Source organism: Tachypleus tridentatus, chromosome 12 (genome assembly GCF_004210375.1).
Source record: "Tachypleus tridentatus isolate NWPU-2018 chromosome 12, ASM421037v1, whole genome shotgun sequence".
In the NCBI taxonomy this organism is placed as follows: Eukaryota; Metazoa; Arthropoda; class Merostomata; order Xiphosura; family Limulidae; genus Tachypleus; species Tachypleus tridentatus.
In genome coordinates this window covers 110,145,999-110,267,894 of record NC_134836.1, presented here as the reverse complement: position 1 = coordinate 110,267,894, position 121,896 = coordinate 110,145,999, and the positions used below count along the sequence as shown (strand labels likewise).

The following is a 121,896-nucleotide window of genomic DNA, read 5'->3' as shown; positions in this document are numbered from 1 at the left end:
CAGCATTGGAAACCAAACTTTCACCCACATTTATAGCATTCTTAAGAATTTTAACCACCATCGTACCCCAAACTGAACCATTTTGGTCCCAGTTTTGATTTCGTTTCTTCAAGTTGCAGATTCAATCCCTTTTTAGCTGCACCTTTTTTTCTTACCTAAAATGTTTTTTATTACATGCACATAAACAGTACTGAAACTACTTAAATACATGGATTTCTTATGGTTTATTCTGTAAACAAACAAAACAAAGAGGAAAAGTTTAAAGAATAGCAGCTTTATTTCTGTTATGAATAGTTCATATTTTGGATTAACATACAAAACATTATTAAAAAAACAATAAATACATTTTTAATTAAACAAATTGAAAGTAAAAAAGATTGGTTGGTCATTTAAAGAATTATAGTGCAAATCAATAGGGATATCTACAGGAAACAATGGGTGTTAAATGGAGAGAAAAACAAAATAATGGGAAACTAAGAAAAGAAATTACATACAAATAAAACTAAAGAACATGTAACCTATATACATCAGAAAAAACGATCATTGCAAACAATTCCATCATCTACAATGCCACTGTTGAACATAAAAGCAAATTTTGAGATAAAACATCCCATCCTTCATATTCATATTGCTGTTATGAAAACTTTAAAGCGAGCATATCTTTACCTCAGTATCATTAACTGATAGAAAACAATGAGAAGTGGGTTAGTTTTCAGAATATCTAAGAAAACAGAATAAGAACTCACATTCATTAATTTCAGAGCCTTCCGTGAGCTAAGCAAGACACTAAGGATCATATAATTAGTGTACTGCTTAGCTTCAATGAACTTTAAAGCAAGGAAATGACACACAACTCAGAAGTGAACAAAGAAACTACACAAATAGATCCCACAACAAACTACAGCAGAGCTCACAGTCAGGTTATTTTAAACCTTTCATAAAAAAAATGAAAAAAATGGCTTGAAAGACATTTCTAAAAAGAGAAGTTTCATATATCCATCAGATGACTTAAGAAGAGGTCACAAGTAGAAATGGTAACAAGTCATGGTAGGATAAATTGATCATGAGATTTAGCAATATCATCACAATTCAAATTCAGTACAATAAACTTCTCCTAGATACTCAGACTAAAGGTAAGAATAAAACCCATCTATTTACAAAATTCTAAGCCTAATGGGAAATAAAGAAACAACCAGGTAGGATGCTGTGGTAAGGACAAGAACACAGCACCATACTGCAGAGAATGTAATAAATGTCTGAGATGAACTGAAACTTAATGGAACTGTTTCTCTGTATGAACTCTGAACTACAGAAGTAAAAAAAAAAATCCAATGCAATAATTAAAACACTGTTTATGTACAGTGTCCAAGGTCTTCAAGACAAAATCCTTGACTGAACCATAGAACAGCTATGATTAAATGAGACCTTCAGCATCAAAAACATGTATGGTTAGGAAGAAGTGGAAAAGAGGGAAACAGTAATGTATGTTGCCCTTGTATGCTTGAAACTAAACTTCTTAATATGCAGACTAAGCAACAGATTACTGAAAAAGAGAAGTCCTAAGAACTTTATATTAGCCAATATGAGTAACAGTCTTCCAGACAGTACTCTGGATCAAAGTGTAATTCATGCTTCTGCCAAAATTCAAGCAAATGGTTTCAGAAGCAAAAACATGAAACAGATTTATAGATCCTGGCACCCTGCCCCTAAAAGAACTTCTTTCCCCCATTTCTTCTCTCCTTTTTTCTCCCCTCTTTATCACTCTCAAAGGATTTTTCTTCTTCTCTTCATTCTCTCACTGCTTTCTCTTTACTGCCCTCTCCACCTAACACTTGACATGCTTCAGCCTGGAACTCTCTACTCAACCATCATTTTCACGACCAGATGTCTTAAGTGCAAGGGAAAGTGTAGCTGCACCACAAGCAATGACTCCTCCAGGCTTCTTTCCAACTCCAAAATTCTCCATCTAAAATAACCAGGACTCACCCTTGTTCCCTAAGTTATGTCTAACCTCTGAACACGTGTGGGGTTGAAGAGAAACAACAGTTTCTGAACATCCCTGGTGTGCCTCTCAGTCAAAAAAAGTGAGGTCCTGAGATAAGTACACAAGAAATACTGAAGAAAGGGAGGTTGTGATCAGATAGTATAACACTTCAGTACCTGCGTCACCTCAGTTGCCACTGTGTTTGTTAAAAACTACCAGAACTGAGGAAGAAGATGGCAATTACAAGTTGCTTATTTTACACTATTCTGCTCTAAACAGCTAATCTGATAACATTTGTGCCAAATTACAATATAAAATAAAGGATTCTGATAAAAAATAGATGTTGAGTCATTAATTACAAATAAATGGTATTGAAATAGCTACATTTCTCAGTAAGTTTGCTGACTAAACTCTTTCGTATTACATCTTACAAAAGTTTATTTATTGTTTGAAATTTTCTTATTCTACTCTCACATTTGCAAATTATGCTTAAACAAACATACAACACAAACACCATAATCACAAAGATATGAAAATTAACCATTTACAATTTTCATAAGTGAAATATGTATTTTATCACAAAATTTAAAACATTCTATGTCCTAAGTCACTAAAAATACAAGACAATCAGCAGCTAGATACTTTGTAATAACATGACTAATATAAGAAATAGCCTGCACTGACAAAAGTGTTTCATTCAAGTTAAACTTCCTATTATCATATTCTGTTTTATCACATTTATATTATGGTAACATTCTGGTGCACTAATAATGGAAAAATTAAATCCTAGTTGAAGTGGGCCATTTTGTTTAGAATCCATAATACCACAAGGCAAAGAAAAACCAATGCTAATAATAAGCTATAATTAACTTTAGTTAGATTTTCCAGTCATCTGTAACAACCAGTTATTACTTGAGCTTATTTATTAACTATCATGTCAGTGTATGTTTGTTGGATTTTGCAAAAAATTAACAAAGGACTATGTGCTTTAGCTGTTCTCAAGTTTTTCAGGTGACAGACTAAATGTAAGATGGCTAGTCATTACCATCTACAACAAACATTTGTCAAGACAAAATATAAGATTTGAATGTTATATATCCATGGCTGAGGCTGATCTCTGTTTTTTGCAATAACAAATCATTAATCTTGGAACCTTAGATTCATAGTCTGCCACACTACTTGCTAAGTTCAACTCAATATATTCATGTTGTTGCTAAAATATATCTTCTAAATAGCAATCAAACATATCCTGCCTTTGTGTAGATCAATCAGTCATAATGAAATTAAAATACAAGAAATGTTTAACAATATCTGTCAAATGAATTTCATTAGACAAGCATTCTCAGTAATCTTTTTTAACAATGCAACATTCTCAGTGATGTGGAAAATAAAAACTAGTCATCTTCATACACTGCTGGTTTAAACCTGATCATTAGATCTTAAGTTATCATTACTTAATAAATTATTGGTTATCACAGTAAAGTAAAACCTAAATCACTTTTAAGATCCTTTCATTTCTCCCCTAGAAGTACAACTCTAAATTTAGGGGTTTGATTCTCTCCAATATAAACAGCACAGAGCTTTATTTGGCTTCATTATAGAAAAATAAATACAAAAAATTATATTTTCATATAAAAGATTAATTATAAAAAAGCAAAAAAAAAGTTAAAACTTTATATTCAACCTCATTCATTTACTCATATTTTATGACGACTTCTAATTATATGCACAATTACCAAAATCAGAATAATAACACCACCTAAATAATCTTAAAACATTTACTGCAGTAGTAAAATATTTTAGCAGACATCCCTCTCAGTACTTCGTACTTCTATATCTGTAATCTGTTTTATTTCTGGGAGAAAGGATTATAACATTAGTACAGTTTTGCTTGCAAACTATGTCACAAAAGTTCCAGTTGCAAAAGTAGTTATGTTTAAAACAAATATTCACTTTCTTACATTTTTTAACCTTGGAAAACTTTTAAAACACTATAAATTAAAACTGGATTTTATTAATGTTTTGAAATAAGTCTTTACATAACTAAACAGTAATTTGTATACAGAGATAATTAAGTAAATTAACTCTAACCAACATTAACTTCAATACAAGAATTACAGTTCATCACAATATATTTTACAAATTCAAAAGCTCAAAAGAAAATTTCAAGCATTTTAATTTCCATTGATTACAAATCTTTTATTTCCTGCAAAAAATATTTTGCGCAATGGAAAGCCAGTGTTCACAGAAGGAAAACATACAGAAGTTTAAAAATTAACTTAATGACATCAGAAAAAACAAACAAACTTTATTTCTGAATTTATCTTAGTTCTGCACTTCTCCCAGGTTTGATAAGTAGGAACAACCATAAACTTCATAAGGATATAATTTTTAGGTTGAAATTTTGATTTACACTTTTCTAGGGTAACAGTTTAAATGACTAACTGAATGATCTAAATGATGAATATTTATATAACAATTAGCTGTGGAAAGTTTGCTTTGTCATAATTATCAGCAAGTCAGTAATTATGTAAAAATTCTTCCCTACTTACAGAAATTATATATAAATATTTGAATGTTTGCAAGTGGAGAACAAAACAAATCAAGCATCTTTAACACATGTTATAAATTTAAGATATTATAAACAATTTAGTAAAAAGTTAGCAATTTATGTTTATTATATGGTTAAACAAAACAGAGATGAAAAGTATGAGTAACCATGAACAACAAACGGACTGGTGTGAAAAGAATGTAAGTAGTATTAACATTAGCTGAATGACATAAATGGTGTGTGATGATGAACATTGTTCATTTTTCAGTAGTGAGTAGTTCATGCATTACAGATAAATTCATATATAAGTTTAGTAAATGTGGACTTCCTAAACATTAGTGGAAGAATATACAGTGAACCATGAAGTTCTTAAGATCTGTGTTTTTCTCAATACATTTATGTTAATTTACTGTATTAGGCACTATTTAGGTGAGACTGAGGTTACACCAGCTGTGAATATTCTGGAAGATTCTGCTACACTGTAAACTGTTGCTTCAAAGTTTAATGTGACCCCCAATGTAGTAGCAAGATTTTGGAAACATGAGCAATTCATTGAATCAAAAGCCAGGAGACCAGGTTCGGACCACCCATGTGCCACAAGACAAAGGCACAACTGTTACTTTGTGAACTTAGCATTACAGAATTCTCAAATAACTGCTTGAAACCCGTAAACTGATCATCAAAGAGTAACCTGTGTCCATGTATCAAACTAAGCTGTTCATAACAGACTTCATTAATGTGAATTAAGAGCCAGAAGATGCACTCATGTCCCAGTATTTTACCATACAGCACTGTGCTACATGTTGCATTTACATCACAACTGGTACATTTGTTACTGAAGATTTGTACTATGTTGACAAAATTTGGTTTCATCTCTTCATTCGTGACAGGTATGACATATCCATGTATCGCAATGCTAAAAAAGCTTACAATACTGTAGAATTTGATCATTATGGTTAGATTCTGTTACATTCTGAATAGAGATTTGTTTGACTGAATTTTTGTTGATGGAAGTTCCTTATTTGCAAAACTGTATTGAGATAACACTCTACCCCTCTTGCAAGACTTTTTGCAGGTGTCTCAGGACAAAATTTCACACTGGTGCAGGATAATGCCAAGTAATCCATGGATTACTCAGAACAACACAGTGATGGAATGGCCTTCATAATCACCAGACTTTAAACATCACTGGAACAAACAGTGTAGACAGGTTCATTGCAATACAATTTCCCTGTCAAAGTTGGGAATCTGCAGCAAACCTTGACAGACAAATGAAATGCAGTGTCTCAGGGCTATATCAACTGCATTATGAAAAGTATGACAGCATATTGTCATTAATATATACAGATTCAAAGCAGTCATACCTCTTACTGGATAATAACTATGAACAAGAGTTTTGTGTTCCTTATGATTTCATGTTACATACTGTACCTAGGATTAAAATTATTAAGGTACTTTGCATTCATTTTATCTAGGTCATGCTCAAAACTGAGAGACCTGAAGTGAGTTTGCTATGCAATCATTCTATTTAGGCCAACTACCCAAACAAGGAGCACAAAATCAAGTTTGGTTTGTTCTCATGTGCAATGGTATGAAAGTAAACGATGGCCTACATGTTTACATTGTTTATGTTAATTCTGAGACTTAACCACAGTGTGTGAATATATGTTAATATATTAGAATATTTAAGTAATCATGGAAAAATATGTGTGCATATTTGTTCAGTGTTTAGTGGCTGTAGGACAGTTGACACAACCACTGGTTGGTCCAACATACCACATAAGAAACCTACTGCAAGGTGTGCACAAAGACATTTCAACTTTGAAAAAATTGGCATCATAATAATTCACTCACACAAGGAAAGTAGAATACACAAATCTAATTTATGTACTTTCCAATGTATGAATACAAATGCAATTACAATGGAACCCCTCTAAACAGCCACCCCTCTGATCCGGTCACCCGTAGAAAGCAGTCATTTAGTCACAGTCCCTTTTTGTGTTTACATAATCCCTAATTATGTACAGTGGAACCCCTCTAATCAGGCCAGTTTGTCTCAGCCCGAAGGTGGCTGCTTTAGGGGTTCCACTACACATATTTCATGACAAATAGTACAGTTACATCTTGGCCTACAGAGACAAATACTGGTGCCATTAGAGAAACGTATGTCCCTAGAGATAAGAGGGTAGATCTAGGGCTATGTATCCAGAGTCTGCCAACCTATATAAGGCTTTCAGATCTATGAAGATATTCAAAATAGAAATTCCTTGGACTTTAGAAACTGTTACTCAGCATAACTCATGTAAGTCAAAGGAAAATACTGGGTTGTTGCAGCTATCCATGTTCACTGATAGTAATATTTGAAATGCATTCAAATGTGAAAAGTTAGAAAAAGGTATTTGACAAGGTTTAAACTGGCACAATACATACAGGATAAGTTGATTCTGTAGGAACAAGCTAGAAATTTGGCATTAATGTTTAAAAATTCTAAACAACAAAATCCAAATAACTTGAATTGTAAATCTGTTACTGGATGAAACTTGTAACAGGTGAACAAATACTGACCAGAAGAGAAACACTCTTCAAATACAATAAATTTGCTCAGTGAAGACTATGAGAAAAGTAGAACTGTTAATAAATAAAACTTTCTATATGGCTCTATCTATCACATTTAGAACCAAGATTTGAGTTTCTGATAAAGCATAATCTATTAATAATTAAGATTTTCTGCATTGTTCTATCTACTATAATTAAAACCTTGACTTTAGTTCTTGATGAAAACATACCTCAAGTAGATAATCAAAAGGATAAGTTATAAGAACTTCTTGAGGGTTTTACCTACCATATTTGGTATAGTGATCTTAGTTCCTGATAAGTAACTACACAAAGTAGAATAACATGGTGAAACAGTGATCATTCCAGTCTACCAATGCTGGTTGCAGAGTTCAATTCACAATAGTGGACATTGGAAATGGACTAAAGTATCCCCACTTTTGGTTTTTTAATATTTCATGACATATTACAAGGTTATACACTGGGCTGTGTGTGATGTGCCAAATACAAGTATCAAACCTTAATTCATAATATTGTAAGTACTCATAATTAACAGCTAATGTAACATTTCTTCACATTTCATTTATGTTCCTTTAATTTAATGTTTCTTCTGAAGCATTTTCAACAAAACTCAAAAAATTTATTATTTTCAAAAAGGATGTATTCTTTGATGTTTCTTTCAAGTTATTACCTAATACAAAATTACTTCTATGTGCATTTTTGATGTGATTTCAAGTGAATAATTTTAGTGACAAATTTAACAACTAAAGGTTCCCCTAAATGTGCATTCTTTGATGTTTTTTAAGTTTGAATTTTTCCAAACTGTTTTTTACAAATTTCACAACTACAAGTTTTCTCCTCAGTATGTGTACTTTGATGATATTTTAAGGTACCTTTCGTAACAAAGTATTTTCCACAGTGTGTGTTCTTAAATGACTTTTTAAATCACCCTTTGATACAAATTGTTTTTCACAAATTTCACAGCTGAATGGTTTCACCCCAGTATATGTACTATGATGTCTTTTTAATGCTGAGGTTCTAGCAAAATGTTTTCTACATACTGCACAACTGTAAGGTTTCTCCCCAGTATGGGTCCTTTGAAGCATTTTTAAGTCTGAGTTTCTTATAAAATGTTTTTCACAAATTTCACAATTGTAAGGTTTCTCTCCAATGTGATGTTTTTTTATGTTTTTTCAAAGCAGAGTTTGTTCCATATTGTTCTTTACAAATTGTACAACTGTAAGGTTTTTCCCCAGTGTGTGTTTTTTGATGCACTCTTAATTCACTATTTGTTCTAAATTGTTTTCCACATACCGTACAACTGTATGGTTTCTCCCCAGTATGTATTCTTTGATGTTCTTTTAAATTGCCACTTCTTCTAAATTGTTTTCCACACACTGCACAACTGTAAGGTTTCTCCCCAGTATGGGTCCTTTGATGCACTTTTAAGTCTGAGTTTCTTACAAAATGTTTTTCACAAATTTCACAATTGTAAGGTTTCTCTCCAGTGTGCTTTTTTTTGTGGTTTTTCAAGGCAGAGTTTGTTCCATATTGTTCTTTACAAATTGTACAACTGTAAGGTTTTTCCCCAGTGTGCGTTCTTTGATGCAATCTCAATTCACTATTTGTTCTAAATTGTTTTCCACATACCGTACAACTGTATGGTTTCTCCCCAGTATGTATTCTTTGATGTTCTTTTAAATCGCCACTTCTTCTAAATTGTTTTCCACAAACTGCACAACTGTAAGGTTTCTCCCCAGTATGGGTCCTGTGATGCATTTTTAAATATGAGTTTCTTACAAAATGTTTTTCACAAATTTCACAATTGTAAGGTTTCTCTCCAGTGTGTATTCTTTGATGATCTTTTAAATCGCTACTTCTTCTAAAATGTTTTCCACAAACTGCACAACTGTATGGTTTCTCTCCAGTATGTATTGTTTCATGTTGTTTTAATTCGCCCTTTCTTCTAAATTGTTTTTCACAAATTCTACAAGTATATGGTTTCTCCCCAGTGTGTATTGTTTGATGTGATTTTAAGTTATATCTTGATACAAAATGTTTTCTGCAAATTCCACAACTGTAAAGTTTCTTCCCAGTATGATTTTTTTCATGTTGCTCTAAGGGACTGTTGCTCTTAAAATGTTTTCCAAAAACTGCATAATGAAATGGCTTCTCTTCAGATTCTATCCTCTCTTTTTGTTTTAGGTTGTTCATCGTTTCAAATTCTTTACAGCTCATTACATAACTGTTACACTGATGTATATTAAATTTGTTTTGGTTATTTTCATTTGAAGTTGTTTCTCCACATATGTCATTGTTTGGTTTTGGGGAGTTAATAACTTCTACAATGTAATCTTCTTGTTTCATTGTATAATAACCAGGAAACTGACTCACACAGCAGTTCTTCACATCTGAAATAGATATAAAAAAATGTCTCATCATAGCTCACATCTTTGAAAAACTTCTATATATATTTAATGTTCTCATATGACTGATATTGATATGAAAATTTTAAAGCTAAAAGCTAATTATAATGCAGTTTTCATAGATTCACACTTTAGAGCAAATTTTATACCTGAATCAGAATAGCATTAGAAACAAACTGAAGGTAATATTACATTTTTAAGAGATTTTTAGTAGATAAAGTTAATACACTTAAAAAATACGATAAAACATGGTCGCAATAATCAATTCACTTTTAAATGGTATCTTTAATGATTAACTTTTAAAAATATTTTCTTACTTGAAGTGGTTATTTATAATCAAATCTTCTAATATTTTGTTTGCTTAAACAAGTTGAGTAATGTTAATATTTTATACATTTATTCAAAAGTTCTGTTGGCAAGTTATAAATTAATATTTATAAAGGCATAGGTTAAAACAGAACTAAAATATTTATCAACTGGTTCCTTATGGTTTCTTTCCATTTCATTTCTCAGAAACAATTATTTTTCTCCTTATTCACATTAAATGTTTTTTTGGCATTTCATTACTTCAAAATCTGTTACACAAAAAATTTCCAATTAGAATGAACAGAAGACATAAAATTTAGATCTAAACACTTCAAACTAATCATGTTTCATTTGGTTTAATAACTTTTAAAAAATACCAATAATTTTACCATTTGCTTATCCCAGTGCACTTTGAGATTTAGATATTTGTACTTACCAGGTGTACTTTCTATCACAGATTTAATTTCTTCTTGAAATTCAGTTTTTGTTTTCACGTTCATATTGTTATAATCTGAACTATCTTGAGCATCATCACTGGGCTTTGAAATAATACCACCTTCTAAGAGATCACCAGGCTGCTCTGCTTTCTCTTGGATAAATATGTCCTGAAATCAAACAATATATTCAAAAGGTTAATAAAAATAATAGTGTTATTATTACACAATTTGTATAGTTAATCAATTTAAAATATCACAATTAAACTAATAAACCTGATGCTTTAATTGAAGACAAAGCAGTGTCATGTGGCCAAACAACCCACAGGAAAGAGTGTGTATTATTAACGGGAATGACAGTTTAACTATTTTCCACCTTCTGTAGTTTTGATTATAGAAATCCAATCTACTAGGTATTTTCAGTGGAGATGCTTCACCCTACCCTTAATTCATATGTCCAGTTTCAAAACAGTCGTTAAGAAATACACAAGATATAAAACTTTATATTTTGATTGAATTTTCATTTTTCTTCTTCTTAAAGAAGGTATAAAAGCTCGTAACATTCTTAAGAATTTTACAGCTAGTGAGCTGGGTCACATATATTGTTTTACCCACCATCACACCCCAAGGTAAACCAATTTGGCCCTAATTCTGATTTCATTTTTTCAAGTTACAGGTTTAATCCTTTTCTGGTTTCTGGCTGCACTTTTTTCTTACCTAAATGATATTTTTTATTGCAGGAACAGAAACAGTACTGAAACTACTTAAATACATGGATTTCTTACAGTTTATTCTGTAAACAAACAAAACAAAGTGGAAAAGTGTAAAGAATAGCAGCTTTATTTCTGTCATGAACTGTTTTCATATTTTGGATTAACATACAACAAAAAGTTAGTTATAAAAAACAATAAATGCATTCTTAATTCAACAAATTGAAAGTAAAAAGCTTGGTTGGTCATTCAAAGATTCATAGAACAAATCAATAGGGATATCTACAGGAAACAAAGGGTGTTAAATAAAGAGAAAAACAACGTGAAACTAAGAAAAAAACTACACATACAAATAAAACTAAAGAACATGTAACCTATATGAGTCCTAAAAAAACAACCATTCTAACAATTCCATCATCTACAACTCCACTGTTGAACATAAGAACAAATTTTGCGAAAAAATGTCCCATCTTTCATATTCATATTGCTGCTATGAAAGCTGAATGTGCGTAAATTTTTACCCAAGTATCATTAATTGATAGAAAACAAGGAAAAGTGGGTTAGTTTTTCTAATTATTTAATGAAACTGAATTAGAGCTTATATTAAGTGAGTTAAGCAAGACAGTAAAGATCATATCATTAGTATATCACCTACCCACAAAATAATTACAGAGCAAGTGAAATATATATATAATATATAACTTTTCAATAAACATATAATCTATGCGCATGCATCTCACAGTAAACTATGGCAGAGCCCACAGTCAGGTGACTTTAAACCTTTAATAAAAAAAAAGAAACAGAAGAATTGCTTGAAAGACATTTCAAAAAGAGAAGTCTGTACTTCCATTCAGTCATGGCAGAATAAATGAACCATGAAATTCAGCATTATCACATCTCAAATTCAGTCCAATAAACTTCTCTTAGATACTGTGGTCAAAGGTAGGAATAAAGATCATCTATTTACAGAATTCTAAGCCCACTGGGATATAAAGACAGCCAAGTAGGATGCTGTAGTAAGGACAAGAACATGCACCACACTGCAGAGAAAGCTGTAAATATCCAAGATGAAGTGAAAGGTCATAAGACTCTGAGTTAGTTTACAAACTCTGGACTGCAGAAGTAAAGATCCCCAATGCAGTAATCAAGACACTGATTATGTACAGGACCCAAAATCTTCAAGATAAAATCTTTGGCTGAACCATACAACAGTTTCATCTGAATGAGACCTTCAGCTTCAAAAACCTGTATGGTGAGGATGAAGTGGAAAAGAGGGAAACAAGGATGTATATGGAACCTGTACACTTGAAACTAAGCTCCTTAACATGTGGAATAAAAACAGATTTCTGTTGAAGGGTAGTCCTATGAACTTTATAATAACCAATATATGAGTGTCAGTATCTTTTAGATACAACTCTTTTCAAAGTGCAATTCCTGCTGCTGACAAAATGTACATCAATGGTTTTATCACAATAAACATGAAATTGTTTGCTGTGATACATTCAAAAAGAGAGTTGAGAGAAGATTGAAGTGAGATATTATGAACTTCAAGTACCTAAGAATGACCAGACAGATAAAAATCTCTACAAATGGTTCAGTGGGCATGCAATGCATAGTAATAAAGGTTTTGTGTAATGCCAGTCCCCAATATAAGGTCACAAACTTTGTAGAGAACAAAAAAATCAAACCAAGATGCTTCCATTCAAGGAAGGCATCTCTCATTGAGGTCTAAGGCTGATATGTATGGTGGATAACAAAATGATATCTGTGGAAATCATAGTCAGTGAAAAAGAGAATATCTGATTCAAAGATACCTTACAAGAAGTGTATTTACCATACAAGCATTGATGAGGTTACTGTGGTGAAAATGGTGAAGTTTAAGGTTTCAATCTGACAGCTACCTGGACAATAGAATCACTTATTATACTCACACAACTGTTAACAGACAAAATGTTAACAACAGAAGACTGAAGATCCAAAACAGGGAAAATTCTGTGAACATATTCCAGTTCCCATTGTTTTTTCTGTCAAAGAAATCTGTCACATGATGACAGTATTGGCAGTATATGTTCACCTCCATGAACATACTGGTGTTTTTTTTTTATTGTTTTATAGTATTTATAATATTAACAGAAAACAAAATAATTCTGTATCCAAAATTATCCACTTTCTAATATAGGTAAGCTCATACAAACTTGAGGATTAAAATATAAAGAAAGGTTTGTTACAAGAAAGTTCTGTGTAAATAAAAAAATCCAATTCATAGACTAGTCACCGAAAGTAATAAATAAATGAATTATTTTCTTTACTTTAAAAAGACTTATAACTTATATATTAATGTAATAAATAACACCCATTGATAACATCTGTCAACGTGATTCTCAAACATGCTTTCACATACAAGGTTAAGCGAGGACAAAAACATTAGTACCAGAGATAAAATAAAAACATTATAAATTTTTGTACAAACCTGTTCCTCAAATAACAATTAATAATAAAGTACAACTGTAACATGTTATTTAAATAATGAAAGTAATTTAGCTTATTAATGAAGTAAAAGAAACTTAACAAAATCTGCAGAATAATACATCCTGTCATACTTTGATAAAGATCAGCAAAATATGACTTCAAAATACTGGGTTAAAATATTTTATTAATATCCTTAGTAAAACTAAAATGTGATGAAAAGCCACAAGAAAAGAAAAAATATTTAAGTAATCCACGTATCTACTAACCCTTCCACAATGACCTCAGTAGAATGCAAGAGTTCGTCTACACATTTCCACACATAAAGTATTTGCAATATTACTTTTAATAAAACATATGCATCTTTACAAAATTTGGTAAACTATTAGTAAAGATCACAATTTTCTGAACAAAAAATAACAGATTTTTTAATGAAATATTTTAACTAATTATTTGTTTGTGAAAATGTCTAGACTGTTTTATTACTAGTTTGAGTGGAAGGTGATTTCATGTTATGATTAAAAAACTATTATTCACACCAAAAATCTGAAATATTATTTGCATAATTTCTGAAACATCCCAAATACATTTCAAATGTTTGTTGTCAGTTAGACTTTATATTTTATATTATTTTCTATACCTGAAATATGTGGAATCTGTCACTTGACCAACATGGTAACTATCATAAAAAATTATGAAAGAAATAGAAATTATGCATTTTTCATGTTGAAATGACTACATATTATGCTAAGAAAATACAAATGTTTAGCCTAAGTAGTTTAAGCCTCATAACTATATATATATACATAATTTTTTATTATTAAATTGACCTTCCAGTCATATCCAGCTACCATAACTTGCACTGACAAAGTGAACGTGCAATACACTCATATTACAAAATAATATAAAACTGACCTTGAATCTTCCCTGTCTTGGCTGTGTTTTAGTCGACTAGTATTTTGTAATATACAATCACATTTCAACTATTAAACATTATATATGTATCTATGTTATTACTGTTTAGAAATAAATTATTAAAAACTTATTTTTCTTAAAATATAGCACAATAGACAAAGAACTAAAGCAAACAACTGTCTCTTCTAGTTATGGCCTTTGAACTGATTTGCTGCTGAACACAGGTTGCTAAGCCTTTCAAAATTTCACATATGATACCATAGTTTTTGTAAGTTTTATATATAACTATACTGATAACATTAGAATTTATTAAGTTTAATGCCTAAGATGTATTTAGGTTTCAGAAAATACGAAACTTTAAACAAACTAAAACCACAACCAATATTTCTAGAAAGTAGGTTACGTCTTTAGATTTTCGACAGCATAAGATGACTCCATTGGTTATTCATGTCATATATTAAAGTTAGTGTATTTAAACAACTCTTTCCAAATACAAAAAGAGGTGAATGAATACAGTTATTCATTATAACTGTCATTGATTCAGTAGATAAGTCATATCTCAGCAAAATAGAAAGATGTCACATTCTTTCTAGCTTCTTAATATTGGTAATTTTAGTTCTTAATTTACACAAAACTATAAAATTTGTATCCTGACATCACAAACATCTAATTTATAAGAGTGCTGCATTCAACATACCAAGTGACTCAAAAATAGATTTAGGTATGTTCTTTTAATATTTACTTTTAACTTAAGAAAATAACTTGTATATAATACTACAGTTGGAATTATAATTTACAGTTTGATTCCAAACTTTTTGATATAAACTAATAAGACAATAGAATTTTGAATGCAAATCAACATATGCAAAGAAATGGTCTATGATCCGACTCGTCGAGAAATCAATATAATATATTCAACTTTTAATAAGAATTTTAAACTGATACATGTGGATGGCTCTTTACTAAATTAAACACTAAATTTACTAAACCATTACACATTCAAATTATTATCAACAATACATCTGATCTTATAGAAAATCACATTTTTGCATTATGTGAATCATTATAGCTGACTTAAAATAGAATTTACTAAAAGGCATTATGTACCTCACATAGTGGTATGATACAGGATTCTACACATTCACACTATAAATAAGATTAGTGTTCACAGAATTATACATGATGTAATCTGAGGCTACTTGACACAGAACTCTAGATATTCACGTAATGTACATCACTGCCCTTTTGACATTGCGTTCTATACATTCATCTTCAGTTCTAAGTATTTTTTAAAGGGAATCACATTAACAGACTAGGCTCGATTATTAAGAACTCTGATTACTCAGTTTGAAACCCAGAAAGATTGTAATAATTACAGAACATTGTTTGCATTGTGAATGATTTTACTGTGTTCTTGGGTGCATTACTTGATGAAATAAAAATTTACAATATCTGTACCCAGTGGCAGTGCATGGGAGGGGGGATGCATTACTTGATTAAATAAAAATTTACAATATCTGTACCCAGTGGCAGTGCATGGGAGGGGGGAAGGCTTGAGCCCCCCTCAGTCCCCACACCCCCAATATTGTTACCTACATATATTCATAAAATATGGAAAACACAACTGTCATTGTTGTTTAACAATTAACAATCAAACAGACACAGATCTGTAGAACTCATTGTCTTCATTAAGACAGAAGTATGTGTCATGCTTCCCATAGCAACGTACTGAATGCACTGAAACTCATGTGCTGTACTGCCGCTCCCTGTGTAGCTTTACTCTTAATGGTATATTAAATCTTCAATCTAAGCTAATCTTGATTTTCTTTATTATTATGTATTACCTTGGGTGGAATTTAGGTGAGCTTCCTCTTTTACATATACACATATTTTCATAAACAGATTATTTCTAATTTGGAATAATGAATTATTAATCAAATTAAGAGTTTCCAATGAAAACTGTATTGAAAACGCAGTTCAAAATAGCACACCTTTCTGAAATGTACCTTGGTATTTACATTATTATAGTTTACCATCTATACTTCATATTGATGGAATTTTGGAAAGCCCCTCACAGTTTATCTCAGCCCCCCCAATGAAAATATCCTGGCGCCACCACTGTCTGTACCATCAGAATAAAAAACGTAAGCCTAGATTTCATTAAGAGAAAAAAACAAGACTAGTAATTCTTTGATTGACTGTTTAGACAGAGTATTCATGATGAAACTTTGTAGAATGGACAGCCACTGTCTGTTGTGGAGACACAAGTGTAGAGGATGATGCTTTGAAAGTCTTTCACCTTTGGACCTGAAGACTTTTGAAACATTATCCTCTACACTTGTATCTCCAAAACAGGTAGTTGCCATCCATTCTACAAAGTTTCATCAAGACACTAATAAGTAATAGACTAAAGAAACAAAGTACCTTCTTGAAATATTGGTTCAAAATAATATGGTAGCCTTTACACAGATTAAAAATCCCCTCAGAAGACATTATAAGCTGTCGAATGGTTTTTCACATATCATATATTGAAGTAAGTGAATATGAGGGATTGTTTCAAAAACTTTAAAGTAAATGTGGCCACTGTCTTTAATTCAATAAATAAGCCATATCTCAGTCAAATAAAAAGATACAAGGTTTTTATTTTATATTCTAATTTGTTAATATTGGTAATTTTCCTCCCTCATTTCTACGAAACTATAAACTTAGTATCTTGATATCACAAACATCTAATTTAAATAAGTGCTGCATTCAACATACCTCATTATTTAGGTTGTTGTTCTAATATTTACTTTTAAATTGAGAAATTAACTTGGAACTATTATCTACAATTTGACTCCAAACTTATTGACATAAATTCATAAAATAGTACTTCATTAAAGATCAACAAATGGCCTGTGACACTACAACTTGTTGAGAAAGGGTTAAATAAAAATTTAATATTGTACCATTAGTATAAAAAAACAAAAAACGTTAGCTTATATTTCACTGAGAGAAAAAACAAGACACAAATAAGTATTATGTTTCTTGTTATACAAGTATGTTCATTACTTAATATTTTAAAATTAACTACAATTACACCATTCTAGATGGTAACTTGAGATGAACATCCTCTCTGTGTATCAAACTTGCAAGATGGAATTATTAATTTAACATTAATTCAAGCATCAATAAAATACCAGAATTAGATTGATAATTACAAACTATAAACTATTTAGGACACACAGTTTTCCTGTTTCAATATGCAGTCAATCTAGTATGAAAAAACGTAATTAAATTTATTTTACATATTCTTATGATGGTGATAATGTGACGTAAATTGATAAAGTTGTTATAGAGTTAAGGTAGAGAAAATAACAAATAAAATACAATATTCTGATTTAAAACTCACATTTATTTAAGAACAAGTATTTTCAAACTTAATATGAAAATCACTCTTTACTAAGAACAGTCCACACTGATTCCATGAATATAGATACTTACTGAATCAAAAATATTTATGTAAAAGAATTAAAAATTTTTACTTGTTGTCCTGTAATATTTAAGAAAACAATGCCATATTTTATGAAGATACACCAAACATATAACTTATAGAGTGGAAACTATGATGGTCACTATGAGATAAACAATCACTGGAATCCACCAAGTTCAACAACAGGGTTAAAACAGAAAACTACACAACAAACTAGAACTATACAGACAAATTTGCAAGAAGTTGAACCACAGAAGTGGTAAGAAAATGTGTGATATCCTAATGACAGAAAATTCAGAAATGGAAAAATTCATGGCAGGAATCATCCATCTGCCCTTACAACAATACACAGTATAATTAAAACGAATCTCTGCTTGAACAGAAACAAAGCTCACCTGCAGAGTTCTATGGAACTGAACTGTTTTTGAAAGGTACTGATAAATCATCACTCTAGTACACTAGATGGAATATACAAGAAATGTAGGTTGGAACATCACAGCCTCACAGAATGACAGAAATATATACTCAGAAGTATCTAAGCTTTTATATGGAATAATTACTATAAAGTTAAGAGTATTTTCTGTGGAAAAATTCAAAATGAAACTTGTGAACTGTTGCAAAAAGGGCTGTTAATAGTTTGTTTATAACAGTGCAACAAATCAGTAGTGAATTTCTTAAGCTTGTAACTGCAACCATGTAATAACCAATTAGTCTCAAGAAGGAAAGACAAAATTATAGCAATGTATATTCTCTTCAAGAACACAACTGTAAAAGTTTACAACTTACCTCAATTTCCTCTACATCTCCATCACAAATATCTTTTGTCTCCTCTTTTATCATATCAAACATCAAATTGGTATGTATAGATCTTTCTTCAAAGTAACTAGTTTTTCCTGTAGCTAGAAACACGAACAATACAGACTTCTTGTTAATTATAGCTAATAAATCTTGTATAAAGTGGATAAATGTAAAACTGTGAATAAGTATGATGCCTGTACTGCATTTTATCAAGAACATTTAAAACTTAAGTTATACTGAAAGAGCAATAAAAGGAGACAGTATAATCCTGTCTTAAAACTACAAATATATAAAAAATACAAATGACAGATAAATAAAATCTTACATTGAAAAAATCATATGTGAACTCTACTAACAGTACATAGTGGGTTAATCCTTCATCTCAGTTAACACTTGAATGTTCTCAGCTTTTCCCCACTCACGGATGACACTTTAGAAATAACATTAGGAAAGTGTAAATAGATACAAGTTTATCTAATCAAGGATGAATATAACCACAAGAATGAAACTATTTTATTGATAAACATCTCTGGGACATAAAATTATATCACACATAAAAACTATTAAACAATAATTACAAATTTAGAAATTCCATTAAATTAAAACAAGTAAGTTTGACACTATTTGTGTTATGAAGAACACATTTATATTCTAAGTATATTTGCTTACTATTCATTGTTGTGAAAGTTTCATGTTCATTTTTCTCCAATTTCATATTCAACAAAACATTCTGTTCCTCTTCAGAAAATGGTTCAACCTTCATATTTAATACTTCACAATTATACAGAAGCTTCACTTTATATCCTCATCAAAACTTGTATCTAGACAACAGAGAAATAGATAAAGATTTAAATGTTACATCCTTAAAAAGTGTGACAAAATTTTCAATAATTACACATCTCTAAATTATCATTATCTTGTTACATTTTACATGAAATTAATAATTTCATCTGTTTCACACGTTTATACCAAAATGGTGACATAATTTAACAAAAACGTTTTGAAACTCCTTGTCATTAACAGACCAAGACAACTTTTAAAAAAAGTTTCACATAGTTCAAACTTGTATGTAATGACTGGAAGGTAGCTTTTACTCTTTGTACAAATTGTTATTAGTTGTATCTTGTAAAAACTCTTATTTTATTCACAATATTTTATCAGGTTTACCTAGCATCATCAAATGATATTCAAGAACCATGTAAGGCTGGTGAAATGTCACAATAAACAAAATACAAATATCAAATTGTAAAACATTGTTCATTCTGATATTTAATTAAGGTTTTTATTCTACTATATACCACATATAAAAAACTACACTACAACATGGCAGTACTACAACTACTGAAAAGCCTTTAAACCATTTAGTATGTGAACTGTTGATCATTTCTGTCATTCCATAGTTCATAATAATTTCTATTACAGAATGATTACACAAATAATAAACCCAACATAAGGAGCTTCTTAACATATTAAGTTTAAATATGTTAGTAAGAAAAATTAGACATTTTTTGTAACCTGATTTTTATAATAAATTAGAGAATCTTGATACATTAACAAAACCCATTATACCACACAAACAAAAATCACTCACATTATACATGAAAACAAGCTTAAAATATACATGGAGAAAAAGAAAGTAAACAACTATAAGAAAAGCTGTTGAATGATGAATATAAGCATTATATATCATAATTTTTTTCAATTAATATGTGTTTGATGTTTTTGTTTCAAAGGATTGTTTAACACACATTAATGATTAACTTATAAACACAATCCTTCATATGGCTATGCTTGTTCAAAACTGTACACTAACAATTTGTCTAAATTTCAGTAGTTTAAAAAAACAACACATAAAATATTGTTGAAAAATTAAACTAAAGATAGTACAGGTCAAAAAAGAAATACATATAAAAATGCAAATCACAACAGCATTCATAATGTTTCATAGAACTTACAATGTACATGTACCATACACAAAAGTTTCACACCTTAACATGTTTTATTTCTAAAAGTCATAAAGTTTTGTATGTAGTGGGATGATTGAACGCTAACATTTCAGAACGACCATTTTTTGTTGAAAAATCTTCTACAAAGTTACAATGTTCATGATTTAGTTAAATTACATAAAAAGTATTTTACAAATTCCATGTACATCAGTACTTCCTATTGTATTGCAATATTATCTGATTTTCATACTATTTAGAGCCTGAATGAACACTTATTATTCATTACATTAAAGTTAATGCAAAATTTCTTATTCCTATTAGTGTTACAATACTGGACTCAAACTTACCTTCCAGTTCTCAGAAGTTACAGTCAAATGTAGCCAATATCAACATAATAAACTTTTACTTTAATGTAGTTTAAATCCTGATACTAAAGTAACAGTTGAACAAATATAAATTTGAAATAATATGGAACAAAAACTCTTACAGTTTATCAATATATCACTCTTTACACATAAAAAGCTAAATTACAACTTCAAATAACACGTTCGTCAAATTTTCGCCAAAGACAAACGACAGTCCTAACTTCTAATTTTCATACACCTATTATTAACGGAAATGTATATCGCTCTACTACAACTTATTTCCAGTTTTTATTTCATGACTCATTGTAGACTTACTCGTTTTCTCTTAAGGGATTTAAATATCTCGTATAAATCATGTTTTTCCTGATATAAATTATCTAATAATAATAGTAATACAATTACGTTTTGTTTTCCCACTGTACTATCACTACTGCATTCCATCAATTGTTTCCCTCCCCGCGGCAGTCATACACATGGGTATGACATAAAAAAGACCATCCTCCATAACATATCTTTATCAGTTCTGTTTGTGTAGTTTTGAAATAGCCATTTGTGAAGGAAATTTTTGAAGATTTATTTCTCCACAACTTTTATCATATGCTAATTGTGAGACACGAAATTCACCCACAACATTATACAGTTATACAGAAATTGCAAATACATCCAATGAAATAATTTATGAAACTGGTCTTTGAGACAATTAGCTTCATAAGAATACAGTAACACTCTTAATATTTTTACTTATCTAAGGTTTTAATTCTCCAATTCACAATTATATCATTCCAATATTATTTGGTATTTTCTCTATTGCAGTTTCTCTTTTCCTGTTGTTTTTCTACCATATGTTAACTCTTGTTTAATTATTTTAATTTTAATGTTCTTTACGTATATAATTTATCTAATTAACCTTATTTTCATACATAGGAACTTTTGAGGTCTTAAACATTTTGTTTATATTTACAGTACCATTGCCATGGTTTTCATTGTGATATAACTTTCGGTAAAAAACTTTAATTGTTATATAATGGCTCAGTGTTACATTTAATTTATGTTTTACTTTAATGCACCAAAAAAATAACTCTTTCAAACATGTAATTTGTAGATGCTTCTTAAAATATAGATTTAAAGTAATGTACTCGAAACTTTTAATACACATCAAATTGAATTAAAATACAATAAAGTATTATTAATAGCCGCAGCACTTGAATTAGTGTAAATTAATATTTGAGACATTCTCCCCACATTTTTTTATTGGCTACATTTTTGTGCGCAAGCAATATCAAGCATGGGACACGCCTATACCCGATGGAATTTTTGTACTCATCAAAGGATCTATTAGTGTACTTTTAAATTGAAATTATTTTGGGCAGGATTAAAATAAATTAACATGAGAGGCCTTGCGCAAGGTCAAACAAACAAAATGAATTGATTTGATCTATACAGTATAAAACTGTAATTCGATCTCCAAATCATCAGGAAATATTGGAACCTTAGCTAAATTATGTACTTGGAAAAAAACAACAAACAAACAATAACAATCGGCTAACATGCTCATTCAAATAATAGATGGCCTGGCATGGCCAAGCGCGTAAGGCGTGCGATTCGTAATCCGAGGGTCGCGGGTTCGCGCCCGCGTCGCGCTAAACATGCTCGCCCTCCCAGCCGTGGGGGTGTATAATGTGACGGTCAATCCCACTATTCGTTGGTAAAAGAGTAGCCCAAGAGTTGGCGGCGGGTGGTGATGACTAGCTGCCTTCCCTCTAGTCTTACACTGCTAAATTAGGGACGGCTAGCACAGATAGCCCTCGAGTAGCTTTGTGCGACATTCCAAAAAACAAACAAACAAACAGTATCTTTAATTAATTATGCATCTTAAAAGTTATTTACTGTTTTATACAAAATCTATTATTTTGTTTTGGAATTTCGCACAAAGCTACTCGAGGGCTATCTGTGCTAGCCGTCCCTAATTTAGCAGTGTAAGACTAGAGGGAATGCAGCTAGTCATCACCACCCACCGCCAACTCTTGGGCTACTCTTTTACCAACGAATAGTGGGATTGACCGTCACATTATACGCCCCCCACGGCTGGGAGGGCGAGCATGCTTAGCGCGACTCGGGCTAAACTATGTGTATGATACTTTGATGAAATAAAGTCAATTATTTTAATTTCTGGATATAAGTGTAATAGCCAATATGATAAAACGAACTTTTGTACCTGTATTTCACTTGTCTTAAATGTATTATGTTGAAAGAATTAAATGTTCTCGTATTGTTGAAATGTATCACTTAGATAACATACATATACTGTATGAACTACGGCCCCATAAATACCTGATAATTAGGTATGATAAATATGAAAAGGTTTTCTCTTCAGATATTTTTCTGTTATATCATATATATATATTAAAGAAGTGAAAAATTGTCGACATTATTGTGTTTTATACACAAATATGTGGAAAGGGCATCTGACATACATTATGACCACGCTACAGTATTTTTCTCATTCAAATTATGAATTTAGCTTCAAATTATCTCGTGTGATAATTGATACTGTTTTTTTTACATGACAAATATGTAGTATAATTTATCAGCTATGTTAAAATGTTTCTTTGTTGATACTGGTGTTTATTGTCACTATTAGAAATAGCAAAGTTTTCTATCAGCGGTCAGTGGCGGCGTCAGGTGGGACTTGTGGGCGCTTCAGCCCCCCAAATAAGCCATCCCAAAATATTGTTACCTACATATATTCATAAAATATGGAAAACACAATAGTCGTTGTTGCTTAACAATCAACAACAAAGAGACATAGATCTGAAGAACTCAACGTCTTCATTAAGATGGAAGTATGTGTCATGCATCACATAGCAACGTACTGAATGCACTGAAACTCATGCGCTGTATTGCCGCTCCATGTGTAATGCCATTCTATCTTGAGCTTTGACAAAGATTAGACAACCACGTTGATTTTACGTTACAACAGATCATCAGGGATTTTACTTGATAAACTAAAGGTTTCACAGGTATTTACCAATTAATTTCATTTATCTTTTATTGAAAAGTAAAACATAGCATGCATGTATAAGTGTATCGCCTGTAAGAGAAATTTCTTATATCAGAAGCTTCTCAAGACATTCTCGCGCAACAGCAGTGGTAACAACTGCACCAGCAACCTTGCTGTCATATCAGTAATCTCCAGGAGGGCAAAATAACTCGATATTGATTCTGTTATAGACACATTTGCTGCCAATCACCAGAACAGGTGCATTGTTTTGAAGTAATATTGATTATAAACATAACATAATGAAAGATAGTTAGCCTGATAGTGACCTTACTTTTTCTCAGAATGTATTAACTTCACATGGAATAATTCGTTTCTGCTATGTAAACTGTGTCTTTATGTTATATTTCTTTTGACTTGTAGCTTTCCTCTTAATGGTATATTAAATGTTCAATCTAAGCTAATCTTGATTTTCTTTATTATTATGTATTACCTTGGGTGGAACTTAGGTGAGGTTCCTCTTTTACATATATGCATATTTTTATAAACAGATTATTTCTAATTTGGAATAATGAATTATTAACCAGTGTATGAGTTTCCAATGAAAACTGCATTGAAAACGCAGTTCTAAATAGCACATCTTTCTGAAATGTACCTTGGTATTTACATTATTATAATTTACCATCTATACTTCATATTGATGGCATTTTGGGAAGCCCCTCCATAGTTTACCTCATTCCCCCTTCAGCTCCAAAACGAAAATATACTGGCGCCGCTACTGTCAGCGGTAATAATATTTATATTCGTAGTTTTCTACGTGACATATATCAATCATCATTTGTGATGCTCATTTCTCTGTATAGCTACAGCCCAAAGTAGTTATGTCTGTGGAAAATCCAACTCTTTCAGGCCCAGTATGGCCAGGTGGTTAAGACACTCGAGTCGTAATCTGAGGCTCGCGAGTTTGAATCTCAGTCACATCAAACGTGCTCGCAAGGAGTGATCTTTATCTTTACATTATAATACTCCATAGCTGCAAGGAACAACCATATCTGATAGTACGGATATTCGAACTCGCGACCCACATATTCCAAATTAGTGCCCTAACAAACTTGCCTTGAAATTCAGATATTAAATCTTTTGAACCTCTTGCAACAACTTTTCTATTGCTTAAAATTGGCTAAAGTGCTTTGAAAGTAAATTCAATCTTTACATAAATTCGAAATAGTGTATAGTTTAATTATTTGTTAACAACTTATATATTTTCAGAACGATTATTTTTCACATAAGATATTGTATTATTCCTCACCAAATTCATGAAGTCACTTATTTGCCTTCATTACGACATGAAAATAACTTGCTAACGATCGCGTAAACACTTTAAAATTCTAGTTGTAGCATTGTGATATATACTTTTCAAACGCAGACATCAAACTTATATCCAACCAAAGAAGTTACTACGTTTTATTTAACAGGATAGAATTTTCTGCCAGATGATTAGATTGTTCACGATGCGTTATCTGCGTTCTATCCACCATAGGTATCGAAACCTGATTTGTAGCATTGTGAATCGTTATGCATACCACTGTTCCACTAGGGGGCTAAATGAACGGAACAGTATTATCTGTATTCCATAATCTTACATAAAATATAATTCCTACGCGTTCTATGTGTTTGAGCTAAAGAATAAAAGTAAACACGAAGTTTAAAAGGTTGGTTCTTTGTTCATTTATGCATTGATACTGATTTGTAATTAAGTTCGTAATTTCAGGACAAGCGGGTTGTATATTTTCAAGAAGTAATACAAGATGGAATAAAACTTTTACATCTAAGTAATGTTTTGACCTTTATTCTTTAATCATATGGCTGTAAGTTATTTTGTTTTGGTAAAAAGAAAACCTGTTCTATTGTCACTTTCAATTCGAAAATAATGAAAACAAAAACTAACACATCGGGTGCACCTGACAACACAGAACACCGGTAAAAACTGTGTAATACATTAAAGAGTATTAGAAATATTCAATTTCTAACGACAACGTTTTTGATACGATGCAATACCATTTAATTATGGTTTATGGAAATTTATAATTTAAAGTAGCATTGATGTCGATCGAAAATGTGATGTGTTGAGGATCTTGCCGTTTCCTATGGAGCAAATTTAAACATCCTTAGTTTTTTTACGATATAAATATCACGCAAGAATGTTCCATCACTATTGTGTTCAAACTCAGTCCAGTACATCTTGGGGTAGCTACTGTAGAATGTTTGATTTCTTTCGAATTTCCCACAAAGTTACTCCACGGCTACCTGCGCTAGCTGTCCCTAATTTACCAGTATAAGATTACAGAAGTCAGGTAGTCATCACCATCCAATGTTATCTCTTAGGCTACTCTTCTACCAACGAATCGTGGGATTGACTGTCACATTATAATGACCCCATGGCTGAAAGGGCGAGTATATGTGGTGTGATGGGTTTTCGAACCCGTGACCCTCGGATAACGAGCGTAGTGCCTTAACCACCTGGCCATGTCAGGCCACTGTAGAATGTAAGATAAATGTACATTAAAACCTGAGCTCGGTACAAATGACCAGTTAGAAAACAACGTGGTTGATCTGTCAGTAGTTAAATGATAATTGTTAATAATTTAAAAATATCTAAATCTGTTCGAAAAATACGAGATAAAAAGGAATAGTGCGTAGATTTCCTATTTCAGTTCCTTAGAAATCATAAGTGGGTAACTTATAGTAAAACGTTAAATTTAATAAATACCGTATCAGACAACGAAATGAAATTATTTAAAAAATAAAACTGTTATAAATTTTTTATAGGGGTAAAGTTTCTAAAACAAGCGACTTCACTTTGGTCAAAAATATACAGTGAACTTCCTCCAAGTAGTACTTGTTTTGTTGTACATTTAAATAATAATTTGATACAATTTTGTGTCTGGTTTTATATATCCTTTATGAAATATACATTACACACAGTGAAATACTGTTAAGGAGAGCTAATATAGATAGTCAATGTACTTGTCACAATAAGCTCTTCAAGTGTAAATGGACTTACATTGCCATATTTCTCTGAACAAAAAACAAATTTATAATACATGCGTAATTGAATATAACATAATAACATATGGATGGGTAGGGACTTACGGGCCACCCTGTAGAATAAATACATATTTATGTACTGCGGTTGTTGAGTGTAGCATTCTTCTTGAGTAGGTACCTACAACTTCTTGGTGATATATAAACAGCATGCACTCCACCTGTTTACAAAATAATATATACTTTGAAAACTAGTTTAACGTATACAGAATAAGTTCTTTATATTGATCATATGAATATCATAAACATTATGTGATTCCCATGTCGAACAATTTTTCCATATTTTCACTACATAAGAATCTGCATATAAATGCGCAACTTTTTTTTTGTTTTGTTTTTTCTTTCGTTTTGGTTTCTCGTCGATCACTAAAGCTGAGTAGACGTCTCTTCTTTAGCTCCCTAGATATAGTGTGATTTTTGCTTTGTTTTGACTCTTGATAAACAGTCCTTATTAGGACTTTGACTAAAGCTACGAAGCAGAAAAAACGTCTCCAGACAGACGATGTAGCTGTTTCAGCGTTTTCAGCGATACAAAGACTGCGTATACGCCGCCGGGCTGCTAGGAAATCTCTCAACAAATCTGTTGACTCTGCAGACCGTAGTCTAAATTCGTTATCTTCCACGGACGATCCCGTCCCTGTAGACTCTAACAAGCGCAAGGCCACTTCTTCATCGCCTCGTCGTCCAGCCTTAGCCCCCTCCACTTCTAGCAAGAGTGTACCACCAGAAGTCTGTGAGTCTTCACCTACTCGTCAACCCGTCCAGTCGCCAACAAACAAGTCCCCAGTCAGGTCTGCCAATCCTAAAACTCCCCCTGCTATCATCATTGAAGGTTTTCTAGCTTCTTACCGCCAGCGCGACGTTGCTCAAAAGATATTAAAAACCTTTCCAGACATTTAATTCACGGAAATAGGAAGACTCCCGAAGGAGGGTATAGTCATAAAGTGTTCTCATCCGAGACACTACGCCAAATTATTATCTCCATGGCCCGGATTCCCATTCAAAGAATCCAAAATCTCGACGCACGTTCCTGGTGAACCTCAAAATAAGTTTTACGAGGTTGTACGTGGCATCCCTTTAGACCAGGGGTGTGCAACATTTTTCGTCGGTGGGCCATATAACCAACTTCATCAATCAAGCGGGGCCACTTAAAAAAACAAGCTTATTCGTGTACATGCACAATAAATTAAAAATAATTCTCAAAATGCAAGCAATAATATTTTATATTTTTGCATGAGTGATCATTTTAGTGCGACACTTGAAATTTAGAGTCCTTGCAGAGCTTGTCAATATCAGCTTTGACAGAAGTGGTTGCCACTCTTAACTGACTGGTCAAATGTTCATCAGTCAGCTGACTTCTACATTTGGTTTTGATGAGCTTCATTTTGGAGAAAAATTGCTCACAGCAGTAGGTGCTACCAAAAAGGGAGGCAATTCTTTGTGCATGACGGGACAAATTGGGAAACTTTTCACGTACACAGAGTTTGTAAAAAGTCTAGCAAACTGTTTTCAGAGAATTTCCTTTTAGTGTCCATGTCAGCCTGCAGTTCAATGAGTTCCATTTGGCAATCATCAGGACTGTCTTCCACTGCCAAATCAAAAGGTTGAGCGAACAATTTCAATCTAATTTCAGTTTGTCTGAAATCTGGAAATCTGTTTGCAAACTCATCACGCAGCTTTTGTACACTGGTTCCATATTTGGCGCAATCCAGATTAGGAAATTCCAGTTTCCTGGTTGCAAGACATGTAAAATGGGTCAATATGGCTTTTCTCAACTGAACCTGGAAAAGTTCCAATTTCTTCTCAAAAGCACAAATATGCTCAAACAACTTATTCACAAGTTGACTTTTCCCTTGTAGTTTTAAGTTTAAATCAGACAGATGCTGTGTAATGTCTGTGAGAAATGCTAAGTCATTCAGCCAGTTCTCATTGCTCAAGAAGTCCACATTCTGACGTTTGCTCTCCATGAAGAACTTAATCTCCTCTCGCAGATTCCAGAATCTCTTCAAAGTAGCAGCTCTACTAAGCCAACGTACAGCAGAGAAGTACAAAACATCTGAATACTCACTGTCCAGCTCATCTAAAAAAGTTTTAAATTGTCGATGATTTAATCCTCGTGTTCGAATATAATTTACGCATTGGACGACATTTTTCATGACTTCTGCAAAATCCAGAACTTTGGTGCACAAGCTCTCTTGGTGAATAATGCAATGGCTTACAACTACGTCTTGTGCTCCAATTGCAGTTAGAAATTTCTTGGTGAATCCATTTGTTCTACCTGTCATGGAAGGAGCACCATCTGTTGTAACACCACATAATTTATAAGGATTCAGTTCAAACTTTTCTACAACCTTAAGCACTTGTTCACAAATATCATGTCCTGTGGTTGTGGAGGAAAGGCTTGCCACATCTAATAACTCTTCGAAAACATCAAAGCCTGCAGTAACAGCTCTGATGAAAATGACAAGTTGGGATGTGTCATTGATATCAGTGCTTTCATCCAAAGCCAGACTGAAAGCTTCACACGAATTCAATCTCTCTTTCAAAGTTTCTTTGATGTCCTCTGAAAGATCTTTTGTCCTGCGTGAGACAGTAAAGCGGGAAAGGCTAGTTTGCTCCACTAAATATTTTTTCTCTGGACATGCATATTCTGTGAATATTGTTAAACAATTTTTAATAAATTCTCCATCACTGAAAGGCTTTCCCTTTTCTGCCATACATTCACAAAGCTTAAAACTCAGTTTTGTCACCAGTTCTGAATTTTTCTTGAAAGTGGTAAAAACACCTTGTTGCTTTTCAATGGATGTTTTTAAATGTTCAATTTTGTCCTTTCGTGCCTGACCAACAATTTCATCAAACTGGGAGGAGTGCTTAGTTGCGTAATGTCGCTTAATATTGTACTCTTTCATGACTGCAATTGTAGTTTGACAGACGAGGCAGACAACACCTTGATTATGTGGGACAACAAGATATTTTGTGCACCATTCACTGTTGAATAACCTTCCCTCATCATCAATTTTTCGTTTCTTAACTGCTGACATTTTACTAGCCCTGAAATCAAAACAAAAATTATTCTCACGAAAATAGCAAAGTAGAAAAAAACATAGAATTTATTTACACATGGAACCTCTTATGGACAGAAACACATGTTTCTAAATTGGCATCCCGATCATAGCCTTCCGGTACTTAAATTAATTGAGAATAGCAAAATACAGTGTGACCTCGCCTATTCGCGGTTCGCCATTCGCGGCCCCGCATATTCGCGGGTTATGCGCGAACTGCGTTTTTGTAGGTCACAGAGACTGAAAGGGCTTTTCGAGGAGATTTCTGTTGTATTTACTCAATCAAGCCGTTTTTTCAATTGTCGTCTTCACCAAACAAGATTGGACTGCTATTGGCTGACTGCCTCAGCTTCCCCAACAACGCAAACGGCAAAGCACAGCCCGGTAACGCACGGTACAATTTAGTGAAATACATAACAGTATGCAATATTGCTACATTATTACTGCATCAATGAGTATAAGTATCATTAGTGTTTGGGAAGCATTTCATATAGTATATAATCGCATACATATACGTTTTAAAACTGCGTCCAATATTCGCGGTTTTCGCTATTCGCGGGAGGGTAAAGAACGTAACCCCGCGAATAACGAGGTCACACTGTACATAGAATCAGATGCATCTGAAAGCAAAAATTTTAATAAATTCAGTAAAGTCACAACAATATGCTAAATAATAATCAATTTACCTTCAATCTCTTGTAGTAACTGTAAAAGGTAATAAAATTTTCACCAATAATGAATGACGGACAGCAGAGGTTAGGGAAAATTGTCGCCAGCGGGCGAAGGCGAGGTTCAGGACATGACGTTGAGTCGTAGACAATAGTGCTAGTGCACGTCACCTATTCATGCCCTAAGGAGGCCGACCAATCGAATTCGGCCTGCTCCTCTCTAGCAAAGATAATTTTAGAAGTTTGTCGAGTCGAAGCCTGGGAATCCCGTAGGATCGATGCTTTTAAAAATATTCCATTTGCGTTGGATTACAGATCAGGCCACATGGTTAGATTACAACAACTAGGGCCACACTAAATGGCTTGGCGGGCCGGGTTGTGGCCCGCGGGCCGCCTGTTGCACACCCCTGCTTTAGACATTTTCACAGATGAAATCAAACTTGAATTTGTTGCCATCAATATTAATTCACTCAGTGTAGAAAGGATTAAACTTTTCAAGACCGAGCATCCCTGCCCCTCTTTTGAAACTTGCCCTCGAAGATCAAGTTATAGCCAATAGCCTCGTTGCCAACGGTATAACTCGCTGGTTTGCTAAATACCCTGTCAAGACAGCTAAAATTTCGTCAGTGAATGCTGTCCTCCAGTGTTACAACTGTCAACGTTTTGGTCACATTCGTACCGCTTGCAAACCTTCTCAACTGTGTGTTCGTTGTGGAGGTCTTCATCACGTAAGTAACTCCCCAAAAGCCCCGTCTGGAAACCACTTGCAGCGACTGTAATGCTAATCACGCTGCATCCTACCATGGCTGCTCCAAATATCAACAAGTATTAGAACTGAAAAAGTTGAAGCTTAGTAAACCAGCACTCACGGCTGGACCTTCTATTGATTTCTCCAGCCTTCCTGCGACAAATACCAAGCCCATCCAGGCACAGAATGTCGATGTCCAGAAGCCCTGAAATCACAGAGCTCAAATGTCAACAGGACTGAAGCACAACAAACCTCAAAGACTAACCAAAGGAATTCCAGGACATGCTTGATCCGGCTATAGTTACTTCTAACCTTCTGTCTTATACTTTTGATTTTCAAGTTGACGATCACATTGGGAGTGATCACCTTCCTGTTTCCTTTTGTCTTTTTGATAATTCTATTCGCTCTCCCCCTCCCACATCCCCTACCCTTAACTTTTTTAATGCCAACTGGGATGTTTTCAACTCTATTCTATCTAACATTCCCTTCTATGTTCCTCCCTTTATCTCTGGTTCCCAAGACCGAGACGATCTTGTACTTAAATTCACTAAATGTAGCACTGATGTATTCTATTCTATCACTCCTACTGAGGCCCGCACTCTGCCATTAAACCATTGGACTTTAACTCCTGAAATCCATAGTCATATTACGAAAGACGCCGCTTACGCAGACTTTTTATCTCTACACGCCACCAACATCTTAAAACATTAAACAATCAATCAAATAATACCATTAAACGACGAATAAAATAACAACAACTAATTAAATGGGAAAACTTCTGCGCCTCAATAGACAATTCTTGCAACCACCCTAATGAATTCTGCAAGAAACTTAAATTTGTTTGTAAAACATCACGAAACCTTAACTCTTATAATTTGGTATATAACAACCAAACGGCCTCTACTGACAAAGATAAATGCACCATTTTCGCCGAAGTCCTCTAGAAATCCTTCACTACACCTAACATTCTCACTTTTGACACCACTTATTTCCTCAAAATAAATAATCTCATATCCCAACATCACGAAGTATTAAATCCCAACTTTAGTTTAGACTTTCCCATCCATAACTCCTATATTACCAAACCGCTCACGTTAGCCGAACTAAAAATGTCCATTAAACGACTCAAAATCAACAGCGCTCCCAGAGAAGATGGCATAAATAACCGTGCCATTAAACATCTACCCTTAAACTTTCTAACTCATTTATTTTCTATTTACGATTACACATTTTTGCATGGCAACTATCCTAATTGTTGGAAAACAGCCACAAAAACGGTCATCCCAAAGTCTTCAACTAACTTTTCTGATCCTTCTAATTACAGACCTATTAGCCTTATTAACACCCAAGGCAATTTACTGGAGAAAATTGTTACTAATAGACTTATTTTCTTCGCTGAGACTAATAATATACTATCAAATATTCAGAATGCCTCTTGGCAAAAACGTCAAACTGCTGACCACCTAGTTAGACTTTCCGCATCTCTATTTCAAGCTTTTAACCGGAACCAGGTAGCCGTGGGCGTATTCTTTGATGTCAAGCAAGCTTTTGATTCGGTGTGGCATAACGCTCTCCTCTATAAGCTATTCTCCATGAACATTCCGTATACCTTTATCCGTTGGATAGCTACCTTTTTAAATAACCGTTTCGCCAGAGTTAAAGATAACAATAAACTCTCTCACTCGTTCCCCTTATTGGTGGGAGTCTCCCAAGGCTCCGTGCTCAGCCCTTTGCTATACATTTTCTTTGTGAAAGACATTCCTTTCTCTGCCATAACTCAAATTCATACCTCACAATACGCCGATGACACAGCTGTTTGGAGTACGTCTACTAACCCGGTTACAGCAGCTTATCGTGTTCAGACTACCATCAACTCCATCACGCAATGGTGTGACAAAGGGTGGGTAGCATTCAACCCTCACAAATATCAAGCCATTTTATTGTATAGATGATTTAAAAAGAAAAGAAAAGAATGCCCAAGATACAAATTAAAATCCTTGATATTGTAACCCCCTCTCAAAAATTTGTTAAATCTCTAGGTGTCCATTTTAATTCTAAACTTACCTGGTCAACCCATATTAATATAATTGCATCACGTATCAGTTAACGCATCTCCTTCCTTCGAAGGATTAGCGGAATAAACAAAGGATGTACCCCTCAAACTATTATGTTCACATACAGTGTACATTAGACCGCTAGTCGAATACGGTTGCATGTTACTCTGTACCATGCCCGACTCTCTGACCAAAAAATTACAAGAATTACAATACACGGCTATCAGGACTGCCTTCCTTATACCATGCTACACTCCTTATTACTACCTTGAAAAAAATATACGACACACCATCTGTTAAAACACGTTTACTTCAACTAGCCACTAAATTTTATAAAAAAGCAGTAAACCACAACTCACTTACAGCCCAGTTTATCAATTTATCAGCTACCTTGGCAAAAACACATTTCACCCTTTAATACACTCAACCATATTTGCTAATGTCTTTTATCTCAATTTAGTTATGATTATCTTGTGTAATTATCATTTTTGTTTACAGCTCAGGCACTAACCAGATATATTTTTCGGCATCTGGTTCGTGAAAAATGGGTTTTGCTCGGGGTACTTCCGTTTTCCTTACACAGCTAAATAACCGGGTGTTAGGATTTACAAATCCCTCCCCTCGTGTTGTTTTTAATGGAGTCAATATTTAACCTCTCGCGAAACATCAATGGACCTTCACCACCAGTTGACTGCATAATCTCGTTAACTTTAAATTTTCTAGGTATAGCTATTAATCATCACTCAAACCATTACGAAGATAACCATCGACGCGACAGCACAAACTGAAAAACAATCTACCTCCACGCAGAAAACTCAAACCAAAATCTCGAGAAGAAACAAAGCATCACAGACCAGCGAAGAAAAACTCACCGAAGAACAGCCAGTAGTTCCACCACCAAGACCACGTTTCTCAGTTGCACCAATGGGCTTCAAGTGTGGAAACAAGTTCATGATGAACTTACCACCCGATCTACAAGACTGCAGCTAACAGTTTCCACGTACACCATCAACGTAGTTCATCAGTTGTTTTTTTTCTTTTTTCTTTCTTTCTTTCCCAGCTACTTCCGGGAACGGTCTGGGTAGATTATTCGGCGCCCAGGCCGTGAAAGTGGGTTTTCTCGGGGCACTCCCGTTTCCCCCCACAGCAAAATCTCTGGCATCGGACCTGTAGGTCCCAGCCTCATTCTGAAAAGGGCCGTTTTCCCAGTCAAGGGTATCTAATCAATTACAGTAAATTTTAAAAACCAATTCGCCAGCCGCCAGTGTACTCCATCCTCGAGCCAAGGTCTGGCTCACTTCACTTTCGCTGCTTTCGTCCAGTTCTCCCGTCCTTCCTCTCACTCACAAATACACCACTACATTTTTTTTTGAAATGTTAAAAATAAAGTAAAAATTCCACGGATATCTTAAAACATTTCTCATGTAAAGGGGACGAAGAGGAACTACAAAGTTCCTGAACACCCCAGTTGGGGAGAGAACTCTTCTGATTTCTCTCTCTCTAAACTGAACCCCTGCCACGTTAGTTTAGATTAATCATCAGTCCAGCTAAATCTAACTTTGCGTGTGGAGTGAAGAGGTCTCTTCTAAACTTCCTCGACTGCTTTGCATCTCAAGAGATGCAAAGTGTTAAATCGAAATACTTGCCACGAATTTTATTTTATTCGCAACTTACCGCACTCGTGTACTACTCTTCTAGTAATCGTTTGGTCTTCCTTCTCCAGAATACCCTTTGTTTCTTTTGTTAAATTGTACTCAGGCTAATTTAACTAGGATAAATTATTCGTTTTATTTCCTTTTCTACTAGTTATCTTACTCTTAAAAGATATTAAACTTTAGGCCTATCATATCTACCGACGTTAACTTTACGCCAAACCTCTCCTTGGCTGTAACTTCACTTTCTTCTGTTCTCGCATATGTCTGTCTGTCATTACCCTCTCGTACGATGATGCTTATTACTGAATTGTCTACTCGCTATATTCTCTAAATCAAAGAGTGACAAACAACTTCCAACAGTCGTCTGCTTTTAACAATATTTTAATAACAATTAAACAAACAAGAAATATTCTTCACAAAACAAACTAGACAGTAATATTTGCACTAAATAATCTTTTACAACACACATAACACGAAATATTCACATGGGCTTTCTGTTTTTCATAATGCCACTATTAATAACATTACCTTAACGTAACATTTTAACATTATTACAAATAAAATAGATACATAATTCACTTTAAAGTTTGTTTACGTAAATCACATTATTTAAAACAAATGAAAAATAAATTATGGGTGAAACCTTAGAAATCAATTATATGCTCTCCAGTAAAAGTGTATATTGTTTAATTTTCGAAAATGCATTCTATTTTCCAGTAAGCATTACATTTTAAACAAATAGCAAACGTTTTAATTATTTACTTAAATAATAACTTGCCTGATTTCAACTATTCTACTTTAAACCATTATTTGTTAACATTTGTGCCAACGTGTAATATGAAATAATGGATTTGAGACATTAATTACCAATAGATGGTAATGAAATGGCTACATTTCTCAGTGTTTGCTAGCTAAATTCGTTCGTGTTATATCTTCATATGAGTTCATTATTTATTGTTTCAAATATTCATATTCTAATCTTACATTTGCAATTTAAAATAACACAAAGTCACATCATAATCACAAAGATATGAAAATTAACGAGACAATTTTTATAACCAAAATACATTTAATAATAGTTATCAGACAAAAATATTTCTAAACCAATGGATGACTATGGCTTACAATTAACGATTATTAAATCAGTCATCATTTTACTAAAAAACCTTTTGAAAAATATAATGATTTTAACACAACACATAAAATATTCTATGTCTGAGTCAATAAAAACATAAGACAATTAGTATCTGGATAAACTATATTTACATGACTACTGTAAAAAGTATAAAAATCTGAACTAACAAAACAGTTTCATTCTAGTTAAACTTCATATTATCATATTTATATTCAGGTAACATTCTGGTGCACTGGTAATGAAAGAACTAATTCCCAGTTAATAATCACCAATATTAGAGGACAAAGAAAAAACAAACAAACTATTGCTAATCACAAGCTAAAATTCAATTAAGTTAAATTTTACAATAGAAAGTAAAATGCTCAGAGAATTACACTAACAACCAATAATTAATTAAGCTCATGAAGTAAATGACATTGTCAGTGTACATGTGTTGGATTTTGCAAAAAAAATAACTAAGGACTATCTATATTAGCTCTCCTTAACTTTCAGGTGGCAGACTAAATGGAAGACAACTAATCATTACAATCTACTAAAAATAATTTTCAGGACAAAATATAAGATTTGAACAACATTCTTATATAATATCCATGGCTGAGGGTAATTTATTTGTTGTTTTTTGCAGTAACAAGTCATTAACCACATTAGGTCCACAGTCTGGCACATTACCCATCAGGTTTAACTAAAACTATTCATGTAGTTACTAATAAATAACTTCTAGAATATTAAACAAACATATCCTACCATGTACATATCAAATAGTCATAACAAAAATTAACTGAAAGAAATATTTTATGAATTTCATTTGGCAAGCATTATCAAATATCTTTTTAACAACATAACTCAATCATGTAGAAGATAAAAACTAGTACTCTTCAAATATAAATGAAATAGACCTGCTCATTAGATCTTTAAGTTATCATTACATAATACATCAAACACATTGTGAGAAGAATTCCAGCATGTTGTCAATAACATATACAGGCTCAAGGCAGTCATACCTCTTACTGGATATTAATTATAAACAATAATTTTGTGTTCCTTATGATTTAATTTCATATACTGTACCTACCAATAAAATTTTTAAGATACTTTGCATTCATTTTATTGAGTCCATGCTCAAAACTGTGAGAACTAAATTGAATTTACTATGCAATTGTTCTGTCCAGGCCTACTACCTGGTCCAAGAGCACAAAACGTAATTTTGCTTGTTCTAATGTGCAATGCTACTAATGTAAATTGCAGAACTAGGCCTACCATGTTTGCATCAGGTCTGAGACTTAAGCATAGTGTATGAATCTAAGTTCATATAAGAATATTTAAATAATCATGGAAGAGTATGAGTGTGTGTGTGTGTGTTCGGTGACAAGTGGCTGTAGGACAGTTGACACAGCCAATGGTTGGTCAGCCACAACATGCAAGAAGCCTTTTACAAGGTGTGCACAAAGACATTTCAATTTAGAAAAATGGGTATCATAATCATTTATTCACATAAGGAAAGTGAAAAACAGAAATCTAATTTATGTACTTTCCAGGGTATACATACAAACGTCATTACAAATTACATGATAAATAGTACAGTCAAATTAAAGCTAACAAGTGTTGGGGACAGAACAGGAACATACGTGCCTACAGATATGTAGACTAGATCAAGGCCTAAATATTTAGAGGCTGCCAACCTATGTAAGACTTTTAGAACTATGAAGATAATCAAAACAGAAATTCCTTGGATTATGGGAATACTAGATCTCTGTTCCTATCCATGTTCACTGACAGTATTATTTGTAAAGCATTCAAATGTGGAAGAGTCAGAAAAAGAGTATCTGACAAGATTTACACTGAAAACATACGTATAGGATTAGTTGATTTCACAGATACAAGCTAGCAATTTTGCATTCATATTTATAAAAATTCAAACAGTTTGACTTGCAAATCTGTTATTGGATAACACTTGGAACACATGCTCATGTACACTCCAGAAGAATAGAAACTCTTTCATGAAATAACACAATCTATTCAACTGAATGGAAAAAAATTTACTGAAAAAGTTCACAAATGCACAGGAAGTAAAATGGCTTACATCACCACTAAATATAATGTAATAAGAAGACAAATGACAGAAAAACTTACTGAATTAAAAGTGATATTCATCTTACAATATTATGTGAACAAATAAATATCATACATACATGTTTTCCAGTTTTAAAGTTAGCTGATAGTGTGAAGAATCTTGTAAAAACATTTCTCTTGTTTGCATCATAGTGAGGTACAGACTGAGCTTTTCTTGGTGCAATTGGTATCTCTATTTGCTGATTAAATATTTTAAAACAATAAACTTTTTCTGTCAAGATGAGAAAGGTAGAATCTATTAATAAGTAACACCTTATAAATAGTTCTATCTACCATCTTTCAAGCCTTGACTCGAGCCCTGATAAGGACGTATGTAAAGTAGATGAAGAAGGTACAGTCTATTAATAATTAAAATTTTCTGCATGGTTCTATCTACTATAATTGAAACCTCGACTTTAGTTCTTGATAAGGACATACCTCACATAGGTACTCAAAAGTTATAAGTTACTTAAAACTTGTGGGTTTTACCCACTATATTTTGCATATTGATTTTGGTCCCTGATAAGTAACTATATGAAGTAGGGTTATCTGGTGAAACATTGATAATTTCAGTCCATCAATCCTGGATTGTAGGATTCAATCCCCTATGGTGGACATTGGAAATGGACTAAAGGATCCCCCCTTTTTGGTCTTTTAATGTTAACTTCAATGACATTTTACAAAGTTACACAATGGGATATGTGTGATGTGTCAACTGCAGGTATCAAAACCTAATTTGTAATATTGTAAGTAATCATAATTAACTGCTAAGGTGTGGATGCTACAAAAATATATCATTTCTTCCCAGGGTATATTCTCTTTGTCCTTTTAATTTTAATGTTTTTTGTCCAAAGCATTTTCAATAACTGAACAATTTTATGGTTTTCAAAAAGAATGTATTTTTTCAGGTTTTTTTAAGTTATTACTTAATACAAAATCATATCTATAGGCATTTTTTATGCGATATTAAGTAAATATATTTCCACAAACTGCACAACTGTAAGGTTTAACCCACAAACTGCACAACTGGAAGGTTTAACCCCAGTGTGAGATCTCTGAGGTTTTTTTAAGTTCAAATTTTTTCCAAGCTATTTTTCACAAATTGCACAATTGTAAGGTTTCTCTCCAGTATGTATTCTTTGATGATATTTTAAGGTAATTTTTGCAAAAAAGTGTTTTCCACATACTGTACAAGTGTAAGGTTTCTTCCAAGTGTGTATTCTTTGATGTCTTTTTAACTCAGTATTTCTTAAAAACTGTTTTTTACAAATTGCACAAGTGTGAGGTTTCTCCCCAGTATGTATTTTTAGATGATCTTTTAATGTACCTTTCGTTACAAAGTGTTTTCCACATACTGCACAACTGTAAGGTTTCTCTCCAGTGTGAGTTCTTTGATGTCTTTTTAAATCTGAATTTCGTCCAAAATGTTTTTCACAAATTGTACAACTGTAAGGTTTCTCCCCAGTGTGTGTTTTTAAATGATTTATTGACTCACAGTTTGATACAAATTTTTTTTTACAAATTTCACAACTGTATGGTTTGTCTCCAGTATGTGTTCTTTGATGATATTTTAATGTACTTCTTGTAACAAAGTGTTTTCCACAAACTGTACAAGTGTGAGGTTTCTCCCCAGTGTGAGTTATTTGATGTCTTTTTAACTCTGAATTTCTTCCAAACTGTTTTTCACAAATTGCACAACTATAAGGTTTCTCCCCAGTATGAATTATTTGATGATATTTTAAGGTAGATTTTGTAACAAATTCTTTTTCACAAACTGTGCAACTGTAAGGTTTCTCCCCAGTATGTATTCTTTGATGATCTTTTAAGGTAGTTTTTGTAACAAAGTGTTTTCCACATACTGCACATGTGAAAGGTTTCTCCCCAGTGTGTGTTCTTTGATGTCTTTTTAAGTTTGAATTTCTTCTAAACCATTTTCCACAAACTTCACAACTGTATGGTTTCTCCCCATGTGGATTCTTTGATGAATTGTAATTAAATACTTTGATTTAAAGTATTTTTCACAAATTGCACAATTGTACTGTTTCTCCTCATTGTGTTTGTTTTCATGTTTTTTCAAGGCAGAGTTTGATCCATATTGTTTTTTTTTAAAATTGTACATCTGTAAGGTTTCTCCCCAGTATGAGTTTCTTGATGTCTTTTTAATTCTGAATTTCTTCCAAACTGTTTTTCACAAATTTCACAATTGTAAGATTTTTCTCCAGTATGTATTATTTGATGTTGTTTTAAGGTACTATTTGTATCAAAGTGTTTACTATACACTGCATAACTGTAAGGTTTCTCACAAGCATGTGTTCTTTGATGTGATTTTAAGGTATATCTTGAAACAAAATCTTTTCTACAAATTCCACAACTGTAAAGTTTCTTCCCAGTATGATTTCTTTCATAACTGTCTAAGGGTCTATTGCACTGAAAATGTTTTCTAAAAATTGCACAGTGATAAGATTTCTCTCCAGATTCTATCCTCTCTTTGTGTGTTAGATTTTCCAATGTTCTAAATTCCTTTCTACTGGTTACACAACTGTATGTTTTGCTTTTATATTGGGGTATATTCAATTTGTTTAGGTTATTTCCATTTAAAGTTGTTTCTCCACATATACCACTATTTGGTTTTGAAAAGTTCACAACTTCTGTAAAGAAATTTTCTTGTTTTGCAACATGGTAAATAGGACATTGACTTACACAGCCAGTCTTCATATCTGAAATAGAAATAAAAAAATGGTTGATGATAGTTGAGGTCTTTGATGAACTTCAAGACATATTTAATATTCTCATATGATTAATAACAATGTGAAAATATTAAAGCTAAAAACTAATTACGATGAAGTTTTCATAGTTTCTCATTTTATAGAAACCTTTATACCTGAATCAGAATAGAATTAAAAACAAACTGCAGATAACATTAAACTTTAAAGAGAGGCTTTTAGTAGACAAAGTAAATTCACCAGTAGAAATATGATAAAACAGGATCATAACAATCAATGCACATTTAAATATTATCTTCATGGATTAACTTCTAGAAACGTTTTCTGAGTTGAAGTGGTTATTGTGACCAAATCTTATTATGATTTGTATACTTACACATGTTAATTAATATTTTATACATTTTGTTCACAAATTCTATATGGAAGTTATAAATTAATATTTATAAATTCCGAGGTGTGTACTAATACTAAAAATATTTATCAACATACTACTTTTCTTGTTACCAACTGATTTTTAAAGCTGTTCAATTACTGGCTTTGGTATCATTCAAATTCCAGATTCTACAAAGATAGCAATATTCAGCAAGTAACATTTATGGAAATAAATTACAGAAATATGCTCTCTGAATATGCTGAAAATAATCTATCAAAACAGGTTCCAGCCATTTGTCAGGAAGTTTATACTTGAAGAATCATGAGTTAGTTGGTTGGCATTTATTGCTGTAAACAACCAGTAAAAAAGTAAAAATTACTAAAATACATAAAAAGAAATCATGTTAAAACAAAACAAAGTCCAATTTCAAATTAAAAACTTAAATAGATTTGAAAAGGCCAATGGCCCTTAAAAATTTAAAAACACAATTTCAGTGGACACTGTCACCACTGCCAATGCCTCTGGGTAATGTCAAGGGTGAGCACATGGTAAAATATGTGTAAAATAGTGCTGTCACTCACAGTCATAACAATGGCATGACAGTAAAATGTGGGCTGTTGTGACTTGAGTGTCACACAGATCACATATTGATGCATCAGTCCCAGCTAAAAAAGAAAAGAATGAGTTAAAAAACTGTGACCAATGCATAGCTTAGCCAGGAGAACTTCTTCATTATGATCCATATAGAAGCAAGACATCCATAAAGCAATAGAAGGTTTGATCTGGACAAGCTTGTTAACACGTTGCTCACTCCAAATCATCTGCTAACTGATGCAGAGCTAAGCCTTGAATACATGACTATAATCCACGTATGGGACATGCATGGCAGTGATAGGTCACCTGGTTGCAATATCTGTGAGCTTGTTCCAATGAATACCAACATGGAAAGGTATCCAAAAAACTGGATATAAGTAAGTAATAGAGAGTTATGGTTTTGAATATTGATGAGAACTAACATGAAGTGATTCTAGGGCCAGTACAGGGTTAAGCAAGTTGGTATAAATAGGACAGTTCACGTTCTGCATAGCTTCTGTGTGATCCAGGGCAAGAGAAATGGTGTACAGCTGAGCATATGAATGGGCCCATTTAAATGCAATGCAGTTTAAAAGTGTGAGATACCTACAAAAGGTATTCCAGACCCATTTTTGAGCCTTCCCTGCAATATAGCTGGCAGGATCCCACTACGGATTAGGATATTGTGGAAAACATGCTAAGGTTTTCGGAATACAGTGAACATCTGCCTGGACAATACGACCAGTTACTGCTGTGATGCAGTCATCTATCAATGGCTTACAGATGACAGCAGGAACAAGTTCCAAGAGAGAAGTAAAACTGGGCCAGTTGGCCTGGTTAAACTTCCATTGAGGCAATTGGGTCATATGGCATCAACCACAGCAAGTCTCTCTCAAAATGATCACTGTCCCATGAGTTACTGTCAACCCTTCAAGAAAAGTGAAATGGAACAGACAGAGAGATCAATAGCAGTAACTGACTGACTAGGTGCATGAAAATAAGTATAAGAACCAGTACTGAAGAGAAAAGGTTGTAATCTGAGAGCATAAGCTTTATGGAACGACCCCTCCCATCAATATCAGTAGCACACCAGATTATGTCTAATAAAATCCCCCAGCATTGAAAAGGGAGATAGTAACTGCCCTATTAACTTAATTGAATCTTGCCCTGGGTTGAGTAAGCAGGTCCTGTCTGCAAACGATGATTTCAGTGACTGAGGGTATGAACAAATAATCATTTTGTATCTTAAGTCTGCACAAGAGGATGATCCTGGGGAACCATGAATCGTTTAATTACAATCTTGGTAAATACATAGCATGGGCATTCTCCAAATATGTAACATCAGCCAGCTCATTCATCAAAGACTCTTTTAATTTCAAGTCTAATCTAAATCAACTTAATCATAAAGCCTTAATGGCCAGTTTCGATGTTATATCCCTCTTTACAGAAGTTCCAACCACTGAAGCCTGCAAGATAGCCTTAGAACTCTATATCCGAGACCCCAACCCAACTATAGAAATTCCCAGTAACCAGTTAGCAACCCTCATAGAATTCACCACGATAAAAACAAACTTCATGTTCAACAACCAAAACTATATACAAACAAATGGCCTAAGCATGGGCAACCCAGTATCACCAGTCCTAGCCAATATTTTTATGACACAAGTTGAAACACAAGCAATTAACATAGCATTACATCCACCACTATACTGGTACAGATATGTAGATGACACGGTTCTTGGGATTCAAATCTACAGAACACATACTTAATTTTTCAATCACATTAACTCTATACATCCCAACATTAACTTCACTTGTGAACAGGAAGAAAGCAATCAAATATCATTTCTTAACCTCAAATTTACAAGAACTGACACACAATTCAAAACAGAAATCCACCGAAAAATCACCCATACTGGACTATACATTCCTTGGGACTCAGCACATGAAACAAAACAAAACTCAACATACTAAGAAACCAAATAAACACAGCCATAAAACTATGCTCACCAGATAAAATTAACGATGAATTAGACAAAATAAAACAATACTTCATCAACATCAATAAGTTTCCTCCACAAACCGTAGAAAACATTATAAGCACACACCTACACAGAAAGCAAAATCAACCAACTAAAGTAAATACAGCTCACGAATCAAAAAACCACGAAACCATATACTGCTGTATACCCCATATTCCTGACATCAGCAAACAAATAACCAACATTTGGCAAAAATTAGTAACAAAATATGACATTCCAGTTAATACCAAATTTATTCAAAACCGGCACAAAACTGAGGTCTATACTATGTAAAAACTACACTGACAAACACCACACCAACATTATTTATAAAATACAATGTGATAACTGCCACCACTTCTATATTGGAGAAACAAGTAGAAAAATGAAAACCAGATTCAAAGAACATAAAAAGTCACCTTCACACATTTTCAACACTGCAAGTCAAATAAACACAACATAACCATAGAAAACACTCAAATACTAAATAAAGAAACAAACATAAACAAACATAAAATTAAAGAAGCCTTACTTATACAACAACTTAAACCCAAAATAAACCAATATAATGGAACGCCTTTATACCTATATTAATATAATAAAATAAATAAAATTATATATTCAAACATCTAATACCGCCCTCTACATTTCGACACACAGTTACACAACCCCTTTCAAACATGTGGTCAGCTTCCGGTCAGTTACCTCTTTCTTTGTGAACCTGACGATGACCGAAGAAGGTCGAAACGTTGTTCGCTCTTCTATGTAAAATATTTTCTCAACCCAAACGAGCCGTTTTTGCATATAAATGCCAAACAAGGACACTGCAGCAACACCATGCTTTCGTGAGCACTATACCCAAACACCAGCATCAGGCATAATGTCCACAACACCTATTGAGAACGTCGAACACTAGTACTCGGTTGACTCTAGCCTAAGTGGATCAGCTGACTGACCCTAGGGGGGTCCACCCCAAGGCTGCTTGTCTACAGGAATTCCAGACCAAAGTGGAGTGTCAGGGTTGGACCCTCAACTATTTTCTCCTCCTTTCCAATGGCTGCCATGCATGGCAAATACGTGGAAGGATGTTTAGATCCCAGAGAAAGTTCTGTACATTCATTTTATCCCTCACCACATACAGGAATCCACCTTGAAGGATAGAACCATGAAGATAGTCTGGTTACTTATAGTTTCTTTTTGTTTCACTTTAAAGTAACAATTACTGTTTTATTCTTTGCATTAAATGTTTTGTTGCCATTTTATCATTTCAGAACCTGTCATGCAAAAAAATTTCCAATTAAAATTTAAAAAAAAAACAACAAAATTTACATCATTAGACTTCAAAGTAAACTTGTCTCATTTGGTTTAATAACTTGTAAAAAAAATTATGAAAAACTTAAATACTTTTTTGAGTGAGTGTTAATCAGTGGTGGGATTAAAAAATTTTAACAACTGGTTCTATCTCGCTTTACACACCCCCTATTTTTTGCAATGAAAAATAATAACAAAAATATCTTACTAGAATAATTTATTTACCATACTTTAAATATTTCCAAATCACCACTTGATTATCATTAAAATCTTTGTTCCTTCCATGTTTGTCATCAGTTGTGTGGTTTTTTCTCAGCCACATTTGAACTGAAGAAATGAGATCCCATGAATTCAATGGAAGGCCGATCCAATTAATTGTCATCAGGTTTGCCACATTTTCAACTGCAAGGCAGCTTCTTTTATATATGATATTCACTATTGAAAACCCTCTTTCTGCCTCTGCAGAACTAAGAGCAACAGTACTGATGATATTTTTAGCCTTTTGTACAGTTCTTGGAATCTCATGATTATGATAATTTTGAAGGACATTTTCCACAGAGTCAGGGAAATCATTAATGCTGATTTAATGATGAAAGAGCTCACTGAATTCATACAATTTTTCTACAGCAGCTTTTCAAAGGATAACAACTTCATCAATATTCCAAAAATCTGGCTTAAGTATGTTTAACAGTTCATGAATTTTATTGTCATTTTCTTGTGCATTACTTTTTGATTTTAAATCCATCAATCTGGCTTTCATATTTTTTATTACTACTTCCAGTAGTTTTCAATGAGGAAGGCCAACATATCTTTGATTTTCAACAAACTCAATATTCCTAAAGGCATCAGAAGGTTTCATCAATTTTCTTTTTAAAGGTTACCATACTTTCTTTGAGCATTTCAAATGCCTTAATGGCCCTTTTTATTAGTTTTTCAGCTCTTGCTAAATTTAAATTTGTGGCTTGAAGGGTATCAGAAAGTAAAGAAGTTTCTTGTAGTATATCTATCATTATTGCTAAATCCTCCAGTAAGAAGTTCTTGCAAAGATGGCAAGCCATTTCTGAATATTTTTTCTCAGTAGAATAATATTTGTATAATGCTGGATAAGCATGCCATACAGCATGTTTTGATCTTTGTCTGCAAGCAGCCAATCTTGGTTCCAAAACTCTACCAACCTTCAAAACTTCTAGTCCAATTTCTTCCAAAATGTTGAAAATTTACATTTGGTTTTTCTTTGATTGGAGAAAGATTGGGTAGATTTTATCTATGAACACTTTGAAGTGACTCAATTGTTGTATATCAGTGATAGAATAATTTAAAACCAGTTCCAAGCAATTATTTAAGCAATGCCAAATTAAGATGTCTGGAAAATCACTTTTAAGTTTAATGCTCACCCCTGACTTGCCACCAAATGTTACAATTGCACCATGAGCAGAATGTGACCAAATTAGTTTTCAAATATCCACTATCAAATCCTGCATAATGCAAAATTTTTAATAGAGATGTGTACATAGTTTTAGCATCCTGTCCTTTCAACTCAACCAAATCAAGAAAAATTATTGGCAACAGATCACAATTTTCAACCTTTACAAAAATCATGATCATTGGTTTACTAGATATGGTTGAAGCTTCATCAATGATGGATGATATAGAGTTTTAAAGTTTTTTCAACTGTTTGAGTAAATATTTCATTTTAAATTTCTTTTACAATGTGATCAACTATTTTAACAGCAGTTTTCCAAGAATGAATTCCTATTCCCATGTCCAATCAATTTTTTTATTTGTCATTGAATCTCATCTTCAACATCAGAAAATGGCCTGCTTTGTGTTGCTACACTGTAGATTGAATTAAAAAGTTTACATGTAGAGCTGATATATTTTTGGTTTATTTTATCTAGGCATTTGGTAATTACATCATCTGCACAATCTTTTAATTGCATTGCACATATATTGTGTGCCTTCAATAAAAAATGTTCATTCTTTTCTTTTTTTGAGAGATGCTTGCTGGACGGTTTTATTCCTTCCTGATGCTTCTACACTGTAGGTTCTCTATTCCATCAATACGTCAATTCCCTTCATGTTTATGGAATCAAATATGGCACAGTGATCATAACGAAGTTTCTTGCTGGGAACAACAAAACCATCATATTTTTTTCTTGAAATCTTTGGTCCACTTCATACTCCAGCAAGCTGTGTCTGAATAAATTAAATGTTTAACTGGCATAATTTGGCTTTAAAAAAGTGAGGGGCAGCAATATTAACCAACCAGTACTGAAAACATCAACATCGAAAACGTCAATCCAGACTAAATCTCCTATCAATGAACTTTTAATTTTACTCTAGAATAGTAAAACCTACAAAATAACATTAAGTCTCACAGTTTAATGTTAATAGCATAGAAGTCTACATAGACTACATCATTTTTCAAACTCAACTTCTTTTCTCTATCTGCTCCAAGTATGACAGATGTCTAATACCAAATGTTCACACAGGATAATGTAAGCCTGCATTAGTCTATGGCAATGCTTTCCTTCCTTTGTCTAATATGGCTGACCTGTCACTTGAAGAGGTCCGTGCAATAAGGCCTCAAATGTTATCATACCAATTTACAATTGTGCTATTATGCATGATTTACGTAGCAAGAATCTCCATAGTGACAGTTGATTAGGTAGCATCAATTCCCATAGTCACAGTCAATACACTGTACATCAACCATCACAGGACTAAGAACTGGTAAGAACCAATTCTTCAAACTCTTAAAATTTTAAGAATAGATTTTTATAAACCATTGCAAACCGGCTGAATCCCACCACTGGTATTAATGTACTTAGAGGTTTAGATACTTGTACTTACCAGATGTATTTTCACACACAGGTTCAATTTCTTCTTGAAATTCAGTTTTCATTTTCACATTCATACCATTATAACTTGAACTATCCAGACTGTCATCGTTGCTGTCACTAAACTTTGAAATAATATCATTTTCCAACAGATCACCAAGCTGCTCTGTTTTCTCTTGAACAAATGTGTTCTACAATCAAACAACATAGTTAAAGGGTGAATAAAAATAACAGTTGGTGTTATCATAACATGCAGTATGCACAGTTAATACATCTGAAATAAACAAATATTAATTAGGCCAAGCACACTGGATTAACAGTTCCCGATTCAAATTTCCAATCGAATAATACGGATGGCAGTTACTATTCACTGCCATCTTTTAAGCAAATATTTCTTAATTTTACCTAATTCTCCTAATTAAAGAACACCATGTTATATTAACTTATGCATTTAGTGTAGATAATGTCACGTGATACGTCTGTATCAAGTGCATGTTGGTGATAACATGAAACTATAAGTCATTAACATTGTTTTAGAGAGAAAACATTACCATCATGTACTTTAAAATATCTGATTGGCTCTGTGAAGTACAGGTCTGTACTGAATGTCAGGCTTACATTTCTAAAGCTAATACTGGTTACTGTTAAGTGTCACTATTTTAATTGCTGTGGTTTGTTTGCATGTATTGACAAAAAGTCATGTTATCTAATGAAACACACTTTAAGTGTAAAATAAAGTTGCAACTAAAAAGGAATTGAGCAAGTAATTTAACTCTCTCAACAAGAGCTCAGCCAATCAGACCAACTACATGACTACTTTGTACTGGTTTAGCCTTCATGGATTTGATACTACTAACTTCTAATATGGTATGTATATCTTCACAATATTCCACAGTCTTTGAGTCAACATAATAAGTGTTTTACATATAAAAAGTCTTATTTTCTAGTGAAATATTGTAAATATGCTAAAAAATTTGTTCATGAATGTTGGGTATTTGATTTCAATTGTCTATATGCAAAGTGATTTTCATTTTAAGGCAAAAATACTTTTCTTCATCCCAAATTTAATTTCTGAAATTTCTAAAACCTCCTAAATACCTTTGAATTCTTTATCTACAATCATTTATCCTAAGTAACTTTAAACTAATAACAGTATGCATCTATTTATATTTTATTGCTTTATGAATTATGATAAACTATTATTCTTGCCATTATAAGTTGTAAGTCACTGGTGGAACATATAGAGTTCATGTTACACTATCAAATTATCATACTCAGAAGTCACTTATGTACAGGTTTCATGAAACATTTTCATATTACTTATTTTAACTAATCTAACCTTTACTACTAATGTAGAGAGATTGTTATTTTTACATTTGAGTTACTTTATAATAATAAATAAAGAATAAACATGAAAAACATGAAATAAAGTACTTAATTTCTTTTTCTTTTCTGTCAATTAACTGTTGATGTCATTTTACCCTAATTTTCTATACAAATGGTTGTAGTGCACTAAATTTTTATTTACTTAAATAATGCACCAAATATCATACAATAATAACCTGTAATTAGCTGACAATTTCCTTTAATTATAATAGTTGTTATTCATTTTTTTATTCAACAACAACCATCACTAATTCATTCAAGCTAGTAATTATCTTTCCTATGGAATGAAGCTTCTACTGAACAATAGTATGTCAACTGATAGGTGAGATCCTTGGCCTTCTATTGGTTGAATTAAATTACTCTTAAAAGAGAACTATTAAATCCTGAAAGAAAGGATTTGACTGGTGGTTGTGGCAAAAAGTTTGATTTTCTACTTTATAGCTCTGTAACCAAACAAAATTGAAGGCTATAAAAATTATGGTTTGTCTGAAAATTGAAAATTTCACAGTAATTGGAGTGATGGTGGATAAAACAATGAAGATTAGTTACACACAGATGTGTTACTCTAAATAAATTTCAGGATTTTTGAAAATATTGCCTTATAAATATTATATATAAATTAAATATGAATTAAAAGCTTATATATTATGCAATACTAACAAGTCCTACATAAACAAATGGTAGTTTAATAAAAATTTTAATGTAAAATTAAAACCTTGTGACAGACATAGTAAAAGATGGGAGTAATATTAAGGTTAAGAGAATAAACTCAGCATTGAAAACCAAACTTTCACCCACATTTATTGCATTCTTAAGAATTTTACATCATTAGTGAGTTGGGCCACATATACTGTTTTACCCACCACTGTGCCCCAAACGGAATCCCTTTTTAGCTGCATCTTTTTTTCTTACCTAAAATGTTTTTTATTACTTGTTCACAAACAGTACTGAAACTACTTAAGTACATGGATTTCTTATGTTTTATTCTGTAAACAAACAAAACAAAGTGGAAAAGTTTAAAGAATAGCAGCTTTATTTCTGTTATAAATAGTTCATATTTTGGATTAACATACAACAAAAATTATTGATAAAAAAAATAAATACATTCTTAATTAAACAAATTGAAAAAAAAAAAAGATTGGTTGGTCATTTAAAGATTTATAGAGCAAATCAATAGGGATATCTACAAGAAACAATGGGTGTTAAATGGAGAGAAAAACAAAATAATGGGAAACTAAGAAAAAATATTACATACAAATAAAACTAAAGAACATATAACCTATACACATCAGAAAAAATGATCATTCTAAACAATTCAATCATCTAGAATGCCACTGTTGAACATAAAGCAAATTTTGAGATAAAAGTTCAATGAACTTCTCCAAGATACTCAGACCAAAGGTAGGAATAAAAACCATCTATTTACAAAATTACAAAATTGTGTGAACTATGGACTACAGAAGAAGAAAAAAAACCCAATGCAATAATTAAAACACTGATTATGTACAGTGTCCAAGATTTTCAAGACAAAATCCTTGACTGAACCATAGAACAGCTATGATTAAATGAGACCTTCAGCATCAAAAACTTGTATGGTTAGGAAGAAGTGGAAAAGAGGGAAACAGTGATGTATGTTGCCCTTGTATGCTTGAAACTAAACTTCTTAATATGTAGACTAAGCAACAGATTACTGAAAAATAGAAATCCTAAGAACTTTATTTTAGCTAATATGAGTAACAGTCTTCCAGACAGAACTCTGGATCAGAGTGTAATTCATGCCTCTGCCAAAATTCAAGTAAATAGTTTTAGAAGAAAAAGCATGAAACTGCTTGCTGTTGTCCATTAAGACACGAAGGACAAAACAGTTTGAAGTTAAAACTTATGGACTCCAAGTTCATGAGAATGACCTGACAGCTAAATATCAAGTGATCATGCAATCCATAGTAATAAAGATTCTGTAACATGCCAGTCCTCCATATAACATCATAAGCGTTGTAAGGAATGCAAAAAAAAAAAAAAAAAAACACACAAGATGCTTGCACTTGAGGAAAGCCTCTCTGATTGAAGTCTAAGGATAAATCATATGGTATGGAATGAAATGCTATCAGTGGAAATCACACTTAATAAGAAAGAAAACATTTAATTCAAGGAAATCATACAAGATACATATTAACCAAACAAGTAAGGATGAGAATACTATGGTGAACATGTTGGAGTTTAAGGAATCAAACTAGTAGCTGCCTAGACAACAGAATCACTTATTATACCCATAGAGTTGTTAAAATATTAACAACAGGTGACTCAATCTGCATACTGATTAGTATTACCTTATTCATGTGCTAACAGCTTTCAACATTTCAGGTTTGAACACTCGGCACCCATCCAGTGAAAGTGGTTTTCTCTGGGCACTCTGATTCCCCCACAACTGCATTTCTTCCCATCAGATTTATAGATCCCAGCACCCCACCCCTAAAAGACCTCTTTCCCATCATTTCTTCTCTCCTTTTTTCTCCTCTCTTTATCACTCTCAAAGGGTTTATTTCTTCTTCTTTTCATTCTCTCACTCCTTTCTCTTTACTGCCCTCTCCACCTAACACTTGAAGTGCTTCAGCCTGGATCTCTCTACTCAACCTTCATTTTCACCACTAGATGTCTTAAGCACAAGGGAAAGTGTAGCTGCACCATGAGCAACAACTCCTCCAGGCTTCTTTCCAGCTCTTCCCAACCAGGACCCACCCTTGTTTCCTAAGTTATGTCTAGCTTCTAAAGATGTGTGGGGTTGAAGAGAAACAATAGTTTCTGAACATCCCTGGTTTGCCTCTCAGGCTCCACTCCTGACCTGTGAGGTTTATAAACTGAACCACTGCCATGATGGATTGGTTCAAGCTTTGAAAGAGGGACAACCCTGTAAACATACTTCAGCTACATTAAGGAAAGTAATGAAGCAAATGGAGGAACCACTGGTAGTCAGAAAAGTGAGGCCCTGAGATAAGTACACAAGAAATACTGAAGAAAGGGAGGTTGTGATCACATAGTACACACTTCAGTGCTTGACCCTTTCCACCAGTACCTGCATCACCTCAGTTGGTTTTGTATTTGTTAAAGACTAGCAGAATTAAGGATGAAGATGGCAAGGTCTATCCAATCAAAATGCTCAGGTAGAGAGAAAAAGTGTAATGGTATGACAAGTGGAAATACAGATAGCAATAGCTTTTACTGTTGTGCTGATTGTCAAAGTCGTAGTGTGTGCACCTTGGACAAACTACAAAGCATAACCCATGAACCTATCCAATTGACAACTTGTTTTTCTGTACAAGAAAATCTGTCATATGATGACAGTATTGTCAGATCTGAGGAATGAATCCATAAGAAGAAATACACAGGATATTAAGAGCTAACCAATGTCTAAAAACTACAACTCAAACATTTACAGTTCCACTATTTCAAAATGACCTCTTTTAGATAGAAGAATCAATTGAAATTTGATTCATGAAGGTTTTATTTTTACTTATATGACGGCTAACTCAACTCCATTGATCCACTGGTGTTTGTTTCTTTTTTTATTATTTTATAGTATTTAAGTTATTAACAGGAAACACAAAAATTCAGCATCTACTGATCAATGTAACATGAAGTACTACAAAGGAACATGCCACACTGTCAAGTCTTATCAATATCTGCTTTCTAACACAGGTATTCTCATACAAACTTGACGGTTAAAATATAGATGAAGGTTTGTTACAAGAAAATTCTGTGTAAAGGTACAAAAATTCCAATTCATAAAGTAGTCACAGAAAGTAATAAAACAATTTTTTTTTCTTAATTTTAAAAATACTTATAACTTATATATTAATGAAATAAATAACCTCATCTGATAACATCTGTCCACTTGATCCTCAAGCATGCTTTCAGATAGAAGGCTAAGCGAGGACAAAAACATAAATTACGGAAAAAAAAACTGTAAATTTTTGTACAAGCCTGTTCCTTAAATAACAATTAATAGTAAACTACAATTGTAACATGTTATTTAAATAATGAAAGTAATTTAGCTTATTAGTGAAGTAAAAAAAACTTAACAAAATATGCAGAATAATACATCCTGTCATACTTTGATAAAGATCAGCAAAATAGGACTTCAAAATACTGGGTTAAAATATTTTATTAATATCCTTAGTAAAACTAAAATGTCATGAAAAGCCACAAGAAAAGAAAAAAATATTTAAGTAATCTACGTATCTACTAACCCTTCCACAATGATCTCAGTAGAATGCAAGAGTTTGTCTACACATTTCCACACATAAAGTATTTGCAATATTACTTTTGATACAACATGTACATCTTTACAAAACTTGGTAAACTATTAGTAAAGATCACAATTTTCTGTACAAAAAATAACAGATTTTTTAATGAAATATTTTTAATAATTATTTGTTTGTGAAAATGTCTAGACTAGTCTGAGTGGAAGGTGATTTTATGTCATGATTAAAAAACTATTATTCACATCAAAAATCTCAAATATTATTTGCATAATTTCTGAAACCTCCTAAATACATTTCAAATGTTTGTTTTCAGTTAGACTTTATATTTTATATTATTTTCTATACCTTAACTATGTGGGATCTGTCACTTAACCAATGTCATAACTATCATAAAAAAATTATGAAATAAATATAAATTATGCTTTTTTCATGCTGAAATGACTACACATTATACCACAAAAATACAAATGTTTAGTTTAAGTCTTCTAACACTATATATACAATTTTTTTTATTATTATTAAATTGACCTTCCAGTCAATCTAGTATGAAAAAAGGTAGTTAAATTTATTTTATATATTCTTATGACGGTGATAAGGTGACTTAAATTGATAAAGTCGTTATAGAGTTAAGGCAGAGAAAATAACATATAAAATACAATATTTCAGTTTAAAACTGACATTTATTTAAGAACAAGTATTTTCAAACTTAATATGAAAATCACTTTTTACTAAGAGCAGTCCACACACTGATTCCATAAATATAGATACTTATTGAATCACAAATATTTATGAGAAACAATTAATTAAAAAGTTTTACTTGTTGTCCTGTAATATTTACAAAAACAATGCCATATTTTATGAAGATACACCAAACATATAACTTATAGATTGAAAATACTGATGGTCACCATGAGATAAACAGTCACTGGAATCCACCAAGCCTACTACAACAGGGTTAAAACAGAAAACTACACAACGAACTAGAACTATACAGACAAATTTGCAACAAGTTGAGCCCTAAATGTGATAAACAACATGCATAATATCCTAACAACAGAAAAGTACATGGCAAGAGTCACCCATCTGCCCCTACAACAATACACAATATAATTAAAAATAATTTCTGCTTCAACAGCAACAAAGCTCACATGTATAGAAGTCACTTTCACAAAACATTTGTTCAGCTTTCACATATTGCATGCAACACAAGAAAGAAACGGTAACCAAACAATTTCATTCCAAAACATAGTGATCAAGACACCAGATGTAGTTCCTACAGAATTCTATGGAACTGAATTGTTTTTAAAAAGTGGTGGTAAATCATCACTCTAGTACACTAGATGGAATATGCAAAGAGTGCAGGATGGAACATCACAGCCTAACAAAATAAACATTTTTAGTAGAAGCTCTGCTGTATTGCTGTATAATGATGAAAAAAAGTCAGATTGATAATCACCAGGTGAGAACTGAAATGGTGTGGTGATGCTCCAGATTATGGCTGATTCAGCACAGAATAATAAAAATTTATACTCAGAAGAAGAATCTAAGATTTCATATTTTTTTCAATAAAACAATGAAATTTGCTTAAGTGATCAGTATAAAGGTTGCAGTATGTTCCATGGAAACATTAAAAATTAAACATTTGTGAATTGGCAATATCACTGTTACAAAAAAGATCTGTAAGAAATTTATTTATAACAGCGTAACAAACCAGTAGTAAAGTTCCTAAGCTTGTAACTACAATCATGTAATAACCAATTAGTCTCAAGTACATATCCACAAAGACACAGTTACAACCATATATAATCTCTTTGAAAACACAACTGTAGAAGTTGTAATTTACAAATTACCTGAGTTTTCTCTACATCTCCATCACAAATATCTTCTGTCTCCTCTTTTATCATATCAAACATCAAATTGTTATGTAGAGATCTTTCTTCTAAGTGACTGGTTTTTCCTGTAGCTAGAAATACAAACAATACAGATTTCTCTATAATGAGACACGATACAACTTATGCATCAATAAATCATAAACAAAATCTATACATTATAGTTAACTGATCTGACCTCTTATATAATTTCTTACATAATATACTGGTCAATAGAAGAGTATGAAATTTCACCAAAGAGCAAGTTCATAAAATATACCTCAAATTCCATGCACATAATTAGTTGTAATCCCAAATCATGGCTAAGCAGATAGCCAAGATGAGAGACAAAATTATTTGCTAAAGAAATGGAAGAAGAAAGATATCAATGAGGAAGAACGGTTATTTAGTATAGACTACATGTACTATACTTCATATTTAGTATAAACTACATGTACTATACTTCATATTTAGTATAGACTACATGTACTATACTTCATATTTAGTATAGACTACATGTACTATACTTCATATTTAGTATAGACTACATGTACTATACTCCATATTTAGTATAGACTACATGTACTATACTCCATATTTAGTATAGACTACAGGTACTATATACTATACTCCATATTTAGTATAGACTACATGTACTATATACTATACTCCATATTTAGTATAGACTACATGTACTATACTTCATATTTAGTATAGACTACATGTACTATATACTATACTTCATATTTTGTATAGACTACATGTACTATATACTATACTTCATATTTAGTATAGACTACATGTATTATATACTTTATCATATTTAGTATGGACTACATGTATTGCTATATTATCATATTTAGTATGGACTACATGTACTATATTTCATATTTAGTATGGACTACATGTACTATATATATACTTCATGTTTAGTATGGACTACATGTACTATATATTTAATTCATATTTAGTATGGACTACAGGTACTATATATATATACTCCATATTTAGTATAGACTACATGTTGCTATATACATATTTCATATTTAGTATATACTACATGTACTATATACTATACTTCATATTTAGTATATACTACATGTACTAGATAATACTATACTTCATATTTAAGTATGGACTACGTATACATGCTATATGTACTATACTCTATACTCATATTTAGTATAGACTACATGTACTATACTACTATACTATGTACTATGCTTCATATTTAGTATAGACTACATGTGCTATACTCCATATTTAGTATAGACTACATGTACCATAATACTTACCATATTTAGTATAGACTACATGTACTATACTTTTATATTTAGTATAGACTACATGTACTATACTTCATATTTAGTATAGACTACATGTACTATATACTTCATATTTAGTATAGACTACATGTACTATACTTCATATTTAGTAGTATAGACTACATGTACTTTATACTTCATATTTAGTATAGACTACATGTACTATACTTATTATTTAGTATAGACTACATGTGCTGCATATGCTATACTTCATATTTAGTATAGACTACATGTACTATGCTATATACTACATGACTATATTTATATTATATTTAGTATAGACTACATGTACTATATACTATATATACTCATATTTAGTATAGACTACATGTACTATATACTTTCATATTTAGTATGTATACATACTATATATTTACTATAGATAGACTACATGTTACTATGCTATACATGTACTATATACTTCATATTTAGTATGGACTACTGTTTAGTATAGACTGCTATATTTATAGACTACATGTACTATGCTTCATGTATAGACTACATGTATGCTTCATATTTAGTATGGACTACATGTACTATATACTATACTATATACTCATATTTATGCTTCATATTTAGTATGGACTACATGTGCTTATATACATGTTATACTTGGTATAGACTACATGTACTATATACTTCATATTTAGTATAGACTACATGTGCTATACTTACTTAATAGTTAATTATGGACTATACTATACTTCATATTTAGTATAGACTACTATAGCTATGTACTATACTTCATATTTATTATGGACTACGTGTGCTATATGCTTCATAGTATATAGACTACATGTACTATACTTCATATTTAGTATAGACTACATGTATTACTTCATATATTATATAGACTACAGGTACTATATACTATACTTCATATTTAGTATAGACTACATGTACTATACTTCATATTTAGTATAGACTACATGTACTATACTTCATATTTAGTATAGACTACATGTACTATATACTATACTTCATATTTAGTATAGACTACATGTACTATATACTATACTTCATATTTAGTATAGACTACATGTACTATATACTATACTTCATATTTAGTATAGACTACATGTACTATACTTCATATTTAGTATAGACTACATGTACTATACTTCATATTTAGTATAGACTACATGTACTATACTTCATATTTAGTATAGACTACATGTACTATACTTCATATTTAGTACAGTACATACACACTTGGAGTTTAAATATACACTATCCAAAATTGATAAGCAAAACAAACACTTTTAAAATGTACCTTTTGAAAATGTATTTGTTTGACTTATTAACTGAATTTAAACCTTTTTCCTTCCTTATGTAATTCCATTATGACATTGTATCAAACTACCCTCAACTAAATCTTTTGAAGGTTACAGGATTTGTTTCTTCTTATGTCAAACTGGCATTCCTGGTTTAAATATCAACATGGTGGACTGTACTTTTACCTTCTAAAAATTTAGCTAGGTTGTGCTGTAAAAATTAATTTGAAGCAAAGAAACAGCTGGAAGCAGCAGTTTTGGATCCTAACCACTGTTGCAGGTATGACTATTATTTATATTTATTTTAGATTCAGAAAGAAGCATTGATGAGTTGTAAATAGCTTGGAGTATTAAGGATAGAAGCAAGCAAAAACAAATTAAAGGTTAAAGTTATGCTAAACCAAGAACTAAACTGGACTACAAACTGAACAGCATTGACCAATAAATATAAAGATGGAATAAATATAAAAATAGTAACTGATCTAAAATTTAATCTATGACAAAGAAAAGTAAACAAAGATGTGGGAGCATCCATGGGCTTGGCCCAGGACTGCATGGCAAAGAAAGGATATGAAAAAAACAACAAAAGAGACTGCCCAAAACATGAACTAATCCAAACACATCTTGGATTGGTCTCACTGACCTTGGGTAAAAAGGCACAACAGCATATATAACTGATTCCAATTCACAGAGATCCAAGTTGTAAACCTCTTCTTCAGAAACAGAATAGCCTCAAGTCATAAAAGCAACAGGTTGTTGTATAGTGGTGAGAATCACAACAGAAGTTATAATAATTAAGTAACACTGTGGAAATCTTGAATGACTAAATCAATAAATTCCACAAACCAAATCAACAAAATCTGAAAAAAAAATGCTATACAATAAACAACTAAGCTAATTTTTAAGTTTATCATGTTAAAAAATGAAATAAAAAACAATTAAAAACTGAACACATCTGCATGCTAGAATACTAAATTCTAAAGTAAAACTTGGGCTCTACAGTATGAAGGAAACCAGCAGCACCTGGAGGGTATATAACACTTTTACTGTTGGACAGTTCTTGCAAGTTTATTTCTATGCCATATTACAAGTGTACAATGTTTAAACATGCAGGATACGTGGGAGTATCAAGGGTATTGGTGAGAAAAAACTGTATATTGGAAGAAGCATTGAACAAGAAGAGCTATTATGTGAGAGAAATAAAGTATTGTGTGAAAAACTGAAATTAAGATATGATTTGATGTCAAGTTTATTTATAAACAACAAAAAAATATTTTAATTAAATGCTGACTGTAGCTCTTGAGAAAGAAAAAGCCTGTAGTAGAAAGCTTGAAATTTAGTCAAGTACCAGAAAAAACAAATAACAAAAATGAAATAGATCTTTTGAAGTTCAAGATTATGACAACAAACCAGATAACTATCACTAAAATATATGTATTATCTAAGTTCCTTTATTTGTGTTTAAATGTACATCGAGTGTTTCTTATTTTTTAATTCACACAACAGCGATGTAGGTAACAGATCTCTTCTACATCCATTGCCTGACTGTAATATGTGGATTAATGAGCGACAATGATGCATCTGTGGATTTCCATAATAAGATAAGGAATACAGTCTCAATTAAAGAAGTTTCTAATATAGTTAATAACTCCTGTATATGGATAAATGTGAAACTCTGAATAAGTATGATGCCAGTACTGCACTGCATCAAGAACATTCAAAGCTTAGTAATTTAAGACTGAAAAAGCAACAGAAGAAATACAGTATGATTTTGACTATTCTTAAACTACTAACACATAAAAAATAAATAATAAAAGATAAAAAATCTAAAACCAGAAAAATCACACATGAGCTCCTCACTCTGGGATGTAAAATTATATCACACATAAAAATTATTAAACAATAATTACAAGTTTAGGAATGCTGTTAAATTAAAACAAGTAAGTTTAACACTATTTATGTTATAAAGAACACATTTAAATTCTAAATATATTTGCTTGCCATTCATTGTTGTGAAAGTTTCATGTTCATTTTTTTCCAATTTGATATCCAACAAAACATCCTGTTCCTCTTCAGAAAATGGTTCAATCTTCATATTTAATACTTCACAATTATACAGAAGCTTCACTTTATATTCTCATCAAAACTTCTATCTAGACTATAGAGAAACAAATTAAGATTTAAATGTTACATCCTTTAAAAAGGTAACAAGTTTTAAATAATTTCAAATCCCTAAATTGACATTATTTTGCTCCATTTTTGCATTAAAAAAAATTTTCATCAGTTTTACATCTGTATACCAAAATGATGACATAATTTTGACATAAAAGTTTTGAAACACTAATCCTCGTAATATACCATGGCAACTAATGCTAACAGTTCCACACAGTTCAAACTAATATGTAATTACTGGAAGGCAGCTTTTGCTCTTCATACAAATTGTTATTTTATTTTATTCACAGTGTTTCATCAAGTATACCTGGCACCATCAGGTGATATTCAAAAACCAGGTAAACCAGATGAAATATTTTGAATAAAATAAACACACTTTTTACTATGTACAACCAAAGAAACTTGTGAGCATTTTAAAAACAGTTCTTTCTAATATTTAATTCAGGTTTTTATTCTACTGAGAAGATGTACTTTATATATAATACTCCACTAAGACATGGCAATACTAGAAGTACTGAAACACTTTTAAACCATTTAGGGTCATTCCATGTCAAATCATCCAGGGGGCTGCAGGTGACCCCCAGAGAATGCCTTGAAAACTGCCAAAGATTAGATCAATATCTCTAATAGTTTTTGATTTACTGCCTTGTAAAATTTAATTAATTTGTTTATTATTTTTGGAAAATTCATTTTTGGGCAAATTTGGCTGCTTAAAGCTGCAAGAGTAATGGTGGTAGAAGGCTGAAATATTCTACACTGACTGAATTAATCTCAGAATTGAAAAATGGTCTCAAACCAAGTTTATCTCTCTTAGGATTTGCATAGTGAGGCAGTAAAATCACCTGAAAACCCAACATCGTAAAAATCATTGGTTTATGTAATAAGCCATAGCTCTAAGACTTAATATGATACAAAGCTGAATTTTTTCTAATTTCCTATAACGTATCAGTTGATAAATCAGCAATTGTTGTAATTAAAAGTCTGTTAGATCTCCTGTAAAAAAAATTTAGCTGCATGCAACTGTTTATGATTTAGCTAAAAATAGTCCTACTTCAGGCCACAGTTTGACCATGTTACCAGTTATTCAGCCTTTTCAGATTTTTACCATATATTCTTACATCTCTGAATATGATCTACAAAAAAAACATTTCATTATCGCTAAGTCTTATGACAGTGCTAACTTCTAAGTTTCAGATGCTTATTACAAGGCAGTGAAAAATATCCTAATACTACAACTTGTTTCAAGTTCTTATTTCATAATTCATTATAGGCTTACTTGTTTTCTGTTAATAAGTTTAAAATATTTCGTATAAACTGTATTTTTCTCTTGATATAAGTTATCTAATAATAATAGCAATACAATCACATTTTGTTTTCCCACTGCACTACTCCTGCCAGATTTCATCCAATTATTTTTCACCATCTTGTAAATAATATACGTGCATATAATGTAAGAAAGACCATCGTTCAAATTCTATCCTTATTAGTTTTGGCAATGTCATTTGAGAACAAGCATTGGAGAGGGAAAATTTACAGATATATTTCTGTACAACTTTTATCATATGCTAATTGTGTGACACGTTCGCCCACAACGTTTATGATACTGTTATACTGAAATTGCAAATAAATTCAATGAAATTACTTTACTTACGTTCCTCGTTTTTGATATAATTAACTTGATACGAATATAGTACCATTATTGATGTTTTATTCATGTTAAAGGTGACAATTCTCTTTTTCGCATTGCATCTATAATTTAATAATTCGGTGTTTTCTCTATAGCAGTTACTTTATTTTGTGTTGTTTTCTACCATATGTTAAATTATTTTAATTTTAATGTCCTTCACATAGAGTAGTTATTTTCTTGTCTGATTTTCCTACGCAGAAACTTTTGCAGTCTTAAATATTGTATTTATATTTACAGTACCATTACCATGCTTTTCATTATTATATAACTTTTAGTAGAAAATTTTAAATGTTATAATGTTAGTTGGCCCGGCATTGCCTGGTGGTTATGTAATCTGAGGGTCGTAGGTTTTAATTTGTTTCAGAAAACATGCTCGCCCTTTCAGCCGTGGGGGCGTTATAATGTATCGATCATTCCCACTATTCGTTGGTAAAAGAGTAGCCCAAGAGTTAGTGGTGGGTGGTAATGACTAGCTGCCTTCCCTCTAGTCTTACACTGCTAAATTAGGGATAGCTAGCGCAGATAGCCCTCGTATAGCTTTGCGCGAAATTCAAAACCAAACAGGTTTACTTTTACTTTTAATTTATGGTTTACTTATATTGAACCATAAATAGTTGTTTTCAACATGTAATTTACGAGTGTTTCTTAAAATATAGATTTTGAGGTAAAGTTTTCGAAACATTTATGAAATATCAAATTTATTACTTAATTAAAATACAGGAGGGAGTGCCCAACAGCCGCGGCAGTTGAAATTCCTTTAGATTGAATCAGTGTAAATTAATCTATAAGACTTACCCCCTTTATATTAGCTACATTTTTGTGCGCCAGCAGTATCAAGCTTAAAGCGTTCCTTTACCCGATTGAATTTTATTACTCATCAGGATCTTTACCAGCATAACTGAAATTCTTTCAAGCAAAATCAAAATAAATGAACATAAAGAACTTGGGCGAGGTAAAAAAATGAAAGGGTTTGACCTATAGAGTCTAAAACTTTAATTATATCTCCAATTTGTCAGGAAATGATGGAGCCATGAGCTAAATCTTATTTTTGAAAAAAGAACAAGAAATACAAACAAACTCAATACTATTCTATGAGCCGCTGATTGTGTGAACTTTGAAGAAAAAAGGACAATTATTGAAAGTTCTGGTACAAGTGTAATAACCAATGTTGTTATGAAGTTTTGTGCATACGTTTCACTTGGCTTGAATGTTAGTTAGTTGGTTATCACCATTAGATTCCATCAAGGAACATTGGGCCGCAATCGCTTGCGGATTCTTCAACAGGTATTTAAATGAGTAGGTTGTTTGGCTTGAATGTATTATATCGAAAATATCAAATATTCGTTTATTGTTGAAGTTTATCGCCAATTAGTCATATACATAATATAAAGGATATGACCTTATAAAAACCTGACAATTAGGTATGATAAATGTGGAAAACATTTCTATGTAGATAATTTATTGTAATTCCATATGTGTGTGTGTGTGTGCTTGTGTGTTGTTTATACCAAACACGTCAAAAAAGGAATTGGCGACATTAATGTGATTTATACATAAAACTGTATAAAATGTATCTGAACTGGCATGACTAGGTGGTAAGGGCGCTCGACTCGTAGTCCGAGGACGGCGAGTTCCAATCCCTGTAACATCAAATATGCTCGCCATTTCATCCCTGAATACGCAGAGAATTCTTGAAAGTGATAAACAACAATATCTGTTCACGAAAACACACCAGATCATAATTGAAAATTCTTGAAACTCGCGTGACTGGTATATGAAATTCGACTCGTAGGGAGACAAATACTTGAAAATATTATTGGACAGCTACCGTCAATACATTTCGCCTCAGCAAGCTATAATCGTAATTAACGCCTATGCATCGGAAAAGTGAAGAAGTTGGCCAGGAACATGTTTATAGATTTCGAGCATTACAAACCCTTCACCGTCAGTAAATTACTTCGGACGTTAGAATTTCTACGAATAAATTAAATATCTTCATCGATAAGAAGTGTACTTGTAAGTAATGTGAAGCCAATCAAGAAAAGACGGCTGGCCCGCAAAGCGAGGTTGATAATATCAGCTCATAATTAATTTGTTCGTCGTAGACCATTTGTTTTGTTTTTGTTTTTTAATTTCGCGCAAAGATACACGAGGGCTATCTGCGCTAGCCCTCCCTAATTTCGCAGTGTAAGACTAGAGGGAAAGCAGCTCGTCATCACCATCCACCGCCAACTCTCGGGCAATTCTTTCATCAACGAATAGTGGGATTGTCCGTTACATAATAGCGCCCCAATACTGAAAGGGCAAGTATGTTTGGTGTAAGGGAGATTTGATCCCATGACCCTCGGATTACGAGTAGAATGCCTTAACCACCTGGCAATCGTCGTTGACTAGGATTAACGATAAACTTTTTAGTTCTAGACCAGAAAGTTTCAGTATAATTCGTAAAACTTGTATACAAACCATCGTTTTCAATAACTATTAGTAATAACCGTTATTAATTAATCTTAATATAAATATTGCAGAATCGTTCGAAATTAATTATAATGTGTAACACATTGCGCGAAAATTCGAAATAAAACTACGCTATAATACTAGTCTCGTTCAGATTATGGATTTAACTACAAATTAATATAGAATGTGTCATAATTTTTTACACTTGTTGTTAAATAACACATATGTAGTATAATTAATAAATCATGCTGGTGTTTAATTCAAGTATTCGAAGTATTTCATCAGTAGAAGTATTATGTATAATCGTAGCTTTCTACGAAACATATATGAATCTTCATTGGTGATGCTGATTTAATAATAATATCTGTGGTATACCCAAGTTATGTGATTAGCCAAATAGAATATATCACCCTAAAAGGCACGTTACCAAAAGTTATAATATCTAAAATTATCACAAAACGTTTATTCGTTTAAGAACTACAAAATAACGCTGTAGTAAATATCTGGTGATACTAGTATTTTGGTTTACGTGATGACGAGAAATCCACTTGAAATAAAAATATATCTCAAGACGGCTGGTATGGATATTAATTTTAAAAAAAGATGACCTAAGAAGGTCGAAACATTGTTCTCTACTTTCTTTTAATAACAGTTTTAGCACCTATATCACCCGTTTTGAGATATAGTATTTTGGTTTGTTTTGAATAAAGCGCAAAGCTACACCAAGGCTATCTGTCTCTAACTGAGTAGTGAAAGAGTGAGCAGAAGGCAGTTAATCAATATCACCAACTATTAGGATGTACTTTTACTTACAAGGAGTGAAATCAATTTTTATATGATAATGTTTCCAAGCTGAAAATGTCAACCATATTTAAAAGTATGGGTATTAGAACCCGCATATTTCGAATCTAGTACTCTAACCACCTGGACTTTAAATTCATATACTAAATCTTTTAAACCTCTCCAGAAAACTTTCCTATTGCTTAAATCTAGCTGCATAAAAGGCTTTGATATTAAATTCAAAATAGTAGATAGTTCAACTATTTGTTTACAAATCAGAAATTGATATAATTTTACATTTTCAAAATTATTATTCTTTCACTTAATATGTTGTACTATACATTATGTTTTACTCTTCCTTGCCAAAATCATGAAGCCACTTGTGTGTGTGTGTGTGTTTTCTTATAGTAAGGCTACATCGGGCTATCTGCTGAGCCCACCGAAGGGAATCGAATTCCTGATTTTAACGTTGTAATTCCGTAAACATACAGCTGTACTAGCAGAGGGCGAAGCCACTTGTTTGCTTAATTATGACATGAAAAATATTTTCCTTACGATCGCTTATTGACTTCAAAATTTTAGTTACAGCTCTGTGATATCCACTTTTCAAACACGGACCGACAACCAATATCCAACCAAATAAAGTGCTACTTTTTCTTCAACAGGGCAATATTTTCTATTAGATGGTCTATTTGCTCACGATGGGCTATTTGTGCTCTGTCCATCACAGATATCGAAATCCTATTTATAGCGTTGTACGTCCGCAAACATTCCACTGTGTTACGAGAGGGCTAGATGAATTGAATAGTATAATTTGTATTCCATTGTAATAGCAATATAAATTATCCACGTTCTATGTGTTTTAGCAAAAGAAAAAGTAAACATGCGTTCAAGTTGCCACTTTGTTCACTAATGCAATGATACTGATTTGTAATTAAGTTCGTATTTTTATGACCAACAGGTTGTATACTTTCAAGAAGTAGCACAGGATTGAATAAAACTTTTGTTTGCAAAAATTGTTTTGACCATTATACTTTAATCATATGGCTATCAATCATCATAATTTGGTAAACAACCTGTTGTATTACCACTTGCAATTTGAACATAATGAAAACAAAAACTAATACACTTCAGATTCACCTGAGATATAACAACACATAGTATAGAAAAAAAGTGTGACATACATTAATAGACGTTAGAAATATTCAATTCAATAATGATAACGTTTTCGATATGGTGCAATACTGTTTAATTATGTTTTATAAAAAAATGATAATTTAAAGTAGCTTTGATGTCGATCGAAAATGTAAAGTAGAGTAGAGTAAAGGTTAATATAATTAGGCTTTTTTTACAATACAAATATAACAAAAAATATATATTTAAAACGGCTGGTATAGTGTGAGAAAATTTTTATGTAGAGGAGCGAACAACGTTTCGACCTTCTTCGGTCACCGTCAGGTTCACAAAGAAAGAAAGAGGCAACTGATCGATAGCTGACCACATGTTTGAAGGGGGCTGTGTAATTGAGTGTAGGAATGTAGAGAGCGTGCTTAGATGTTTAATTATATTTATTAATATAGATATAAAGGTGTTCCTTTGTATTGGTTTATTTTGGGCTTGAGTTGTTGTATAAGTTTGGCTTCTTTAATTTTACACAACCCTATTCAAACATGTGATCAGCTATCGGTCAGTTACCTCTTTCTTTTTTATGAGCCTGACGATGACCGAAGAAGATCGAAATGTTGTTCGCTCCTCCACATAAAAAGTTTCTAAACTCATACCAGCCGTTTTTAAATATATATTTTTTCTCTACAAGTGGGTTTCCTCGTCATCACGGATAACAAAAGAATGATCCATCATTAATATTTTGATATTCAGTACATTAAAATCTTAGCTTAATAAAAATGGTTTGGTGTTTCATGGCGCAAAACAACTAGGCTATCTGCCAATACAAATGACCGATCAGGGAAAAACATGGCTTATCTGTCAGTAGTTGAATGAAAATTGTTATAATTTAAAAATATCCAAATCTGTTAGAAGAAATATGAGATAGAACTGAAGAGTACATAGATCGTATATTACCGTCCCTTGGGAATCATAACTGGGTAATTTGTTCTAGTAAAACGTTAAATTTTAATAAATACTGTATCAGACAAAAATAAAATTATTTAAATAACATTATAGGAGTAAATTTCTAAAAACGGTAACACCTACTCTGGTAAAAATATGCAGTGAAATTCCTCCTACTAGTACTAGTTTTGTTTCACATTTCATAATAATTTAATACACTTTTTCTTCATTTCTATACATCATTTATGAAAAAGTTTTTACATTACACGTTGAGATACTAAGTTACAAGCTGTCACATTTTGAGGTTGCAATCGGCAATTGCGAGTTAAAGGTATGAACTATACTTCTTTATGTATACTGTGTTATTTGGTTTAGGATCCTTCTACAGTGGCTGCCTGTGAGTTGTTGATGTTAAATTAAAGAATAATAGAACAGCGTGCATTTCTCTTGTTTACAAAATAATATGTACTTTGGAGACTAGTTTAAGGTGTATACAGGCCCAGCATGGCCAAGCGTGCGACTAGTAATCTGAGGGTCGCGGGTTCGCATCCCCGTCGCGCCAAACATGCTCGTCCTTTCAGCCATGGGGGCGTTATATAGTGACGATCAATCCCACTATTCGTTGGTAAAAGAGTAGCCCAAGAGTTGGCGGTGGGTGGTGATGACTAGCTGCCTTTCCTCTAGTCTTATACTGCTAAATTAGGGGCGGCTAGCACAGACAGCCCTTGAGTAGCTTTGTGCGAAATTCAAAAAACAAACAAACGTGTATACAAGTTCTTTATACTGATTACAGGAATATCATAAACTATGGTTCCTGTCTTCTTGTCAAAAATTAATTTTGAGTTTTCATTTTCAATTCACAAGCCGAACTACTTTTCTCGATTTTTCTGCATATAAATCACTTGCAGTAATCGCACGACTCACTCCACATGTGTACTACTCTTCCAGTGGTCGTTTGGTCTTACTTTTACAAAATATCCTCTGGTTCTTTTTTGTCAAATTACATGCAGGCTTATTCAACTACTTGAGAGCCACGATTAGATGGAATAAATTCTTTTTATTCCCTTTTCAACTCTTTTAAGATATTATACGTTAGGCCTATCATATCTACCGAAGTTAACTACACGCCGAACTTTTCTTTGGCTGTTACTTCGCTCTCCTGTTCTCGCCTGTGTCTGTCATTACCCTCTCATACTATTATGTTTATTACTAAAGTGTCAACTCGCTATGTTCTCTAAATGAAATAGTTACAAACGCAACTTTCAACAGTCGTCTCCTTTTAACACTATTATAATAAAACTTAAACTAATATTCTTCATAAAACAAACTAGATAGTAATATCTACATTAAATAATAATTTATACATAAAAATAATCACGTTTTTTTTTTTCAGAATGCCACCACTTGAAATTTTGATTCCTACTTTTCTAGAGTAACAGTTTAAATGACTGACTGCTTGATCCAAGTAAAGAATGTCCTTACAACAATTAGCTGTGGAAAATATGCCTTCACAAAAATATAAGTCAGTCAGTAATTTTATAAATATTTTTCCCTATTTATGAAATTTACATATAAATATATGAATGTATCTTATAAATTTCAGACATTAAAAGCAATTAGTACAAAGGTTTGTTATTTATGCTTATTATACAGCTAACAAATTTATGGGTGAAATAATATGAATAACCATCAAGAACAAATTGATTATTGTGAAAAGAATGTCAGCAGTATTAACATTAACTGAAGAACACAAATGGTGAGTGATGGTTAACACTGTTCATCTTTCATTGTTGAGTAGTTCATGCATTATAGATAAATTCACACATACCTTCTATATATGTGGACTTCCTAAACATTTGTGGAACTTACAGAGAACCATGAAGTTTGTTAGTGGTATCTGTGTTTTTGTCAGAGCTGTGACCTTGACACTCTGTGTTAGGCACTATTTACATGATACTGAGGTTACACCAGCTGTGCACATACTGCAAGATTCTGCTACACACAGAATTGTTGCTACAAAGTTTAATGTGGCTCCCAGTGTAGTGGCAAGATTTTTTAGACATTAGCAATAAACTTAACCATACACTATAAGACCAGACTAGGCACGACTGCTACTTGGTGAACTAAGCACTACAGAATTTTGAGAGTACTGCTTGAAGCATACAAATTGACCTTCACTGAGCAACCTGCACCCACGTATCTAACTCAACAGTTCATGACAGATCTCATAAATATTGATTAAGAGCTAGAAGATGCACAAATGGCCCAGTTTTTACCACACAGCATTGTGCTGCAAGTGCACATTTATCACACAAGATCTGCACTTTTTACAAGCAAAATTTGGTTTCATCTTTTCAGTTGTGACTGACATGTCTGTGTATCACAATGCCAGGATTAATGCTAGGCATGCTTGTACACTGTGGAAATTAATCATTAAAGTGATTTTGTTATATTCTGAATGGAGATTTGCTTGAAAGATGTAATGACCTAATTTTTGAAGTTCCTCAATTGAAACCTGTACTGATATGACACTCTACACCTTGTTGTAGGATTTTTTGTAGGTATCATAGGATACAATTTCACATTGGTACAGGATAATTCCAGACCTCACACTGTCAGGTTATCCAACAATTACTTGGAGCAGCACAACACAGGATAGAAGTGATGGAGCAACCATCACAATTATCATTGTGATAATTAGACTTCAAACACAAATGAGCCAAACAGTATGCAAACTGAATGTCATGTAACTTCCCTTCCATGGTTGGAAATCTACAGCAAACCTTAACAGATAAATGGAATACTGTGTCTGAAGGCTACAAGAAATACATTGTCAGAAGTATGCCAACACACTGTCAAGAATGTATACAAGCCAAAGGAAGTCATACCTCTTTATGCAGGGTAATTATTAGTTTTTGTGTTCCTCATATTTTTATGTTATATTCTGTACCTATGAATAAAACTGTTATGGAGTTGTGCATGTATTTTATCTAGGCTATGCTCCAATCTGTGAGAAATAAATTGAGTTTGCCATGTAATTGTTCTGTCTGGGCAAATTACGTGGACTGGGAGAACCAAATATATAGTTTGGATTGTTCTCATAGACATATATACTCTTCAAAAAAAGAAACGCAAAAGGGATATTTTTTTTATTTTAAAGAGAAATATATGTAATAACGTTACAAGCTCAGAGTATGTGATGTTACACGTGTTAAGGCACTGATTGTCAGACCAAAATTACAATAAAAGTTGTGCACTTTGAAAACGAAGGAAAACATTGGATTTTTCGCCAAAACGCATTTGTGTCCAATAAATTTCTTTGAGAGATCTGAATGTTCTGCAAGTGCAACATGTGCAAAATCCCTATAAAAGTGACGGGTTCTCGGTTTCCATAGCTCAGTGTTAAGCCACCGACACGCATACAGTTACGACAAGACTGATTGAAGCACAATGCAACAACACCATTGGTCGTTTGGAAGCAGGCAAATCTTGATCAGATGTTGCCAGAGCTGTGAATGTCCACCCAAGCACCATCACAAGGCTATGGAATCGTCACCAACAACATGGATCAACTCGTGACCGTCCACGATCTGGCAGACCTCGTGTGACCACGCCCGCACAAGATCGCTACATCCGGTTACGTCACCTTTGGGATAGGACTACCACTGAGACGTCTACTGCCTCAACCATAACAGGGCTGCATAGGATTTCCGATCAGACCGTACGCAACCGTCAACGAGATTCTTAGGCCCATGTGCAACCCATCATTGTGAACGTCAACGTTTTTCAACATGACAATGCCCGTCCTCACACAGTCCGACTCACCACTGTCTTCTTGAGACACCACAACATCAATGTTCTTCCCTGGCCCTCCTCATCACCAGATTTAAACCCTGTCGAACATCTTTGGGACAAGTTGGACTGACGTCTGCGACAGCGACAACCTCAGCCGCAGACTCTACCTCAGCTTTAAGCAGCTTTGCAGGCTGAGTGGACAGCCATTCCACAGGATGTGATTCGTCATCTCATCGTTTCCATGGGCAGGAGATGCCAAGCAGTTATTGATGCTCACGGGGGGCATACTCGTTATTGACGTTGAGTGACGTTAAACTTCAACTAGTGAGCGTGGACTTCGCCTTTGCAGACTTTGGATGTTCAGCAGTGAATGTGCAAAGTTTCACACATCATACAGAACTATCTGGAATAAACTTAACAATTTGTCTCAAATTTTGCCTTTTGCATTTCTTTTTTTGAAGAGTATACAATGCTACTAATGTAAATGCAGGATTAGGCCTACCATGGTTACAGTCTGCTCACATCAAGTCTGAGACTTAACCATAGTGTATGAATTTCTGTTTATATAAGAATGCTAATGCAATAATGAAAAAGCATGTGTTCACTGATAAGTTCCTGTAGAACTGTTGACACAGCCACTGGTTGGTCCACCACAGCACGTAAGAAACCAATTGCAAGGTGTGCACAAAGACATTTCAATAAACATAGTAAAATAAACATCACGATCATTTACTCACATAGTGAAGGTGGAAAATAAAAATCTAATTTACATACTTTCCAATATATGCATACAAATGTAATTACAAATTTCATGCCAAATAGTAAAGTCAGATGTAGGCCTACAGAAACAAGTACTGGGGCCAGTACAGAAATATTTGTGCCTAGAGATATGTAGACTACATCTAGGCCTACATATCCAGGGGCAGCCAAGCTATGCAAGGCATTTAGATCTACAATGATACATAAAACAGAAATTTCTTGGAATATGGAAAATGTTACTCAGCATAACTCACGTAAGTCCAATCAAATGTGGAAGAGTCAGAAAAGGGTATCTGACAAGGTTTAAACTGGCACAATACACACAGGATAAGTTGATTCTGTAGGAACAAGCTAGTAATTTGGCATTAATGTTTAATAAAATTCCAGAAAAAACTATAAAATCCAAATAATTTGACATGTAAATTTGTTACAGATAATAAGTAGAATATGTACAATCCAAATAAAGAGAAAAAACACTTTTATGAAATAAAAAATAACTTCAAATGGATAGATAAAAATTTACTGAAAAAGCTGACAAAGGCACAGGAAGCAAAATAGCTCAAATCACCTCTAAATATAATGTAATAAGGATACAAATGAACAAAAAACTTACTGAAATAAAAGAGCTGATGACTGATATTGACAAAAACGTTCAGAACCTACTGAAATTGTGAAACATTTGAGTGACAATTTTGAAACAATAAATTTGTTCAGTGAAGTAGATGATGAAGGTACAATCTTTTAACAATTAACAGTTTCTGCAGGTATCTGTGTACCACAATTAAAACCTTTTAGTTCCTGATAAGGATATATCTAAAGTAGATGAGGAAGGTACAGTCTATTAATAATTCAGATTTTCTGCATGGTTGTATCTACTATAATTAAAATCTTAACTTTAGTTCTTGATAAGGACATACTTGAGTAGGTTATGAAAGGAAAAGAACTTCTTTAGGGTTTTTACCTACCATATTTAGTATCTTGGTTTTAGTTTCTCATAAGTAAGTATGCAAAATAGAGATAACAATGATACTTTCAGAGTATCAATGCTGGATTGCAGGGTTCAAGTCCCTGTAGTGGACATTTTAGATGGATTAAAGGATACATTTTTGTCTTTTGATGGTATCTTTAATAACATATTAAAAAGTTTCACAATAGATTATTAGTTATGTGTCAACTAAAAATGTCAAAACATAATTCATAATATCATAAGTTTTCATAATTAACTGCTGAGGTATGGAAGCTACAGAAATGTAACATTAACTCCCAGTGTTTATTCTGTTTATATTCTTTTAATTTATTGTTTATTCTAAAGTTTTTCGACAAAACTGAACAACTTTATCGTTTTCAAAGATGTTTCTTTTAATTATTTCTCAATACAAAATCATTTCCATATGCATTTTTTGATGTGATTTTAAATAAATATTTTTTGTAAAGAATTTTCCACACACTGCACAACTGTAAGGTTTCTCCCCAGTGTGTGTTCTTTGATGTTTTTTCAAGTTTGAATTTCTTCCAAACTGTTTTTCACAAACTGTACAACTGTAAGGTTTCTCCCCAGTATGTATTCTTTGATGATATTTTAAGGTACTGTTTGTAACAAAGTGTTTCCCACACACTGTACAATTGTAAGATTTCTCCCCAGTGTGAGTTCTTAAATGACGTTTTACATCACTCTTTGATACAAATTGTTTTCCACAAATTTCACAACTGAATGGTTTCTCCCCAGTGTGTGTTCTATGATGGCTTTTTAATCCTGAGGTTCTAGCAAACTGTTTTTCACAAATTCCACAACTGTAAGGTTTTTCTCCAGTGTGGATTCTTTGATGTATTTTTAAATCTGAATTTCTTACAAAATGTTTTTCACAAACTGCACAACCGTATGGTTTCTCTCCAGTGTGTTTTTTTTCATGTTTTTTCAAAGCAGAGTTTGATCCATATTGTTTGTTACAAATTGTACAACTGTAAGGTTTCTCTCCAATGTGTGTTCTTAGATGACTTCTTAATGAATCCTTTAATATAAAATGTTTACCACAGACTGCACAACTATAAGGTTTCTCCCCAGTGTGTATTCTTTGATGATTTTTAAAGACAGTACTTCCTGCAAAATGTTTACCACACACTGTACAACAGTAACGTTTTTCCCCAGTATGGGTTCTTTGATGTATTTTTAAATCCGAGTTTTTTATAAAATGTTTTTCACAAATTTCACAATTGTAAGGTTTCTCACCAGTGTGTTTTTTTTATGGTTTTTCAAAGCAGAGTTTGATCCATATTGTTCTTTACAAATTGCACAACTGTAAGGTTTCTCTCCAGTGTGGGTTCTTTGATGTATTTTGAAATCTGAGTTTCTTGCAAATTGTTTTTCACACACTAAACAACTATATGGTTTCTCCCCTGTGTGCATCGTTTGATGTATTTTTAAATAACTCATTGTTACAAACTGTTTATTGCAAACTGTACAACTGTATGGTTTCTTACCAGTATGTGATCTTTGATGCAGTCTTAATTCACTATTTGTTCTAAATTGTTTTCCACATACTGTACAACTGTAAGGTTTCTCCCCAGTATGTATTCTTTGATGTTCTTTTAAATCACCATTTCTTCTGAATTGTTTTCCACAAACTGTACAACTGTATGGTTTTTCTCCTGTATGTATAGCTTGATGTTGTTTTAATTCACCCTTTGTTCCAAACTGTTTTCCACAAATTATACAAGTGTATGGTTTCTCCCCAGTGTGTCTTCTTTGATGTGATTTTAAGGTGTATCTTGATACAAAATGTTTTCTACAAATTCCACAACTGTAAAGTTTCTTCCCATTTTGATTTTTTTCGTGTTGTTCTAAGTAACTATTCCTCTCAAAATGTTTTCCAAAATCTGCACAATGATATGGCTTCTCTCCATATTCTATCCTCTCTTTTTGTGTCAGGTTATCCAATGTTCCAAATTCTTTTTCACTGGTTACACAACTGTATGTTTTACCATTAAACTGAGGTATATTACATTTGTTTATGTTATTTCCATTTAAAGTTGTTTCTCCACATACATCAATGTTTGGTTTTGGGGAATTTATAACTTCTGTAAAATAATCTTCTTGTTTTATTCCATGATAACCAGGACATAGACTTTCACAGCAGTTCTTCATATCTGAAATAGATATAAAAAATGTCTCGTCATAGTTCACATCTTTGACAAACTTCTATATATATTTAATGTTCTCATATGACTGATATCAATATGAAAATTTTAAAGCTAAAAACTAATTATGATGCAGTTTTCATAGATTCTCACTTTATAGAAACCTTTACCCCTGAATCAGAATAGATTATAAACTGTAAAGAGATTTTTTTGTTGATAAAAAGATGACAAAACAGGGTCACAATGATCAATTAATTTTTAAATGGTATCTTTATAGATTAACTTTCAAAAATATTTTCTAACTTGAAGTGGTTAATTATAATCAAATCTTCCAATATAATATGTACTTTAACATGTTGATTTATATTAATATTTTATACATTTTGTTCAAAAGTTCTATATGCAAGTCATAAAGTAATAGTTATAAATGCCCAGGTGTAGACAATACCAATGATATTTATCGACTTTTTCAACTTTTTCATCATTCAACTCCAAGATTCAACAAAGATAGCAGTAATCAGCAAGTTGCAATTATGGAAATAAATGACAGAAATATACTCTCCATTTATGTCAAAACAATCTACAAAAACAGGTTCTAGCCTTCAGTCAGGAAACTTATAGATGAAGAATCATGAGGATAAAGTCTGGTTAGTTATAGTTTCTTTCTCTTTCATTTTACAGAAACAAGTACTGGTTTTTTTATTCACATTAAATCTTTTTTGCAATTTTATCACTTCAAAACCTGTCATGCAAAAAAATTGCCAATTAGAATTAGAAAAAACAAAAAATCTTAAACCAGTGTCAATGCACTTAGATATTTAGGTGTTTGTACTTACCAGACGTAGTTTCTAACACAGATTTTTCTTGAAATTCAGTTTCAGTTTTCACATTCACATCATAATAATTTGAACTGTCCAGATCATCATCATTACTGTCACTGAACTTTGAAATAATATCATCTTCTAACAGATGAATAGCCTGCTCTGTTTTCTCTTGGACAAATATGTTCTACAATCAAACAACATATTTAAAAGGTCAATAACAATAACACACAATGTTATAATTACACATAGTCTGCATAGTAAATCAGTTTAAAATATTACAATATAATTAATAAACCTAATACTTTAAACCAAATACAGAGAGAACTGGTATGTCAAAACAACCTGCAGAAAACACTGTAATTAACAGGAATGACACTTTAGCTATTTTTAACCTTCTGCTGTTGGGATTATAGTAATCCAAATTATTACATATTTACAGTGTATGTGCTTTACTTACCCTAAATTCACATATCTACTTTCAAGATAATCCATTAAAGAATACAAGTGATATAAAACTTCCAATTTTTATTCAATTTCTTTCATTTTATTTTCTTCTTAAAAGAAAATATGAAAATTATTTGATAAAAAACATACTTAACTTGCATGGATGTTTTTTGGAAATTTATTTACTGAAGTATTTAAAATCTGCAATTACATGTCAAACTTGGCACACATATATACTGTTATATATAGCTCCATATTTTGGATTAACATACAACAAAATATTATTTAAAAAGAAACAATAACTACATTCTTGTTTCAACAAACTGAAAGTAACAAACCACATAAAGATATACTGAAATGAAGTTTATTTGTTGGTCATTTGGAGATTTATGGAGCAAATCAATAGGGATTCCTACAGAAAACATTGGATATTGAAAAGTGATAAAAACAAAATAATGTAATACTCAGAAAACAAAATACACATAAAAATAAAATACAACTAAACAAAGTGTAACCTATACATATCCCAAAAATACAATCAATAAATCTACACAACTTCACTATCTCCAATGTCACTGTCCAAGATGCTGTGGTAAGGACAAGAACATAGCACCATACTGCAGAGAAAGATTTAAATGTCTGAAATGAAGTGAAACTTAACAATACTCTATTTCTGCATACACATTCTGGACTACAGAAGTAAAAAAACCTCAAAGCAATAATCAAGACACAGATTATGAACAGGGTCCAAAATTTTGAAGATAGAATGTTTAACTGAACTATACAACAGCTTTGACTGGATGAGACCTACAGCATCAAAAACCTATATGGTTAGGAAGAACTGAAACAGAAGAAACCAAGGATATATGTGGCCCTTGTGCACTTGCAACTAAGCTCCTTAATGTGTGAAATAAAAACAGATTACTGATAAAGAGAATTCCTAAGAATTTTATCATGGCCAATATATGAATAATAGTATCTTCCATGCAGAACTCTGGATCAGAGTGTAATTCTTGCTTGAAGTTTGAACAGTTTGAAGTTACACCTTGTGGACTCCAAGTTCCTGAGAATGACCTGACAGCTAAAAATCAATACAAATGGGTCAGTAGTCATACTATCCATAGTAATGTTTTCTTTAAGATATCAGTCCTCCATATAATATCATAAACATTCTAAAGAACAAAAAATCAAACTAAGATGCTTCTACTCATGTTTAAGAGCCAAATCATATGATTTATAATGAAATGTTATCTGCAGTGGAAACAGAACATTTGATTCAAGGAAACCATATAAGATGAGCATTAACCACACAAGCATGGATGAGGATACTATGATAAACATATCAAAATTTAATGAATCAAATGAAGAGACAAAAGGTTAACAACAGATGACTGAATCTCTAAAAGAAGAAAAACTGTCAACATGTTCCAGTGCTATAATTAGGGATAGAAATGGAGCAAATGAAGGAAGTAATCACAGTAAAAGAAAGATATAAGATATTATGGTATGTACACAAGCAATAACGAAGAAAGGGAGGCTATCATCTAAGAGTCTACTTTCTAGTGTTTGATTCTTTCATCAAAACTTGCATCACTTCAGTTGGGATTGTGTTTGTTAACATTTCACAAAATTAAGATAGAAGATGGCAAGGTCCATCTAACTAAAATTTTACCTGATGATATGTAAGGAAAACAAAGTGAAATGGTATGACCAATTGAAACACAAATAACAACAGGTTTCACAGGTGCACTGAGTGTCAAAGTCATGGTGGATGCGCACAGGGTAAACTATAAAGCATGGCCTGATTACCCCATCCATAACACAACTTGTTTCTTCTGTACAAGGAAATATGTCAAATGGTGACAGCATTAGAAGGCCTCAAAAATGACTCCAGTTAGCAGGAGAAAGATCAAGTGAGAAAACAACAGATATCACATATTGTCCCTCAAATAACAATTAATAATAAAGTATGATTGTAACATGTTATTCAAATAATGAAAGTAATTTAGTTTATTAGTGAAGAAAAAGAAAACATAAAATCTATGAAATAATACACCCTATTACACTTTGATACAAAATAGTAAAATATAGGGTTACATTATTGTATTCACAACCTAAATAAAACTAAAATTTCATGTAAAACCACAAAAAAATTGTTTTACATGTGTCTATTACTGACAATATCACTGTTACAAAAAGAATTGTAAAGAGTTTATTAGTAGTATTGCATCAAACCAGTAGTGAAGTTCCTAAACTTGTAACTACAATCATGTAATAACCAATTAGTCTCAAGTACATATCCACAAAGACACAGTTACAACTATATATTATCTTCAAGAACACAACTGTTGAAGTTCTAACCTACGAATTACCTTGATTGTCTCTACATCTCCACCACACATATCTTCTTTCTCCTCTTTTATCATACCAAACTTCAAACTTGTATGTAATGATCTTTCTTCTAAGTAATTCATTTTTTCTGTAGCTAGAAATACAAACAATACAATGTAACACAAGTTTTGATCCTGGATAGTAAGAGTTATTTCTTAATTGCTTATGTAGTAAAAGAACAGAAAATGGCCATTATTCCCTTCAAACTTTGCTTTTGTTACTTGGATAATGAAATTAAGAAATTAACCTATTTTCTATGTAAAAATGGGTAAATTTGCACATTTTCATTTACATGAGGTCTGAATAAAACAACATATGAATCACAATTTACATGTATTTATACTAAGTCACACAAAAATGTTTAGAAGTGAGTAGTTTTGTGAGATTTGCAACTGTAATGTAAATCACTTTCACATATCAGCCCCCAAATATAGTCTCCCATCATGTTTTCATTATACACTCCTAGGTAGCAGCGTTCAAAGTCCACTATATCTTGGTGGAAGCACTCACCTTGCTCTTCTGAATATGCTCCCATGTTCTCCTTGAATTTATCAAGATGAGGATCGAGGATATGGACTTTCAGTGGCATCCTGCAACCAATTTTCCTGTAGTTCTTCACCAGAGCCTCAACCAGTTCCATATAATTTTTGGCCTTGTGATTGCCCAAGAAGCCCCGAACCACTGCAACAAAGCTTCCCCAAGCTATTTTTTCCTTCCTACTGAGCTTCTTGAGGAATTATGTGCACTCCAGAAGCTTCTTTATTTGTGGTCCATTGAAGACACCAGCTTTGGGATTTGCCTCAGAGAGCTCAGGGAAGATATCTCGAAGGCTGCAGACTCCTTATCAAGAGCAGTGACAAATTGTTTCATAAGACCCAATTTTATGTGAAATGGTGGGAACACCTTCTGGAGATCCACTAATGGCTCACACTTGACATTGTGCCTCTCCACAAATAACCCAGTCCATTGTGGCCAGTGATTCCTGTTGTAGTGTGCTGCAGTTTTCCTGCTGTCCCAAAGGCAAAAATAACAGGGAAACTTGGTAAAGCCTCCTTGGAGACCCATTAGGAATGCCACCATTTTGAAGTCTCCGATAACCTCCTAGCCATACTTATCATACTTCAAGGTTTCTAGCAAGATCTTGATGCTGTTGTATTCCTCTTTGAGGTGCACCAAATTTTAAAAGGTCTAAAATTTGTATAATATAAAATCTTACTATTCAAGCAAGCAAAAACTGCCCATCTTCTAGAGTTTTTTGCAGTGCTCGCAGGTAAAATGAGGTGCCCAGGTTTTGTCTTGATCCCCGACAGGCATGCTGAAATATGCCTTGTAGGCTTCACACATTTCAGCAGATGCTGTCACAGAATGCTTTTTCGCTCTAGTCTTGATAAATTGGCCACGTGCATAGAAGAATGCTTCTGGAGAATGCTTGCAGCTTCTTGATGCCATCTCTGATAAAATCAGATAAGTCTCTGTGCTCACTTAGGCAGCTAAACTGAAGTGGTGATCCATATATACATATATTACTATGGAAAGTTCTAGAATATTCTCACAAGTTCTACAACATTCAAGAAAATTCTTGTAAATTTGAAAAAATTCTCTATCAGCTACTCAACACTGAAAAAATGGGTATATTTGAAAATTTCATTACACAGGTCACAAAAGCAAAGTTTGAAGAGAAAAATAGGTCTTTTCCAATTACTTTAGGCATAAGCAGATGGAAAATAACACTTTCTGCCCAGGAACAAGAAAAAGTAAAAATTCTGTTATGTGGTGCAATACAGAGATCTATTTTGAAATATAATATAACTTATACATCAATAAATCACACCATAAATCTATACAGTGTAGTTAACTGTTCTGATCTCTTAAATAATTTCTTACATAATACATTGGTCCATGAAAAAAGATCAAAATTCAGTAGAGAGCAGGTTATTAAAATATACCTTGAATTGCTATGTACATAATTGCAGTCACAAATCATGGCTAAGCAGATAGCCAGGGTCAGAGATAAAAGTATTTTCTGATAAATCATGAAAGAAAAATCTTAATGGAGAATAATAGTTATTTAGCAGAGTACATATGCTTTTGCAGTTGACACACATACACACACTATCAAAAACTGAGAAGTCACAAGACCTACAAGAAGAAGCAAAAAAGAGCTAGGTGGTTGTCAAAATGTAAGGTCATTTCAATGTAGATATTTCATAAAAAAAAATAAAAAAATAAAGAGAATTATACACTACACTTTCCTGATTAAAACTATGAAACAACCACTGACGGGTGGATGTGAAATCTTTAATGTATCAAAATGATATGCTGAATGGAGAACAAACAACCATCTATCCACATCCATCTAACAGTAGCAAAACAGAGAGTGGAATAAAATCCACAACTGTTGCAGGTATGATTATTATTTATATTTATTTTAGATTGAGGAAAAAGCATTGATGAATTGTGCATAAACAAGTTGGAGTATTAAATGAAGAGACAAGCAAAAGTAAATTAAAGTTCAAGTTATGCTGACCCCAGAAATTAACTTGATTACAAATTGAACAGTATGGAGCAGTAAATCTGGAGAGAGAAAGAAATATAATAATAACATAATAGTAAATTGTGAAAAACAAAGAATAAAAAGATGTGGGAACATCCAATACACAGAGATCCAAGTCATGAACCTATTCTTCAGAAACAGAACAGCATGAGGCCAGAGAAGCAATAAATAACCTGTTTGTACAGTGGTGAGGATCACAACAAAAGTTACTATTATAATAATTAAGCAACACTGTGGAAATCTTGAATGGTTAATTAAAATATTCCACAAAAAACAACAACAAACTTTTTAAAAAATTACAAAAGGAAAAAAAGATAACTAAATTAAATAATAAATAAATCATGCAAAAAATAAAATAAAATAAAATTTATTAAAAACTGACCACATCTGCATGCTAGAATTCTCAATTCTAATGTGAAACTTGGGCTCAACAGCATATATGAAGCCAGCTGCACCTGGAGGGTGTATGACACTTTTGTTGGTAGATAGTTCTCGCATGTTTATTTCCATGCTATAGTACAACTGTACTGTGTGTAAACATGCAAGGGTAGGTGGAAGTATTAAGGTTAGTGATGAAAATAATCTGTGTGTATAAAAAGAAGCACTGAACAAGAATTATGTCAGAGAGGTATAGTTTTGTATAAAAAATGTGACTTTTTAGCTGTGATACAATGTCAACTTTATTCATTAACAACAGTGACACATGAAATCTGACCCAATGGTGAAAAGAGAGTTAATACTGAATTGATTCCTTGAGAGTGAAAAGCTTATAGTGGACTATGTATGTAGAAAACTTGGAATTCAGTAATCAAGTGCCAAAAAGAAAAATAACAGAAATAAAAGAGATCTTCTGAAGTTAACTTAAACTAGCCAGATAATTATTTATTGAATTATATGCACTATCTAAGCTGTTGCATTTGTGTTTTAATCTACATTCTGTGTTTCTTCCTACATAAAACAGTCTGTTTGCAATATATAAATCAACAAGTGCCAATGATGCATCTGTGGGTTTCCATAGTCAGATAAAAAATACAATCTCAATTAAATGAGAAACTTCCAAAATAACTAATAATTCCTGTATAAAGTGGATAAATGTAAAACTGCATCAAAAATATTAATATCTTAAAATCATTTAAGACTGAAAAAAAACAACAGAGGGTAAATGGTATAATTCTGACTGTCTTCAAACTATTAGTACCTAAAAAATTAATAAACAAAGACTAAATATCTCTCAATGATAAAATCACATACAACATCTTTACTAACAGTACATAGTAGATTAGTCCATCTCAGTTAACACTTGAAAGTTCTCAGCTTGACCTCATTCACGGGTGACAGTATAGAATATGATTATGAAAGTGACAATAGATAGAAGTTTATCTAAACAAGGACTATCATAACAACAAGAATGAAACGTTTTCAGTGATATACATGTCAAGACTTGATATAATATCACACACAAATTATTAAACAATAATTAAAAATTTAGAAATTCTGTTAAATTAAAACAAGTAAGTTTAACACTATTTATGTTATGAAGAACACATTTACATTCTAAATATATTTGCTTACTATTCATTGTTGTGAAAGTTTCATGTTCATTTTTCTCCAGTTTCATATTCAACAAAACATCCTGTTCCTCTTCAGAAAATGGTTCAACCTTCATATTTAATACTTCCACAATTATACAGAAGCTTCACTTTATATCCTCATCAAAACTTGTATCTAAACTACAGAGACACTGATTAAGATTTAGATGTTACATCCTTCAAGAAGGTGACAAAGTTTTCAATAATTAACATCTCTAAATTCACATTATCTTGTTAAATTTTATATAAAATTAAAAGTTTCATCACTCTTACACATTTATACCAAAATAGCGACATAACTTGGCACAAAAGTTTTGAAATAATACTTGTCATAAATGACTGGAAGGTAACTTTTACTCCTCATACAAACTGTTATTAGTTGTACATAGTAAAAAATTTTATTTACAGTTTCACCAGGTTTACCTGGTATCATCATGTGATATTCAAGAACCAGGTAAACCTGGTAAAATACTGTGAATAAAATAAACAATAGTTTTAGTATGTAGAACAAATACAAACTTGTATAAATTTTAAAAACACTGTTCTTTCTGATACTTAATTCAGGTCTTTGATCTATTTGGTAAATATACCACATATACAAAACTAAACTAAGGCATGACAATACTAGAACTACTGAAACATCTTTAAACCATTTAGTATCCAAACTGTTGATATTTCTGTCAATCCATAATTCATAACAAAATTTCTATTACAAAATGATTCACAAATACAAACCCAATATCAGAAACTTCTCCATATTTTAGTTAAAATATGTTAGAAAAAAATACTAGACCTTTTTTTTGTAGACTTGATTTTTAGTAATAGATAAGAAGAAGCTTGATACATTTAACCAAAACCAATTATACCACACAAACAAAAAATCCACTCACTTTATACATGAAAACAACCTTAAAACTTACATACAGAAAAGTAAACGATAATAAGAAAAGCTGTTGAATGTTTAATGATGAATATAAGCATTATATGTAACACAACTGTTTTATATTTAATATGTATCTGACCTCTTTATTTCAAATAAATGAGAATTGTTTAACACACATATAAATGATTAGTAACTTGTAAACACTATACTTCAGAAGTCTGTGTTTGTTTAAACTATACCTTAAAAATTTATCTAAATTTCAGTAGTTTCAAAAATAGTACATAAACAACTGTATAAAAAAATATATCAAAAAGCAAGTTATCAACTGTAGATCATAATAAAGTTGAATATCGTTTCATACTGCTTACAATGCACATGTACCACATTACATTAGTTCAATCCTTACCAAATCTCAATTTTAAAAGTAATGAAGTATTGATTTGGTGGAATGAATGAATGCTAATACTTCTATATCACCACTTGTTTGTTGAAAAGTGTTATACAATGTTAAAAATGTTCATCATTTGGTAAGATTACATTAAAAATATTTTGAGAATTCCAAGTATATTACTTTGGTATTTCCTACTGTATTGTAATATTACATGATTTTCAGATTCTTTGGAGCCTGTATTAATAAACACTATTCAATAAGGTTAAAATAAAATTTATTATTTTTGACAACTATTAGTATTACAATATTGAATGTCATACTTACCTTTTAGTTTTTACAAGTTACAGTTAATAGCAACCATTATCAACACGACATTCAATAAACTTTAGTGTAGTTTAAATGCTGATAATTATAGAATAATGGTAGGACGAACATAATTTTTGATATATGTTCATGATTTAGTTAGATTACATAAAAAGTATTTTTGCGAATTTCATGTACATCAGTATTTCCTATTGTATTGCAATATTACCTGATTTTCATACTCTTTCGAGCCTGAATGAACGCATACTTTTCATTATATTAAGGTTAATACAAAATTCCTTAATCTGACAACTATTAGTATTAACAATACCGGAGGCCAAACTTACCTTCTAGTTCTTAGAAGTTACAAACAAGAGCAACCAATATCAACACATTCAATAAACCTTTAGTACAGTTTCAATGCTAAAATTAAAGTGACAGTCGAACGAATATAAATTTGAAAAGATAAAGAACAGAAACTCTTACAGTTTATTAACATATCCCTCCTTACACATAAAAAGTTTACTTACAACTTCAACTAACACGTTTGTCATATTTTATTTTCGCCAAAGCATAATGCCAGTACTAACTTCTAAATTTCAAAAGCCTATTATTGAACAGTGATTAATGTCACTTGTGTTTCTTGTTTTCATTTCATGATTCAGTACAGACTTGATTGTTTTCTGTTAATAGGGTTAAATATTTCGTATAAAATACACTTTTCCAAATATCAATTTTCTGATAATAACAGTAATAAAACTATGTTTCGTTTTCCCACTGTACTACTCCTACCATATTTCATCCTTTTTTCTTTTATGTTTTTTTTTTTTTTCATTTAATTATCAGTAATACACATGCATATAACGTAAGGAAGACCATCGTCCAAATTTTATCCTTATCAGCTCTGGTCATGTAGTTTTCAAAAAGCTTTTTGTGAAGGAAAATTTATGGATTTATTTCTTTACAACTTTTATCGTGTACTAATTGTGAGAAATGGTATTCACTCGCAATGTTTATGACACAGTAACAATGAAATTGCAAATACATCCAATGAAATAATTTGTGATACTGGTCTTTAAGATAATAGCTTGATACGAATAAAGTAGCATTCTTGATGTTTTATTCGCGTAAGGATTTTAAATCTCCGATTCACAAGGTTTCTATAATTTAATATAAAATATTATTTAATGTTATTTTCTCGATAGCAGTTACTTTATTTCGTGTTCTTTTTCTATTATATGTAAAATCATGTTTAATTATTTTATTTTTTTACATGCAGTAGTTATTTTCTTGCCCCCCGCGGCATGTCTTCAGATTTACAACGCTAAAATCAGTAGTTCGATACTCCTCGGTGGGCTCAGCTCACCAATGTGGCTTTGATATGAAACACACGCACAGCTATTTTCTTGTCTGATTTTCCCATGTAGAAACTTTTGCAGTCTTAAACATCTTTTTTATATTTGTGCTTCCCAATGGTACAGTGGCATGTCTGCGTATTTACACCGCTAAAAACCGAATTTCGATACCTGTTATGTGAATAACATAGATAGCCTTCTGTGTAGCTTTGTGCTTAATTAAAAACAAACAAACTTTACGGTTACAGTAGCGTTGGCATGTTTTTCACTGATATACAACTTTTGGTTTAAAGCTTAAAATGAGGCCCGCATGGCCAGATGTGTTAAGGCGTTTGACTCGTAATCCGAGGATCGCGGATTCGAATCACCGTCACACCAAACATGCTCCCCCTTTCAGCCGAATGGGCGTTATTATGTGACGGTCAATCCCACTATTCGTTGGTAAAAGAGTAGCCCAAGAGTTGGCGGTGGGTAGTGATGACTAGCTGCCTTCCCTCTAGTCTTACACTGCTAGATTAAGCACGGCTGGCGCAGATAACCGTCGAACAGCTTTACGCGAAATTCAAAACAAACAAACAGATTCGATCGAATATAATATTCACTTCACTCTGCAGTGGAGATCTGGTTTGTCCTTTTGATTTTGTTCCATCGCTAATACATAAGAAATCAAACCCACTATCTGACTGTATCGGATCTACCAATTTAAAGTTACCGTACACCACAAAATTAAAGGCTCACATTTCATACCTGATGTATAAGACGACATCTAGTTTTTTGGGATTTTTTTAAATCTTCAAAGTCGTCTCATACAGCAGCATGTTAGACGTTTTAAACATGTAACTTGTGGGTACTTCTTGTAACATACATTTAGAGCAAAGTACTCGAAACTTTTAATACAAATCAAATTTATTGCTGAATTAATATGGACGTGAATTATCAATATCCGCGGCACTTTAATTAATATAAACTAATCTGTGAGACCTTTTCACCCTCCCTTTTTATTGTACCCCGCTAGAACAGCAGTAAGTCTGGGGATTTACAACGCTAAAATCATGGATTCGATTCCCCTCGGTGGAGTCAGCAGACAGCCTTAGGCGGCTTTGCTATAAGAAAAACAACCACACACATACACACCCTTTTTATAAGTTACATATTTGTGTGCAAGCTGTATCAAGTGTAGGGGAAGCCTATACCCCAATCAATTATATTACTCATCAAGATCTTTGCCAGTCTACTTGTTGTTGTTGTTGTTGTTTGGAATTTCACACAGAGCTACTCGAGGGCTATCTGTGCTAGCCGTCCCTAATTTAGCAGTGTAAGACTAGAGGGAAGGCAGCTAGTCATCACCACCCACCGCCAACTCTTGGGCTACTCTTTTACCAACGAATAGTGGAATTGACTTATTGACTTATAATGTAAATAGTTATATTTACATTATAACGCCCCCACGGCTGGAAGGGCGAGCATGTTTGACGCGACTCGGGCGCGAACCCGCGACCCTCAGATTAGGAAGCGCAGGTCTTAACGCGCGAGGCCATGCCAGGCCCTGTCAGTCTACACTCAAATTGAAATTATTTTAGACAGAATTAAAATAAATTAACATAAGAAATCTTGGGCGTGGTTAAAAATCAATTGAAGGAGTTTGACCAATAGAGTCTAAAAGTGTAATTAGATCTCATATCCGTGAGGAAATGATGGAGCTATGAGCTAAATGTTATATACGAAAAAACATAAAACAAACTAAGAGCCTTCTATGAGCCGCTGTGCCGCGGCTGAAGATCGGTTATATTGTCATTCAAGTAATATATTTACTTGTAAAAAATTAAATAACTTTTACGATGTATAATTAAATAAACAGATTGTGTGTACTTTGACGGAAATGGAAAGGTTTTTTAAAGCTCTGAATATAATTGTAATAATCAATATTGTAACGAATTTTTTGTACATACGTTTGATTTGTCTCGAATTTATTATTTTAAAACAATTGGATGTTATTTTATTGTTGAAATTTATCACGAACAAATTATACACGTACTGTAAGGAATATTGTTCTATAAAAATTTTACAATTAGGTGTGACAAACTTTTCTGTTTAGATGATTTCATGCTATACCACATATATATATCAAAGAAATTTTAAAAAATAGCAACATTAACCCCTTTTATACATAAATCTGTGGAAATTACGTAACGTACATTATTGACTCTGCTATGAGTAATAACTAGGTAGCTAGGGTGCTGAACTTGTAATTTGAGAGTCGCAGGTTTGAATCCTCGCCACACCAACCATGCTTGTTTTTCGGCCTTGGGGGTGCTAAAATGTGATGGTCAATCCCGCTATTCATTTGTAAAAGAGTAGCCCAAGAGTTGATGGTAGGTGATGATAACTAGCTGGCTTCCCTTTTGTCTTATACTGCTAAATTAAGGACGGCCATCGCAGACAGCCCTCAAACCAAAAAGACTACGCTATAATATTTGTTTTGTTAAAATTATGGAATACTCTAAAAATTAATATAGTACGTGTGATATATATTTTTAAATTGTTGTTGTTGTTAAATAATACATATATAGTATAATATATCAGCAATAATATAACGATTATCTTGTTGATGCTGTTGTTTGTTGTAAGCATTAGAAGTAGCAGACTGTTTCATCATTAAAGGTAATATATATAATTCTAGCTTTCTACGTTATCTGTATGAATCACCATTTGTGATGCCCGTTTCTCTGTATAGCTGCAGATCAGCATAATAATATCTGTGGTACATCCAAGTCTTTCTATCATGTGATTAGTTAAAAAGAATATATCACCCTAAAAGGCACATTACCAGAAGTGATAGTATCTAGAATTATCACACAATGCTCATTCATTTAAGAACTACAAAACAGCACTAAATTATTGTAGTATTTCGCTTTGTTTTGGGTTCAGCAACTTCAGAGCTACTAGGTCTCTAACTGATAAATGAAAGAGTAGAAGGAAGGCAACTAATAAACATCACCAACAATTAGGCTACAAGGAGTGATATTTATCTTTACATTATAATATCCCATAGCTGAGAGGGTCGGCCATATTTGACAGTACGCATATTCTGAATCTGGTGCTCAAACAAAGTTGCCTTGAAATTCATATATTAAATCTTTTGAACTTCTCGCTACAGTTTTCCTACTGCTTAAAACTCGCTGCATAAAGGGCCTTGATAGTAAATTCAATCCTTAAATAAATTCAAAATAGTAGACAGTTTAATTATTTGTTCGCAAATCAAAAGTTGATATAAATTTATACTTTCAAAATTGTTATTATTTCACTTAATATATTGTATTATATGTTGTGTTTTACTCTTCATCGCCCAAATGATGAAGCCATTTCTTATTGTTAATTATAACATGAAAAATAATTTCCTTACGATCGCTTATTGACTAAATTTAATAACAGCTTTGTGATTTCCACTTTTCAAACACAGACCTACAACCAATATCCAACCAAAAAATGTTCTACATTTTCTTCAACAGGGCAATATTTTCTACTAGATGGTCAGTTTGTTCAAGATGGACTATGTGTGTTCTGCCCATCACAGGTATCGAAACCCGAGTTGCAGCGTTGATAGTCCGCATACATACCACTGTGCCACTAGGGAACTAGAGGAACGGATTTGTTTGCTTTTTGAATTTCGCACAAAGCTACTCGAGGGCTATCTATGCTAGCCGTCCCTAATTTAGCAATGTAAGACTAGAGGGAAGGCAGCTAGTCATCACCACCCACCGCCAACTCTTGGGCTACTCTTTTACCAACGAGTAGTGGGATTGACCGTAACATTATAACGCCCCCACGGCTGGAAGGGCGAGCATGTTCAGCGTGACGGGAATGCGAACTCGCGACCTTCAGATTACGAGTCGCACGCCTTAACACGCTTGCCCATGCCGGGCTCTAGAGGAATGGAATAATATGATTTGTGTTAATAATATCCCCCCTAATTTGTTTATCAATCAATTTAATTATCACAATACAGCAGAGACATATTTTTGTCGGTGATTTTGGTTTACTGCACAGTATAACTTGTGTTCCATTGTTATAATCTGATATAACAAAGGAAATATTACTTGTTTTGTGTATTTGAACAAAATAATAAAATGTAACATGTAAGATAAATATACATTCAAATCTTAACTCAATACAAATGACTAATCAGGAAACAATATGGCTGATCTGTCAGTATTCGAATGGAAATTGTTATAATTTAAAAATATCCAAATCTGTGTGAAGAAATATGAGGTAGAATTGAAGAGTGCATAGGTTGTCTATTACCGTTCCTCGGGAATGATAACTGGGTAACTTAAGTTATAGTAAAAACTCAGATTTTAATAATACTGTATCAAACAACAAATTAAGGGTGTATTCGCCAAATGATTGTTAAAGGTTTTAACTATACTTCTTTATGGTATAAATATATCTATACCTGTCGTTGTTATTGGGTTTGGGATTCTTCTACAGAAAGGTCCCTGTGATTTGTTGACGATAACATACTTGTATTCTAAAGACGGCTAGCATGGGTATTAAAATTTTAGTTAAGATACAGTACAGAACAACGTTTCGACCTTTTTAGGTCATCTTCTGGTTTAGAGAGAGAATGTATAATTGACCGTTACTGTGCACATGTCTTAAGAACGAAAGTGTAAACGGTTACAAGATTGTAGCAGTAAGATGTTGTGTTATTGATTAATATAGATATAAAAGTATTGTTTTATATTGGTTCATTTTTGGTTTGGGTTCTTGTAAAAGTAAGGCTTTTTTGATTTTTCGGTTGTTTATTTGTTTCCATACTTAATATGTTGGTGTTTTCTATTATTATGTTGTGCCTAATTGATTTGTAATGTTCAAAAATGTGCGAACGTGGTTTTTTGTTGTTGTTCTTTAAATCTAATTTTTATTTCTCTACTTGTCTCTCCAATATAGAAGTCATGGCAGTTGTTGCATTATATGTTATAAATAATGTTGGTGATACGTGTATCAGTGTAGTTTTCACATAGAAGGGATTTTAGTTTTGTTCCTGGATTTTGAATAAATTTATGTTTACTGGAATGTTATTTTTTGTTGTAAGTTTTTTCTCCAAATGTTTATTTTGTCACTGATAAATTGGTATGCAGCAGTGTAAGGTTTTATAGCTTGTTGTTTCTTTTAATTCACTATTGTTTATTTGTTGTTGGTTTAGGTGTGTGTAATTTTTTTACAACGGTTTCTGTGTGTGCATTTTCTTATAGCAAATCCACATCTGGCTATATGCCGAGTCCACCGAGGGGAATCTAACCTCTGATTTTAGCGTTGTAAATCCGTAGACTTTTCGCTGTACCAGCGGGTAATACCAACAGTTTTTGAAGGAAATTTGTTATTATTGATGAAGTGTTACTTTATTCGGTTGATTTCATCATTAATTTTATCGGGGAGCATAGTTTTGTTGCTGCGTTTATTTTGTTTCTTGATATATGATGAGTCCAGTAGAGATGATTTTTCTATGAATTTTTGTTCTGAATTATCGGTCCTTGTGATCTTGAGAAAAACTATTTGTTTTGTTTTCTCGTATTAACAGGTGAACTTAATGTTGAGGTGTACTGAGTTAACGTAGTGGAAAAAACTGTGTTCTGCAGATGTGTATCCAACAATTGTGTTATCAACATATCTGCATCAGTATAGTGGTGGGTATAAAGCTAAATTGATCGCTTAAGATTCATCCTATGTCATAACATTGTTGTCGAGAACTGGTGACACAGAATTGCCTATACTTAAATCATTTTTTGTAATTAATTTTAGTCATTGAACATAAAATTAGTTTTGGTGATAGTGAGTTCTATACGAGTAGCTAATTTGTTGCTGGAAACGTGTATTAATGGATTGGCGTCCTGAATATAAAGTTCTAAAGCTGTATTAAGACTGGCCATTAAGAATTTATGGTTTAGTTGATCAAGAATAGATTTAAAGTTAGGAGTGTCTTCACAAAAGTTGGGATTAGTTTTTAGTTTCGGCACTGTTGGAAAAAAGAAATGTCATTTCTTCCATTGCCAATTTTTTTAAGTTTTGTTGGGATCGAACGAGAGTGTACGGTTAACAACGGCGTAACGTAAGTAAGTTCAGTCATAATGAAGTTTAAACAGATAACACAGTACATACATGCACACACAAACACATTGAATCATAAAAAAACAGTATGCACTCCACTGGTGACAAAATAGAATATTTGGAAACTATTTTAACGAATATATAGTAAGTTCTTTATATTAATTATTGGGATACTATAAACACTGTATAAATTTCGTCTTCTTGTCATAAGTCCATTTAGGCCCATTCAATTACCTTAAATTTCGGTTGAATCGCCGAACTACTTTTCCCTATTATTATTGCATTAGCAATCTGTTTATAATGCACTTAAAAAATCGCGGGACTTACCGCACTCGTGTATTACTCTTTCGATGTTTACTCTTTGTTCGAAGTATCCTGTTCCTTTCGTCAAATTACACTCAGGCTGATTCTACCACTTTAGAACCTCGCTTTTACAAATTAAATTCTTTTTATTTCATTTTCTACCGTTAGCCTTACTCTAAAATATTAAACATTAGTCCTATCACTTCTGCTTTTAACATTATTATAATAGAAAAAAATACTAAAAACTCAATAAATATTTATTTACAAAATAAATTATATAATATTTACACTATATAATCTTTTATAATATAACACCAGTGGTGGGATTCAGGGGGTTCGCAGGGGTTCGCGCGAACCCGTTCTTAAAAATTTTTGAGCTTAGCGAACCCGTTGATGGCTTCAATTATACCGTCGAATTGTTGATGTCGTGGAAACTGATTGCGTCACACTTCATCACACATTTCGACAAGAAAGATTTAATGAGAAAATCACAGACCGTATTATTGACAAAGTTCGTCAAGTGAATGCAGTCAGTTTTCTAATTGTCCATACGTTGAACCCCATCTCGTCGATGTAGATGACACGGGGTGCTCGAAGTGCCGTCTCCATGAACCACAGGGCATAGTCTTTCCTTTCAGCCTTCACGTCAGGCCGATTTCTGTCGGCTGGGGCGGCTTGCAGTTTCTTCAGAGTGAAAAGCATTCCATGACAAATTTTCCCCAGATGTTGTGGGGTGACAGAAGGCTTATCTGGAAACTGTCTCCGGAGCTCAGCACCACAGATAATAGATAAAGTAGATAGCCACACTTCTCCCATTTGCATGTCGGCGCGTGTGACCGTTTTCCTATTACCATTCCCGCTACGGGGGAAAATCGATAGAGTAAGTAACTCGCTTGCTTGCGCTGCAGTCATGTCGGCTTATGCACGAGTCATCATAAGCGTGCATTCGTTTAAGCCCCATTCATAAGTTAAAGAAGATCGTATAGTAGGCCTACATGTCTTCACATCAACGTAATAAGTAGATTTAATCATTTCCATACTTAGAGCTGAAATAGAGCACTTAGTTTGAATAAATTAAGACGTACTATATTAAGGCACTGAAAGGGCCTGAAGACCGAAGAATACCAAAGAACAAGGTCACTGTGAACCGCGCGCGGGCTACGCAACACCCCCCATAACTGCGGAGGTGACGTAGGCTTTTGTCCTTGTGCACTGACCGGCGAACAGGAGTGTGCTCTCCGCAGAGACCTTGAGAACAATAAAGAGTCACGTCCGGCAGGGAATCTGAGGAGGGAACGTCACAAGTGTGATTGAAACAATGGTCAGGTCACTCTAGCCTCAAAAAGTTTGTTTATTGCTTCTCGCAAAACTTCATGTAAAAATTTACCAGAAACTCCGTTAACAAGAAAATACGCAAGAGGCAATTTCCAATACGACTTAATCCCTACAGCTGAAGTTGAGGTGCACCTTTTCTTGATAGGCGGTTGCTGAAGACGGTCAGGGAAGTCAAAAATGCTGGGAACGGCGTTTCCATGCAGTCTTTTTCGCGATAATATAGAAAAAAGAACAATCTGAATCGATAAAGCAGTCAGACTCAAAATATTTCGAACAGAGGACAGCCGATTTGGAAGGATTAAAATTTTCCCGCCGTGTGGCTAAAATCCATTTTGTACGTAATTCATGATCTGATAGAAACCGGTGAAAAGAAATTTCTGATCCCTTCACACGATAATTTCGGCAGTTAAACGCATTGCACGTTCTTCGATTTGTCCTCGAGGTTCGTTCAGAATTTACATTAGCCATTCTATTCAATCAATAAAAAATAAGAGTGGAGACGACGCAGATGATGCACGAATGACGTGAAGACCACAGAATGAATTCTACATTCAAGTGATTTACTTGTAAGTACGAAGGAAACACATGGGCAGACACATGTCGGTTGCAGCCGCTTGTGGCAAGCGTTACTTACTCTATCGATTTTCCCCATCATCAACTTTCTCAATAGAATTTTGGTCACAACGCGGAAGTCAGTCTGGCTATCTACATTATCTATTATCTATGCTCAGCACTCAACTTTGTCAGCTTATTCATCTCGTCATAATGCTTTTTCGGAATGCGCGCAGCTAGCTGTCTGACTGATGGCTGGCAAATCACAATTCAGCTAGTGTGACGTGGCATCGAATAGAATGCTTCTGTTGTTGGACGATGTTCGACGTGTCTTTAGCCATCTTTGAAACAGTATTTACTTTAACGGACGAAGGGTCTAACTATGATTGATTTCTCGTTTCATTTGTATATAATCAAGTCCCTTGAAATTTGACTCATTTATTCTCGAATACTTTTCGTGGAAGCATCATAAAGTAAGTGAATTTCTATTTAAATTGTGTTTTCAATCCATACGTAAAGTTCAATTAATTAGTTCAACCCAATTAAGTTCAATTAAATTGTCCTAAGGCGGGAATTATAAACTACAGTTTCACTCAGCTGTAGCACATCTTTTATTTCGGAACAAAGAAAGGTAATTTATTATTTTCTTTTCAACTTTTTCTGTGTCTAATTCCATTTATAACTGTATTGTTTAACTATCAGTCTAATTTAGTTTTAAATTATGTTTCAATATTTACGCCTCACTCTGTAAAAGAAAGTAATTTAACATAAAGACCTTACATAAGTTTTATAGTGAAGGTCTTAAAAATACTTTTCATTTCAGTGCTCGGACGTCGGACCCTAAAATGAAGAGACAAAAGGATATGGATAGCTTTTTTCGTAAAGTTCCTAGAACCGAACCTTTAAAGCAAGATGCAAATGACGATGAAACAAAGTTAATTTTACGGCATTATTCTAATGAAAGTTGTACTGCGAATGTCGCTGAAGGTAAATGTGAAGAAGTTGAAACACTCGATCTTCCAGATTGCTGGAGTATAGAACAGTATATGAACTTCAAGGAAAAGTACGATGGGTTGATTGTTCGTAGTAAAATGTTGGATGTGATATATGTTCCAAATTTTATTTTAAATTAGTGAACATGAAAGGAATTCACATGTCACAAGAATGGGTCACTTGCAGTGTTCAACCTTCTGGAAGAGAGAAAAAATTCAACAAGCTTCCCTAAGAAAGAAGATGAATAAACACTTTTCATCAAAAGCTCACAGCATTTGTATTACGCACCGAAAAGATCGTGCTAATAATTCGATTGAGAAATGCATTGACAAATTGAACAGCAAGTATGTGGATTCTACTAATAGAGTTTTAATACAATCTACAGTCTAGCAAAAGAAATCGTCCCTTTTCTGATGTCAAAGATGAGATTCAGCTTCAAATGAAAATGGAGTAGATTTGGGTATTGGACTCCATTCTCGAAAACTGCTGTGAAAATAACAGATCACATTGCAAATGAGATAAGGAAAGAGGTATTCACAAATATTATTGAACAGAAATTAAAGATCTGTGTCATCATTGATGAAAGTTCAACCATATCCAGTAAGCCCGTACTCGTTACTTTCTCAAAGATTGAAGACTGCTATATATCTCCAACTATTTTTTTGGATTTGGTCGAATTGAATGGACGAGGAGCAGAAACAATATACACGTCATTGTTGAACAGTTTGCACCGTGCCGGATTCGATAATGAATATTTGAAAACTAATTTGATTGCTTTCTGTTCAGATGGGGCAAGCGTAATGCTTGGCCGTAATTCTGGAGTGGGCGCTCGATTTAAAAGCAATTTCCCAATATTATCATTTGGCATTGCCTAAATCATCGATTACAACTTATTTTTGATGATTCTGTCAGAGAAGTAGAACAAGTGAATCACTTCAAAATATTCATGGATAAAATCTACACAATCTTTCACCAATCAAACAAAAACCAAATGGACCTTTTCAAAATTTCAGAAGAACTTGGCCATCAAATTCTGAAGATAGGAAGAGTTTTGGGACCAAGATGGGCTGCTTGCAGTTTGAGATCTGCACTTGCTGTATGGCGTGTTTATCCAGCATTGTACAGATATTTCTCTAGTGACACGAAATTTTCAGGAATGGCTGCGCGTCTTGGCAATACATATTTCTTTCATGACTTGGCACTGATGATAGATATACTGACAGAAATTTCTTTACTTTCTGATGCCCTTCAAGCTAGATGTTTAACCTTGTCAAGAGCTGAGAAACTGATAAAGAGATCTATTAAGGCTTTTGAAATACTGAAAGAAGGTATTGGAACATTTGAAAAAGAAATCGACGATAGAATTTCTTCTGATGAATTTAAGGATATCCATTTTATCAAAATAATAGATTTGTTAGACTTCCTCGTAACAATTTACTTGATGTAATAATCGAAAATATGAAAAAAGGCTGATGGACTGCGATCATTTAATATCCAAGAACAATGACCGGGAAGCTGACAACAAACTTCATGAATTGCTGAACTTGCTGGAACCAAATACTTGGAATATTCAGGAAATTGTTGTCCCATGGAAAGCTGCGGAAGAAAAGTTGAATGGCTTCTGTAAAATATTTCATCACAACATTCCCATTAATGATTTTCGTGATTATGTGGAAAATGTCCTGAAAGATTTTAATAATCCTGTAATTCCTGAGAGTATACAAAAGGCGAAAACCATTATGAATACGATTGCCATCAGTTCTGCAGAGGCAGAAAGAGGGTTTTCAAGAATGAATATTACATACTCAGATAAAAGAAGCCGCCTCACAGTAGAAAATGTCAGAAACCTATTGACGATTAATCTTATTGGCCTTCCTTTCGATTTATGGAATGCTACTCCTTTTGTTAAAACATGGCTTCGCAATAATCACAGTGCAGATGATAATAGAGTGAAACAGAAAAAAAACGGACAAATATGATGACAATCAATTGACTATTTGGAAATTTTTAAAATGAAATAAATAAAAGATTTTAAAGCACTTTTTCCATTATTTTCCTTTTCAAATGATGTATCAGTATAGACTTCCGGAAAAGTAAGAGAACCCGTTATTATTGAGGCCTTCCCTTGAGAGAACCCCTTCTTAAAATTTTTGAATCCCACCACTGTATAACACGTAACAACAGATTCACGTTTTTTTTTCAGAATGTCACCATTAATAACATTACTTTAAAGTAGCATTTTAACATTATTACAAATAGAATAGATACATAATTCACTTAAAATCTGCGTAAATAAAACATATACTCTACAGTAAAAGTGTATACTCTTTAATTTTCGAAAATGCATTCTGTTTTCCAGTAAGCATTACATTTTAAACAAATAGCAAACGTTTTAATTATTTACTTAAATAATAACTTGCCTGATTTAAACTATTCTACTTTAAACCGTTATTTGTTAATATTTGTGCCTACTTGTAATATGAAATAATAGATGAGACATTAATTACCAATAGTTGGTATTGAAATAGCTACATTTCTCAACATGTTTGCTAATTAAATTCTTTCGTGTTATATCTTCATAAGATATTGTTTCAAATCTTCATATTCTAATCTTACATTTGCATTTTATGCACACACAAAGTCACGTCATAAACACCATAATCATAAAGATATGAAAATTAACCAGAGACAATTTTCTTATGTGAAATATATTTAATAATAGTTATTAAACTAAATATTTCTAAACCTATGGATGACTATGCAATGCAATTAACTATTATCGAAACAATCATCGTATTACTTTAAAAAACTTTCAAAACATAAAATGATTTTTTCTTAACGTTTAAAGTGTTCTATGTCTAAGTCAATAAATCATCAAACAATTACCAGCTGCATACACTATATTAACATGACTACTTTAAGAAATATAATAATATGCACTGACAAAACAATTTCATTCCAGTTAAACTTCATATTATCATATTCTGCTTTATCACGTTTATATTAGGGTAACATTCTGGTGCATTGGTAACAGAAGAACTAATTCCTAATTTAAGTGGGCCACCCAATTAAGAATTAACAATACCACAAGGCAAAGAAAAACCATTGCTAATCACAACCTATTACTAAGTTAGATTTTTCAATCATGGATAACATTCATAGAATTACACAAATATTTGTTAGTGTACATCTGCTGGATTTCACAAAATGCTAACTAAAGAGCATCTACATTAGCTGTCTTTAAGTTTGAGGTGACAGACTAAACAGAAGACAGCTAATCATTACCATCTACTAGAAACAACTGTCAAGACATAATACAAGATTTGACCAACATTCTCATATCTTATCCATGGTTGAGGGAGATCTCTGCTTATTTGTTTTTTTTTCAACAACAAATCATTCACCATGGAACCTTAAGTCCATAGTCTCTGGCAATTTACCTTTCTGGCTATACTTAAATTATCTATGTTGTTACTAAAATATAACTTCTAGAATATTAATCATACATATAGATCAAATAATCACAACAAAAATAAACTGCAAAAAATATTTTACAATATCTGTCAAAAGAAATTTCACTAGACAAACATTATCACAGTAATCCTTTTTAATAACAAAATATCTCAGTAACATGGAAGATAAAAATCAGTCATCTTTATATATTATTGGTATAAATCTGCTCATTAGACCATTAAGTTATCATTAATTAATAATTTATTTGTTGTCATAGAAAACGAAAACCTAAGTCACTTTTTAAGATCTTTTCATCTGTCCCCTAATGTGACAACAATAATATTATGGGTTTGATTCCCTTCAATAGACAGTGCAAATCGCCATATGTAGCTTAATTATAGAAAATACAAAAATAAGTTTCATTTAATAAGAATGATTATGAAAAACACAAATAAATTTTGTATTCAATTTTGTTCATTTACCATATTTTCTAATTGCAAAATATTTTTTAACTAGCAATAATACAGTTTCACTTACACAAAAGTTCCTGCATTAAAAAGGAATTAAAATATGATCAATATTTCTAATTATATGCACAATTACTGGAATCAAAATAACAACATAACTAGAATAATCTTAAAACATTTACTGTAGTAGTAAATTGTTTTAGTACATATTTCTTCCATTACTCTAAATTTCTACAGCTGTATTCTATGTTTCTTTTGATGGAGAAGTAATTATAACATTATCAGAATTAGTGCAGTTTTTATCATAACCTATAATGCCACAGCTCCAGATGCAAAATAAATTACATGTAAATAAAATATTCACTTTTGTACATTTGTTAATCTTGGAAATGTTTAACATATACTATAAATTAAAATTTAATTTTATTAAAATTCTGAAATAAATCTTAACATAAATTAATAGTAATTTTCACAATACCAAAAATTACAGACCATCACAAAATATTTTACAAATTCAAATGTATTTGTAGAAGTTCTAAGGAAGATATTAAGCATTTTATTCTCTCTTAATTATGAAGCATTTATTTCCTGCAGAAAATATTTTGTACAATGGAAAGACAGTTTTGATGTAAGTAATATCTACACAAATTTTAGAATTAACCTCATGATATGAGAGAAAAAAACAAAACAAAAATCACCTTTATCTCTGAACTCAATTCCAGTTCTGCATTACTCCTAGATTTCATAAGTAGGAAAAACAATAAACTTCAAAAGAATATATTTGTCAGGTTGAAGTTTTGACTTACATTTTCTTAGAAATAACAGTTGAAATGACTTTCTGCATGATCTGAATAAACAATATCCTTAGCTGTAGAAAGTTTTGTTTATATATAAAAAGTTAAAATTTTAAATACAGAACAAAATAAATCAAACATCTTTAACACATGTATGCTATACATTTAAAATATTAAAAACAATTTAGTACAAAGGTTGAAAATTTATGCCTGTTATACAGCTAACAAAATCAAGGGAGCAAGACTATAAGTAAGAATCAATAATAAATTGGTTGTTTTATAGAGAATGTTAGTTGTATTAATATAAATTGAAGGGCACAGTTCATCTTTCAGTGGTGGGTAGTTCATGCATTACAGATAAATCCATACACAAATTTTGTAAACGGACTTCCTTCACATCTGTGGAAGAATTTGTAGTGGATTATAGAGTTCCTCATTAGGACCTGTGCTTCTCTCATGGCTCTGATGTTGACAGATGCTGAAAAATTCTGCTATATAGAAAATTGTTGCTACTGAGTTTAATGTGGTACGATTTTAAATATTAGCAATCCACTGAATCATATACCAGGAGACCATATTAGAGCCACCCATGTGCTACAAGGAAGAGGTGGGACTGATACTTGGTGAATGTAGCACTACAGAATTCTCAAAGTACTGTTTGACACCAAGAAATTGATCTTCACTGAGCAGCTGACACACACATCTCAGAAGCTTATTGGAAGGTGTACACACAGGCATTTCAACTGAGAACAGTGAGCATTAAGACTGTTCACTCACACAGTAAAAGTGGAAAACACAAATCTAATTTTTTGTACTTTCCAATGTATGCACAACTACATTGACACTGCACCTATCCATGTTCACTGATAATATTATTTGCAAAGCATTCAAATGTGGAAGGGTCAGAAAAAATGGTTCTTACACCTAATCAACTTAAATTTGTTATTGGATAACACTTGAAACAGGTGAACATTACAATCAAGAAGAGAAAAACTTTCATGAAGCAAAAAACAATCTCTGAAAGAAAAATTGGTTCACCTAATAGAATAGCAAGTAAACAAAAGAAAGCAAAATTTTCTGAAATAGAATAGCTGGTAACTGATATTGCCAAAAAACCTCTGAACCGACTGAAATTGTGAAATATTTGGGTGACAAAATTTGTGTCTCATAAATTTTCTTGATTTTTGCAACATCTGAAATTTCACTAACTTTTTAGTAGAATTTAAAGCAAAATTCAACATAATAAATAAGTGATTTATAAATAATATGTTCTTTATTAATATTCATCTTGCAGTATTATGTGGTAAAGTAAATATCCACACAAACATGTCTTCAGGTACTAAAGATCTCTGCAAAAGCACTTCTCTTCTTTGCATCAGAATGAGGTTAAAATTCGAGTTTTTCTTGGTGCAACTGGTATCTCAACTTGCTGATTAAACATTTTAAAACTATAAACTTTTTCAATGAAGTAGATGATGAAGGTACAATCTATTATTAATGAACAGTTTCTGCAAGGATCTGTGTACTGTAATTAAAACCTTTAGTTTCTGATAAGGATATATCTAAAATAGATGAGGAAGGTACAATCTATTAATAATTAACAGTTTCTCCAGGGATCTATGTACCATAATTAAATCCTTTAGTTCTTGATAAGGATGTATCTAAAGAAGATGAGGAAGATACAATATATTAATAATTAACAGTTTCTACAAGAATCTGTATACCATATTTAAAACCTTGCCTTCAGTTCTTGATAATGACGTACCTCAAGTAGGTAATGAAATAATAAGTCATTACTTAGTAAGAACGTCTTGAGGGTTCCACCTACCACATTTAGTATTTTGATTTTAGTTCCTTATGAGTAAATATACTAAGTAGTTATCTTATGAAAAAGTGATAATTCTAGACTATCAGTGCTTGATTGCAGGGTTCTATTCCCTATAGTAGACATTGAAAATGATGAAAGGATCTCTTTTTTTTGTATCTCAGGATGGCTGGTATGGGTATACACACCTTTATTACTAAAGCAAAGAAACGTTTTGACCTTCTTAGGTCATCTTCAGGTTAACAAAGAGAGAACTTGCAACTGACTGTTCGATCCCTTTTAAATCTTTTAATGTTATCTTTAATGACATAACACATAACTTTTCTTTCGAGTGTGTATTCTTTTAATTTAATGTTTCTTCTAAAACAATTTCAATAAAACTGAATAATTTTATGGTTTTCAAAGAGGATGTATTCTTCATGTTTCTTTAAGTTATTACTTATTACAATATTATTTCCATGTGTTTTTGATGTGATTTTAAATAAATATTTTTAGTAAAGAACTTTCCACACACTGCACAACTGTAAGGTTTCTCCCCAGTGTGTGTTCTTTGATGTTTTTTCAAGTTTGAATTTCTTCCAAACTGTTTATCACAAACTGTACAACTGTAAGGTTTCTCCCCAGTATGTATTCTTTGATGATATTTTAAGGTACTGCTTGTAACAAAGTGTTTCCCACACACTGTACAATTGTAAGGTTTCTCCCCAGTGTGTGTTCTTAAATGGCTTTTTAAGTCACCCTTAGCTACAAATTGTTTTCCACAAATTTCACAACTGAATGGTTTCTCCCCAGTGTGTGTTCTATGATGTCTTTTTAATGCTGAGGTTCTAGAGAACTGTTTTCCACAAATTCCACAACTGTAAGGTTTCTCCCCAGTGTGGATTTTTTGATGAATTCTTAATGAATCCTTTGATATAAAGTTTTTTTCACAAACTGCACAATTATACATTTTCACCCCAGTGTGTTTCTTTTCATGTTTTTTCAAGGCAGAGTTTGATCCATATTGTTTTTTACAAAATGTACAACTGTAATGTTTCTCTTCAATGTGTGTATTTAGATGACTTCTTAATGAATTCTTTGATATAAAATGTCTTTCACACACTGCACAACTATAAGGTTTCTCCCCAGAATGTATTCTTTGATGATTTTTAAAGATTGTACTTCCTGAAAAATGTTTACCACAAACTGTACAACAGTAAGGTTTCTCCCCAGTATGGGTTCTTTGATGCATTTTTAAATCTGAGTTTTTTACAAACTGTTTTTCACAAATTGCACAACTATAAGGTTTCTCACCAGTGTGTTTTTTTTTATGATTTTTCAAGGCAGAGTTTGATCCATATTGTTCTTTACAAATGGTACAACTGTAAGGTTTCTCCCCAGTGTGTGTTCTTAGATGACTTTTCAGTAAATTCTCTGATGTAAAATCTTTTTCACATACTGCACAACTATAAGGCTTCTCTCCACTATGTATTATTTGATGATGTTTTAATGTACTGTTTGTACCAAAGTGTTTACCACACACTGTACAACTGTAAGGTTTTTCACCAGTGTGTGTTCTTAGATGGATTTTCAGTTCACTGTTTTTTCGATATTGCTTTTCACAAACTTTACAACTGTAACATTTTTTATCCAAGTGTATAGTTTCATGTAATTTTAAGACAGTCATCGTACCAAAGAGTTTTCCACACACTAAACAATTGTATGGTTTCTCTCCTGTGTGCAATCTTTGATGATTTTTAAAATAATTTCTTGTTACAAACTGTTTTTCACAAACTGAACAACTATATGGTTTCTTACCAGTATGTGATCTCTGATGCAGCTTTAATTCTCTATTGGTTCTAAATTGTTTTCCACATACTGTACAACTGCATGGTTTCTCACCAGTGTGTATTCTGTGATGTTCTTTTAAATCACCATTTCTTCTGAATTGTTTTCCACAAACTGTACAACTGTATGGTTTTTCTCCAGTATGTATTGCTTGATGTTGTTTTAATTCACCTTTTCTTCTAAACTGTTTTCCACAAACTATACAAGTGTATGGTTTCTCCCCAGTGTGTATTGATTGATGTGATTTTAAGGTATATCTTGATACAAAATGTTTTCTACAAATTCCACAACTGTAAATTTTCCTCTCACTGTGATTTCTGTGATGTTGTTCTGAAGAACTATTGCTCTTAAAATGTTTTGCTAAAAGTGCACAATGATAAGGTTTCTCTCCAGATTCTATCCTCTCTTTTTGTGTTAGATTTTCCAATGTTCTAAATTCCTTTCTACTGGTTACACAACTGTATGTTTTGCTATTACACTGAGGTATATTCAACTTGTTTAGGTTATTTCCATGTAAAGTTGTTTCTCCACATATACCACTATTTGGTTTTGGGGAGTTCATAACTTCTGTAAAGAAATTTTCTTGTTTTATACCATGATAACCAGGACATAGACTTTCACAGCAGGTCTTCATATCTGAAATAGATATAAGTGATGGTTAATGATAGTCGGGATGTTTGATGAACTTCTAGATATATATTTAATGTTCTCATATGATTGATACCAATATGAAAATATTAAAGCAAAAACTGATTATAATACAGTTTGCATACATTCACACTTCACAGAAACCTTTATACCTGAATCAGAATACCATTAGAAACAAACTGTAGGTAATATTACATTTTTAAGAGGTATTTAGTAGATAAAGTTAGTTTACTTAAAAGTATCATAAAATAGGATCACAACGATCAGTGGGATTTTAAAAAGTATCGTAAAAGATTAGCTTATGGAAATATTTTCTAACTTGAAGTGGTTAATTCTAATCACATCTTCTAATGATTTGTCTACTTAAAAATGTTAATTTAATATTAATATTTTATAAAGATGTTGTTCAAAAGTTCTATATGGAAGTTATAAAGTAATAGCTATAAATGCCCAGGTTAAGATAACACTAAAGTATTTGTCAACTTTTTTTTTATCAGGTTCAAGTGTAATCCTTCTGATAGGCTTTTGATGACTCTTTTTGGTATCATTCAGATCCCAGATTCATCAGTGATAGCAGTATTCAGCAAGTAACATTTATGGTAATAAATTACAGAAATATATTCTCTGTATATGTTTAAACTAATCTATCAAAACAGATTCCAGCTATTAGTCAGAAAGTGTATACATGAAGAACCACGATGATAGAGACTGGTAAGTTAAAGTTTCTATTTGTTTCATTTTACAGTAACAATTACTGTTTTCCTTATTCACATCAATTATTTTTTTGCATTTTATCACTTCAAAACCTGTCACACAAAAAATTACCAATCAGAAATTAAAAAACAAACCAACAGAACATAACATTTATACAAGTAGACTTCATATTAATCTCATCTTATTTAGCTTAATAAATTTTAAGAATGATTAAGAGGTAATATATTTTTGGGACATTATTAATGAATGTAGACATTTAGATGTTTGTACTTACCAGATGTACTTTCTAATACAGATGCAATTTCTTCTTGAAATTCAGTTTTCATTTTCATATCATTATAGTCTGAACTATCCAGAGCGTCATCATTGCTGTCACTGAACTTTGAAATAACATTACCTTCTAACAGATCACCAGGCTGTTCCGTTTTCTCTTGGATAAATATGTTCTGAAATCGAACAACATATTTTATAGATCAATAAAACTAATAGTTAGTGTTATAATTACACATGGTCTGCTTAGTTAATTAGTTTAAAATGCGACTATATAATTAATACATCTAATACTTTAAAATAAAGAAATAAAGCAGTGTAATGTGGACAATCAGCCTACAAAAATACTGCGTTATTAACAGGAATGACAGTTTATGGTAATCCAAACTACCACATATTTTCAGTAGATGTTTTACTGTACCCTTAAATCACATATACAATTTCAAGACAATCCATTAAAAAATACACCAGGTATAAAACTTCGAATTTTGATTCAATTTTTTTTTTTTTTTCTCAAAGAAATTATGGAAATTATATGATATAAAACATATTTTAATGGGCTTTTTTTGAAATTTGATGTACTTACATACATTTAAAATCTACAATTATGTGTGAAACTAGGTTTAAATATAAGCCACATTTGAAAAGTTATTTAAGAAAAACTGCAAAATTTTGTCCAAAACTTTCCTGCGAGTTATCAGTTTGTGGTTTTTATAACAGCTTCACCTCAGAGTAAAGGAGGACTATTTCTAAGTTTTTAGTCAGTCAGAATAAAGACACCTGATTTAGATCTAAAGAAACTATAGCATAAAACCATGCATATATACAGAAGTATTCACTATACCAAGTAAAATAGATTAGCAGTTTCTGGTCCAGCTTTCCAAAAGAATAATACGGATGAACCGTTAACATTCACTGCTAATTGTTGAGCAAAAATTTCTTAATTTTATGCAATTTTCCTAATTAAAAAGCACCCTTTTATCTTAGCTAATGCAATTAGTGTAAATAATGTTATGTGATACAGTTGTATTAAGTGCATGCTGGTGATAACAAGAAACTGTTAATCTTGTTTCAATGGCATTACTATAAACAAAATCATTAACATCGTTTTCAGAGGAAAAGTTACCTCCATGTATGTGTAACCAAGAATGTGGTTAGTTCTTTAAAGTATAGGTTTCTGAGGAAACATGGGTCAATATTTTTCTAAATATAAAAAATAGAGGAGAACTCACATCAAGTGATTTCAGAGCATTCAGTGAGCAAAGCAAGGATAACATAATTAGTGTGTTGTTTAGCCTCAATATAACTCAGAGCAAAGGAAATGGTATATCACTCAACAAATAATCCATGCAAATGCATCCAACAACAAACTACAGCAAAGTGATTTTAAAGCTTCCATAACATAAGAACAGTTTGGTTGGTTGATTGAAATTTATTGGTGCACAGCTACTAGAATTTTAGCACCAAACAACCAGTAAAATATAAAATAGATGTAAAATCTTTATAAAATGTAAAAATGAATCAATGTAAAACTTAAACACAGTTAAAAAGGCTAATGGTCTTTAAAAATTTAAAAACATAAATAAGGTGAACACAGTGTCACCATTGCCAATAGCACTGCCCATCATCAAAGGTGAATCTATGTTTAAGAAATTTCTAAAATACTACTGTCACTCATTGTTGTAATGGTGATGTGACAGTAAAATGTAGGCTATTGTGACTTAGAGTGATCAACGCAAAGCCTAGCCAGGAGAACTTCCTCCTTCTGATCCTTGTGGAAGCAAGATGGTCAAAGAACAACAGAAACTATGGTCTGGAAAATCTTGTTATCACATTGCTCACTCCAAGCCTTGAATACAGGATTATAGTCCAAATATGGAACAGGAATGGCAGTGATAGTGCCAGAGCAGAGAGACTTAGCATTAATCTTCATACTAAAGACACGACCCTGAGGGACTCCAAGCTCCTGTAGGAAAGAACGGGAAAGTGTTGAACCCATACAAATGTGGAATTGCTGGTCCATTAAAAAACATTTAATAAAAATGGACAAATGACTACGCAACCCATATGAGTGGAGGTCTGTCAAAATGATGTACTTCCACATAGTATCATAAGCCATCTCAAGGTTAAAGTATACTGACACAAAATGCTGTCACTTGAGAAAAGTTTCTCTGATCAACATTTCAAGTCAAATTAGGTGGTCAGGAGTGGAGAGCTGTTGTCAGAACCCACACTGGGTGAGCAAGAGGAGGTTTTTTAAGAAACCAAACAAGAGAAGCATTAACCATCCTCTCTAAGTTTGTCAAAGCAATTGGTTGATAGTTTGAAGGAATCTTGGGATCCTTTCCAGGCTTAGAAAAAGATGCCAAGCATCAGAAAAAGCATTCTCCTACAAGATCTATTTAAAAACAACCAGAAGAATAGCAAGAGAAGCATGAGAGAGATGACACAGCATCTTGCAGCATATATCACCAGATTCGACCAATGAAGAGCAAGCTTGAGTTTCACCAGTGTAATTTCAGAGACACAGAGAGATATGTCTGCACTACCACTGTAGCAGTGGCATAAAGTGCAGCAGCATGATTCTGAGATAGAGTGGTGAACAGTAGCTTTTAAGCCTTGGGATAAGAATGCTGTAAATAGTTTTCAAACACTTTACTTCTTTTACCTCCACCCACCTATGGCATGAATGAAAGTAAGCTAGGCGAGAGTCACTACAATTAACACAATGAGGGTTCATTCCACACTTATACGCATCATGGTCCTTGCCACTGCAATGAGCCACAATATGATATCTTTGAGTGACCAAACCACTGACACTGGAAACATCCAAGAGAATTTGGAATATATAACCATACCTTGCAATTTAGATAACCTACCTTGATGGTGACAGGTGGATACAGAGATGTAAAAGTCAAAATTAGGACACTGGTTGGCATCATAATTCTATCTTTGTGAGTGGTGATACACCTCAGCGCAGAAACTCCTTTGAAGGAGAAACCAGCAAGGATCTCTAACTCGGGGATGTTCTTCAAATCCCTCTGAACAATAACTCCTTGTGATGAATTCAAAGTAGAATGGGGAGTAACCTCAATAGGTATATCCCCAAAGGTCTTTAAACACAAGAGGAATTCACTGTGTTTTGAAATGGATATTTCCACCAAGATATCCCCAGAACATAGTTTTTTGACTAACTTAGGATAGGCAGCAAGCCCTCTCTAGTTCCTTCTGAATAAAAAAGGGAGACATTTGCCCTAAAGATCTGTCTGATAAAGAATGTAATATCAGAAAATGAGGTACAGGTGTTGAAGAAATTGATGATTGCTCTTCAGAATTTTCAAGATGTGATCATTTATCTATGGTCTGTTTTTTTCACTATTTTTATTTTTATTTGGGGGATCCATAATGAAGAAAGAATATTTTGGTGTCCACTGACCCCATCCACCATGGACCCCAACAAGTGGATGCACTACAAACAAGAACATTGCAGCAACACCAGGGTTATGCGAGTACCATACCTAAACACCAGGATCAGACACAAACAAGCCTGACAAGAGAAGGAGGGCAGGGAGGCTACAGTCCTGGGGCCTGGGGATATAAAGGATAAAGAATAACGTATTCTCATTTTCATAATATACTTAAGGAAAAATCGCAGTACTATGGGGAATTGCTTTGTCTTAAAAAATGTAAATTATCAACACATTTGGCTTTCTCCCACCATAAAATCTCCTCATATGCCCATGACTTTATGAAGACTTCAAAAAGGGGCCCAGTGACAAGCCTGACCTGCCTTTTGACACCCCTGGACACATTGTCCACAACACCCATTGAGAACATCCAACTCTGGTACTTGGTTTATCCTAGCCCACTGGACCAACCAACTGGTCCTGTGATGGCCCCCATCTACAGGTATTCAAGGCCAAAGTGGTGTGTTATCATCAGCATCCTCTCCTCCCCTTCACAGATTGCCACTCATGGTAAACATGTGGGTGAATATTTATATCCCACAGAAGGTAAACTGAAAGAGCAGAAGCTTTGCTGGGAGGTCCCATCACCATGTAAAAGAATCCACACTGAGGGGCATAAAAACAGAAGAATGGTTTGAAAAATATTTCAAGTATGGAATTCTGTACTTCCATTTAGAATTATCAGATTTCTTTTACTGACTTGAAAATTGGCACAAGTAGAAATGGTAACAGGTCATGGTAGAATGAATTGTTCTTGAGATTAAGCAACATCATCACATCTCAAATTCAGTTCAGTGAACTTCTAGATACTAAGGCCAAAGGTAGGAATAAAGACCATCTATTTACAAAATTCTAAGCCCACTGGGATACAAAGACACAGCCAGGTAGGATGCTGTGGTAAGGACAAGAATATAGCACCACACTGCAGAGAAAGCTCTAAATATCCAAGATGAAGTGAAAGGTAATAAGACTCTAAGTCAGTTTACAAACTCTGGACTGCAGAAGTAAAGATCCCCAATGCAGTAATCAAGACACTGATTATGTACAGGACCCAAAATCTTCAAGATAAAATCTTTGGCTGAACTATACAACAGCATTGACTAAATGAGACTTTCAGTATGAAAAACCTATATGATTAGTAAGAAATGGAGCAGAAGAAACTAGGATGTATTTGGCCCTTGTACACTTAAGACTTAGCTCCTTAATATGTGGAATAAAAACATATTACTGATAAAGATGAGTCCTAAGAGCTTTATTCCAGCCAACACATAAATAAAAGTACCTTCTGGATAGAATTCTGGATCAAGGTGAAATTTCTGCTGGTGCTGCCAAAATGCATGTAAATGGTTTTAAGAGAAAAAAACATGAAACTGTTTGCTGTGATCCATTCAGACAAGAAAGTCAGTTTGAAGTTAGATCTTATGGACTCAAACCTCCTGAGAATGACCTAACAGCTAAAAATCAATACAAATGGGTCAGTAGTCATGCTATCCATAGTAATGTTTCGTGTAAGATATCAGTCCTCCATATAATATCATAAACATTCTAAAGTACAAAAAAAATCAAACTAAGATGCCTCTACTCATGTTTAAGAGCCAAATCATATGATTTATAATGAAATGTTATCTGCAGTGGAAACAGAACATTTGATTCAAGGAAACCATATAAGATGAGCATTAACCACACAAGCATGGATGAGAATACTATGACAAACATATAAAAATTTAATGAATCAAATGAACAGCTGCCTGGACAATACAATCACATATTCCACCTATACAGTTCTTAAGAGACAAAAAGGTTAACAACAGGTGACTAAATCTCTGAAAGAAGAAAAACTGTCAACATGTTCCAGTGCTATCATTAGGGAACAAAGTGGAGCAAATGGAGGAAGCAATCACAGTAAAAGAAAGATATAAGGTATTAAGGTATGGACACAAGCAATAATGAAGAAAGGGAGGTTATCATCTAAGAGTCTACTCTGGTGTTTGATCTTTCATCAAAACTTGCATCACTTCAGTTGGAATTGTGTTTGTTAAAATTTCACAAAATTAAGATAGAAGATGGCAAGGTCCATCTAACTAAAATGTTAACCTCATTATATGTAAGGAAAAGAAAGTGAAATGGAATGACCAATTGAAACACAAATAACAACAGTTTTCACAGGTGCACTGAGTGTCAAAGTCATGGTGGATGCACAGGGTAAACTATAAAGCATGGCCTGATTACCCCATCCATAACACAACTTGTTTCTCCTGCACAAGGAAATATGTCAAATGGTGACAGCATTAGAAGGCCTCAGGAATGACTCCAGTTAGCAGGAGAAAGATCAAGTGAGAAAACAACAGATATCACATACTGTCCCTCAAATAACAATTAATAATAAAGTATGATTGTAACATGTTATTCAAATAATGAAAGTAATTTAGTTTATTAGTGAAGAAAAAGAAAACATAAAATCTATGAAATAATACACCCTATTACACTTTGATACAAAATAGTAAAAATGGGGTTAAAATATTATATTAATATCCTAAGTAAAACTTAAATGCCATGTAAAACCACTGTTGCAAAAACAGCTGTAAAGAGTTTAATAATAAATGTATTTTCAAGATGGCTGATATAAGTATTAGATCTTTAATTCAAATAAAGTACAAAACAACATTTCATTTTGACCTTTATTTAAGTAGCACGATAAACTAGTAGTGAATTTCTTCAGCTTGTAACTACAATCATGTAATAACCAATTGGTATCACGAAAATGTCCACAAAGACACATTACAAATATATAATCTCTTCAATAACACAACTGTTTTAATCTATAACTTACCTCCACTGTCTCTTCTCCTCCATCAAACACATCTTCTGTCTCCTCTTTAATCATATCAAACTTCAAATTGGTATGTATAGATCTTTCTTCAAAATAATTGGTTTTTCCTGTAGCTAGAAATACAAACAATACAGAGATCTATTTTGAGATACATTATAGTTAACTGATCTGACTTCTTATATAATTTCTTACATAATATACTGGTCACTATAAGGATATCAAATTTCAGTAAAGGGTAAATTTGTCAAATATACTTAGACTTCCATGCACATAGTTAGTTGTAATCCCAAATCATTGCTAAACAGATAGCCAGAACGAGAGATAAAAGTATTTTCTAAAAAATCGTGGAAGATCTCAATGGAGAGAAAGAGTTACTTAGTAGAATACATTGACTTTTGAAGAAATACACATTACACAATAGTGATAAGCAAAACAAGCACCTGAGAAAAGAAGAAAAAAAAGAGATAAATGGTTTTCGAAATGTCAGGTCACTGCAAAGCAAACATTTAAAAAGAAAATGAAAAAAATTTAAAAATTGAATAGTATCCATTCCTAACTAGAACTATAAGACAACCATTGGAGGGTAGATGTGATATCTTTAATGTCTCAAAATGCTATTCTGAATGGTGAACAAACTTCTGTCTATCGACCTCTAAAGGGTATCACTCTCTATCGAAGTACCAGAACAGAGGGTAGAATAAAACCTACAACTGTTGCAGCTATGAGTATTATGTATATCTATTTTAGATTTAGGAAGAAGCATTGATAAATTGTGAATAGAGAGCTTAAAGTATTAAGGGTAGAGGCAAGCAAAAACAAATTAAAGATTCATGTTATGCTGATCCAAGAACTTAACTGGACTACAAATTCAATGGTATGGACCATTCCAAAAAAACTCATCAAATTTTTTAAAATTACAAAAGAAAATATAACAAAATTAATTTTTAAGTTAATCATGCAAAAAATGAAACAAAAACAATTAAAAACTGAAAACATCTGCATGCTAGAATTCTAAATTCCAAAGTGAAACTTGGGCTCTACAGTATAGAGGAAGCCAACTGCACTGTAGGGTGTATCACACTTTTACTGGTGGACAGATCTTGCACATCTCTTTACATACTATAACACAACTGTATTGTGTGTAAACAAGCAAGGGTAATGGTGACAAAAAACAGTGTTTAACGCAAAGAAACATTGAACAAGTATAGCTATTATGTCAGAGAGGTCAGGCACTGCATTAAAAATATTACTTATTAGCTAAGATACGATGTCAACTTTATTCATTAACAACAAGTAGCGACACATGCAATTTGACCCAATGGTGAAAAGAGAGTTAATACTGAATTGATTCCTTGAGAATGAAAAGCTTATAGTGGACTATGTATGTAGAAAACTTGGAATTCAGTAATCAAGTGCCAAAAAGGAAAATAACAGAAATAAAAGAGATCTTCTGAAGTTAACTTAAACTATCCAGATAACTATTTATTTAATTATATGCACTATCTAAGCTGCTGCATTTGTGTTTTAATCTACATTCTGTGTTTCTTCCTACATAAAACAGTCTGTTTGCAATATATAAATCAACAAGTGCCAATGATGCATCTATGGGTTTCCATAGTCAGATAAAAAATACAGTCTTTATTAAAGGAGAACCTTTCAATATAGCTAATCACTCCTGTATAAAGTGGATAAATGTAAAACTCTGAATAAGTATAATGCCAGTACTGCACTGTATCAAGCACATTCAAAGATATAGTCATTTACGACTAAAAAAAAACACAGGTGAAATGGTGTAATTCTAACTGTCTTCAAACTAATAGTACATAAAAAATAAATAAAGATAGATAACAAAAAATCTCACAATGACAAAATTACAAATGAGCTCTTTACTAACAGTACATAGTTGGTTAATCCTTCATCTCAGCTTTACCCCACTCACACGTGACACAATAGAATATGATTATGAAAGTGTCAAAAGATTCAACTTTATCTAACCAAGGACTATCATAACAAGAATGAAACGTTTTTAGTGATATACATGTTAAGACTTGAAATAATATCACAAAAATTATTGAACAATAATTAAAAATTTAGGAATGCTGTTAAATTAAAACAAGTAAGTTTAACACTATTTATGTTATGAAAAACACATTTACATTCTAAATATATTTGGTTACTATTCATTGTTGTGAAAGTTTCATGTTCATTTTTCTCCAGTTTTGTGTTCAACAAAACATCCTGTTCCTCTTCAGAAAATGGTTCAACCTTCATATTTTATACTTCCACAATTATACAGAAGCTTCACTTTATGTCCTCATCAAAACTTGTATCTAGACTATGGAGAAACAGATTAAGATGTTACATCCTTTAAAAAGGTGACAAAGTTTTAAATAATTATATATCTCTAAATTAATATTATTTTAATGAATTTTATATAAAGTTAAAAGTTTCATCACTTTACACATTTATACTAAAATAGTGACATAATTTGGCACAACAGTTTTGAAACAATACTTTTCATAAGCATCCAAGACCACATTTACCAACAGTTTCATTCAGTTTGAACTGGTATGTAATGACTGGAAGATAGCTTTTACTCTTCATACAAATTGTTATTAGTTGTACATAGTAAAAACTTTTATTTTATTCACAATGTTTTACCAGGTTTATCTGGCATCATCAGGTGATATTCAAGAACCATGTAAATCTGGTGAAACATCATGAACAAAGCAAACAAACATTTTACTATGTACAACCAATACACACTTTATGTTAATTTTAAAAACACAGTTCTTTTGAATATTTAATTCAGGTCTTTAAAAATAAAGACTAGATTTTTTTGTAAACATGATTGTTGGTAATAAATAAATAAAAAAAGCTTGGTAAATTTTAACAAAACCCATTATACCCCAGCAAAAAAATCCACTCACTTTATCTATGAAAACAACCCTAAAACTTAAAGAGAGAAAAGGTAAGTAAACTATAATATGAAAGCTGTTGAATATTTTAATGAGGAATATAAACATTATATGCATCCCAGCTGTTTAATATTTAATGTGTTTGTCCTCTTTATTTAAAATGAATGAGAGTTGTTTAACACACATATTAATGATTACTAACTTATATTATAAACACAATCTTTCTGAAGCTTGTGCTTGTTCAAACTATACCTGAAAAATCTATCTCAATTTCAGTAGTTTTAAGAATAATACATAGCATACTGTAAAAAAATAAATAAAAACTACATTTAACACAACTTAAAAAAACATATCAAAATGGAATTTATCAACTACAGATCATAACAAAGTTATGTATTGTTTTATACTATTTACAATATGCACGTAGTATATCACACTAGTTTCAAACCTTACCAAATTTTATTTTTAAAAGTAATGTTTTGTATTTGGTAGGAAAAATTAATGCTAATGTTTCCATATCACCACTTGTTTGTTGAAAAGTCTTCAACAAAATTAAAATGGTCAAGATTTAATTAGATTAAACAAAAAGTATTTTCAGAATTCCACTTATTTTACTTAAGTATTTCCTGTTGTATTGTAATATTACATGACTTTCAGACCCTATGGAGCCTGAATGAACATAACATAACATTGAGATTAAAATAAAACATATTTTGATAAATATTAGTATTGCAACACTGGACTTTTACAAAGTTTTTACAAGTTACAGTTAACAACAAACAATATCAACATGATAAATCAATAAACCTTTAATTTTGTGTAGTTTAAATGCTGATACTACAGTGATTTTAGGGTTGATATAATTCTTAACATGATACAGAACCAAAACCTAACTGGTAGAGTTTATCAACATATCCCTCTTTACACATAAAAAGCTAACTTACAGCTTCAAACATCACGTTTGTCAAATTTCATTTTTGCCAATGACAGAAGTAACTTCTAAATTTCATATGCCTATTATTGGATAGTAATTTATATCCCTATAAATCCCTTGTGATTACAGTTTTTATTTCGTGATTCATTATAGACTTATTCATCTCTGTTATTATGTTTAAATATTTCGTATAAACATTTTTTTTAAATATAAGTTATCTAATAATAACAGCAATACAATGTTTCGTTTTCCATTGTATTACCACTACCACACTTCTTCCAATTCTTTTGGATCTCCTCAGCAGTAAAGCACATGCGAAAGGCATTAGATCATCGTTTAACTCCTTATCAGTTCTAGCTGTATAGTTTTGAAACACATGTTTGTTAGGAATAATTTATGGATTTATTTCCATACAACTTTTATCATGTGTTAATTGTGAGAAATGATATTCACCTACAACGTGTATGATACAGTGACACTTAAATTGCAAATTCCTCTTATCATGCAACTTTATATATGATACTGGTATCTGAGATAATTATCTTAAGAGTATAGAGGCGCTCCTGTATTTTATTCATGTAAGGTTTTGATTTTAATTTCTTTACACACAGTATTTATTTTCCTACCTGATTTTCGTACGTGAAAACTTCTGCAGGCTTAAACATTTTATTCGTATTTACAGTATCATTGCCAAGCTTTTCATTGTTGTACAACTTTTGGTAAAAAGCCTTAATGTTATATAAAGGTTTAGTTTTATGTTTTACTTACATTGCTTCAGAAATAAGTTTTAAACATGTACATCGCAGTTGCTTTTTAAAATACAATGCACACTAACCTTTCATGAAATATCAAATTTAACACTGAATTAAAGTATAGGAGAAAACAGCCGCGACACTTGAAATTTTTTTGGGTACGACTAGTATAAATTAATCTACGAAACTTCCCCTTCCCCCTTTTTATTTATTATTAGCTCGACATTTGCGCGCCTATACCAGAATCAATTTTATTACTCACAAGGATTTCTACAACCTAACTCAAACTGAAATTATTTTAGACAGGAATGGAATAAATTAACACAATATACTTTGGACGAGATAAAAAACAAAAACTGAAAAAAAATTTGACCCATAAAATCTAAAATTGTAATTATATCTCCAATTTCTCTGGAAATGATGGAGCTATGAGCTAAATATTATACTTTATAAAATAAACTAAACTCAGAGCTATTCTGTGAGCTACTCTGCCGCGGCTCAAAATCGGTTATATTAACTCTCTTGTTCAAATAACAGATTTACTTTAAATAAATTTCAGAATGCGTAAATAAATAAATGGATTGTGTGTACTTTAACGAACAAGAAACAATTATTTAAAGAATTGGTTACAAGTGTGAAAACCACAATGCAATGAGTTTTTATACAAACCTCTCATTTGTCTTGAATGCAATATTTTGAAATAATTTACTCTTAATATAATTTCATGTTATACCATATATACATACAACAAATATGAAAAAAAAAAAAATGAATTGACGACGAACCAAAGCCGATCACCCTTATAAAGTGACAGTCAATCGCACTATTATTTTGTAAAACAGTAGCCCAAAAGTTGTCGAAGAGTGATGGTGATTAGTTGCCTTTAGTATTGTCTCATACTGCTGAATAAGGGAAAACATGCGCAGATAACCCTACTATAGCTTTGTGCGAAAATTCTAAACAAACAGCCTACTCTAAATATTTATCTTGTTGAAATTATAAATTTAACTACAAATTAATAAATAATGTGTCATAAATGTTATTGCTCTTGTTAAATAACACATAAATAATACAATTTATTAGCTTGTAAATTATGTTGGTGTTTATTGTAATAAATCGACTTAAACTTTTTCAGTAGAATCAGTAGAAGTAATGTGTACAATCATAGCTTTCTACGTGGTACGTATGAATCTTCACTGATGATGCCGATTTATCGGTATAGATACAGACCAATATTATAATATCTGTGGTATATCCAGGTCTTCTGTCATGTGATTAGCCAAATAGAATATATCACCCTAAAAGACATATTACCCAAAGTTATAGTATCTAAAAATTATCACAAAACATTCATTCATTTAAGTTGTTGTTTTGAATTAAGCACAAAACTACTCAATGGGCTCTGCCCACCACGGGTATCGAAACCCGGTTTCTAGCGTTGTAACTCCGCACCGCTGAGCAGTGCACTGGGGGAGCCAATCATTTAAGAACTACAAAACACTGCTAAATTAAATATCCCGTAATACTTGTATTCAGATTTGTTTTGAATTTAGCGCAAAGCTACACTAAGGCTACCCGTCCCTATCAAAGACGTGAAAGAGTAGATGGAAGGCAGCTAATGAACATCGCAAAATATTATGATACACTTTTCCTAACAAAGAGTGATATTTATATTTACATTATATTGACCCACAACTGAAAGAGTCGACCATATTTGATACTACGGGGATTAAAACCCGCATATTCCGATTCTACTACCCTAACCAAATGGTCTAGAAATTTAGAAATATTTAATCTTTTTTCCTCGCTTCAACTTTTCTGTTGCTTAAAACTGACTAAAAATGCCGTGAAAGCAGATTCAATCTTTACACGAATTCGAAATAGTATAATCAAAAGATATTATTATTTCACTTAAGATATTGTATAATACATTGTTTTATTCTTCCTCGCGAAAATCATGAAGCAATTTGTTTTACTTAATTATGACATAAAAATAATTTCCTTGTGATATCTTATTGGCTTTAGAATAAAATTCTAGTTGTAACTTTCTAATATCTACTTTTCAAACGCAGACCGAAAAGTTATATCCAACCAAAGAAGGGACTACTTTTTCTTCAACAGAACATTATTTTCAACTAGATGTATCGTTTGTTCACGGTAAGCTACCTACGCTCTGTAAGTTCGCAGACATACAACATTGTGGCTAGAAGGACAGAACAGTGAGATTTGTGGTTCGCTGTTATAATAAAATAAATCCTATGTGTGTTTGAGCAAAGTAATAAAAGTAAACACGACGTACACACTGGTTCTTTGTTCTCTTAGGCATTGATGACGTTTGTTTTTTAATTTCGCGCAATGTTACACAAGGGCTATATGCGATAGCCGTCCCTAATTTAATACTGTAAGACTAGAGGGAAGGCAGCTAGTCATCATTACCAACCGCCAACTCTTTTACCAACGAATAGTAGGATTGACTGTAACATTATAACACCTCCACGGCTGAAAGGGCGAGCATGTTTTGTGCGACGTGGATTAGAAACCGCAACCTTCTGATTACGTGTCGAGCGCTTTAACCACCTGGCCACGCTGGACCGCATTGATACTGATTTTCAATTAGGTTCATATTTTCAGAACTAACAGGTTGGATACTTACAAAGGTAACATAGGATTGAATTAAACTTTTATTTATAAGTAATGTTTTGACCACTGCTCTTTAACCACATGACTATCAATCATCATAATTAGGTATAGAACCTGTTCCATTGTCAGTTTCAACGTGAACACAATGAAAACAAAAATTAATACATTTCAGATTCACCTGACATATAGCAACACAGAACACGTGTAAGAAAATTTTGAAATACATTAATGGGTATAAGAAATATTGAACTTGTAACGACAATGTTTTTGATAGGATGCAATACCATTTAGGGTTCGCGCCCGCGTCGCGCTAAACATGCTCGCCCTCCCAGCCGTGGGGGTATATAATGTTACGGTCAATCCCACTATTCGTTGGTAAAAGAGTAGCCCAAGAGTTGGCCGGTGGGTGGTGATGACTAGCTGCCTTCCCTCTAGTCTTACACTGCTAAATTAGGGACGGCTAGCACAGATAGCCATCGAGTAGCTTTGTGCGAAATTCCCAAACAAACAAAAACAAAGCAATACCATTTAATTATGTTTTATAGAAAACCATAATTTCTAGAAGTTTTGATATCGATCAAAAATATGATGTGTTGAAGGCTTTAACGATTCCTATGGAGTAAAGGTTTAATATTATTAGGCTCTTTTACCATATAAATATCGCTAATAATGTTCCATAATTATTATTTTGATATTCATTCTTCGTCCAATATATCTTGGGGTAGCTACTGTAGAATGTAAAATAAATATATATTCATATCTTTGCTCAATACAAATGACCGATCAGGAAACAACATGGCTTATCTGTCGGTAGTTGAATGAAAATTGTTATAATTTAAAAATATCCAAATCTGTATGAAAAAATATGAGATAGGACTGAAGAGTGCATAGATTATCTATTACTGTCTCTTGAGAATCATAACCTAAGTTACAGTAAAACGTTAAATTTTAATAATACAGTACCAAAGAACAATAATAAAATTATTTGAAAAATAAAACTGCAAACAGTAACACCTCCACTGTTCAAAAATAAACAGTGAAATTCCTCCTTCTAGTACAAGTTTTGCTTCACGTTCATACATTTTCGTTCGGTTTTACACATCCTTTTCAACATAGACATTAAGTTCTTTACAGTATCCAGTGTCATCATAAACACTATTTGGTTCTCGTCTTCTTGTCAAAGTCCACTTAGACCCATTTAGGTACTTAAGAAAATTTAGGTACTTACTTATCACACTCTGAAATACTTTTCCCAATTTCTATTGCATTTGCTACCTGTTTTTAACTCGCAATTGTCGGGCACTTGCCAACTGTTTTTCCAGTAATCGTTTGGTCTTTCTTCTCCAAAATATCCTCTTCTATTTTTGTCAAGTTACATTCAGGCTGATTCAACAATGGGAGAACCACGATTAAATGGAAAAAAATTATTATTCTTATGTCCTTATCAACTGTTTGTCTTACTCTAAGATAATAAACGTTAGGCCTATCACATCTACCAAAGTTAACTTTACGCTGATTTTTTTTTTCCTTGGCCATTACTCTCTTCTGCTCTTGTCTGTCTGTTTGTCATTACCCTCCCATACTATTTATATGGTTATTACTAAATTGTCTATTTACTATATTCTCTAAATCAAAATGTTACAAACAAAACTTCCAACAATCGTATGTTTGTAACACCATTATGCTAAAAATTAAACAAACATAATATATTCATGCACAAAATAACTAGATAATAATATCTACACTAAATAATCTTTTATAACACATAAAATGAAAGAATCACAAGGGTTTTTTTATTGTTTCATTATGCCACTATTATTAGCATTATTTAAAAGTAGCATTTTAACGTTATTACACATAAAATATGTAATTCACTTCAAAGTTTGTTTATAGCTCAAACTTTAGAAATCAAATAAATGTTCTTCAGTAAAACTGTATAATATTTATTTTTTGAAAATGCATTCTATCTTCCAAGTAAGCATTACATTCTTTACCAAATTACTAACGTTTTAATTATTTACTTGAATAATAAATTGCCTATTTTAACTATTCCTCTTTGGACCATTATTTGTTAATATTAGTGCATAATTTTTGTATCATAAAATATTTTATAAAAAACTACCAATTGTTCATTGATTACAAATAAATGGTATTGTAATAGCTACACTTCTCAATACATGTGTTAAGTCAATACCTTCTTTTTATATCTTTATAAAAATTTATTACTTATTGTTTCAAATTTTCTTATTCTAATCTTACATTTGCATTTGGTGCTTACACAAAGTCACATCATAAACACCATAATCACAAAGATATGAAAATTAACCAGTGACAATTTTCAAAAGTAAAATATACTTAATAGTTATCAAACAAAATATTTCTAAACCTATAGATTACTATGACATACAATTAACTATTATTGAAATAACCATCATTTAATAAACTTCAAAAAATAAATGATTTTATCCCAACATATTAAACATTCTATGTCTAAGTCAATAAATCACAAGTCAAATAGCAGCTGGACACATTCTATGTTTAAGTCAATAAACCATAAGTCAAACAGCAGCTGGATACACTATATTAACATGACTACTATAAGAAATATCATAATATGCACTGACAAAACAGTTTCATTCCTGTTAAACTTCATACTATCATATTCTGTTTTATCACATGTATCATGTATTTTATGTAGATAACATTCTCGTGCACTGATAATGGAAGAACTAATTCTCGTTAAATCCCAGTTGAATAGGGCTGCACAGTTAAGAATCAGCAATGCCAAAGAGCAAAGAAAAAATTGCTAATCACAAGCTATTATTCAATTAAGTTATATTATCCAATTGTAGATAACATAGTCATAGAATTACACTAACCAATTATTATTGGATCTTGTGAATTAATTGATCATATTAGTCTATATTTGTTGGATTTTGCAAGAAAACTAAATAAGGATAGAAGATAGCAACACTATCCATGACAAACAGTTGTCAATACAAAATATAAGATTTGACCAACACTCTTATATAATATCCATGGCTAAGAGTGATTTCTATTTTGTTTT

General features: G+C 32.4%; 3 protein-coding genes, 1 long non-coding RNA gene and 1 pseudogene across 20 annotated transcripts in view; 1 reads left to right on the top strand and 4 right to left on the bottom strand.

Annotated features, from left to right (window-relative positions):
* Positions 1–253: 253 nt before the first annotated feature.
* On the bottom strand, positions 254–40,466 carry LOC143235723 (uncharacterized; the record flags this gene model as incomplete). The annotated part of the gene is made up of 6 exons (XM_076473931.1): positions 254–9,499; positions 10,257–10,425; positions 18,604–18,716; positions 19,285–19,419; positions 37,530–37,630; positions 39,550–40,466. Coding segments are annotated over 6 exons (2,700 nt in total), but the record flags the coding sequence as incomplete, so codon positions are not given.
* LOC143235298 (uncharacterized) lies at positions 35,576–62,359 on the bottom strand. Of its 4 annotated transcripts, none has more exons than XM_076473320.1 (5): positions 62,237–62,359; positions 60,415–60,571; positions 55,797–55,909; positions 48,315–48,492; positions 35,576–41,177 (listed from the first exon to the last, which is right to left on the bottom strand). In XM_076473320.1, the coding sequence occupies exons 2-5, from the start codon at positions 60,506–60,508 to the stop codon at positions 40,534–40,536; spliced, it is 1,029 nt and encodes a 342-aa protein (XP_076329435.1). In that variant the 5' UTR covers positions 60,509–60,571; positions 62,237–62,359; the 3' UTR covers positions 35,576–40,533. The 4 variants fall into 4 exon arrangements, with proteins under 4 accessions (XP_076329435.1, XP_076329432.1, XP_076329433.1 ...); XM_076473317.1 differs by lacking the exon at positions 62,237–62,359 and adding an exon at positions 61,952–62,195 and having other exon boundaries at positions 60,415–60,566; XM_076473318.1 differs by lacking the exon at positions 62,237–62,359 and adding an exon at positions 61,862–62,166.
* An 11,105-nt stretch (positions 62,360–73,464) lies between these two features.
* LOC143235722 (uncharacterized) lies at positions 73,465–116,450 on the bottom strand (annotated as a pseudogene). Its single transcript, XR_013019362.1, has 11 exons — positions 116,064–116,450; positions 113,742–113,920; positions 111,586–111,698; positions 105,293–105,464; positions 102,273–104,292; positions 92,963–93,269; positions 84,874–84,912; positions 83,051–83,138; positions 78,906–79,018; positions 76,102–76,273; positions 73,465–75,274 (listed from the first exon to the last, which is right to left on the bottom strand). The product of XR_013019362.1 is annotated as an uncharacterized LOC143235722 (transcript).
* LOC143235308 (uncharacterized) lies at positions 93,988–95,366 on the top strand. Its single transcript, XR_013019019.1, has 2 exons — positions 93,988–94,770; positions 95,121–95,366. It is a non-coding gene; the product is annotated as an uncharacterized LOC143235308 (long non-coding RNA).
* Positions 116,451–120,600: 4,150 nt separating the features above from the next.
* Positions 120,601–121,896, bottom strand: part of LOC143235292 (uncharacterized) — an 18,129-nt gene continuing 16,833 nt past the window's right edge. For all 13 annotated transcript variants that reach the window (XM_076473300.1, XM_076473298.1, XM_076473301.1 and 10 more), the window contains one exon: positions 120,601–121,896. This exon is cut by the window's right edge and continues 5,053 nt beyond it. The gene's annotated coding sequence lies outside the window, so the exon portion shown is untranslated.

Bases quoted from the DNA above. Each gene is read 5' to 3' on its own strand.
- LOC143235298 (XM_076473320.1), bottom strand. From the start codon at position 60,508: ATGAAGATTGAACCATTTTCTGAAGAGGAACAGGATGTTTTGTTGGAT. The intron at 48,493-55,796 runs GTAATTTGTAAA...GTTTGATTGTAG, and splicing joins GAGATGTAGAGAAAACTCAG to AACACATTTGTTCAAGAGAA. The intron at 41,178-48,314 runs GTAAGTACAAGT...TTTCTATTTCAG, and splicing joins TGTGTGTGAAAATACATCTG to ATATGAAGACTGGCTGTGTA.